At 39.4% G+C, this 144,179-nt stretch overlaps 4 protein-coding genes across 7 annotated transcripts; 2 read left to right on the top strand and 2 right to left on the bottom strand.

Annotated features, from left to right (window-relative positions):
• The first annotated feature begins 43,881 nt into the window (after positions 1-43,881).
• On the top strand, positions 43,882-91,042 carry KIAA0319 (KIAA0319 ortholog). The gene is made up of 21 exons (XM_014254504.2): positions 43,882-43,931; positions 47,020-47,182; positions 55,725-56,491; positions 63,761-63,944; positions 66,078-66,176; positions 66,853-66,950; positions 67,334-67,421; positions 67,962-68,054; positions 68,669-68,801; positions 70,560-70,788; positions 73,072-73,195; positions 74,468-74,600; positions 75,508-75,656; positions 77,504-77,655; positions 78,721-78,859; positions 80,035-80,194; positions 81,467-81,609; positions 82,567-82,689; positions 83,627-83,717; positions 85,068-85,159; positions 86,012-91,042. Exons 2-21 carry the CDS (start codon positions 47,104-47,106, stop codon positions 86,188-86,190), a joined length of 3,255 nt encoding a protein of 1,084 aa, XP_014109979.2. The 5' UTR covers positions 43,882-43,931; positions 47,020-47,103; the 3' UTR covers positions 86,191-91,042.
• A 2,181-nt stretch (positions 91,043-93,223) lies between these two features.
• On the bottom strand, positions 93,224-103,371 carry ALDH5A1 (aldehyde dehydrogenase 5 family member A1). Its single transcript, XM_005525338.3, has 10 exons — positions 103,075-103,371; positions 102,857-102,940; positions 101,774-101,944; positions 101,528-101,644; positions 100,952-101,095; positions 99,936-100,079; positions 98,472-98,630; positions 96,980-97,149; positions 96,169-96,227; positions 93,224-96,015 (listed from the first exon to the last, which is right to left on the bottom strand). Exons 1-10 carry the CDS (start codon positions 103,369-103,371, stop codon positions 95,810-95,812), a joined length of 1,551 nt encoding a protein of 516 aa, XP_005525395.3. The 3' UTR covers positions 93,224-95,809.
• A 1,399-nt stretch (positions 103,372-104,770) lies between these two features.
• On the top strand, positions 104,771-128,015 carry GPLD1 (glycosylphosphatidylinositol specific phospholipase D1). 4 transcript variants are annotated; one of them, XM_014254497.2, is made up of 26 exons: positions 104,771-104,898; positions 107,660-107,710; positions 107,812-107,867; positions 108,354-108,432; positions 112,154-112,251; positions 113,081-113,191; positions 113,449-113,497; positions 113,984-114,038; positions 114,683-114,790; positions 115,488-115,515; positions 115,603-115,742; positions 116,706-116,771; positions 117,014-117,137; positions 117,652-117,791; positions 118,792-118,978; positions 119,947-120,057; positions 121,063-121,137; positions 121,595-121,751; positions 123,415-123,556; positions 124,103-124,202; positions 124,297-124,390; positions 124,971-125,147; positions 125,449-125,609; positions 125,871-125,897; positions 126,013-126,063; positions 127,207-128,015. In XM_014254497.2, exons 1-26 carry the CDS (start codon positions 104,802-104,804, stop codon positions 127,282-127,284), a joined length of 2,562 nt encoding a protein of 853 aa, XP_014109972.2. In that variant the 5' UTR covers positions 104,771-104,801; the 3' UTR covers positions 127,285-128,015. The 4 variants fall into 4 exon arrangements, with proteins under 4 accessions (XP_014109972.2, XP_014109971.2, XP_087920813.1 ...); XM_014254496.2 differs by having other exon boundaries at positions 107,636-107,710; XM_088064687.1 differs by lacking the exon at positions 107,660-107,710 and having other exon boundaries at positions 117,017-117,137.
• Positions 128,016-128,638: 623 nt separating this feature from the next.
• Positions 128,639-141,276, bottom strand: MRS2 (magnesium transporter MRS2). Its single transcript, XM_014254488.2, has 11 exons — positions 141,075-141,276; positions 140,753-140,826; positions 139,105-139,141; positions 138,393-138,505; positions 137,786-137,959; positions 137,014-137,144; positions 136,232-136,348; positions 133,487-133,639; positions 132,271-132,388; positions 131,411-131,524; positions 128,639-130,429 (listed from the first exon to the last, which is right to left on the bottom strand). The coding sequence occupies exons 1-11, from the start codon at positions 141,274-141,276 to the stop codon at positions 130,319-130,321; spliced, it is 1,344 nt and encodes a 447-aa protein (XP_014109963.2). The 3' UTR covers positions 128,639-130,318.
• Between the last annotated feature and the right edge of the window lie 2,903 nt (positions 141,277-144,179).

Genomic DNA, 144,179 nt, shown 5'->3' with positions numbered 1-144,179 from the left:
TGTTCCTAACAACCACCATCTTTGTTGTGATTTTCTTTTAATTTCCGTATGTGGAACAAATGGCAAAGTAGAATCACAGGTTTTTGCCCCTTCAAATTCTTCATTTTATTGGCAAACTATCTGCTTAGCCATAGGATAAAATTTATAGGTGGGGCTTATCCATCACAGCCTGGAGCACTTCCACTTCCCTATGAAATCCCAAATGAGACACCTGAGTGCCAGGATTCACATCAGGGGGTTTTCCCTCCTGCAGCCAAATTCTACAACAATGAACTCAAACAATCAGCAAAAAAAGCACTTCAGCAGCACAAATTAAAAAGTTTTCTTTCCACTATCTCTTCTCTTCACCATCATTAAGAAAATTGTTATTCATATATATGTTCAAATAAATTGAGAAAATATTCTGTTCCAGACTAGAAACTGAAAAGTGCATGTTCACAAGTATGTTATCACTTCCTGGCAATATTCCTAGAGCTTTTAGTCTGCCACCACAGGAATAGTCACCCACAGACAATATTTTCAAGGGTAAATTCCTGAAATTGTAGCATGACATCAAACATACCCCTGCATTCCAAAACATCAGACCAAGGGTTTTTTTGACCATAACAAAACTTGTTCTTACTTTTTCAGGTCTCTGCTACCACTTAAGTTGTAGCAGAACTGCAATGTATCCCGCTCCCCACAAATGCAAGAAGTTCTTTGGGATGTCAGGGGAAAGACAGCATTAGAGTAATTGATTCATTTCTTGGATTGGAAGAGTGTTTTCGATATATTTTGATTTTTCTCTAGCAATTCCCCCTTTCTATTTGATTGTACCTGTACCAGTTACAAGTGGCAAACACCACTTAAAAGGAAAAGGAGGTGATGTGGAGGAGGGCTGTAATTGTCATTATTTTGCTCTGTTGCCATCTGCTCTATCTATGGAAGAAAAAAACCCCTTTTATTTCATTATAAAAAAGGTTGCAGAAGTGCAATTGATTTTGTTAAGAAGCAAGGACTCATTAATGTTCCAAAGACTGGAATTGTGCTCATTCCCTTGGACTCCCTAGATAACAAAGAAATAAAATTTTACCCAGCAATTCCTCCACCAGCAAAATTACTTGTAACTAAAGCAGATCATCCTTTAGAAAGACTTCAAACTGAGTTAAAGTGCTTACCCAATGAAGACTTTTTTATGACTCCTGGAAATTTAACCCATTACGTAATTATTTCCATTTTTTAAAAGAAACATTTTACTACTAGATTGAGAAATATCTATATGTATATTTCTTCAACTGAGCATGATATAATTACAGTATTAAGTATTTGTTTGTATTTTTCAATTGAGAAGTGGGAAATTAAGTATGTCATCAAAATTTCATAAGCAACATGCAAAAATGAAGGGATAAAATTCCTTTAATCTAATTGTATTTGGTCTCTATATTGAAGTACAGAATATGATTTTAGTAGGATTAGAGATCTAGCTATTCCCACATTACTGCCTCCATTACGGAAAAGTGGGGTGGCAGGGTTTTTTGGCAGGGTTCTGGTTTGGTTTGTTTGTTTTATTTGCAGATGTTTGCAGTTGGACCAGATGACCCAGTGTGGTCACTTTCAACCTTATCCACTTTGTGGTTCTGTGATTCTGTAGTAAGGTTTAAAACTTTCCCTCAAGATATTTGGCCAATAAATAAAATAAGCCTTTCTCCCACAAAACAAAAAAACACTTGAATATTATTTTAGCCCGTTAATACAGTACTTCGTTCTTCTTAAGTGATGTCAAAGGTATTAGTCTTTTGAGAAGAACAATTTTTACCACATACCATAATATTCCCAGCCTTTCTCCACTATTTAAAATAATGTATTTGAAACTTTAGAACTGCGGGCAATTTCTGGGCTGTGTCTGTGATTGTGGAGAAGGTAAGGATGGCAGCAAGGAGGGAAGGAGAGGGGAATGGGCGGAAAGAAGATGCCTCAGGCCTTTGAGCACTCACTCTCTAGCTATAATGCCCCCTGTGTTACTGACCAGTGTGGGAACTGTAACTACAGCCAGCTGGGAGCTTCTAGATCCACTTGTTAGACAGGTGATGCGAGGTCATACACACTGAAAGCAGGGATTGAAGTGTGAACAAGTCCAGGGGCATAAAGGGTCAATATAATTAACTGAAATGAGAAACTTGATCAGAAAAGAAAAGCTGTGTTTGAAATCTTAAAAGGATACTCAGTGCAGCATTTCAAGTCTTACAAAGCCAGAATACTCTGCACCTTTTCCAAGAATACTTACCTTCACTTTGTAAAATGCTGTCATATCTCAAAATCAAACTAGAGAAAAAGGTCATACAATAACGCTAGCAATTCTTGTGGGGCATTTTCCAGTGCTACTGTTGTTTATTTTCAGATGACTGTCTGTTCAGAGCAGAAGAGCACTGACATTTTCTAAAACTGTTTCATGATCCTGTTAAATACAAACAAGTAATAGCCCAGAAAATTAACTGGTCAATTTAGAATGGGTGGTTGAGATGAAAAAAACAGAGCAAAGATTAAAATTAAAACTAAGGCAATTTTCAGTACTTCAACAACACTGAGGCAGAGAGGGAATTTCTGTTAATGTGACCCAAATAAATGATAGAAATAGTTTTATTTTTAGCCAGCAAATGCGGCTGATCACAAAAACATATATTAACTGAATGTCTTCTAGACATAGGACAGTGTGCCTTCAAAACCAAACCCAGAAAACCAGCACCGATGGAGCTGAAATGAGTCTTTCAGAAAACAGTTTAAAATGCTCCTGTCTCTCTGCATCCATGACACTGCAGTTCCAGGCAGAGGAAAATACAGCTTTCACAATCTTTAGTGGCAGACATGACATGACATAGGTCAGATGCAGAGCCACTATCCCTTGCACCAGAAGATCCCAGCAGATGCCTACAGTTTCTCTTACACATCTGGAAGAGGAGAGACTTACTTGTCTCTGAAGGGACAATGTGACTGTCAGTTATTCTTTCCTGTGCTTCCTGGGATGCATGTCATCGATACTAAAACAATAGAGTAGGATGAACAGGAGATGTAGTTCATCTCCAGCAGGGTGCTCTGGGCAGAAAACTGGATTTTTATTTTTTTTCTCAACTATTTTGAATATTCCATCACAAAATAATTTGAGCCTATGACTAGTGAAAAGTAATTCTTCACAATCCCTGTTATTCAAAAAAATCCCAAATAGGTTACTTTTCTCATTACTTTGTGTGGGTTATTTTTCCCATTGTGCTTTGTGTTCATTATGAAACATCTGAAACAGAGCTGAAAGTCTTTTAAGGGGAAGAACTTTTGTTCTGGTAACAAACTTTTTCTAAAACATGAAGAGGAGTCCAAAGGAAACCTTCATCTGAGGAGCATTAGAAGCATTACAGAAATGTCTAAGAACCTTGCAGATATGGAAAAAGCAGAGATACTAGGGACCACACTAGGACAGTGGCAGCTGTGTGATTAATTACTCATAAAGGCTGAAAAGGCAGGAGTGGATGAAGACTACAAATGAGACAGAAGAAGCTAAAATACTCCAACCTGGTGGGGAACCTAATAACACAATTCTACATGAGGTTACGCTCAGGCCTCACTGCGCTCAGTGCTCAATTCCAGCACTGCTGGGGTTTTTATTGTTGTAGGTTTTATTCCCCACTCTAATTATAATGAATAAGGTAATGATTAATACTGCAAAGCAGACTGATATTCAGTTCTGACACAACATCAGCATGTGGGTCCCTAAATCTGTCAGTGAGGGGCATAGTAAAATACAAGAGATTGAATAGACTGAAATTACAAGGATAAATTAAAACTTTAGAAATTGAATCAAAAGCAAAACCTGTGATGCTACACAGATTTATTACACTGTGCTTTTGAACAGCTAACTTGTAAGGCCTTCTCATGGCTGATCTCAGGTTTATAGGAGGTTAACCAAAATGATTTGGACCTTCTCATATATGCTGCAGGCTCTATCTTTCATTGTATGCATTTCACAGGATATTGCTAAGTAACAGCTCAGGAACAACTACTCTATTTGGAGTAAGACTCTTTTTGACAGAGTTTGCGTAAGGCCCGACTTTGCAGACCAGGCCTTAATACTCCCAAAGATGTGAGTCCCATTGCAAAAAAACTTATTTCTTTTACTAAACTTTTAATGATTCTTTAAATTAATTTTATCTCTCCTCCCCAAATTTACACAGACTTCTTCTCACATTTCCCATTCCTTCCAAGAACATTTTCCTAGATGCTAATGAGCAACTCTATCCCTTCAATTCTTTGGTTACTACAGTGGTCCTTAAAAAAGGACTCCTTCAGATTGGACAATTCTGTAACAGTTTTATAAAAAAACCAGCAGCTATTTCTTCATGAAGTTCCTGAATCACAGTTGAGAGTTTTGTCTTGTGATGTCTTTATCTTGTTTTATTTATATATAGGCTGTAAGCTGTTCCATCTCTTCAGAACATGTCTCAACCTAAAATAAAGCAAAATATTGTACCTGTTGCAGACAGCTATGTATGTTAGGAAAACTAATGAAGCTACACATAATGATCTGAAAATCACATCTCAGCAAACACCTGTAAAATCTTGCATTTTTATTGGAATCTCATAGAAAACACTGCTCACTGAAATCTTAAAGAAGCCACTAAAGATAAATAACTATATGGGTCTTCACTAGCATAATAAAACCTCTGTACCATGCTTATTGAAAAAAAGATTAAAAATCCTTTGAAAATACCAGTAAATTCTCAGAAAGCAGGGACAGCTAGAATATAACCTCAGCCACAAACTCATGTCCCAGTATTTCAGACTGGGCCGTGCATGTCTGTCTTTTGTTGAAAGAGCTCTTTCTGAGATACCCTGCAGAGAGTAAAGTGTCTCTTTAAGATCAGGAAGCACTCTCGAAATGGTTCCTCAGAAACTTTGGTCACTTTTCCACCTACCCCATTTATTTTAATGTTTTTCAATGTGAATTTATTGTGAAATTCAGTCTCTCAACATGTCACATTAAGGTCTCAGACAAAATCCAACAACCCTGTTTGTCCAGTGCCCCAGCCCTCAGTACCAACGTCACAGAAATAGCAAAAACCTTTTAAAATATCACTCTTCCTCGAGGCTCAGGGTATCCTTCAACTTCTCAAACTATACATATCCACAACCAGCATGTCCTGAAGCTATTACTTTGGTATTCCTTTATGTCATCAGAATTTAAAAGCATTTTTGAGTAATGCAGCAGTTTTGAAGATGCATATGTCATTTCAATGGTTTGTGGCAAGGGAGTCAGGAACCACTGGGGAGAAAAATATGGATACTCCTTTCCACTGCCTTCCATCACACACACACACACACACACACACACACACACACACACACACACACACACACACACACACTCCTTCCTTCCGTCCTTCCTTCCTTCCTTCCTGCCTTCCTTCCGTCCTTCCTTCCTTCCTTCCTGCCTTCCTTCCATCCTTCCTTCCTTCCTTCCTTCCTTCCTTCCTGCCTTCCTGCCTTCCTGCCTTCCTTCCTTCCTGCCTTCCTGCCTTCCTTCCTTCCTGCCTTCCTTCCTGCCTTCCTTCCTTCCTTCCTGCCTTCCTTCCTTCCTTCCTGCCTTCCTGCCTTCCTGCCTTCCTTCCTGCCTGCCTGCCTGCCTGCCTGCCTTCCCTGTCCCACCTCCTAGACCCTGCAGCCACCACCCCAGGCACAAGCAGTCTGGCTGGATCTCACCAGGGAAACTGTCTGGGCCACTGTGGCAACAGGCCCCTGCAGATCACTCTTTCCTGCTATGGATACTGATCCTCTTCTAGTGGTGGGGATGGCTGTATCCATACAACTCCCTCTGGGAAAAGCAAACCAAAAGCCTGGTTTACAGAGCATTAAACACCAGTGAATGCTGCCTGCATTTCTTCAGCAGCAAAGAACAGGTGGGCTACTGGCCGCACAAAACTCAAGCAAGAAATTTTCTTGAAGGTTTATGCATCTGTAATCAGAAGGCACCATAGAACTGGTGCTTGGGGTAATCAAAATGTAACTTGTGAAATAATCAGATTTAAATATTCAGGCAGTCTGCGATTTTATAAGCTACCAGCAAGGGGCTCAACCTGCTTCTGCAGCACTTGCAGTGATAGGAAGTTCCTCTGCAGTCTTTAATGGTCCAATACGTGGGCAATAGAACATGTTTCATAACTGCAGAGCTCTTCTGACCTACCCTGAGGTTGTTTTTCAGGAACAGGTCATTTGTGACTGCATGAGTTGGCACTGGCCATCTGTTATTGCTGTACATGATTCCAGGTCCTTTTTTTTAAACACAGTATTATCAGTTTGTTAACTGAGAAGAAATTTTGTGGGAGGAGGACATCTAGTGATGTGATATATATTTACATGCTTAGCTGTTTCCATGCACAATTGAGCTGGAGCACCAGTGAGTTACAGAGGATTATAAGAGTTTTAAGTGTGCAAGCGTGCAGCTGACAGTGCTAGAAACTAGTAGACCTGGGGATTTCACAGAACAGCATCCAAAACAAAACATCTAAAACAATAGCGACAGAAATGCAATCACATAATTCTGATATCAACCTTTATAAAATTAAATGTTACAAAGACTTAGTGATATTGCCATAATTCTCACCATTAATGATCTCATCTCCAAATCTGGATTTATACTGGCAGTAACCACAACCTACTCATGCAGAACAACCATTCAAATAATGATGCTCTTAACAACAAAGGCTTCCCATTGCACTTCAAAGATGCTCAGAGCAGCAGCAACTCTAAAATATAATGATGGTTCTCCTTTTAAATTCTTTCCTTAAATACTTTTTAAAATTCTCCCAATAACTATAACATCTGAAACTGATAAAAATCAAAGCTATTATTCTGCATTGTAACTTGCTTCAGCTAAGTTTCATCAGTGAAGTACAAGAAATTCAAAACTATAGACAGACAAATACAGTAGCAATCATAATAGTAATCACTAGTACCTGCTATTAAATTTAATATTACTTAGGGAAAAAATGCTCTATATTGCCAATATAAAACAAGTATCAGCATCAAACTCATGTAACACCATTCACATCTGCATTTATATAATTTCCAAACACAGTACCAAAATATCCTAATTTACATTTTTCAGAATAAAACAAAGTCATTATGGTAGAATAATAAAAAATAAGTAAAAAAGACAATTAATTATTTTCAAGGAGAAAATATGTTTTCAAATATATTAGTTAAATAAGGACCAATATATTTTTAAAGCCATATAAAAACTTGAGAAGGACATTTGTTTGTTTTTTATTGTTGTTGTTGTTGTTGTCTTGTTTTTTCAGTCCTAAAAGTGGTTGCACCAGTAAATTTATAGATGCCTATTGAACACGCTGATTTTCCTGCTGTACTCTAGTGGTATGACTAGCAGGTCCAATAAAATCCACTTTCATATAGAAAGATACAGAAAGATTATCTTTGAAAGATATTGCCAAAAATGAACATGCATTTTGAGGAAAACCAGAGTTGCTCATGGAGGTTGCTCCCTTCAGTGAGATGTATAACAAAGAAAACACCCACAGATGAGATGGTTTCTGATTTCAATCCTTGTATGTATATACATGGAAAAATACATCCATAATTCATATTATGAGCATTTCAGAAATAAATTATGTCACAGGGTACATCCAGAAGGATTAAAACATTTGTGCTAATCATATTAATTAATCATATCCCTGACTTTGGACTGTAATCCAAGAGTTTGTACTAGGATTTGAATTTTTTTTTGGTAAGAATAATTAATATTGACAAGCTGCATGCAGTACAAACACTATAAAACAAGATATTGATATTGATATTAGAAGTATAAAAAGTAGCATCATGGCAAGAATTTACCTGCTATTTGTTTTGATAGTTAGCTGATTATTGCTATAGCTACAGACATCCATGAAAGATAATTCTCAGTATTTCAGTGCCAGCTTAACCCTACTGAGAAGCAAGACACATAGAGAACACAGCTTCAGTCCCCATAAGAACCACAAGCTAGTGGAATATTCCTCAGGTGTATTCCATAACCTCTTAGAAAATCTGTGTCGTAATCACAGTACTGAAATGGCTGTGGTTTTTGTGCAAATAATTCTATATTGCCTGATGGAGCTGTAAAAGGCTTCTTTATTTATCAAAATAGGAATAAAACCCCAAACACACAAACAAACTTTATTAATTACACTTATTTGCCTTGCTTCCTCTATTCAATTATTTGCACACTTCAGATATCTTTCTTGAAGGATCTGAATGTGCCAACCCAGAACCGGGGGCAGAGGATTTGAGGGAAGGCAAGTCCTAGCAGGGACCGCTGGTTGGGTTGAGCAGGGCAGGACACAGAAGAGCAGAAACCTGATGCTGACAGCATTGTCAGCATTGTCAGTAGTGCCATTGATTATGACAATATGGTAGTATTCAAGACTGAATTTCTGGATCAGCTTGTATTGCAACAGAGTGAATAAATACAAAGCAGTTTGCTTTTCAACATGTTATTTATCAAAATTTTTTACTGTTTTTAGTTACTGTCTTCATCTTCAGAGTGTCTTCTACTTACATTAATAGCAAAAATTTAACTGGAAGATAAATGTTTGTACTTTATTTCAAGTCATACACTGAAAGAAAAAGAAAAATTATTATTGGGAGAAATTAGGTCAGAAAATAAAAATCTAACACCATCTTCTTTTATCACATTGCAGAGGCCAAATAATGTATTTTTTTCAATTTATGACACTGGAATTTATAAACCTGGAGACTGTCTGAAGACATTCTTTAGGAAATTAATTGAATTCTCTACTATTGCCTGTTATTGCATTTCCTCAATAATTAACATTGGAATACAAAGTACGTGATGGTTTTATATAGAGAGAAAATTCCTTGAAATTTAATGTAAATTACTAAAATTCTTTCATTTCAGCTGATATCGTCCTCTGAAGTTGTCAGCATCCAGAATACTGAGCAACTTTTTAAGGAAAAGTAATGCTAGGTGCCTTGCAGTCTTATTACCATAAATTACTCTTATACTCCATTGATTATTAAAATAACTGCCTATTTCACTTACACATTGACAACTCCTTTCAGAAAGAGGGAAAGTTTCTCTGTCATGCAGAAAATTTTAATTCCAAAGTTTTCTAAACAAAATTGGCATTGACATTGCTGTGATTATTACAGTCAAGCTTCTGATTTTTTAATATTTTCAACCTGACAGATTTATTTCTTCTCAAATAAAAAAAAATCCTTCTTAGAATAAAAATATATAGCTTCCTTATATTTTCTGATTCTGAAAATTACCAGGTGCCAAGCTGTGAACATAAGGAAATTGAAGACCCTTGAGGGTGACCTTAAGAACCACAAAGGTGGGGAATTGTGATATAGTGGTTTAGGCAATTTCATTGCAGCTGCTTGGTTCTCGAAAAATGAGAAATGGGTTTTCTATTACTAAATATAATGAATTCCCTTTCTGTCCTGTCACAAATTGTCAAACTTCATTAATGAGAAGAAAGATGTGGCACATACATATATAAAAAGTAATATGAATATACATATTTAAAATGGAGAAATGCTGCATAGTGCTACAGGAGGATTCTAACTCTGCATCAGATATTGCATAAATCTTTGTAAATAAGATATTTCAAAATTAGCCAACATTGCAATATAATTCCACTTCTATACCTTCAGAACAATTTTCTATTATTTGCAAAAGAAATGCCTACATGTTTTTCAGGTGCATAGATGCAGCTCAGTGGCTGTATTTCAGAATAACATTTAAATCACATTTACCTTTAAAGCTGTGGGTATCCAATGGAACAAGGCACCTGCTTTTGTAATTTGGTTTAAATATTTTACTGAATGGAGCTGTAAAATATGCCATCATTTAATAAAATCATTTGCACTTTTGTCTTTGCCACAACATTAAGTTCACTGGCTCATTTTGATTTTGAGGAGCAGTAGCTGTCTTTTATTCTCCTATGCAATATACAAATGCATGTACTATCAATAGGAAACACTCAGATTTTGTTTGATAATCACTATAAAATACTTATCATTTAATTTGGAGTTACAGCAATAAGAAACCTGAAGGAATACACTTCATGCATATTTCCATTTATGCCCAGCCTTAAGCCTGGGTTTTTGGAAGTTAGACAGTTCTGGGAATGAAGGGAATGACTGGAATCATGCAGGGGTCCCTACATCTGCATACAGCTCAATGAACCCAGCAGATATCCTCAAAGACAAAATGAGATCACTTTTATTTTTTAGGCAGGATGAGTTACCCTGGGACACACAACCCTTTCTGGCAGAGCTACCAACTTATATTTCTCTACTTCTATTGAGTTCTATTGAGAATTAATTATATTTAAATTTTCCAGCATGTAAAAGTAGTATTTAGACAATTTGTAATTGAAAGATTTCTACAACTACAGGAATGAAGTGATTCATACACTTCTATGACCCTTGTTGATACGTAAAACACAACAGATTTCCTCCATACAAAACTATACCAAAAACCCAAAAAAACAAACAAAAAAAGCCAATCAACCAAACAAAAAAAAACCCTGAAAGTCATTGAGTAACCTGAACATATCTAATGTCATAGCAGAAAAGAATGCTGCACAGTGATTCAAAATATCCTGCTGATATGAGACCTGAAACTGCAAGCTCTGAACCAGAGGCAGCAGAGAAGCCTGACCATCTGTAAAAGAGTTTTCTCCTCGCTGGAGTAGACCAGCACACCTTATTTGCAAGTTGTGCTCAAAAACCCAGCAGTCTCAGGTCTTGTGTCACTGTATTCTGGTCACGTCCTCTACTCCAATAGACCCTGCTCACACAGCACCAGCTCTTGAGGCTCGCTGAAAGTATCTGAAAGTGAAGACTTGTTTCTTTCCAAGCTGTTCTGCAATCACAGACTCCACAGGAGGTTGTGTCCCTGTATCTAACCTCTTTACTCACTACCCAAATCCTCCACAACATTAATTAGATTGATGCTGTATTAGAAAGGATTTTTCTTCTTGCCTTCTCTGCAGTTGCCTCAGAAGTGTCAAATCTACATCAAACCTGATCACTGGATGTGCTCCATGGCCTCCCTCAGGGCTCCCGAGGTCCATCTGTCCTCAGCCTACACATCCAACCCTCCTTCCAGTGGAAACCAAGGCAGAACAGGCACGGCAGGGAGTTGTTCAGATGCACCCAGCTGTTAGTTGTGTGCAAAGTCAGCGCAGCAGCCCTACCATTTAAACATAGCCAAAGGGTCTTTGCAAATTACTTATCCCTGAGAAATTTTGCTCTAGTACTTCTCCCTCTGTTATGTGCTTAGAGTATTACTCTGTCCCATTTATGCAGGGCATGCTCATTTCTGCTGCTTACTTAGCAATCTTGAATTTGAGGGACAGTCTAGAAAATCTGGTAAAGTTTTCATTTCTGGAAATTAAAACAAAAACTGAATATTTGCATGTAGTAAGAAATTGGGAATGTAAATTTCAGGTCTGAAGAGAAAGATTACACCATCTTCCCAAAGTATGCAGCAGTCCATTTCTACCTGTGCCCATACTCAACCTTACAATGCTCTTTTAAACAAAGCAGGCTTTATCTAAATAAATGTGAATTTTGGTAGTGTGTTTAATGTCAGTTATTTTTCACAGATGGCTAGCCATATTGGAGACATCACACAAAACAAATGCAATTACAGAAATCTGAGAAATGAAAGAACCAGTAAATCCAGTTCAAGTCATCAGTAACTCTGCTAAAATTAACAGAATTAAAAAGCAGTGAAATAGGGATCTATTAAGAAAAAAGGTTTTTATTCTTAGGGTGAATATCCTTATGAAACCAAAGAGGACTCACTATTAATTTTTAAGGCTCTCTGTTGTTTGGTGCTTTTGGTTTTCTTGTGCTTATGAAACTGGAATTAGTCCTTTTAACTGAAGACACCGGCTGAGAGCCTCACCTGCTGCAATATCACAGAAGACAATCAGTCAAACATTACCACCTATCAATATTGGGGAATTTGATCTACTTACATTATGACTATTAAGTGTCTGTACAGCGTCTGTCTTGCAAGCAATTGTCTGCACAGAAACATCGACATCAGCAGCCCTGTCAGTGGCAAAGAGATTTTCAGGTTTCTCGGCCTTATCTGCAGAGACCTCTAGTGGGAAAGAGCAGCAAGGCTTCCATTTCTTCCCAGACCACAGAACCCCGCTTCATTTTTCTAACTACTTAGCTAATCCATCCGCACCCTGAACAAATCTCTGCTTTTTGGCATCATGAATTCAAACGCGAGTGAAGAAGAAGCAGCAGACCATGAGCAGAAGCAGCTTGCACTTAGCAGGACGGAGGTACCTGGTGATACATCGGTGGATCTCCCCAGCTGGGGCTCTCCCGATAGCCCATCCCACCGCGGTCTCACCTTCAGAAGCACCCACAGATCCCAAGCCATCGCATCTCCTCCCTGTCTAGTGAACGCTTGACCTGTGGTAATGGACATTTATTTGCACACCCAGTGCCCAGTCCAGCCACTGGCACCAGGGGCACACACACCCCTGTGGCCCACGGACCTATTCCGGGTCTGGCACTGGTGTTCAGTCGCTCTGGTACCTCCAGTGGCTGGCACAAAGACACAGGGGCAATCCTGACCCATGATCTGACTCCACTCACTGCCATCCAGACCCTCCCAAACCCCACCCTCTCATATCAAATGGAGAATCCCTCATACAGGAAAAGGATTAGAAAGGCTTTTAGTAAGAAGACAGACTGATGAGGAGTAGGTCATGGCCAAAGAGGCGCACATGCAACCAGACCTCTTATTCCCTCCTGCTTTCCCCACTGACAATCCTCCCCAAATCATCTAAATCTGTCTCTTTCCTCACCTTTGGTTTCTCTCCTAAGCATCCCATAATAAGTCCTTTGCAATCCCAAAATGCACTGCCTTGTTTCCCATAATGTGCCCTGATTTCCTAAGTAGCAGCTCAAAAGCTGTTACTCAAAAATCTCTAGATTTGACTCATCGCAATGTGTGTCATCCTACACAGTGGGGTTGAGGCTTTCCTGGGGCTGTCCAGGGATGGACCAGGCAGGGTGGCCCCTACTCTGAATCCGCAGTTTTGGTTCCTGTCTGCCTTTGAGTGTCCATGTGCTCCTCTGAGCTTGTGGAGATTGGCCCTTGTTGGGCTGATGGCTCCTGTAAGGGCCTGGGAGAAACCTGTCAGGGTAACATCTGGGGTCCCCTCCACCCACCTCTTCCTGCTCCTTTGTGAGCACAAGGAGTTTTTATCTCGTAACCTAAAGGACAATACATTTAAAATTTGATTATGTTTAGAATGACTTATAAATTGTTGTGCACTATACTCCATGAACAGCTCAAAGGTCATCTCTAAATGATCTTATACATTCTGCATCTTCCACTTGGCAGCAGAAGTACAGTGAGAAACAACATCACTTTACTCTAAAGAGAAGGGAACATGTCAGGACAGCCTGAAAGCAATAAATTCCCTTGCTCTCCATAAATAACAATGGTGCCAACAAAGTTATAACTGTTAAAAACATTAGCAAAAACATTACCACGAGAATATATAAGCAGTTTTGCATAAGGTTAAAAGATAATAAGTCAAAAAATAAATAAATTACACTGCTGAACTAATTTGAATTGTATCTAATGTTTCCTAGGGGCAGGGACATAACTTGGATAACACTTACTGACTGACAGATGACAGGTTGTCTCCATAGAATTATGAAAAAAATCTTTTACATAATACTGTTTACGACAGAAAAAGTAATGCTTGAGCTAAAAGCTGATGATCACTTGTTTGTTTTGTCAAATTTCTCAGGTTTAAGAATCCCAGTCAAACACAGTTAAAAATGAAACAAGAATTATAAATATGAAATAATTTTTTTATCAAGTAGTATGCTAAAAGGAAAGTACAGAAGACTGACCCTGTATTCTGTGGATTTCCATGGCAATGAAAGAAAAAATAAGCTATTTTTGTCAAAGTATAACATAAGCCTGGGGTATGAGGAACAAGAAAGGGTTCTGTGCAACATAAAATTGTATCATATAACCAATAAACTACCTCAGAAACACCCGGCTGTATTTCAGCTGCTATGACAAGGAAATCTATTGAGAGTTTTGACAAAATGGGATCTCACTAACCAGTAAATGTTGAACAGAGCTGGTCCAATTCTTTTTATTAATTGCTATTACAGGGTGGTGCATTTCACTGACCAGTTATCACATACTCAAAATACCTTCAGACTCTGCAACAGCTTTCCTCAGCTGTCCCACCTCAGTGTGGAGGACTCCTTCAAGACCTGGGGTTATTTCAGGTGACCCAACAGGTGGATGTTCTTGGCTGCACCAAGAGTACAACATCTTTTACAGGTTAGAGGCAGTGAGAGGGCAGAAGTAGTTTCTTATAGGAACAGTCAGGTGCTGGAGAAACAAAATTGATGGCAAGTGTTAACAGTAAAGATAAACCCAAGGCAGGGTGCCAAGCATTACACAACTTGCATTTGGTAGCCCTGTTCCAAAGGCCCTCCTAGTTCCCATATATCCTATTTTGGTTAGTCAGATGCAGTTTTTCTCTTACCACACACACGCAGTAGGTAGTTTTGACCAGGCATTATTTTATGTTTGTTTGCATGTGTTGTCTAAAAGAAATCCCCAGGATGCAATCAAAACTTTTGGTTGGGAAGCATCTAATATGAAGTGGAGATAAAATGGTAAGAAACAAGCAAAACTGATGAAAACATCCCAGCTTTATCTATGCCTCAGGCTAATACTTAAGAGAGCAGGTGTAAGTGCTGCTGCCCTTCAAGACCAGGTATATGCATTAAACAGTTTATTATAGCAGGTGGCTGTGCAGGACCTTTAGGCTGGGCAGGATCTGTTGTTTGCTTTTAAAAGTGAGATTTACACCTTTCAAGAAGAACTAAGGGTTATTACTGTGTTTATTTTCTGTGGTCTTGAAATGTAACCTGTCCCTAATAACCCTAGTGCTAGGCAACTTCTTTATACTTGCCTCCTGATAATAAATTATGCTCACCTGAGGAGACAGAAAACAATTCTTTGTTGTCATTCATAACAAAATCAGTCATTTTTTTCTTGCTGGTTATCAAATTCATATGTTCTCCACAACTGATTTACAGGATAAAGAAGCACACAGAATACAGAGTGAATATAAAAGAAAATGAGCAAATGAATCATCCTGTCACTCTACTTCATAAAGCAGAAAAAGGCTGAAGTGTGCAATAAAGTTATTTACAAAATACATCAGACACTCATACATCTACTGAATTATATGTTTGTATTATCAGAGTACTTCAGTAAGTCCTAGGCATGAACCATGAGAAGCCACTTCAATCAGTGATATAAATGAAAGAAAAAAAAAATCACTCTTCTCCAAGGCAATTACTCTGAGAAACGTCTCAGATGTAGAGTGCAACAAGTGCTTACAAGCAGCTTCCCCACAGCTTAAATTATAGGAGTAGAATTTTTCTGTACTTACAGAATGATGTTAACCCGCTGTTTAGAAGCCAATTACAAAAAGGGTGTGGAATTGGATTATGGTACTGACAGGAAGCCATGCGCCACTGAGCCAACCCTCAATAATTTCTGATCATTCTATATCTGAAAAGCTAACTCTCGTCTGCTCTTGCAAGTCAAATTATTTCATTGTGTAGAAGTGACATGTCTTTGTCTCACATTCCAGAAGATGGCAGCAGTCCCACAGTATTTTTTATCGATTTAGAGCTGCAGTTCCCCTCAAGCCTTTCTTACAGCTTTCTCTATTTAACCACTAAATAAGTAAATATTCCTAATCATCATTTTGCTGTTAACGCAGAGTTTGTACCTTGAAATTGACCACCTATTCATGGTAGGGGGTTAAATATATTTTAAATGAGACTAAAATGAAACCACACTCGTTTGTATTAAAACACCTTATTAACAAGCTTCTACAGAGACGTGTTAGGACATAAATAGCCCCATTACCTGCCTCAAATACTGCTGAGGACACAGAAAGACTTTGCCAGGAGATAAGTGGCTGTAGGGCACTAACCCCAGTTCTAGTGGACATGAGATCTGACTAATGCACCCAGGCAGAAATTCCCACTGTGGCTAAGTGTGTGAAGAAGTGCTCATACGCGTATCAACAGTCAAAAAAAGGTTGCTCCAAACTGTGGGATAGATGGCATCTGTGACCCCTGAAGTCTCCCCCCCAATTTGTCTTCATGGCTACCTGGAACCTGGTCTGTAAGTTAAGCCACCATGATGAGATAAGAGACCTTTGAGATATGATAAAGGTGGTCTGGATGTCATCTCAGACCTACTGGGGTTTAACAAAACTGAGGGAGATTAACAAAGCTGGGGAACCAAAATGTATTCATGGAAATGGACGCAGAGAATACACAATTTTTGGGCCACAAAAAAAAGGCAACCCAGAAACTGTGCTGAAATCAGCTGAGACTGGGTAAAATGTAATTCTGTGTGAGGGAGATTGCAAACATTGACTCAACCCACCAACTCAAAAAAGCCACTCACACAAAAGAAAGACTGAGCAAGGGGCTAATTAGCATTAGAAGTGAGGGACTCATTTAACCAACAGGATAAGAGAACTGTGTAGCCAATGAGCATTAAATCTTTTGTTTGCTAAAGTATGTAAATAGTGAAAAGCTTCCAACAACCTGGGGACCCCCACCACTGAGGAGGCAAGAGTGAAGAAGGACCAATGGCATGCAGTTGGATTCATGGGGATGACTATCTTGTGCTTGATCTCTCTTTCTCTCTCTCTCCCCACTTCCTGTCTTTTCTTTCTAACTCTCTACCTCACACTTCCTTTTAAATAAAATATGTATTATTGGCTTAGACATTTGGTATTGTCTGAACCTTAATTTGGGTAGGTACATCTCTCACTAATTGGATCATAATAACATGCAACACTATTTATTTAGTGTTTACTGACACCGAGGAAATATTAAAAATACTAAAAATTCTGTGCTTATCTTAAATATTTCAGTCTGTTTCTGTAGCTCTTCCACAGAGGTTTAACAGAAGCATGAAAGAATGTTGAATAACTAATTTTAAAAAACAACAAACAAGGAAATAAACCCACAAGTTATTTTCTCAGACTTGCAGTGAAAGGTCATCAATTCCTTTAAACAAAGCTGGTGGTTTATTTATGTTTAAAAAGGAGTAATTTAGACAATAGCTATACTGAAGCACTTTTCATTAATTCAGTTATTCTTGTCATTCCATGAAAGAAATAAATAAATATGTTCATATCATATATAACCTGTAACTTATGACACTGAATTGCATCAGTGCTAAATAAAACACACTAGAGAAGGAAAGTGCAATCTCAAGACAGCCTTGTGTCCTGAAATATCTTGCTAGCAGGCTAAGGCTAGACTGGCAATAGATGCTGATGAAGGCCAGGACTACGAACGGATTTAGTGTTAGAGACTAGAATGGCAACTGCTAACTTTATATTATTTTCATCAATATTACACCTATATTCTAGGATCTCTTTGAGAATCTCTTTCTTGGTTTTATAAGGAGTCCTCAGAATATCTTGGAATTTTCAAGGTACAAATACTAGACCGAGAAAGACTCCTAGCCTACTCTGAAAATTATCTGTAAGAACTGAATAAAACTGAAAAAGAGAAGAAAAAGGTAGAAGCTGACAACTTAAATGACTGAAAATTCAATCCTTACTAACTGTCTACTGTAAAAAGTTAGATAGCAATACTTGCCATTTTAAGTGTGCAAAAATGGTTTCTTGTAATGAAGAATTCTTCCCTATAGAGATCAAATATTTTAGAGCATAGATTTTCAGTTTTCAAATATATATCAATTATTTAAGGATATTCCTGATATAAATAAGTGTAGAGAAATGTTTGAAAAATGTGCACCAAACAGTTTTAAAAAATGGTACAAGGCAATCTTTGTTATGCTCTGGCATGACAGAATTTTTTAGGCAACTTGTTACTTCAGGTACTCATTGGCAGTTTTGAAAGCTCCAACTTGAATTCTTTTTTAGGACTGAAACCAGAATTATGAGTTTTGTGGTACTTATCTCAGTCTTCCTTGACTTTTCTTCATTTTGAGAACTTGAATTGACTACAAAACAACCAATCTAACAAAATCTAACACGCTTTAATGTTTGCTTCCAGTTTCTTCCTTCATTTCATAACTTTCCATAACTTCTAGCATGCCTTTTAGAGTCCTGGTTCCTAAAATCTTACTTTTTAATTAAATGCATTTCATATCAATTTTAAGAATTTTCCCTTCACTACCAATGTTGAGTTACTAAGGCAAACCCAAAGGATGAGTGGGAAGAAGAAAAGGAAGAGATCATCTTCTATTAATTGCTCAGATGGGTACAACTATAATAATAAAAGTTATTAATGTTTACAAAATACATGACAGCTATCTTCAAGTTGTTTCATGCACAATATATAATATTTTGATACTTTTCAATCAGACAGAAAATTTTCTGAACATCTCCTAAATCACCTAGCATTACAGAAATGTTATTCTCAACACAGAGAAATATTTAGCAGTCAGACTATAGCAATCTTCCTCATCACTTAGAAATGCTGGCATCCTGATATATTAAAGTTTTACTTTGTCATTTGGTGTGATTAAAATATCACAGTCAGGGGGCTTAATATGCAATGTCTCTATAAGCTAAATTAACCATGTATTATCAAACTGAAAGTCACACAAAAGGGTTTATTCTGTCTCAATTACTCTAAAATTAGTTCTATAATAAAAGTACCTTGCAAGTGATTTATCTACAAGATAATAGGGCAATGCTTCCACTTTGAATCATAGGGACATGACAGGGATGAAGATCAATTTTAATAGCTAAAATGTTCATTTTAACACTTGAAGGTCATCATACTATAAACAATCACAGGTGTTATGAGAGTAATGTGTAGAACTTGTTTAAAATTGTGAAAGCACATAGAAACTGTATTTTTATAATGTTACCCTTGGTAACAAAGCCAGCACATGTAGTTCCTTCTCCTTAGTCCTCGCAGCCCTGTCTCTTCTCACTCCTTCATAAACTCTATCTACCAGATGTGCTGGTACAACTTTTATGGAGCACTTCATCATTGCAAAGATCTCCATTAAAATACTCAGTCCTCACAAGCCAAAGTGTTATTTTAAGCTGGTATTCTCAATGGTCTTTTATACAAAAAAAAAGGAAGACTGGTGCAAATGAGGGAGAGCAAGAGACAGCAAACAAGCAGGTACCAGGAAAATTAGATGATTCTAAAAAATGGCTATGCTGCAAAGAAAAGCATGCCGTGTGGTTCTGTCTAATAGGTCATATTAGCTTAGCAGTGAGAAACAGAAAGAGCCTTCATCGTCTGTTTTCTCAGGGAATAGCTCCAATGAAGCCAACATAGTTGAACTGGTGTGAAAATGGAGCTGTTTAAAAATCATGTAATAATAACTGTATACAGGCAAAATCCGTTCCTCTGAGAGATGTGCAAGCATATGCTGTCCCTGTGGACCTGTGGCTTAACAGGAAAGGTTCTGCCACCCAGCTAGAACATCTGCACAGCTGCAAATAGGGGAATAGTTGTGATGATTCTCCAAGAAGAAAGTTTTTGGATACTGAAGACACCTCTATACCTTGCCAGCATCCCATGAAAAACTGGGTTAGCAGATACCTCCATAGTGTTTTATTCCACTCACACTCCAGACTGAACACAAGATCCTGACTTTGCTTTCAAGTGCAGGTCAAGTTAGTACTGCATGCAACTGTTCCAGCCTTTACTCCCTCAAGTAAACAAAAAATTTTAAACCATCTTTGATTGACTGGCAGAGAACAACCCACTGCCCCACCTTATTTTAGTTGTTGACAGGCTGTATTCTGTGGCACATGCAGAAATAGAGAACTGTTCCGAATACATGGTCTCTTCACAACTTAAATATCTTAAAAAGAAACAGTTCATATTTCAGTTCATCACTTATGTTAGACTTTTTTTTCCCAAACACTGATAAAATCATCAAGCAGGGGAAGCCAAAGAACGGATCTCTGCAGGGTATCATGAGAAACATACTCACTCAGTAATTTCTTATTTATAATTACTATTGGGACTTGTCACTTAATCAGTCCTAAATTCATTAGTGCCAAGTTGATTATCACACTGGATAATCGATCAAGATGCCACGAACACTAAGTCAAATGACTCACAAGAAAAAGTCTTTTACATCAAAAATATTACCTTTATCAACCCAACTTGCAGCCTCATCAAGAAATGGTTCCACAAGCATCCATTCTATCACTTTGTACAGGATCAATATCACAGCTGATGGATTAATCACTTTTTGTACTATCTTATTCACTCTTATTGACTCCGGTGCAGTGCTAGCTTCCTGCCAGCTCAGGGAGCTTCTGGATGAAGCTCTTCTGGACTGCTGGTTTAAACCCTCTGTCTTTATTCATCTCCCTATTCTGACTAGCAGCTTAGTTACAATATATTTACTTGTCACTCTTCAACAGAAATACAGATTCTCTTTGCTTTTTACGAACTGCAGAACATAAACATAAACTAATGGAAAATCCAAACTTTTGAATTGTTCCTGTAAACACAATACCTACCTAAAAATAAGCCAATACTACCGGTACATCACTCTCTTCTTAATCCTTAAACATTTCTTTGCGTTGTCTGTAGTACTTCTGAAATGTGTTTTTTTGTTTATAGGTGCATTTTAGGGCAAGGGGAATGGTTACTTATTCTGCACTCCAATTTGCTATGAAGATTTGTGTCATGCAAATGCCAAACGTGATGGCAATGCCTGGAGATGAACCAAGGGTACATCATGGCTGTGCCAGTGTAGAAAATCAGCTGAATGTCTGTGTTCTGCTCACACCACGTATATGATACTGGATGTGTGTGCATACAATCAATACACACATGCCCCAGGACTGAACTGTCCTGACTTCTGTGCATTGAATTTTAGACAACTTTATTCTGGAAACTGTATATATTTGCAGAAATGAGTGCTGAAATTCTGACCCCAGGACCGCCTTTCTCCACACTGTTGTACCCTGTACCAGATGTTAGTAATCTCACTGTTTCTGTCCCTGGATTTCATTGCTTATTTACATCAATGATTTTAGTGTTGTTTTAATCTTTACTGAGCTTTTAAATAATTTTAAATAATTTTTTCATTTTCCCCACCTAATTTTTTAAGTTAAAGCACTAAAGAAAAGTCTTAAAAGGCTAAGAAGAAAATAAATTCTTCATTACCGGCAACACTATTTTTTATGGGAACACAGTGAATCTGCTTGCAGAATGTGTTTCAAGCAAGCTAAACCCTCCTCCATGGGGGCTTTTGAGAAAAATAGCAAGTGGTCAGTGATGACTGAGGAACAGAGCTTGTACACAGAGTCTAGAATTGCTAGTGTATATATTAATTCATGCACATGAAGTGCCCCACCCAAATTGGGGCACCCCAAATCTGGACTAAAACAGGTTTCTGCTAGTTTTTTTTTGACAGTTTTATTGAACTGTTCAGGTACAACACCATTTGCATCATCAACAACTCCCCTATTACGAATTACTGATGGCAGTAAAACTTTGCAAAGCAGCTGCATTTCTGCAGCATTCTTGCTGCCTCTTGATCCAGATGTTCCTGGAGTCAGTCTTGTCATCCTTATGATGCTAGATGACACTAGGAGGGTTTCAGGGATGCTCTAGAGGAGCTAGGATGCTGGTGTTGTTTAGATCACCCAGGCATGTCTTTTCTCATTCAGAGACAGCTCTAAGGTTCTAGGAAGTCAAGTCCTTCTTTCCAGGGCTGTCCTTTAGCTTCACTTCAACATAAATAACATTAAACTCCCACAAAAAATTCCAGTACCTTGTTCCATTACAGGGTATAATGTTACCTAATGAATATGACTAGCACCAAAGGGATTTTCAAAAAAGAGGGGTTTTTTTGACTACTAATGAAATGTTTGCCATTTCAGAGGAGTGAAAATAATCATCGAATTAATACTGCCCATGAGCTGTAAACACAGAGTTCTGTTGTATTGCTTGCATGGCAGATACTCTTTTCAACAGTAATAACCATACAACAGGCTACAAGACAAAATTATTGAATAATCTGTGTTGTTATCAAAATAGTTTTCTATAGCAGTAATGTTGGCATATGTCTTATGACAGATTCTCTCTGAACTCATTAAAACTTTAGGCCTCCACTACATCCCTGACAATGTTTGTAAATGTAAAAACACTTCCTTAAAACAGAATAAAGAAGAATGGGTGGAGGAAGTGGGGATAAAGAATCTGTTCTCTGCCAGTGTTCTTAGCTGCTCACTCATTTTTCCTTGGAACTCATATTTTTTTTAGTTTTACTGCCTTAGCCTGTCTTCTGCAACTTTGGTTATCAGAAGTTTGTAGTTTCCTACATTAGTAGGTAAATAGATACATTTAATTTCATAGAGCTCTTCTAGTCTTTAAATAGTCCTTAAATTATGGAAATAATTAAAATATTGTAACAAATCTGTTTGCTTAATAATTTTTGTGTCTAAGTATAGAAATATTTTTTATCAGGTAGTTGCCCTTTCTAAAACAAAATTAAAATTAATGCTAAGTAAAAAATATATGAATGTCACACCATAGAGCAAACTTCTAAAACCTCTCCCTCTGGTTCTTTTCCAGACTTCCCACATCAATCACATAGCACTGTCTTTCACTCCATCTGGTTTGCCAAACACTCTGTGAATGCTAATTCAGCCTTTAGTAATTATATACTAAGAAGGGCTTTTTTCTCCACTTCTACCTAAAAGTAAAAAGATGTTTCCATACTCCTTGAGGAAGGAAAGGCTTTTGAAAAGAGTATTAAAAGAAACCTGCAACAAACTCATATAAACTCAGCTAATAAATGGGCATGGAGGTTTGCATGTACAATCACTTAGAAGTGAATGGTGACCAGATAGACCAAAGGTTGGACTTGATGATTTTGGAGATTTTTTTCAACCTTAATGCTTCCAGATTCTATGATACTATGGCCAAAGCATACATGTTCTGTAAAGAGAAATCATTTAGAATGAGGTAATTAATATTCAATATTCATTTAGTTAATGAATACAGTCTTGATCCTAATTTTCAAATAAATTACTAGGTTGCATATAGTGCTCTAATAATTTGGACTAGTTATTGCATTCTATGTGCAGATTATTTGTTTCATTTATCTGCAGAAAATAAAGGAATCCTTTTAGATTTTTTTAAAGAAAAAGTGATCTCGTTGTTAGAGATTTTTGCTTTTCTGGAAGATAATATTTAGGTATTCTAATAATAGGTATTCTAGTATATCTATACACTTTAAAGTTCTTAGTGCCATGAAGTACTAAATTAGAAAATCTCTCAAACCACCTCTAATGAAATAGCAATTTTGCATGTTTCACAAAACAACCATTGGTGCAATTTATTATCATGCCTAAATTAATGAAGACTCCAAGGACAGATGAAGCTTATATTTTTTACAATTACAAGGTCACATACGAACCATTATTTCAGAGCAGTCATTTACAATCACACTTTTCCAGGAGTAGTCTGGTTATCTGCCATAGTCTTACTCACATTAGCTTCAGTAAATATCTCCTAATTGACTTAGAAGCTCAGTTTTCAATCTTTTATGATGTACTAATTCTATTAGATACCCATCCTAGCACTGTTTTCTCTATATCTTCTGCTAACATGTATTTCTCCTGTTTCTCCAACCAGTTTTTCTAGACCCTCATTTTCAGGAGCCATCCTTTCATATGGCTATGTTTTGGGAGTTTCTAAATGTTATCATAAGTTCCTAGTAAGAAAGGGTATCCAAAAAAATCCCTTCACCTTCACCCCAGGAATAATAAACCTGTTATTTCTCTATTGTTAGGCAAAGTAATCATATTTCTCTGCTGAGGTGCATATCCCCCCACCACCCCTTGGACTGCTTAACAATTTTAGGAATGCTTGTTAGGCTCAAGCCTTGATTAATGCGTCTTTATGCAGTTAAGTTCTCCTTCAGATCATTGGAAACACTGTCTGCTCCTAGGAATTTCTGTTGTCTAATGAGGTCCTGTTTCCTAACAGAGCATCCCTAGGCTTCTTGTAAACCGTTCTAGACTGATTCTAGTCTGATTTTACTTTGTGTGCTTTATGCATATAGTAATACAATGAACCGTATCATCAAACTTTGTGCTTTTGCAAATTTATATTTAACCTGCTTTTGTTGGTATTTTGATCAGTGTTTCTCTAAGTGACCTAGACCACTCATTCACAACGGTCTCTCTTACCTTTCACTTTTCAGACATTTCTTTCAACTTGCTAATGACCTACAGTGCTGCTTTCTCATTGTCACCTATTTAATTGAAAGTCTTTTTTAGCAGTTAATTTCACTTTAGATATCTCAGTATCTGATTTCTTGTTGTAAAAGTCCCTGACTGTAATTGCCTTTCTGTCCTTTGATTAAAGCAGCTTTCATACCCTAAATCAGTGCTGGTGACTTGTCCTGCAATAAGCTCAATGACATCATTACAACACCTTCTCCTTTCCCTGCAATCACATTCAAAGGTTCTTTTACTGAGTGTGTTCTATCGACATTCTTTGCTTTTCCCTGTTTTAATAAATTTGTCAGATACACTGCTTCCTAACATCCTGAGATGAGCCTGGAGCTGTAAGTTAGCATGAATAAATCTTCTATTGCTCTTATGCTTCCCTTTTGGATGCAGTAACTGGCCACTATGAGGCAAAGGCAGTTTCATAGATATAAAACTTCAGCTGCAAGTGTAATAATCTCACTGAAGTACCCTCACTGCCCTCTACTCTGACCCTACGACGTTCTCCCACCAGGCTCAGCAGTAAGGACTCAAGACCCATACAAAAGATGCAGCATGAGAATTCAAGGGGAAGAAAGAAAGGATCAAGCCTCCTGCACCGAGTCTTAGATCTCTTCTCCTCCACGCCAGTTTCTTCTCAAAGGATGCTGTGTTGTTCCTAGATAAAAGTACACTGTAAAAACTCTTTTTCTTTTTAGCAAGGCTTACACTGACTTGCTTCCCACGGCAGTTCCCCAAGTACAAGCTGAAGCCAGTTACAGTTTTCTATTGCAGCTCTAGAGAGCAGTCAAGACCAGACAGACCAAAGTATTTTCACAGTCCTTCTTTCAAACTGCCTTTCCCCATTTCTTAGTCTTGATCTGAACATCTTACTCAAGACAGCAACATAGATAATTTTTCACTATGGAAGTACTTGACACAATTTGACACTTGTTTCTTGAATGACACAGAAGAATAAATATTTTATATCAAAGACAAACCAAGGCTAGATCAGAATTCAGTAATTCTTTATATGACATCTATAAGACATACTGACTAAACAATATTCTCATAGTGCAAGGGTATTTTACTTGACCGAGGTGTCATCAGAAAGGAAAAGGCTACAGAAAGGTGATCTCATTTCCTTTATCATATGTGTTGTATGTAGCTTTTTGCTTCATGTGTTGGAAACATAAAATCATAGACTAGCTTGGGTTGGAGAGACCTTAAAGAACTAGTTCCAACCCCCAATAATGATTACAATGATTAGACATTTAATAATAAAAATTATAATGATTATAATGATAAGACATAACTCATTCCAAATTATTAGTTTCAGGCCAGTGTCTCCAGGTATTAAATATCATTTCCTATTTTGTGTAGGTAGGTAGGTTAGATAGTCAATTATCCATAGACATTGTTTTGGTTTCCATGGTTACTCAGGTGATTCTGGCACTTTTCTTCCACACCATTGGTTGCCACGGATACAAGTTGTCATCAAATACAGCAGCTACAAGTCATGATTGCAGGGGTATAGTCCTCCTGCATGCTGAACATATATGCAATATATCTTGTTTGACACAGCATTTGAATCCTGAGGGCATAATCAGTGGAGTTCTTTGAGTTAACCAAGTTAATAAATTTGTTATAAAAGGAGAGGATACTTACCAAATATAAAATGGATATGACATGGCTACGTTGCCTGAAATAAAGCACTTGAGTACCTTCTGGCAAAAGATAGGAATATCCTGATCCTAACTGTATTATAAAATTCCAACCCAGACCAACAAAAACTGAATCAAAGAGTGGTTTCTACAGTTAAGGTCAATATTATCTTACCAATGGGGAAAATCTCCTGCACTGTAGAATAGGTACTTGTTAAAAAGAATCCACAGTATTTGCAAATGTCTGCTGCAATATGTGAGCTGACAAAATGAGACCAAACAGCCTATAAATGAAAAAAGAGATAGAATAGGAAGTGCACCAAACTAGGTTTACGTTTCTCTGCTCACAAAATTGCAAAAAGAGCTTTAAGTGAGCGCTAGTATGCCTAAGGGCCTAAATTAGAAGGAAATGCACAGTAGACACAGTTAACCTGTATTCAGAAACTGAGCCTTTAATGACCTCCATCAGATAGCATGGAAAAAATAAATGTTATTTGTAATTTTGCGGTCCACATATATTAAAAAAATAAACCCCTGTATTTTCATTAGAACACAGTTCGCTAAGATCAAAGCTTTAAGTTATTTCAAATGGAAAAAAATAAGACTACCTCTACTTTTCAGATATAACAAACAACTTGCTGAAAATTACTAACTTCTTATCTTGTAAAAACTCACAAAATATTACAGGGTGCTATAGCACATTATATCATCCTAGTTGCAATAATATTTATTCTTTAATAGACAGTATAAAGTATAATCTAGAAACCTTTCTGAATATTATTGCTGTCTGAAATGACAGATCACATTTCTGAAGTAGAATATGAATCTGAATAAAAAACATTTTTCCCCCCATGAAAGAGTAATTTTTTAATAGATGTTCACTCTCTGCTGTAAGTTCTAGTAATCCTGAGAATTAAGTGTCAAAATAAAAACTTGAATTGTTTTTCTTCTCTCTTGATATTTTTGGGGATCTATGCTTGTAAATTGATATCTCTTTATTTGTTTTTTATAATATAATTAGTAATTATATTTCTTCTGTCAAATTGCCTCCTCTCCTCTCTTTTAAACAGACATTAGCAACTTATATTGAATTTTGAGTTTGCTAGCTGATTAAGAATGCTAGTAGTCAGATGCGTAAACATCTCCATGGAGAGATTTGCAAATTCATAATCATCATACTTAATTTAGGACCAAATTAAATAATATTAACTGTAGTTGAGGAATGACTTCTTAAGTTACCAGTATTATGAACCAAAGGCATTAAAATTACAAGCAGAATTCACTAGGATGCTGCAAGCCTTATGTGAACGCTGGACCTCAAAACACTGCTAATAGAGCAGAAAACATTCTAATAACACTGTCAAAAGTGTTGACAGAAAGTATGGAGATAAATCTCTAGGCTTGAACTGAACACAAAAGTGAAATTGGAATGTTTAGCTCAAACATTAGCAAGATTTTGGGTCCACGATTTTCATGTGACTTGCCATGAACTGGTCAAAATCACCTTTCTAGAAGACTTGCACTCTTATCCATAGAACATGCTTCTGTGTGTTGGAAAATGGCTGCATAGAAACAGAAAAAATATACTGCAGAATTTCAGCAATACTGAAAAAAATTTGAGTAAAGCAATATGATGCAGAGTGCCTGTCTAGGGTAGGTTCAGGATATCAGACTTTTCTGATGCCTGTTCTGAGTCACTTATTTGACAATTCAACCTCCCTATGCTCTGTTTGAGTTTTTTTGAGGGTACCAAGCTGTAAGTGTTTGAAGCCTTAGAGCTCTGTAACTTCTGCCAACAGATGGTACAGAAACTAAGAGCTAACACAGGGTCAAAGGGAACTTGGATGCTCAAGGACTAGAAATACACAGAAATACCACAATCAGCTCACAAGCACTGAGACAAAACCAGCTGGATGCTGGGCAAATGTAAAAGCTAACATGTATATTTTTCCTTAGCTGTCTGATTTGGACAACAATATAGGACAGGGTACTGCACTAAATGAACATTTGGCTTGACTGTGCTTATGTAAGAAACCCTTGACATGTAATTTTAACAATCAGCTCTCCAACATAAAAGAGAGTAAGTATGAGTGTTACATGAAGGATTCTGCTCAAGATAAAACTACATGTGAGATACAAAAACACTGAAGCTCATCCTGCATAATTGGAAATAGCCTGGATTTTCCGTTCTGAGCCCTACACATCTCCCTGTAACTATAAACAGTACAGTGATATGGTTATAAAAATGAACCATGATGACACCATTTCTATTTTCAAAAGACTCTATCTGATTTAATTTCCCTGTTCCAGTCAGCTATTTCTTTTAGGAAGGCTGGTATTGCAGTACAATTTTCAGTTGAGTACCTTTGTCACCATGGGCCAAAAAGGCAGCAGGACCAGTCATTTTATTCTAGTTTGATGTGTGCAAACTATGTCAGTGTGTCTAATTCCTCTGTTTTCTACTGCTGACTTGTTTATAAGGACTAGTTAATGCTACGGGGACCAACTATTTATTGCAGGCAACAACAATAAACTTTCAAAACACAACAGGAGGACAGCTGCAGGGATCAGAGGGGTAAGAGCCCCTCTCACCTCCTGTTTCACCACATACCCTTTCCTCCCCTCTCAGCTTGCTGGGGACTGCTGGCCTGGCTTTGCTGGGCATTGCACGGTGCCCTCAACTGAGGCAGGGGGCTCATCCTGCTCATGCAAGAGGGTGCTCATGACCTATAGCCACGGTCATGGGCATGCCTCTGCTGCAGGAGGTCATGGCATCACATGAAATCACTAAGAACATCCAAATTGAAGAGAGGGACAGACTGAGAAGTAGCCCAATCTCCTCGATCAGGAGCCCTCGTCTCCGCCTGCCTCAATAGACTGCCCAGGTGTAAAGGAAAGTCACATCTAGACACAGGCCTTCATTATTTTTGGCTACATGAAGGGAAACCATGATATGACAACTGAAATAAAATTTTAAAGGACCTATTCTTAACATACTCAGAGAGCTTCTAAGGAGTAACTTGGCTTAGAAACATCATTGTAAAGTCTCATGACAGCTAAGACAGAAACTCAGTATTTGACTTATTCATTTATGTTCCCAAATAACTAAAAGCTCATAAAATCCTCAGATACATATTATTTTTTATGGAACAGCTCTCAAACATTCCAGTCATAAAGTGTATTTGTGGGGTTTTTTTGCTTGGTTGAGTTTTTTTTTCTTTGTGTTTTGGTGTTTTTAGGGGGGAAGAGTTGGGTTTTTGTGGTTCTGTTGTTTTGGTTTCAGTTTAGTGGGGTTTTTTTGGCTTTTTTTTTGTTTGGCTGGTTTGGGTTTTTTTTTCATTTTGAAAAGCTTTTTGTTTACTTAGATTTCCAAGGGAATGATGATAGAGAAAAGTGTGGTTTAACCTTGTTTGTGGTTTCCCACATTGCCAAACTGTGTCTTTTATATTTGCTTTTTTTACACCTTTAACCTATGTGGGTTTTTTACAAGGAATGAATCTGATGTTAAATTAAATTACTTGGTCCAGATTAAGTGATACGGAATGTTTCATTGCTAAGAACTGGGACTGTGATTTAAGTGATAGCAGTGGTATGAAATCTGGAAGTCTAATTATTAGGGTCATATGATGAAGAAAAAGACAGTCTAGCTAAGACTCGCAATCTCAGTTCATATTTACTGCAATTTTTATGGAATTGCTTCTGCACCAGCTGTGTCTCTACACCTGTAACTTTGACAAAGCAAGTGTTCCCTGTTCTCCTACATCTGGTTGTGAGTGACAATGCCAGCAAAAGCAAACAGTGCTCTCAGTTTTTATTTGCTTCACATTCTCTTCTTTCTTGCTGAGAGGAAAGAAAAACCATGAGGTTTGCTTTCACCGCTTACATCTCCTATCCTTCCCTGGCAGCTGCAGCCAAAGGATTCATGGGGAAGGTGAAGACGGGGTAGGAATTTAACATTCCTAAGGATCCCTGACAAAGGGAAAGCACGATAAACTCATGCAAAGAAGCACCATTACATTTACATGCCCTTCTAGATGATGGCTACTTTTGTTTCTCTGTGTACCTTCTGGACTATTTTGAAAGAAAAGAAAAATGCTATTAATGGCTGATGGTGTAGGACAGGTTTTTAATTTGGAGAAGAAATAAAAGAAAAAAGAGTTTTCAGAACTTTGAGTGACTTAGCATCATGCCTAAGCTGCAGATCCATCTCTAGCGCTGACTAACTGCTCCCTCCTTTGATCAGTAGTGCTTCTTCACCTTTGAGTAAGTGAGTGAGTGGGGATGTAATATTTTCATTAGATACAAGCAAAGTCATAACACTTTGTAAGAGACAATTCATTTTTCTAGTAGCAAAGACAGGCAAGAAGAAGATTATATTTGGGGCAATTAAGTGGTTAGTCATTCTTCCAGAATGAGACAATCTTGCATACAGCTTTTAAAAATCTTTTTGAACTACAACAAAGGAGTCATATTATTAAAAAAAAAAAAAAAATAAGCATAAATGCTGAATGTTTTACTGACTACATCTTTAATTAAATACATTTTAAACCACTTAATAAGTACCAAAATTACTGACAGTCAAGTGACAGAATCTTTGTAACAATTTACCTCTTACATTGATGTAAAAGGCAAAATAACTGCTGAATATGGCAACTCAAACTGGTAAGATGACACCATAAATATTTAACGTTATAAAAACAAAAATAACAAAATAAAACAATAACAAAAAATATAGATAATAAATTAGTAATTATAATATATAATTAAATAATAAATAATTATATATTATATACAATAAAATAAATAACAAAAAATAACACAATAATAACCTAATATAAATAACCTAACAAAATATTTATTAGGCTATAACTTAGAATTCAAATTCTTTTCCTGAATCAGTGATATGATATGGAAACTATCCATGCCGAAGGATTTACACAAACATGGAATACAAGAATATGCATTGATTATCTCTTATTGATAATCAGTAACAACAATAATATTGTTGATATTATTATAATATTATTGATAAAATTATGTATTATCAGAAGCATTATTTTATTAATACCTTGATTTAGGTATCAAAAAAAACAACTTCTGAGAATCCAGGCAAAACTTTAAACATTTCTTAATGAAAATAGCTTGAAATTACTAAAACAGAAGATCTATAACAAAATAAGGAAATGTTAAACTACTGTGAGGTAAATAATAATTAGATGAATTTTTTTGAAAAAGGGGGAGAAGCAAAACCACAGTAATAACAGGAAGTCATTTTATCATGATTAACAGTATACCTCTAAAGGACATTTATGCTCTTAGCTATTGAAAGTAATCTGATCTTAACTGTAGAAAAGAATCTGAAACTGTGAGTAATAAAAACTTGTTTACAAAGAGGCTGTCATTTCAGTAAGGCTGAGAAAATGGGAGGCTTAAATGGAATGCAGTAGGCAGGAATGTTGTTACATTACAATTGAAATGAAAGTATTATCGCATCTGCAACAACCCATGGTAAAATCATTACTCTGTTATTATTTACAGATTCATGCATACTTGACAAGAAATGGACTTAATAACATACAGAAATGTTGCAAAACTACAGTTTTGATTAAGGAAAAGAGAAATGCCTAGATAAAATATAACATACTTTAACAACAGAAAGAAGGAAAGGATTACACCATGTCACTCTAACCTTTTGCACTCTTACTAGATTTCCCGACACTGCCACTGGTAGGAGAGAGAAGCCAATAAAAATCTACTCAAACACAATTTCTCAAGGCAGAAGCTTTACCTGGGCTGGCAGTAGAAATGACATGTAAGAACAACTGACACAGGGGACAAATGCAGCCAAGGGAAAGTCACCTCATTCCAGCTTTCAAAAGCTTTTGCAACTATTGATGAATTAAAAAAAACAAAAAACCAAAACTGTCTCAGATGAAGGTGAATACTACTCTCTTTTTCAGCATTGATAGATTCTTCCTTGAAACAGATGAAGATATTTTACCTATTTAAATGGGAGGTGGGAAAATGTTATTTTCAGAAAAGTGCAACACAATTTAATAAGTAATGTGACCTAAGTGGCAAACAGATGTCACAGGGAAAACTTCTGCGCAGCTGGTTTCGCAAACCAGTTGAAAAGGGGAAGACGAGTAGGGTGCAGGGTGACTGGAAGGTCTGCACCAGCCCCCTGTGGTAGGAGGAACCTCCTGTATGTCACCATAATGTTGTGTTATGCCTCAGGTCAGGGCTTCCCCGACACAGCAAGAAGGTGCTCATAAGATGCACTTGGCAGTGATAGAGGGTGCATGTCAGAGGCAGACTCCAAAATGAACCTGGATATCTGACACTGAGTTAATTGTCCTGGGTGTTGACAGCTTCATGAGACTTTTGTCTGATCAAATAAAAGCACTTACTGTGGGAAGGCAGCTGGGGGTAACCAGATCAACATTTATCTAGAAGGCTACATTTTAAAGTTTCAATAATTTTCAGATGGCATTATAGCATGCTAAGACTATTATTTTTGGAGGATTAAGCCTATTAATTTATCGATTGTATGAAAAGCAATAATTGGCTCAGCAAGAAAATGCCTTCTTAGCCTTAGTCATCTGCAGCAAACCTGCCTTCATGATGTGTTTTGCCATTTCATAGCATTTCTGGAGTTTGCAGACTAACACCAGAACAGGCACCAGGTGCTGCTGCTGCTGGGTTTTTCAAACAGGAGCTCTTTGCCCCGAATCCTTTGTGTTTGCATAGGAGCAACTGCTTCTTGATCATTCAGTGGAGAAGACAATCTGGAAAGTCAAGGACACTGGATCAGCTACTCCTGTGCAGGGAAAGCAAATAGGGACAGTTATTGCTTTCATCCTTTTCACCCTGTTTTAGTTAAAATAGTGGGAAGAAGCTCCTGACAGAACATGCAGAAGACTTGTCCCTAAGCCTGTGCTGTGTTAAGGAGCCTTTTGCATACCTGCACAGATCATTCAAAAAGTGCTAACACTGAGTGAATAATCCTTCCTGCAGAGAAAATAATTTTTAAAAAAAATGGTGCTACTATATCTGGTGGCAGTCAGTAAAATTAGGATCACACAACCATATGAAGCATTGGAGGACAATTTTCTTCTCCCACTGAGTGAATAAATCGAGTCCCAGTGCTGGCAGGAAGGCTTCAAGGCATGACAAATGAGGCTGCCACAAAGGAAAGATATCCAGGCTTCGTCTCTCTGCACATACATCCTCTTCCAAGTCAAGTAGACTTGGTCACCAACAGAAATAATTTTTCTCTACCTTTTGTGTTGTTATTAGGACATTTTTTTAGGAATCCGCATGACACCTTTTTACTTGAAATAAGGAGACTCAGTCTCTCTAAGCTGGCCAAAACAGACAACATGCAGAAATCACAGAAATTGTGGAATCAAAATTGGCACAAGATCATGGGAGGGGCAGGGGGGGAAATCAACAGACAGCTCCTTTACATTCTTTCATATATATTCAGAAGCAATCCACTATTACAGTTCTAAGATACCATTCCTTAATTTAGAGAGCAAGCACATGAGTCACGACCTTGCCATAGTGAGGAAGACATAAGTAGCTTCAGAAAATATCATAACAGACCATTGTTGAAAACAGTTTTGTAGGACGAGAATCAGACAAAGAGGTAAAAGCTGTTGTTCACTCAAGAGATGACATTTTTACATCTTTAAAATGGTTTATTTTTTTTTCTTCATCCTGTAGTACCTGCAAAACGCTATTTACCCCAAGTCAAGCACTGGCAATTCATTAAAGGCTGAGCAGAACTTGGCAATACAGAAACATCACTAACAGGTGGAACAGAAGTTCTGGGGCCTTGATAGGCTGGTGCAAAGCAGCATGAAACCTTTACAAGTTTCAAATGCACTGCTCTTTTTGTTTTCTTTCACTTAAATGTGAAGTTGCTTGCTGTAAAATGTTAAAATGTTGCTGAGGAGGATATACTTAAATCACTTCTCTATGTCACATGGACTTTGGTGTTGAGTAGAAAAATGCCTCTTTCCAAATGCAATTGGTCTATTATTTTAGAGTGGAGCTGTAAAAAATCTAAGACACAATTAAACCATTTCCGCATGCCCTGACTGCAAACAGAAAATGGGAATGTGGCAAGGATAGAGCAAAATCAAAGAGAAATGCTAAATGTTTTGTTGAAAATCTGTTCTGCATAAGCTATGGGTTCTCTTGAAGAGGCTTCCAACAGAGGTATTTGTCATTAGGATGTGGGACTTCGCCAGATGAGCAGCATTGGCTCCCCAGCCCAACGTCTATCAGAAAATTGGAAAGGTAAGGATCAGAAGGAAGGTAGAACGAGGATGTGTGAGCTGGGGAGCATGCCCCAGGGCAGCTCATGCCCGACAAGTGCTGGCCTGCTGCAATCGCCCTGCAGCCAGTCACCGTGGGAAATCTCCACCAGCAGTGACACTGTCCCCAAAACACTGCACGTGGAAACAGAGCAGCGAAAAGCTGTGCAGGCAGCAAAAGCAGGGAGACCTGCACGCAGGGATTGGGTGTGGGATCCCACCTTCGAGGCCCCTTGGCAGACCAACAGCAATACCGTGGTCGCCTGTCGGACGCTGGTACCCAAAGGGGCGTGAGGCAGAGGGCTCGGCTGCCTTTCCTCTAGAGCTTCTTGGCTCAACACCTTCAGACCTTTGCCGAAGGTCTTCAGACCTGGGAGACCTCTCGCTGCTCTATCTCCAGGTCGCGTCCATGGAGCAGTAAAAGCCCTGTCGGTGCAATACCGTGGAAGGTGCCACGGCTCCACCACGGAGCACAGCGGCGGGAGCTGGACCCCGCGCCAAGGGGGCTGCGCCTCCCGCTCGCCCCCTCCTCAAGATGGAGAAGCGGCACCTCCTCGCCTTACTGCCGGCAGGAGCCTCCTTCCACTCCCTCATGGGATGGAGCTGGACCAACCCCACCTCCCCGCCGGGGGCCGCCTCCCACCCCTCCCCTGCCGTGCCGTGCCCAGGGCGGCCGCGGCTGCCCACAGGTGCGGCCCGCTCCCGCGGCGGGCGCTGCGTGCCCGGCGGGGTCTGTGGGCAGCGATCCTGCGCGGAACGTGGCGGCCGCCCCTCGGCAGCGGCGTGGAGGGACGGCGCCTGCTCCTGAGTCAGCAGCGGCGAGGAGGTGGCGGCGGCGGCACCTCCCGCCCTGCCCAGCCCAGCCCAGCCCGGCCCGGCCCGGCCCCGGCCCCGGCCCCACGCCCGCTCCCGGCTCGCGGCGCCCAGCACCCGCGGAAGGGAGCGAGGGAGGGGCGGCGGGGCCGCGCCGGCTCCTGCCCTCCGCTAGGTAGGATCGCCATGAGATGGGATCGCCGCCGCGGCCTGGGTGAGGGTGGGGAAAGGGCGGAAAAGGGAGCCGGTGCTCCGGGTGAGGCGCTCCCCGAGCTGAGCGCTGGGCAGCCGCCCTCGGCTCCCGGCGGGGCGCAGCCCGGGCTCCGGGGAAAGGAGTTCTGGCACGGCTGGGAACGCCGGGCTGGAAGACTGCAGGACAGCGGTAGCGATGAGCCACCCGGTCTTCCATAGAGTTCTCCTTCACTCCTTGACTCCCCCGTCTTCGTGTAGCGAAGTGTGTATCCTGTGCGACCTGTTAGGCCGGGAGCGTGGGGAGATACAGCAGTGGGCTGCTTTGGGGAAACGCGTGTGTGTTGGTGTTTAGTTGGCAGATAGATCTATTTATGTACGTGTAGAAAAATGAGTATTTATGTATGAAGGATCCGTTTTGATAGGCTCTTTCTTAGGTGTTCATGTGCATTTGGCTGTATCTGATTCAAGATCAGAAATCATAGCTTTATGTTGTTCTCTGTGTGTGTATATATTGATATTTATATATGCAAGAAATATAGAAATATTACTCTTGCCAAGCTCCCCTCCAGTCTCCTGTCAAAGTGTGTTTTTATTACAGCCCAGACATGTATTTATGTGTCTGCTGAGAATGGTGCTAATGGTGTATGTGAAATGCTTTGTTAGATTGCATTCTGAACAGTGGAACAGAGCTTAAGCAGGAGAAAGTGCTATGTGTGATTTTTATATCGCTGCAGTTTTGGGTGTTATCTGCATTATGGTTGCTATACAGAAACATTTCCATCTTTCTTCTGACCCCCTTCAGGCATCTATTGCAGTATGCTCAGATAGTTGAGGGAACAAAATGAAATGTAAACTGTTTTGCCCTCTGTTCCTCCCTTATCTGTTTATACTGTAGGAACACTCTCATGTTCCTCACACTTACTGCATGGCAAGATAATGGAGTTGATATATTAAACTCTGGGGTCAGTTCTCTATCTGTTTTTGCCTTTGCAATGTCTTGTAGTTGGAGACTGATCCTCAGCCACACAATTTTGAGAGATGTTTGTTTCATGTAAGTATCACGTAATCATCCTTGTGTTTGATGAGATTTGACTGTTGCAGTTGATGTTTCACAGTTAGGCATTTCATTGAGCCAAATTCTTATCTCAAAACCTGGCATAATACAGTTAATAGGTGATATTGTCTTTACTCATTTAGGTGGCTTAGATGATGGGAGGTGCGCTGTTCAGCATGTTGTGGGTCTGAGTGGTGCAGGTAAGGTGAGAGTGATGTGTACAAGCTTCTTGGGCTGATGCTTTTCCCCTAAGCACAAGGCAGTGGAGAATGCAATATAGCCTGCATTTTACATTATTAAAGATAAGTGGAATTATGGTCATGGTGGTCTGTGGAGGATGCTGTGTGTGGGGGTTGCTTGCCCAGTTTAGTCTTTTCCGTAGCATTTCCTTTGGGGAATACTGTGGTGGAGGGCTGGAGGAGTGCCTCTGTAACACTTCTGAGAACTTCAGGTTCCACAGAGAACACATTCAACTATTAATCTGCTTCATCTTCACCAGCTGTGTATCAGTGAGCTATAATTCTATCAATTTTAATGAACTGCATGAAGGGATGAAGTTTTGGTGACCTGGAGATGCTGTGGTTTGGTTCAGCTTTGCATGGAGTTGACCTCTCACCATGTTGGTTTCGGATGCTGTCCGAGCAGGTTGCTAATTTCAGTGGCATGGAGATGGAGGAGTTACCATGGACAGGTTTCTGAACCTGCTAGTGAAGTCTCCATCAGGAATGCTTTAAAAGAACTTTATTCTCTCTCCTACTCATATGCAAAGACACAATATCTGTTTCAGGTGGTCTTTCTGACCTTTCCAAGTGTACCTTCTGCAATGTTGGAGGAGTCTTTCTGTGGTTTTCCACACATACCAGTGGTATGGGCTTTGCTTATAGATCATTCCTTTAAGAAAGTGTGTGGGAAAGGTTTATGTATGCTAGTTTTGATATGTTAGTATGCTAGGTACTAAATGTATATCGTTAATGGAAAACCGGTGATTAAATGTAGAGCTGTGAAGAAGTGCTGCATATCCAGCAGTCTCCAATTTCAAGACCGTGGAGAAAGAAAAAAAACACTGTAATGGATATTGTACCCATGGGGAGAAATCCTTCCTACTGTCAGGCAGTTAGCTTTCAATTTCTGTCACAAGGTGTCTTTCTGCACAAATTCATAATCTAATTTAACAGCAGATATAGCTGTTTTTCCATTTAAGCATCTAATCTCTTCCTGAATTATGCCAGGGTATGACCACTGAGTATTTTTCAGGATGATGTGACTTTGTACTGAGCAGACTGAAATTGAGTCAGTCCAGTTGGATATAATATGAATGTTGTTAGTCTAATGCCAGTTTTCAGCTAGTTAACCTTGATGAAGAGGCAGTTCAAAGGTTGTTTCCTGTCCTGATGCATTTGCTTTGGGAAATCTGTCCTCTGTACAGTTTAACTGTTTTCCATGTGGCAAGGAGTTCCCCTAGTAAAATACAGATGGATTTTAGAGAACTAAAATGTATTCAGTTATCTTAGATTGGGCTCCAGAAGTTTGCATCTTAGGGGAGCATGTGCGTACATGTGCTTTAGCTGTTTATTACAAACAAGTGATTTTCTGAGCAGCAGAGTTAGTGAAAATTTCTGTGAAGTTGTGTCTTGAGGTCAAAAATGGATGTTTTTCTATGTTTTTCCATGTACCTCTGCATTTTTTCCATGTAGCTTCCTCTTTCCACAGACTGGACTGATTTCATGACACATGGGGTGCCATTTGCAATTATGGAAACTGGATGGCATATTTTAAGAGGTTTGAGCCTAAAGATGTTCAAATTGCAGTTTTGCCTTCTCTGGCCTGGCTTACTTTACAAAAGTCATGAGAACTTAATTACCTTCTGGTAATCTGTTCTTCTCTGGTTAAAATCAGTGAATGGCTTAAATGGTACATAAGTGAAAAAAAATCTTTTAGGCAAGATTTTCTCTACAGGAGAGCAGACTAACAATAGGCATAAAAACTTGACATGGTCATGTGGGTAAAAAGACTTCCCCTTGTCTAGAAATGGATTTGCAGCATCCAACTGCAGTAAAGCTCTTTTCTTGAAGGTGATAAAATAGCAAGACAAATGGAGAGAGTGTTTATGTATTTTTTCTGGCTATCTGCTGTTGTACCCATGCCCCTTATGCAAGCTTTTTTTCCTGCAGTGTGTGTTATTGTATCTCAGGCAGTCATTGGGTGATATTCTGAGTCACTGAGTTTGATATTCTAATCTCAGAAATGGTCAATTAACTTTGTTGACATTAATACTTATTGGCAGAGACTGGATCAAGCAATATCAATCTGTGAACAGCTTTGAAAGCTTTCATAAATTAGATGGCCTTCTAGGTCTGGTTTTATCACAGTATAGTGTGATACAAAAAACATTACCTAAAATCCTAGTGCATCTGTTTGACTTCAGGTGTCAGAATATTATTTCTTCTACTGTATGGTGCTTTGTTCATTAATGAAGGTAGTATTTATCACCTGAAGGCCATAAATCAGAGTTTGTATCTCATGTAAGGGAAGTGGGCTCAGAGAACTTCTACAGTAAAACTTAAATTTTAATGTAGAAGTTTTGCATTGTCTTCCTCCACAGTGTTTGCATTGTGAGTACTGTTAGTGCTAGAGTGTCAAAAGTAAAATGTTGTTACTTTAGTGCAGCAAATTACAATGGACAATAACATAGAAGTTTTGCAACTCTTTCTGTAGCTAGTGTTGCTTTGGCTGAGGTTAAAATTTTTTTTTTTTTTTGAGACAACCTCATGTTTTATGTGACAGCTATCCTCTACATTTCAAAAACAGAAAGTGTCTGCAATTTCCTTTGAAGTGTGATCATTTCTGTATTCAGCACTTCTGAGATCAGTGACCAAGGTTCCTGCATACTATGTTTGCAAATTTGGTCTCCAGTCTGCAAGCTTTGATGCTTAGGTAGAGATCATGTTACAAGAGTAATCTTTAATTTTTTAAATTTATTTTTAAAGTATGAGATACTAAATAGCAGTATTAACAATTGCAACAGTTCAAGTTATCATAACTAGCATGTCTTCTACATCCTAGCACTGACTTAAATGTGGTCATGGCTTTGTCCCATTAAGTTTTTCTTAAAAAAAAACAAAGCAAAAGGGCAATATTTAAAGGCTTGACCAATCCATGAAAACTATGAATCTTGTGGGTTTAAATTGTGTGATTTTCTCCTTAGTAGAGAGAGATTATTTTTTTTTTCTTCTGAAGATTGAGACTTTTTCAATAATTACTGTAGTGCAGGAAATGGCACTGTAAGAAAATTTGACCAAATCCTTAGCACTGCAATTCAACAATGGTGTTTTGAATCAATTAATTTTTCCTTTTAATTTGAGGATGTAGCATATAAGCAGAAAAAAATTGCTCTTAGTTTCAGCTCAATCCTATAGCAAAGCTTTTTGTAGTTTTAGTATACTCATTTTTGACCTTGTGCAAGTTCAAAATAAATACATTCTTGTGTTCTGTGCAATTATGTGATCCAGATTAAACTATCCATGTGATAATCTTTCTTCGATCTCTCCTTTTAATTTCCTCAAGTTTCTCCAGAAGCATCAACCTGAACTTGCAAATTGTCCCTCTGCTGCACAGGGATGCCTCAGTAGCTAGCTGGAGCCTGCTGTGCAGTGCAGCTTTCTTCCAGAAGAAGCTGTGATTGCTTTCTTCCGAAGTAGGCAGTCAACTGAGACCACACGACTTTGTCACACAGGCCTTCAGTCAGCAGTTGGGCAGTAGCAAATTTGGATTCTGCAAGCTGAAGATTTCTACCACCTTCTCTGCAGTTGTATGTGTCTTTTTTTTTGCAGGCAGGTTGCTAAATCTCTTTTTTGCTTTTTCCATGCAAAGCTCAAAACTGATGTTATGTATACCCATTGGATAGTTTTTTTCTGTGACTTTTTTTCCTGTTGGGAAAAAAGTAGTTAAATACTAGAAGATAGATGGATAGATAGATATGGATAGATAAACAGACAGATAGACAGACAGACAGATGGATAGACAGATAGGCAGGCAGACAGACAGAGAGAGAGAGAGAGAGAACTACCCTTCATGGCTGGCAAATGACAGGCTAGATGAAAATCCAGAGGATGATGCAAGGTTGCTTTGTCTTGCCTCTGTGCTGTGGAAGGCACAAGATACCATCTTGTTCCTTCCTTTATGGGTCTCACTTAATTTTCATTGTGGAGAACATATATGAAGATTGCCTCACTAACCAGTTTTCTCTTTCCTCTATGTCCTTGTGAAAATGAAAAACAAATGGAGACTGAGTATAATGATTTAGAGTTGTCCAACAGTTTGCCTTCTGAAGGGAGAAATTTTGATGTGTCTGGCCTGTTATGGGGAGAGAAAGGCTCTCAGGTGTCTAGTGGTCTCACTCTCTGCTAATTTTCCTAAGGGTTAGTTTTTGATTAGCCTTCCCTCCTTGCTGGGCTGTCTGACCTCAGGGCTACACAAATGTCTGTATTGAAAATTAAGCAGTAAAAATCCTGAAACATGTCAATCCTGGTACTAATTAGAGTGTTTTTATATCTTAGCAGAGCAGTTCCACCATTCATTGGTGGGTTTAAAATATTTTTTTCATTCCTTGTCAATTGCTCTTGACCCCATATACCCCTGCTGACTCTCTCACCTTTAGGATTTCCACTATTGCTTGCACTCTCCTTGGCAGTTGTAAAATACATTTGCTCTTTTTATGCACCAGTTTTCTCTTTATCTGGCTGTTTGGTGTCACTTAGCAGTTGACAGAGCTATGGTTACTAGTGGAGTTAGTGAAGCATGTATCCAATCCAGCTTAACATGGAAGAATATATTCAGCTAAACAAGTTTGTTGTTTTATCACCATTAACTTGCTGCTTGTGCCCTGGACCTGACTGAGGAAATTGATATAGAGTTCGGATGTAACACCAATCTAATGTCAGCCTTCACTAAGATTTGTGGGAGACCCTCTTAATAAAGCAGAGAGACATTTGTAATTATAAAAAATAAATGGCTGTATCTTGCATCTGCAATAACATTCCATCAGAAGTCATAGTTTTGTTTTCAAGTATAGGTACCTATTGTTAGAAAATTGTGTGAGAGGAAGGTGACTTTGCATAGGTCATAAACATTGATGACTCTGCAATATCTTCCACATCTGCTGAAGGGTTTGAAAATTATCCCCTTTATTTAGATGCCTAATTTGTGGCTGTTTTGATGATGTGTGTTCATACAGCATATGTTGTTAGAAGTCCTAGTGTCTGCACATGTCCTGAGCTTTTCTCTCTGTTACTAGGGACAAATGCTACTGTCATGAAGTTTAATTTTCTTTCCTTCTGCAGTATTTATGCAATGTTAATGCTCAGCTATTAAGTAACTGTCTCAGGTATTAATGCAGGTATCATAACTGATAAAATAACTAATTTGAATTCTTCATGAGAGGTGGATTTCCTGAGGGACTGTCATGTATTATATTTAATAGAAATGCTGACATATGTATGTGCGTGTGTGTGTATTTATGTATATAGACACTTTTATTAGGTGTGGTTATACTTTCATTTACTCAGCCAGCCTGCTTTATAAAGGAAATGCTGTCAGTTCAAAAATAGGAGTTTTACTTTACTGTGGGTTGAGTTTCAGATGCTGTTTCAGTATTTTGGCATGTTCCCTAGCTGTGCTAATGACCAGAAGGCCAAGAAGGCCAAGAAGACAAAAAGCTCCTGCCTGCCTTTCCCACCTATGCCAGTTGGCTGGGCCCAGTGTTCAGGGCCCTCTTTTTCCTGGAGGTTTCTGCTGCCTGGCAGTGCTCTCTGACTGCCTTCATGACCCCATTTGTCCCTGTCTCTGATTTTTTTGGCATGCAGGGATTCTGCTACACCTTTTGTGGAGCATCAGCATACAACCTTATGCTCTATTTGCAGTTTTGCAGCTGAAGGATTTGAATGTATTCCCAGACACAGGTAATTCAGTCTGTACACGTTCTTACTGCTAATGGCCCTGGCCTAATTATGTGTAGGAAGTGGCAATATAGTTCTGCTTGGCTGACCCCTTTCTGTCTCTATGGGAGAAAATTACTTGAGTCTGCATTAAAGAGAACCAAAATGCAGAATGAGATTTGGGGTGGAGGAGAAGAGGAATATGAAGGTAATTCCTTTCATTGGAAATCCATTGTACTTGATGTGTTGTCTGTGAGAAGATGTCATGGTCCTGATTAGCAACTGCATATGTTTAAAAGGTCATGAAGTCAAAAAGTTTGTATAGAGGGATCAGTTCAGAATTTCCCTTTATTCTGTTGGCTAGAGCACTGCCAAAAGCTGCCAGCTGGAACAGAAAAACAAAGTTTGCAGAGTAAGGCAATATAATACCTGTATATATATGTATAATACCTGTTTTGACCATACCTGCTGCTCTAGGCTGCCATCCCTCTTCTAGCTAAGAGTGCAAGTCAGACTTGAACTGTTAAGAGCCAAGAAATGCCAAAGTAATTACCAGAAATGCTGTCTGCTTGTGTTGCTATAAAAATAACAGGCTTTATCTTATATGTGAAGGGTAGAGATTCAGCTAGCAAATTAAACTCATGTTTTTTTTTTAACTGCTGGGATCTCAGGGCCAGCCACCTTAAATTTTAATGTGTCTTGTGTTTGTGTGATGAAACTTGGACTTGTGTGGAACAGAAAAGTATCATGGGGAAGATAAGAGGAGCATTGCATGCACAACTGCAGCACTGTTTACTGTTGTAACAGTTTAAGAAGGCGTACAGTGTCTGGTAGCTTTGTTCTCATCTGTGGGTCAGAAGCTGTGCACTGAATTGTGACTGAGTGTGCTTTGTGTCTAAGCTTGATCCTAATATCAGGAAGCACAAGCTAGTGTTGCAGTGAATGCGAGCTCTTTTATTATGTGGAAATTAAACATCAATAGATGTGGAGCCACAAAGGAGCATGGGAGGACACAGTGCTGCTTTTGTGCTTTCACTGTACCCTCACATGGTGTGTCCCATCAGGATTCAATGAATGTGGTCCAAAGTCTGGCATTTTTCAGCTTTGTTGTGTTTTCTTAATATAAATTAAAAAAACAAAACCAAGAAACAAACAAAACAAACAAAAAACCAAAAGCAAATCCCAAACAAACAAAAAACCAAACCAAAACCAAAAATTCAAGTCCATAACCATTTGCTTCAAGAACTTATGTTTCTGAACCCAGGACAAATCATATTGAAATGGTCTGGATCATTTGCACCATCTCTCAGTGTTTTTCTTTGTGTTGCTAATAGCAATCATGTGGACTCCTCAGAGAACGGTTCTGTAGGAAATAGAAGCTGCTACTTGTCTCTCTTTAGTGACAGTGAGATTGTAAAGTTGGCCTTGCAGAGGAAAAGGCCTATAAAATAAATTATTTTTCTGCCTCTGGTTGTGGTTAATTTTGACCTCGTGATGTCCTGATACCAAACCTGATGCTTTTTTCCTTAGGCGTCTGGTCCATTTGGCTGTTTCTGGGAATGGGTAAACGTCACAGCAAATGCACAATATCTCAGAAACCTTGATCTGCAGAAGTAAGTTCTTCTGAAAATCATATTATTTTGTGGCTAACAACTTTTCCAAGTCTAGAAGGATTTCCATAGAAACAAGAAAAAGGCTGTATGTGAATTTGTGGTCTTACCATAATCAACTCATAAACTCTTCTATCCCTTGAGGATGAAGTATTTGGGATTTGTGCTAATAAGTTGGAAATATTTAGTAGGAATATAGCATACTTCTGCTCCTCTGTTTTTTTTTCTCAAAAGCCACAGTAATATTTCAAAAACCATTAAAAGGTGAAGTCTATAAAAATTGTATGTTCTGTACATCTCTCTGGTTTAGTTTGAATGTTCTGAAATAAAACACCAAATAAAAATAATCAGTTTGAGTAATGTGTTAGAATAAATGTGCAGGGAAAGTAAGTGTATGCTGGATTCAGATTAAGGAAATGCTTAAGAAATCATCTATTTTCAGCTGGAGATCCCTGTCTGTATAACTGAGATCTGGATAAATAGACTTTCTCATGATGAGGGTGACCATATATTGGCAGATTGTCCAGGAAGGTTGTGGAGTCTCCATCCTTGGAGATACTGGATCTGTCTGGACATGGTCCTTGGGATCCAGCTCCAGGCTGCTACACTTGAGCTGAGGGGTAGACAAGGTGACTTCCAGAAGTCCCTTCTAATCTCAACCATTCTGTAGATGGGTTGTGTTAATCTCCATAGCTCATTTCAGTGTGAAATTAAGCAATTCTGTTTGCTTCACCTTTACAGTGAAATCAAAAGACAAGGCTCCATGTTGTGGAAAGGACTGACTCTTTCTCTCTTGTACAAAAGTGTTCATTACTCTTCAGTTGCCAATGATCCTGTATCCTGACACTGCTCAGTGGCTATTTCAGTGGCTGCATAAGTGGAACATTTAGAATGACTTGGCTTAAAAAAAATAATAACTTTTGGTCTTTTTGTCTGCTAAAAAATGGAATAAGTTTATAGTTGATACAGGAACAGAAGAGAGATTAGGTAATGCAAGACAGCAAAAAATGGCCTTGTCGCTGAAAATTCTGTATCATAGAAGTTGTTCCTGGAAGCATCCAGACAACCTTTTGCCCTTTCTCAGGTCAAGCCTTACTAAACTTGCTACAAAGGAGCACAGCTATGTGTATTCTGTCAGGATATGCTTCCTGAGAGAACCTCTAATTACAGATATTAAAATAGCATCATTGTGGAAGTAATATAGTGTTGTGTGTTTGACTTTTTTTTTTTTTTTCCTTTTGTGATCAGAGATAATTTTTCTAATTGTGCAGCGTAGGAATAGATTGGGAGACCAGCTTACTGGCAGCTGCCTTAGGAAGGGGATTTTGTTTTATGTTGGATAGAACTAAGGTCACAGAAGACAAGTATCAGGCTTTTGGAAAGTGAGTAATAGTCTCTCCTAGTTTTACAGGAAGCTTGCCCAAAGCCTTATCTTTTTGTACTTGGGACAGTCCTTGCTTTAGTCATGTTCTGTAGTCATTTTGTGTTTTGAGCAAAGTTAGTGCTTGTACCACAGGCTTGAGGAGAAATTGTCAGAGTCCAGTATTCTTTGACCAGGCTCATTTAGATATTCTATGTGTTGTGCATGCAGTGTCTAATATCAGATTTCATTATGTGGAGATACTTACTGTGATATGGTATTTCTGATTTAGTGAAGCAATGCAAAGTATACTGAAATCACAGTGCAAATATCCATTATACTTGGCAAAATGTAGCAGTGGCAATATATAGTTCTATCTCAATACCAGTAAGATTCCCATCACTGCTCTATAATCTCAGCATCACAACACTGGGCATTCTCTGGGATGGAATGTGTGGGTTGAAACTAGCTCAGGCTCAGTGCTGTCTTTGAATCTTTTTTTTTTGTTAGTTGTTTAGTTTTTATTCTCTGTCTCGGGTTAAGCCACCTGTTCACTTAGTTCATGCTAGTCTGGTTTCCTCAGGGAGGCAGCCACACTTTAATGAGCTAACTGGGGGAAATATTTACTCCATCAGTTGATCCACTCAGCTGTTGATAGAACTCCTAACACCCAAAACAAACATCTGGTCCCTTTTGTCTTGAGATAAATACATGTCTTGCTTTAGAAAAGCTGTGGTCAGTCACAGAAGTGCAAGTTGCAGATCAGGGTCCAGTTGATTGTGTGTTTTAGAGACATGCCACCTATAGGGGATCCCTTCTTGATGAACTGAAGTCCAATTGCTGAGCTGCTAGGATTTCTACTCTAGCTCATTCAGCCCTGGCTTGTCTAAGTAACTTACTTTTCCTTTTACAAGGGAAAAAACCTAGATGTTCTTTCATCATATAAAATTATGTGTGGCAGGGAACCTGCCAAGAGCAGATGTTTAGCAGCATTTCTGTCATATGTAGATATAGGCAACTGAAATATGAAAGTCGTAATGAATGTGTGATACTATGCCTTGAGAAGGGCTGTTCACTAGAAAAAAACACAACCTGTGTTTCCATTTACAGAAGTGTTTCTTGGTTGAGCATCCATTTAGCATCCTTTATGTGGAGGGAGTTTTGGCTAAACTAGTTTTTTCCTTGCATGCAGCTTGCATGAGTAATGTTGCTTTGAACTATTCATTCCTTACATCTATTTGTTGCTTAGGATACCCTACTTGGAGAATTTAGTGTCCTGACAAGGACTGTCTCCCTAGAAATTCTGGAGAAGTGTCTGCTTGCATTTCCTTGATAGCTGGGAAAGAATAGCTTTAGAACTGCCTCAAAAGCTTACTTAACCCTTCATGGATTTTAGCAGGGACAATGCTGCCTGTTGTTCCTCGGTTAAAAGTACCTCCTAGTTTAAAGTCACAGCTAAACCAGGGTCTGGATAACTACAGACAGAGTATTTTTGGGGTTTAAGGTACCAGAGCCCAAGAGTATAACTATTTCTGGGGTGTTTCTGTATCTCTACAGAAAGAGATGTCCAGGTGGGTAATTTTTTTCTGTATCTTCAGTGTACTATGTCATCCATCAAGAAGTCAGGAAGTAATGATAAAGCCTGCATGTCCCTTGTCTATTGTCTTTTAATGTGACATTCTAATTAATGCTCACATCTGACCTATTTTTTTCCTGTGCTGTCTATTTCAGTGCTTGATGGCCACAGCAGGACACTAAACAATATTAGAAAAAACAGAGCATTAAGAGTTATAATTTCCACACGACTGGCTGGAAATGCAGTTGTCACTGCCTTCCTGGTGCAGCATGGCATTTGGACCTGGTGTTCTCTGCCTGTTCCTATGGACAATAACAGGTAGGAGTTTACTTCTGTCTGAGTCATCCAGACAGAACAAGTGAATTAAATGCTCCTGGAGTGTGTATACAGCTGTGAAATAAATATGAATAAAGCAAAAGCTGGGAAAACTTGTGACTCCTCAGTGCAAAAAGCTTTGGTAAGTTACAGTTTTGTAAATTGCAATGAAGGAAGCTAGATGTGAGATGTTTGAAGCCAATTTCAGCAGGCTATTTTGGGGGAGATGCATGGGGCAAGAGTGGGTGGTGGGAGAGTTCAAAGAGTTTTCCATCTTTTTCTGTTGCAGGAGAGCAATTGAAGACTAATATGTTGCTTGCATTGTAAGCTACATTTTTGTTCTGAATTATCATAAGATGGTTTATATATGAGTAGCATGAGTTATGCTACTCATATATAGCATCCTTTCAAAAAACACAGGAGAGTCCTATAAGTTTCTGCTTTGGCCACAGGAATAGGTAATTTATTTCCGTAACCAGACGGATGAAGAATGATATTTAATACTGCCTCTGTCAGAGAGAGACTTAGTGCAGGTAGTTTTGATATGGTAGCTGAAGAAAAATATATGAAGTGGGGTTTATTTCAAAATATTGTTTGAATTCTATCTGTGGTGGTACTGTTAGTATCCATATTAGCAGAAATTGAGATAAATAATCCACTGTTTCTGACTTTCATCTCTTGTACTATAAACAGAATGGGCTGTTTCTTGAGGGAGAGACTTGCTTAACGTGCTAAGGCTTAAATTGACTGCTGAATTTGGAAAAGTTGGATGAAAGGGAATAGATATTAGCCTACAGCTGAGGAGGATAGGCACTAACTATATCTTAGCTTATATATGATTCAAGGTAGTCATCAAGATCACTGTGAGGCTCTCATAGTGCCATGCTTTTTTAAGAGAACGTGGAGCTGAGTTTTTTGTTGCTGTCGTGAACAGGAGTACCTGCTGTAAGGGTCTATGCTAGTATCTTTAGAAAAGAAAACCACAGAAACTTCAACAGAACACAGTAACATGCAGTAAATACTGAAATTTGCCTGTGGAGAATGTCACAGTTTCATGCTTTTGATAATACTGTTAATTGTTAGCAGATTAGAATATCTTCCACTTGCACATAGGAAGTTATCTGTTTTTAGTTGCAAATTTGCTTTGCTCTCTTGGCTTATTTTAGAACAAGACCATTGCTCTCAAAATGCTGGCTGTATTTCAAGCCTCAACCTGTATCTCAACTACCAGCTCACAGTGTTTAGAAGATAATATAATCTAATAGCTCATATTATTTTAGTAAAAATGTTAGTATTTCTTTCCATCTCAATAATCTGCAGTATTTTTAATACAATTAAAATTTAATTAAACTGGGAGGTTCCTGCTAATTTCCAGGGTATTCTTTCTACAATGTATCATTAAATGCTCACATCTTCCAAGTCAAAAGGACTTCTTTTTAGTGCAGGCTTTAAGGTAAATTGACTGAGACTCAGGAATTTGCTAGATGTTCATTCTGCAGTTTTTTTCTGCACATAAGCTTGTTCTTTCAAAGGCTACCTTTTCTTAAAAGAACCTCCAAGTTATCACAACACTTTTTTAAATTTAAGATAATGAGAAGAATGACTTAATATAGGAAAGAAAAGGCTTGACATTCCATCACTGAGAGAGGAGAGAAACAGCCTCACTGATGAATTATGTTGGAAGGATATTGAAAAACATGGTCTGGTTCATTAAAAGAAATTGAGGTGAGCTACTCTGCCCTGTTTAGGTGATGTTTATTTAGTTTTATTTCATGCATGATGGTTTTTGACTAATAATGTTTTACTGCTTTTAATGAATGTGTGGGTTGACCTTTGCTGGCTGCCAGGTACACAGCAAGTCACCCTATCATTTCTCTTTATCAACAAGATGGGAGAGAAAAATACAATTAAGAACTCCATGAACTGAGAGACAGGGAGGTCATGTACCAGTTACAGTCAAGGGCTGATGAGACTTGGCTTAGTGAAGTTTATTTAATTTGTTGTAGATTAAGCAGAGCAGGATAATGAGAAGTAGAAACTGCTATAAAAACACCTTGCCCTCACTTCTCCCATCTTTTTATATTCATCTTTACTCCCAATTCTTCTTCTTTCTTCTTCCGCTGAGCAGCTCAGAGAGCCAGGGAGTGAAGATTGCAATTAGTTAATAATGCTTCCTCTCTGTTGCTCCTTTCTCCTCTCACCCTTTCCCTACTCCATCATGGGGTCTTTCCCATGGGCTCAAATTCTTCAAAAACTATACCACCATGGGTCCTTTTCACATGAAAGTCTTTTAGGAACAGGCTGCTCCAGTGTGGATCCCTTGCAGGGTCATAGGTCCTGCTGGAAAACATGTTTCATTCTGGGCTCCCCATCATGGGTTTGAGGTTCAGGCCAGGAGCCTGCTCCAGCCTGGGTTTTTCAAGGATTCACATCTTCCTTCAGGGCTTACCCATCTGCTTTGAAGTGGGGTCCTTCATGGGCTGCAGGGGCAGGTATCTGCTTCACTGTGGATCTCCATGGACTGCAGCAGGACAATGTGCTTCACCATGGTGTTCACCACAGCTGCAGAGGAATCCCTGTACTGGTGCTGGAGCAATTCCTACCCCTTCTTCACTGACCTTGTTGTATGCAGCATGGCTTTTCTCACATTTTCTTGCTTCTCCCTCTTGCCTCCTGCAGCTGTGCCAGACTTTTTGGCCCTTCCTAAAATCTTATCACAGAAGAGCTGCCACTGTCCCTGTTTGGCTCAGTCTTGGCCAGTTGTAAGTCAGTCTTGTAACAGGGTCTGTCCTGACATGGGGCATTTTCTGGTGTCCTCTCACAAAGACATTCCAACAGTCCATTTCCCCCGGCCCCAACTACCAAGATTTTCCACATAAACCTAATTGATGCAGATACCCATCACTGACTAATGTTCATGCCTCTCAGGAAGCTTGAGCTGAGCACAGCAATAGGTACGAGTGTGTACCATGCTTCTATCACTCAACATCTCATGTATTTTGGGTGATTGAGTTCCAAAATCTCTGGATGCAGCTCCTAATTTATCCATATAGACAGTCCTTAGCATGCTTAAAACCTCTTTTCACTTTTTTGAATCCATTCATTAATGAACACAGCATATATTGAAATACATTTCAGCTATTCTGGGCATTAATTATTGGTTTTTGCTAATGAATCAATTTCTTTTTTCTATATGAGAGAGAGGAGACATTGTTTTCCAGCACAGAAACACGATTCCAACTGCAATTCCAGCATCTTGGAAGCAATTAAGTCTAGCTCTCATCTTAAGCAGACATATTCTAATTTGGCATTTGAAGCAGACCTTGCAAACACTGCTGTTAAAATGCATTTCTGCAAATATTATGACTAGTGTTCTCATGGCTTACTCTCAGTTTTGTCAAATTGTGTGTGTGTGTTGTGTGCTTTGTTTTGAGATTAGCCACTCCAACAAAAATATAAACAGTGATTGCTAGGTAATTGCGGTCACAGGTGTTGTGCCATCTAGTGTCCTGTTTTCATGTCCACATAGCCCAGATGTAGATTATATGATTTCTCAGATTCTTTGATAGCCTTCCCCCATGTCCTTTTCTTTGCTGTAGCAAAAGGTGTTTCTAAATACATTACCAGTCCTCAATTTTCAACACATTTCGCTACTGCTGGTCTTGGACTTTGAAAAAGATTAATTCCCTTTTCTTCCCACATATCTAACATGTAAAGCCCAGGCCAGTAGTGTCAAGGGACACTTTAAGATACAGGGATGTCTTTGAAATGACAGTGGAACCACTGCCCTGGGGGTGTGGTGCATTCTTAGTTGCTTATACTACCATGCCTAGATGTTCTAATGTCCTGGTTCACACAGGTCTTTCCAGAGATACAAGATGGTGTAGTGCTTGATTACAATCTCTGAGATTATAGTGAGTTATGCCGTATGCCAGGTTAGTTCACATTGTCCATACCTCTGTTGGAAGTGGTCTGGTATTTCCTTGTGGAGGGAAGCAGTAGTTGCAGCTGTGCATCTGCCCTTCTTTTTTCTTTTTTATTTTTTTCCCCCTTCTATTTAAATAGCACTTGGTTTATCAGTGACAAACAGGGATGATGACAATTCATGGAATGAAAACAGTACTTGGAAAGGATCATCAGACCCACTGAACTAATTATGACTGATCCTGGACAAAAGAAGTGTGAAGACTGCTGTAATGACCATAACGGCTTTGCAGATCATTATTTGCAGATGTAACTAGATTATTGTTGATAGCTTGTGTTGAGGATTTGGTTTTATGTACTGAGCACTTTTTAATCTGTCTGTTCCTCAGTCATCCACCTTTACCAATACCCAAAAGGGTACTTTGTTATCACATATGTTTCTGTGTTTAAAGACCTGAGAGATGTCAGGGTCTCAACAACCTCAGGGTAGCCTGCAGTAAACGAATTAAAATGCTTTCATGGTGTGCAGAGATATTAGCTGCTGCTAGAGTCCAATATAGTGAAATTTCAGATGTTGAAATGTTCAAATGTCAGTGATACTGCTTTTCTGGTTTCCAGGACTGCACCTTCTGTAGGGCATTATCCAAGCTGATGGAATATAAGCCTTTTTCATCGTTTATGATATGAAATGTGCTTAAGTTTATAGCTCTGCTGTGGAAATTCTCTGTGGCTTGAAAATTGGAATTTTAATTTCTCCTCTTAGATGACTGTAACTAAAAATAAAACTTACTTAATTTTGCTTCCAAAAACTTACCAAAATTGTTTCAGTGTTTTATTATGGTAGTAGTAATGATACAATGTCTTTCATCTCAAAATTCATTAAATGAGGTAACAGTTACTTGGATAGATTAAAAAAAAAATCACTAAGCCTAAAACCAGAATAGATCTAGTTTCCAAGAGAGAGTGGATGGAGCTTATGGCAAGAAAACATGGACAATCCTATGCTTCCTGTAGCAAACTGCTACATCCTATGATCCTCCATGGTCAGGTAGTTCAGAGACTTTTAGGCTGTGAGAATAATGTTCTATGTGGACCCTCAATGCTATGCTTCCAGCAAAAAGGTAGTGGGATTCTGGTGAAATGTGATTTTTCTTGGTGTAAGGTCTGAATCTGAGCTTTTCTCTGTTACTGTACATTTTCTCTTGCCCCTTCTTTCTACTTCTTCTTACAGTGCTTGCTGCTAGGGAAAGCAAGCAGACTGGATAGTTCTGTCCTTGCAGGGCTTCCTGCTGGGGTAATTAGTTGTGATGACCTCAATGTTAGCACACCCTCACAATTTGGTACTGACTGACTAAAGAACACTTACCACCAAGTCGTTCAAGTGCTTATGGCTGTGCAAGCATAAGGAAGAACAACTCTTAGGTTTCCATGCCCACTTGAGGAAAGGTCTCTAGCCAACTGCAACAGGGGAACAGCTGTGTTCCTGATGGGCTCTTGACATCAGTGGACTCTTGTTTCAAGATGAGAAGGAGCAGAAGTGTGAAGCTCAAAAAGAGGTGAAATCTCAAGAAAGAGGTGAAACCTCAAAGAAAGGAGGGAATCTCTTTAAAATGAGACTATATTCCACAGTTTGACTATTAGGATTTTGGTGGGAGATATAGGTTGGGATTTTTTTAAGGTAGCCATCTTGCCTGACTAGGTCTTTGGATATGTCAGTGTTGTCCTAGTGTATATGTAACAGGGTGCAGCTAACACTTAACCTTTGCAGAAGTTTTAGGCTATTGACTCGCGTTCCAGTGGGTTTTTAGGGCTTTTAACAAAGGGAATCAGTCTACCTGTTGATAACTTGAATGAGTACTTCTGAAACAAACAGAATTGCATGATGCTGGTTTTTGCTGTCAGAGTAGAAGAGTGGTTTTATTCCTGAGATCAGTTAACTAAAATAAAATCTCTGTGCTATGACCTTACACGGTGAGTAATACTGTAGCAGATACAAATGTTACTAAGTGACCTTTCATGTGGTACACTCCCAGTAAATTTTCTGTAAATAAAAGACCTCACTGTCTCTATTTGAGTCCACTGCAGACTGGAGATTAGATGAAAGAGAATATGAAATTAGAAATCAGATCAAGGTCATTCTAAGTATATTTTTCACGTGAAGATAACTAGTGGATGCAGCCAGTGTGAGGCCGAAATAGCCTGATACAATTCATCCTTTCTTGCATCCTTTGTAGCACTACTGCTACAATTCAACTCAAGTGTAATGCTAGAAAAAGCAAGAGATGAAACTTCCATCTAGCCAAGGTTTGTGGGTAGGCTACGTGCCTGGGAGATCTAGGTTCGAAGTCATGTATCATCTTAGGAATGTGCTGGACTTGTTTCTCTCTATGGCTAAGGAAGCACCATGAATTTTGAGGAATGTTGCCTCTGCAGTATGATAACTGATGTGTCAAACTGAAAGTGGTGGAGTGAGATTTGAAGCTTATTGAGGACTTGAAGTCTTGCCTCCGGTTAGAGCTGTGGAGTGTCCCAGTTGTGTAGGCTTGGCTTTAAAACAAGAACTGCTGGTCATTCTGTTCTGAACAAATAAATAGTGAATCCTTCAGTTGTTTGGTTTTTTTAAACACACTCTTCACTTTCAGGAATAAGTTAAAGTTGGGGGGATGAAAGGAGCTTTCACGAAAGGAGCTTTTTGGCCCACATTAATAGTGCTGTTCCTAAAGTATTCATTGTAATGATTTTTTTACATATTTGCACAGAGTCATGTTTCTGTTTTCCCTTTTTAAAGGCCTGTTTCTTATCTCTCTACAGATTTATAGGACTAACTAAATGCATATGAGTTGCAAAAGTACAGAATGGTTGAATGGGATACCTCACTCCTATACTTCATTTTAACCCAGAGTTTGTCTGGCTCTCCTGTTCTAAGTTGTGCAGACAAAGGAAAGACAAAAAAATTGTGATGACAATTCCAAGTATCTGCCAGGGCCTTATGTTCTTGGAGGTAAAAGGGAATGTAGAGGAAATATTTATATGCAGTATAACAGAAAAGAAATGCAGAAATCTTGAGCATCTTCTGGGTACAGATAAGGATGCTTCATGTCTGGGCTGTGTAAGAATAGGATAGATGGTTTTAAGTGCATGTTTCCCTGGATAGATTTTTTTCACTGAAAGTATAAAGTGGAACAGTTGACAGCATCCTAGCTCTGTCTGTGTGAAGGAGTGGCTGCAGTAAGAAAAATGGTACTTGAATCTCTTTATCCATTTTGTCAGCTTCCTATTCAGCTATATATATTTGCAAGTCATCAGTCTTTAAATTTTTTTTTCATTTCATGCTTTTTCTTACCCCACACAGACAACTCTGCAAAACCATCCTTCCCACTATGTCTCTCAGTATGTGGTGCAATTTTTGTTTGTTTGTTTGATTTGTTTTTGGGTTTTTTTGCATTGGACTAACTTACTTTTCAAGCTTTACGTTCTTCCTGGGCGGTTTGATTCCTCACATATATTTTGATAGCTGTATTCAGACCATGTATTGTGAAGGAGTTCAGCCCAGATGAGGTGGTGGGGACTGGACACATTGCATCTGTTAGAGAATCTCTGCAGCTCATATTCACACCTAACCCCTATTGCCAGCCTGTTCCTACTCTGTGATTTTGTTTTCCCTGACCTATAGTATTGTGAATAAAGAGGTACAAAGCAAAGTCAGCCTTGTCTTCCATTCCTGTGTTAGCTCCACAGTAGGGGCACATTTGCTTTCATTCATTGAGTCATAAAAACCAATGTGAATAATTTTCTGGTTTTACTCAGCTTTCTTGAAGCATAATCAGATTTTAGGGAGAGAAATACTGAAGAGTAGTTATATCAGGGGAAAAAACACCTAGAAAAGATGTTAAAAACTGACTGGAATATATAACATGTTGATTCATGCTTTTTTTTGACCATTTCACACTCAGTCTGTAATGTGCTATGAAAATAATTCTGTTGTCATGTTAAAAGATTGCAGCTTTACTGCAAATGAAGGAAAAAGCTCCATACTGGAACAAGCTCTTGGGTTTTCACATGAACTTGTGGGTAAAGCAGCAGAAGTTTGAGAAATTCATCCAGGTTTTGTATTAAGACCAGTTAGTATGTTGGAGTGAGGAACTCTTCATGACGTTCAGATGAGATGGCAAATCTTTCTCCTATTTAGAGTTTTGCTCCCTTCTCCCTCAAGTGAAATAATAACATGCTACAGCACCTTATTTGCATTTTAAGACATGTTTTTACACGCTATGGTAGTAATGGAGGTACCTATTTATTTATTTATTTTAATTCTCTGCTCTGTTCTTGTTTTTAAATATTGGCAACTTGTTTTCATCTCTATGTATTTGAATTTGTAGCGCAGGAGTAAAAGGTACTTCTGCAAAATATGTCAAGGTCCTACACTGAAAAATCCTCCAAAGTACAAATAGTACTGCAAAGGGACATGCTTTAAAAAGGTAGTGATGATGTTAGTGAAAGGAGATGAGCTTTTTTAAAGAGACTACCACCTGTCTCGGTATTGTAAGCCATTTATGGTCACAGAAAACTATATTATGGATTGGTTGTAGTGCTGTACCTTATGTTGGTCGTGTTGTTGCAGGTTCCAGTTGTGAGCAGTGCAGAGAAGGAGCCACATACTCAGGTGCAGTAATATCTCCCAACTTAGAAACCACTAAAATCATGCGAGTTCCTCATGCTTTGTCAGTGTCCGACTGCATCGCAGCGTGTTGTGACCTCTCTGGTTGTGACTTGTCTTGGATGTTCGAACGGCGCTGTTACATCGTGAGCTGCCAACACAAGGACAATTGTGAACCTAAAAAAATTGAAACTGTGAAGTCCTATCTTACCTTTGTGCTGAGGCCTTCTCAGAGGCCAGCCTCACTGCTAGGGTTTGGGCAAGTGATCCCAAGCATGGTCCACTCAGTGGGACTCCAGAATGAGCCGTCAGAGGAAGTGAGTAGCCTGAAGAAGCTGTCTCTGCTTGGAAAAGATCCCAGCCTTGAGGAGATACCTGAGTACATTGATGATTATAAAGAGTTGGAGCAGGACCCCTTTCAGGTGGGCATCAAACACGAGCAGAAGGACAGTATGGATTATGCTGACTGGGGCCTCATGGTGGCAGGTGAAAATGGCTTCAACACTTCCACGGGTGATGATGGAGATAACCAGGAAGATTTTGCTGAAAAGAAAGGGGAGGCTGGGAAGGTAGAGAGTCTTCTGAATACAAATAACTCTGAACTGACTTCCATCAATGAACACTCCACAGACAGGTCCCTTCTGGAGATTACACCACCCTCTGGGAAGACATTTGAAAGGGAAGCAGCTGTTCCACTTCTTGCACAACCTGAGGATGCTTTGCAAAAAGAGGTATGTTTGCCCCTCAGGAAGCAGGCAGAGTATGGTGAGGCTATTTGGAAATTATTTTAGTTTTCAAATATTTGAAAATCTTAGATTATTGCTTTGTAATATTACAGTTGTCAAATGACTTACTGTCGTGTTACCATGTAGAAGTGGCTGAAGGGGGTAGGATTGTTTTAAGAGGCAGGTGAATCACTAAAGGACTTCTTTTTTTTTTTTTTTTTATTTCTTTTTTTTTTTTTTTCCATCAGATGATAAGGAGTAAAGTTCCTTTTAGGGCACTGTGAGGTTTCCTTGAAAGTGTACAAATGCACCTGGACCTGGTGTAATAGTGTTACAGTGGTGCTTACTTCTGACCCCTGGTGACTCACTGCAAGAGGTTAGCAGAGCAGTACTAGTAGATCCTCTGGTATACAAAGGCCAAGACTGGGGAACATAAGCTATTCCATCAATAAAATTAGGCCTGCTTCATGGGTTTTATGCTACTAATGCACAGTGGTATTACAGATGTAAGAACTGAGTTAATTTTTATAATGCTTTTAAAACTTGAGAGGGGCATGGAACTTAAGGAGGGATGATAGCAGTTTTGGACCACGATGTGTAGCAGGATGAAGTGGATAAGGTGTTTCTGTTCTCAGAATCTTTGAGTCTGATAATTAGAAAAATAAATTAATTACTTAAAATCCAGTAAATAAATCAGTGTTAAGTAAGATGCATCTGTTCTCTATTTACATAAGGTATACCTGTTCTCTATTTATGCCAACTAGTTCGATCAGTTGAGACTAAAGGGACCTCGGTTTCTAAAGAACAGGATGTGTTCAGTTGGAAAGTTTAAACAGGCTGTAAATTCAGATTCCCTGGGTTTGACTCTCCTTGCCGGAGGAAAGAGGAAATTGATCAATGTTAGCTGACTTGCTCAAAATTCCACAAGATTATGTAACCAGCAAGTATCTCTTGCTGTAAAAATGATAATTTATTGCCATTTATTGTTACTGTAGGGAAAAAGAAATGCAAGCAAATAAGAAATTTGAAATAAAATCTGTGATAAATGCAGTTCTGGGAGGAAATAACTGATTGGTGGAGAGCAGCAAGTCATAAGAAACAGATAAAGACTTCAGGTAACTGGAAGGAGTCTCCTGTTAACAGCCTTGGTGCTCATGGTGGATTTAAGACACACCAGTACCTACTGGGAGAGCAAGAGAGCAGGGTAAAAGCTGTGCAGAAAGTTTCTGAAGTTTGTTGATAACTTAAAGAATGTTATTACTTTGAATTGCTTCCAGGAGTTGAGGAGAGAGATTCCACTGGACCTCACCCTTGCAGGAACCAAGGGATTAGTTAGGGATTCAGGCATGAGGTAGAAGCTCCTAGGAGGGGCAGGAATTAGTGAGGAAGCAGGGTCACAACTAAGGGCTACAGTAGAGCAGTCTTTGGCCTATTTTAGGATCTGTTTGGAAGAATGGCAAGGGAGACTGCCCGGGAGTTAAGTGGGGGCCATGATAGCAGGTTGCTTTTCAAGGACCACTTCCTGTAGAGTCAAGGTAGCCTGTGACTTTTATGACTGACTAAGTTGGTCTGGAGTGTATTGGCACAAGTGAGAAGAGATTAGAACTCATCTTCATGCGTATGGAGGAACACTTGACAACAGAATGAGTGCTGTGGCAAGCTGAAAACTGGTACTACTACTGCAAGCAGAGCTGATGATGGGAGACTTGTTTTAAAAAGTTCCTACCATGCACATCTCGAAATGAGCATAATTAACATGGGGTTTAGGTGAGAGGAGTAGATATTGTTTGGGTTTTTTTCTTAGTATGCAAAATGTATGTATATGTGTACATATGAAGAGTATGATACCAAAGTAGACTGTCCCTGCTAATAAAATCTAGAGTGACATTCTGTCATGCACTAGTGCTGCAGTTAGTTCTAACACAGGGCAATAGCTGAGCTGTTCTTACAAAATTAAAAAATTAAAATTAAGGACACCCAACCACTGCTATACTAAATTAGTCTCCCATATTTCCTTCCATCTGCTAGGGGAAACTTGCAAGCATCTTTTAGTTCCTGCCTGTGTAGTGTGATGGAAATCAAGCCACGCCAAGAACCTGCAGTAGCTCTGTGCTCCATCACACTTGAAACTTGTTTCCATTGCATATTGCTATCTAATGGAAGACCCGTTAGCATGGTCCTAATCTTTAGCCAATTGTCAGGATCCCTGCTGACTGAACTGTCAGCACCTTAAAGGAGTTGTAAAACTTTGAGTTCACCTAAACTATGTGTCAGAGCTGAGCAAGTTTGTTCCCTGTCTCTAAGGGATCACGTGAATACCATTTTATGAAAGTTGAGATTTCACATCCTGCAGCAGTGATAAATATATATGGCCAAGCCTACTTTGTAGATCTCTACTTTGATTTTCCTACCCCAACCAGAATATAAAGATTTTGCCTTCTCTTTCTACACTGTGTAGATGGGAGTTTATTGTGAAGTGAAATGGAGAGAAGCCTATTTCCCACTGGGACACAGAGGAGTCATTCTTGTGTGATCTTTATATTATGCTAACATTATGCTAGCACCGCCACTGAAATTCCAATAGAAAGGCTGGGGAATGAGCTTGCTGCTTTCAGTGCAGAAGGGATGAAACTCCAAACGTGGGTCAGTCTTTAGCCACAGCTTATAATGACGCTGAAGAACTGATAAGACAAGTATAGTTAGAAGGTGGTTGGGATGTGCTGTGTGAGCAGAGCTGTAGAAAGCACGTTAGTGGGATAACATCAAAAGCTGTTCAAGACGTTTATTGAGAAATGGCTCTAAAGGCCATTATTAATGTAAAGAAAGAATCTGGGGAAATGGAAGGCTTTCATAAGCTGCCAAAGCCTAAGAAACCTTTGTTTCCTAGGTGGGAATCCTTTGAATTTAGAGATGTGTGGAGAAATGGAGATGATGAGCAGTTTTAGCAAATAGTTTTCTCTGACCTTCCCTATAATCAACCTCAGTCCAGACAACCTCCTCTCCCCTTCCTAGTCTCCACCCCACTTCCTTTCACTACAGATCATGCTCAGTCTCTTTGGTGAGGAAACAGGTCGTACAGGAAGTTGGGATCAGTAGGTGGCAGTCTCCTTTTTGCCACTTGTCACTTTTTTCTCTTTTCTGCCTCTGTTCCTTCCTTTTTGTTTCATCTGCACTACTGTGGGCTTCTCTGTGGGCCTTATTTCCCTGGGAGGTGGCATGCAGTGCATGTTTCCATGAGGGTGTCTCCAACCCTGTGCACAATAATATTTGCTTCCAGATGTTTCCTCTCATGTGTCTCTGTTGTGCATCCCCCCACATCCTCCTGTGTCCCCTGCTCACAGTGGCAATTGCCCTTTTTTGACTAGGTTTGAGAGTCTGCCGTGGTGGTGCATGGTGACTTGATTCCATCCACTGCCAAACTGACTGGGACTACCAGGGTGGCCTCTGCAGCCAGTCCTCTGCCCACCTAAGCCCTGCCAGGTGTTCCTAACATAAATTTTCAGCTTGGCCTCAAGTTTTTCTGGTTTGGGAATTTTATTTGTGACCCTAGTGAAACAGAAGCTGCCTGTGATATATTCAGGTGGTAGGATTTCCTTCTTCTGTGTCTCCTTCTCCAGCAAGCAGAAATTTTCATCAAATCTCATTCAGATTGTTTAGCACATATTTGTGTTTTCTTCTGAAAAAAAGTTGGTTTTTGAAAACCAAATTTTGTTATGAAGGAAATCTTAAACTTTTACACTGGATTGAAAATGCTGAGAGGTCTCCAAATAGTTTTTTTGTTGTTATATAATCCAAACAACCTCTCAAACTATGGTGTTTCAGTACAGGTTATGAAAATATGAAGGTCTTAAAATCGTGCTTACTACTAAGTTTAATGAATTGTCCTGTTTATTGCACATTATACAATGTTTTCATATAATCCTCTCAATTCTGCCACAGCAATTCTGTATCTCTGTTCCTGGATCTGTGCTGACGCACTCCCTTCTGCAGCTTCCAGACAAAGCTGTTTTGACAAGCCAGACAAAGCAAGGTGGCAAAAATGCGAGTCCCTGATTCCCTTCCTTCGCAGTAGTCAGCAGGATGTGGTGTCCTCAGGGGCTGTGTTCTTTGAGCAAGGACCTGCACAGAGATTTTAAACTCTGAAACCAACCAAACACAGACCTCTGGAGTCTGTGCCCTTGGAGCATCCTTGTCATAAATGCAGTCAGGTGCAGGGATTTTATGTATGTGATTTGGGAGAGGGAAGATAGGGTTTGTCATTTAAGTGAGTCACCTGACTGTTGGGTTTACATCAGAGTTCAGAGGGATCCTATGGACTGTCACTCTCTGACAGCTGAATAACATGAGTACATTCAGAAATCTGTAGAGTATATGCTGTCCAGCTGCCCAGAACAGAAATCTGCAGTGCTGCTCATCCTTGAAGTTAGATATCGGCAAAGAATTAATTTTCTTTTTAAAATTTTCAGTTAACTGCTGATCTGCTAAGCCAAGTAAGATTTTTCAGTTCTTAGTCAGAGTCTAGCTGCTGCTATGTTGATGCTGCAATGTTCCAAGCATTTACTCAATAGCTAAGGTCTGACTTAATTCTTGTGCTTACTGTATTTGCAGGGATAATAGTGCAGTCAAAATGCATAAATCTCTACCTAAGAAACCTTAAGATGGCTGACAGACTATATGTGATGGTGAACCTTTTAGTGTCTGATTGGCTTGCCTTCAGAATTCATATTTAAGACTTAGAACACAGTTGAATATCATAGATGTTCATCTCTTGATTTGGCTTTGTTTCAGCTTTGAGGCCTGCAGAAGCTGAACAGTTCCGTTTGGTTAAAAATACATTGACTTGATCCATAGAGGATGTATAAGACCCCTGAAAGATGTTCTGATATTTAGATTTACCTTTCTTTCTATTTTGAAGTCTGTACTCCATGTTATATGATTGTTCTCATTTTCTGTTGGAATTCTCAAGAGATTTCTCAAGTCAAACCCAGAGAACTGGAGGATGTGGGCCCTCACCACTGGTGTATTTGTATCAAGCAATAGTGGCTGTAAAAAAGGGTAAAAGCAAACAACCCACAAAGTCCCTACCAACAAAACTGCCTATCAGACTCACTCCCAGAAAGAATTCTTTTCTTTCCTTTTACTTTGACTTCCCAAGCTGGAATTTAGGTTAATCTCACCCTCCACATCTGTTCCAGCAAATCTCTCAATAATAGTTTCTGTCTGAGAACTTAATTTCTGATATTGTCCCTGCCCCAGTTGTCTGCTGTCTGATAACATTTTTAGTTTATTTTTTTGGCTGTGACACCGCTTCAGATGTGACAGTGCCACAGGGCACCTTTTTTGACTGCAGTGTCTTGCCTAAGCTTGCTGACTGAAGTGATGTTTGGTGCCACTGCAGAAGAGGCACCCTGGAAGGTTTGTTTGAGGTGACTTTGTCTCTATCTGTCCTTCAAAGCCATGATGGCTGCTTTTCACCTGCTGGATTGGCAAAGAATGAGGAGAGGAGAGAAACCAGAGGAAGCTCAGGAAAGTAGACTTCCCTCAAATTGAGAAGGCAAAAGAACACTATGATTTGCCCAAGTATGGGAAGAAAATCCTGTATGAAGATGAGGGGTGGAGTGAGTATATAAAGGAGACCTATCTGGAGGAAAGACCTTTTGTCAAGATACAAGGCAGGATGGGCTTGAGGCTCTCCCTTTACATGATGCTGTCAAGGGTGAGATTCCTGAAGGCACTGCTTTAGGGGAGCTGCAGTCCCTGTCCTATCAGTGTCCAGCTGCTCAGAGAGTACTGTGCATATGGAGCAGAACTGGAGGTGGTGTCTGTGTTACAGACTCACCTAAAAGTGCAGCCGGTGCACAACAGTGTTGTCCTCAGCATCCTCAAGGGTGGGCAGCTGCAATCCCTGACACTGCACAGGGATCTTTTCTTTGTGTCCATTGTTGAAGGTTGAGATGGAGTTGCAGATGACTTCTGTGCTCTCTGTTTCTTTGCAGGCTGGGAAGAACCAATTCCTGGCATTGCTTTCACATTCCCAGCTACACAGCGAGTTTTTTCTCCTGTCCACAAGGCAGGGCTGCTCTTATTTCCTAGGGAGGCAAACTACAAAGGGAAAGTAGAGCACCTGAAATGCAAAGAGAAGAGAGTTGGGACTGTTCAGCCTTGAGCAGAGAGGGTTCAGGGAATTTTGCAGATGTGTATGATTAGCTCTGATGGGTGTGAAGAAGATGGGAGCCAGGCTCTTCTCAGTGTTGTTCAGTGGCAGGACAAGATACAAATGGACACAAAATTAAATACAAGGAATTTTATTTACACACTAAACCCCATCTTTTTTCCTTTGAGGACGGCCAAACAGTGGAAGTTTTCCAGAGAGGCAGATTCTCTGTCCTTGGAGATGCTGACTGAACTTGGTCCTGAGCAGTCTGCTGTAACTTACTCTGATTTGGGGGTGGGGGCTGAACTGGGCTATCTCTGGAGGTCCCTTTCCACCTCAGCCATTTGTGATGTAAGTGTAGGCTTTACTAATCTCCATAATCCTATTCTTCAGTTAATAGATGATGTATGAATAACAGTATTTTTCTGTACCTTCACATGCCAAACACAGTAACCATAACTGGAAAAATGCTTTTCCCATATCATTAGATCAGAAATAAGTCTTAAGAATATTACGGAAAACCTGCTGGCCCGTTGCGAGTAATGGGTTGTTTAAAGGCGAGATTAACCCAGTGCTCAGTTATTTGTGCCACACTTGCCATGTCCTTTGCTGCAGTTCTGATTTACTAACAAGGTAAGGCAGTGCTGCATGATGCTTGTAGTAGAGACATGTAGGGTATTTAATAATTACTGTTGAGGAGATAAAAAGGCATGAGCAATTTGTCAACTGAGCAGATGTCGTAAGAAGCAAGGATTCTGTTATATTTGTGTATGGTACAAAGACAATAATACCACTCAGACTTTCTGACATTGGCTTTTAAAGGTTTATAACTGTATTTAAACTGATTTTTTTAATATTTTGATAACTGGTAGCCTTAGTTGTATTCCAGGTTGCCTCATGAGTGTTCAACATTTGAAACTTGGAAAATTATTAGCATTTGTTACAAAGCCTTATTGGAAAAAAAAAGCACAGTTCTTGTTCAATGGGCATTCTGTACATGAATAAAATCTCCTAGTAACATAAATTTCTAGGGTCATCCTACATGTTATTAAAAAAACATCTCTAAATCTAGAAATGTGAAAAATGTCTCACAAGTCTTTCCCTATAATTCCTCTTTTCAGGCTGCTACACCTTCCTCTTCTTCAGATAAAGAAGATTTCTTCCCAGGCATATCAGAGAAAACCCAGACTCCCACAGTAGCCCCAGAGAATGCCACTGAAGGTGGGATCATGCTACTTCCCACTAATACCGCACCATCTGAGCCCATGCAGCAGTTCACACCACCTGCTACTGCTGCTAAAGCAGGTAATGTTTCAACATAGCTGGAGATCTGGGGGGTACCTGCAGGTTGAACAGAGGGTGGGCACGGCTTTTCTACTGTCAGGTTTCCAAACTGTTGTTAGTAAGAGCTCATTCTTTATCTAAATGTTACATAATCCCACTTTAAACCTGTAGACCTACAGTAACACTGTAAACCCCAGACCCTGTAGTCACTTAATTCTGAGGCAAAGCCCTGACCCAGTCCACCATTAGTGGGAAATGACAACTCAAGGAAATACAGCAAAGTAAAAAGCAGAGATTAAGACCAGTTTTAAGTGATTTAGGTTCTTTTTTACTTGGTAAGCAATACCTGAGGGGTTCTGGGATTTCAGAATAGTCTCTTCTAGCCATATTGTTATTTTTGGTGTGACTCATTGGAACATTGTTCCCTCTTAGAAACTCTGCAGTAGTAGCCTATCTGTAGTTGCCAGATACCATGCAGCAGCATAGGTGGGACCTGAGGAAGTGCAGGAAGTCCTTAATGGTGGAGAACATGGCCTCCAAATCCTGGGAAAGCAAAGTTTTGCACTAATTTCAAAACCGTAGGGAAGCTCATCACACTTACAGCTGCAGAACAAATGGTTTTATTTTGAAAAGGATTTTTAACCACCATGTCCTCTGTAGTTGTGTTAAATTCTGTGTGTATGTTCATGTATCTCCTTTCTCCTGCTGAGTTTCCTGCCTCTCTGTGCACACTGACAAAGGGTTAGAAGTGCCATAAGAAACAGAGAAGCACACATGTGTTTTTCTGCACTCCTAATGTACTGAGGGATGTGGAGACCTAAGGCCTTTGCTTCCTGGTAGAGAAAGTCTGGTTTGGGACATTCTTGACACCCTCTACCAAAATGCAACCTGGCAGCCAGGATAGCAATAGAAGGTAACAAGAAGACACGAGCTACAAGAGATTCCTCTCCAAGATAATGGATCATCATTACCAACTGTTGACTAGGCAGCACTTTTTCCTCCTCCTGTGAAAGAGTAGGTTGAAGAAGGTCCAAAAAGGAGTTTGGAAGAAGGAGGTGAAGGGAAGGTTGTGAAGAATCTCACTATAGGTACTGCTATATACAAAGATTGCCTAAGTCTCACTCAGACTGTCTAGAAAGTCTCAATGACAGTCCCTCCTTCTCTCTTTTTACCATCATCCTCTTCTAGACATTTTATTATCCTCTCATGTGAAGGTCCAAGTGCATGCCTTCACTTCACAGGTGTGCAGGGCAACTTCCATGATCAACTGTGAAATCTTGGGTGAATTTAAGTAGCAGTGACAGAAAGTGTGCTGTCAGTGTCTTCACTTCATCCATTTTTAGACCCATCAGCTGCCACAGCTGAGTGGCTTCTTTGGCATCTCTTCTGCATTTGTAAGTTGGACATTCAGACACCAGTGAACACTGCCTTCAGAGAACTTTTTTTTCTGTGGTTCCCCAGTACAGGACTAAACAAACTTTCCCTAAGTTGTGTTTTGGTATGTTTCTGCTAGGGGCTGTTTTTGTGTACTTTGGCATTTTTTGAAAGAGAAAAGTTTTCACAGACAAGGACTGGATAGCAAGTGGATTGAATGGGCAGTTCAGATAAGAAATAACTATTTGCCCTGCTATGCAAGTGGATTTTTTAAAAGGAACACAAGATGGACATTGGAACCTGCCTTACAAGTGCCACACAAACATAGAAGTAGTACTTCTTGGTGAAAGAAGGTGTGATATTAAAGTTCTACTATGTTTTTTTTGTCTTCTGAAATTGTCTTTTTTTAATTCCTGCACTTCCAGATACTGAGAAAAATATATAACTCTATATATAACTCTTTATGCAGAGTGTTGCTACTACCTCTGATATGAAGGAATAATGAGAATGCTTTTCTCTGAAACAGAAATAGGGGAAATGTCACTTCATAGTTGGAAAAGAGAAAAACTTTGTTAAAAAGTGAGGGAATCACAGTCATGATTAAATAGATCATTATTTTATACTGTATTAAGGAATTTTTTTTTTTAATTATCATTGCCTGTTCTCAGTAGAGTACTTGTCAAATTTTACTTAATCCATTGCAAATAATATTAGAAGATACTAAGTTTATATCAGTTCAGTCTTTTATAACATAGTTTACTCATCCTGTCTTGTATGCAGTTAAAGAACTTACTGTGTCTGCTGGAAATAACATACAAGTGATGTTACCCAAAAACGAGGTTGAACTGAATGCCTTTGCTGTCCCACCACCATCTACAGGTGAGTTCAATGCCTTGGTACACAAGGAGATGCACACACTATCAACTTGTAAATGCAGACAAGTTCTGAGTTATGTGAACTTGTCTATCCACCACTTGGGATACAACAGTTTTTTTCACTTACAATACTGCCTCTTTTGTGGCTGTAACTGCAGAAAGGATTTTGTTCATTGGATTTTTAAAGAGGATTTTTTTTTAAGTGGCTTTTACTTTCAGAACCTGAACTCATTAGCCAGATGGTTCAATAGAAACTGTAATTTTTGACAAAAGATGATGTGGCCTAGTTTTTATCATCTTGCTGTAAAGCTCAGGGAAGGCAGGAAAGTAGATTTTGAATGCAGCATTTGCCTTAAAACTGCCATCTTTTGAATTGCAGCAGCAAGTAAAATATATTTCATAAGTAGCTATGTAAAGTATGTTGGCTTCACATGAAACTGGTTTTTGTGAAGAAGTCTATTATTTGTGAAGTCCATTACATCCTTGCTGCTTTACCAAGTTGCAACACACTGGGAGTTTAACATGTGGTCATACTGCTTAATTTTACAGGCTTAAGCAGCAGCAGTCCTGATTTCATACTGTAGCATTTTATCTGATGAGTGGTGATCTTGAGTTCTTTGTTTTCTGGGCTTATCTTGAACACAAAACTGATTGTTCTTATGCTGTGTTATTGCTCTTAGAAACAGCCTACACCTATGAGTGGAGCTTAATCAGTCACCCTGCTGACTATAGTGGGGAAATGGAGCACAGGCACAGCCAGACTTTGAAGCTCTCTCATGTAAGTGAGCTGTAAGCTCAGACTCATTATGTTTGTGTGGTCCTTTCACAGAATTTTAACCTGTGGGGAAGGGCACCTAGATTCAAGGAGTTTAAATGGCTTCAAGCCATCCTGAGTCTCTTCACTTGTTTGTGTCACCAAATTTATGCCAGTATCTTAGAGTGCTCTAATAATTTTCTAAGATAGAGTAAAAATTCCTCAGTGTTTGCTTCATATGCCCCATTTCCAGGCAGTGACTAGTGGTCTTTTATGCTTGTGTTTATAAAAGTAGTTTGAGGATTCAAACATCCAGATTTATTCTTTTGTGATATGATTGTCAGGTTTAAGCATACTTCTTTTGTATAATTCAACATGTAACCCTATTTGTTCTGTGTTTGTCTCAGTTGTCAGTGGGACTTTATGCCTTCAAAGTGACGGTTTCTGGTGAAAATGCCTTTGGTGAAGGTTTTGTAAATGTCACGGTCAAACCAGGTAAATCAGTTGACTGATATAATTAATTTCTTCGACACATGTACAGCATACTTACAGTCTCTGTTTGTCAAGGACGTCTGGCAGTCTAGTCATGCTAACATGTTTCATATCTGGGTGTCTCTAAGGGGTTTTAAGGAAATAGAGCTAGAGTCTTTCTCACTGTATTTAAGTGCTCTCTAGTCTTTCCCTCTCCTCAGGCAAAGCCTGAGGTATCATCATGCCGCCTCTCCTGGTCCTGTTCTCCAGCTAGGGACAGCAATCATGTGCTGATCCAGCTCTATCTGCAGGTTACAGTGCACAGCTCTGATCTGAATTACACCACCTAGGAGGACTGCAGCGGAACGCTGCTGTGACAGCACACTGCTCATCAGTAACCTCTTCTTTGCCTTGTCCAAAAAGGACAGCAGATGCTGCAAAGCTGTGTATCCTAGATTTAATCACTAGGGTCTGTTGATCTGTGGACTTTACATTAGTTTTGCCTGCACTTGCACTAATATTTTTTTTCTTCCCTTGTTTTCTTCCCCTCTGTCTTTCTCACAGCAGTCAGAATTAACCAGCCACCTGTTGCTGTTGCTTCACCCAAAGTGCAAGAAGTTTCCTTACCTACAACTTCTACCTTCATTGATGGCAGTCGTATGTACTGGACCATCCTGTGCTTATATCCTATATTTTTAATGAACCGTTACAATGTTATTGTTTGTCAATTACTAGTGAAATTTCTTATTGTTCTCAGAAGTTCCCTGAATAATGGTTTATTTTGGGAGTATTTTTTCATTTATAAATTATTTAAATAAATTAAAAAATTATGAAACACAACCTTGCACTTGGAGATTGAGATGAAGTGTGTCAGACTGCAGCATCCAGTTAGCATCCACTCTTACAGCTCCTGTCCTGTCCTGCCTGAAGATTCTCTGTGCCAGTAGAGCTGGGGCCATAGTAGAGAGTTGTCAGATAGGGTGTGATGAGGTGTTGTAATTACATTCATAATTATTGAGTACAGACAAGTCAGAATGTACAGAGTCTGAGACTGATACATATTTTATTTTAAAATTCATGTGTGTGAAGAATTGTTAAGATAAATCATACCAAAGATAACTTGGTATGACTCTGTGGTTCATTGAGCTTATTCAACTATACTTGTAGAGACAATTCTAGAAAACCAGTTATGGATGAGCATATGAACGAATTAAGTATTCATTCCAGCAATTGCTACAAGAAATTGATGTGTTTTCCTTTAATGAATGTAGAAAGTATAGATGATGTGAAGATAGTGAGCTACCACTGGGAGGAAATTAAAGGTCCCCTGCGAGAGCAGAAGGCATCTGCTGACACACCTGTCTTGCACTTGTCTAACCTTGTTCCTGGAAACTACACCTTCAGGTACCTGCATGATGATTTTCTTGGGGGCTTATCTGTGATACCAGCTAAATGTTTGGTTTTTTCAGTGTTCACGTATATTTCCTCAAATAAAAAACTTATTTTTTCTTCTTCATACTCTTCATATTGCACAGTGGAGAAACATAAGGAGTGGTTTTATTAAAAAATGCTTTCAGTGATCCTTTATAACACTAAATTACAGAAAATAAGGTATTGTAAATTAAATATGTCCCCACTTCCAGCAATAACAACTGTGACAGACTATTTTTTTTTTTGCAGCTTAGAAGTTGTCTAGTGCACTGAGTGAAGCTATGAGTCAGGCTGTGAAAGTCATCCTCTGAGGGGTGGTGGCAGACAGAATAATATTGACAGACTGATCCTCACAAGACATTATCATGTACTGATTTTACTGAGAGTCATTCTGTTCTATATAAGAGCATTTGCCTTGCTACTGATTTCCTCCCTTTATGCATTGCTGAAGCTGGGGGTTGCCCAGACAGTGGAAGCAATGTTTGTGGTTCAAGGTGATTTAGTGAAAATCAGTCCTTTTCCTAAATGGTTTAACTTAAAACCCAGTCTATACAGAGGCAGACTCCCCACTGGCCCAGCTTGGGTTCTTTGGCTGCCAGTGGGCTGCCTATCAGTCAATATATTATGAATCAGTGTAGCATCAGCAGATTGTTGAACACAGCATACATATCCATTAGCTGTGGTCCTTCACATAAGTTGCATCAAATTTTTACAGCTTCTACTTTAATTCTGTATTTTTTACTGGAATTATTCCATATTGGACAGTAGCAGAAATGAGTGTCAATTTTTTTTCCACGTTAAAAAGGGCAGTGTGTTGCTCACAAGCAATGCTTTTATGTGTGTTCCAAACCCTAGGGAATTCAGAAGTCAGTTCAGAAGTCACCCTTTGGGGGAGGGTGGTTTACCTGAGCAATAGAGCAGTGTCTTGAAGATTACAAGAAATTGTCTGGTCAAAAAAATCCAGTGTCCTTGATACACTTCCGAGTGTATCCAATTCCATCCAAGTGTATCTATTCCAATGGATGTGCACGAATTGGAAAACATATGTGTTCCCTAACATCTGAGGTAATGAGCACTACTTTTGCTCCTGCTGAGGTTCCCTTCTGTGTGGTCAGCTGTATGCAGTTTTCATAACAGAGGTGGATTAGAGATTAGTTGGTCACCACACTGCAATTGGGAAGCTTTAATCCCTTTGAAGTGCCTGCAGTAGTCTCATTTTAAGATGAGGTGTTTTAAAACCCTGTACATTTTTAGTTTTGTAACTTGACATTGATATTAAACTCCATGAAAATTAATAATGGTGTGCCACAAAGAAATAAGAAGAGAATCTGCTGCTGTGTTCTATAAGCAGAGCTTCTGAGCATCCAGAGTAGTTTTAGGTGTTTCACTATAGGTGATAAATAAAATCCCTGTTTATTACTGAATAAATTTTTAAAAGAGTTTGTAGTGAATTGGTGAAGTTGACATTGACAGCAGGGAAAGGGTTTAATCTGGGATCCAGAATAACTAGGCTTTTTTTGGTTTTTCTTAAAGATTGAAAGTTGTGTCTGTAAAGTTTTCTGAATTTCTTTCCTACCTTAGTTGAGGGATATGTATGTCTGAAGCAGAAATTCATATAATCAGTGTTTTTTGTTTAGGTGATGTTTGAAAAAGTGCCAGAAAAAAGATTACTATTTCAATTTAGAAGTTGGCAGAACTTCACCTGAAGAGATACTGTTTTTCCTGTTGTAGACTTACCGTGATTGATTCAGATGGAGCAGCCAACTCCACCATTGCATTTCTGACTGTCAACAAGCCAGTGGATTACCCACCTATTGCTAATGCAGGACCGAATCAGGCAGTCACTTTGCCCCAGAACTTCATCACACTGAATGGAAACCAGAGCAGTGATGACCATGAAATTGTCAGCTATGAGTGGTCGCTCAGTCCCAAAAGCAAAGGCAAGGTTGTAGCAATGCAGGTATGCGTATTTCACCTAGCACAGGATTTAAAATCTCTTTTATCTTTGCCTCTAACATGAGCAGACACATATCTAAGTGACTGCTCAGAAGCACTGAAATATCTAGAGTGATGTTATTCTTTTTTTGTTTTTCTCTCACATGTGTTCAGCTCTTATTTTAGATACTACTTTTAATTCCTTTTCACATTTTTTTTTATTTTTTGGGGCCAAACAAACTTGCCTGTTCCCCGGTGGTTTGGAAAGACTTAAAGTTCACATTGTCTGTCCTGAACCCTAGAGGCTGTTTCACAGGCTCCCATCATCTGAGGCTCTGGGCAGGCTGAAGACTTTATAGGAGAATGTAGGGAGAGTCAGAATTTTCTTGAAATACTTTCTCCTGGAGAGAGTAGAACTCAAATAGAAACTTAATTTTCTGAGAGAAAGATGGCAAGATCTTTTGGCAGTGTTTATGCCACGCTCTGTGGTGGATTTTTATGCTCACTAAAACATGCATTTCCAGCGAGAGCTTACAGAATTTATTCTCTTATTTTCATGACAGTTTGTGTTGTTGTTGTTTTGGATTTTTTTTTTAATCTGAGAAGCTAATAAATATTTTCAGTAGACTTGCATTCAGTAAGTTGGAGATTCTTACAGCTCTGTAGTCGGTTGAGATAATTAATGTAATGAATCCAGCTGAAACTCAGGAGCCATATTTTATGAGTCTTGATTTCTACCATGTTGGCAAATGCTTTAGACGTTCAGAACTGAAAAGAGATCTATTTAGGAAAGAATAATATTATTAATGCAAGACTACACTGTAGAGGAAAGTAAAAATGATGAAAGGATTTATAGCATTGTGACTTTCTCTGAATGTGATCATTCACCATGACAAAAACTTTCCAAAAGCACCCAAGCAAACTGAACTTGTAATTTTTGAGAGCTGTTCAATCTTAAAGCAACCTTTCTGAAGGAAGGGAACAACGGCTCCAAATATCCACTGGATTCACTGGGTATTTAATGTGGAAATGCAAGTGCATGTTACAGTTTCTTTTCAACAGACTAGTAATCTTTTTCATGTGCCTGAAGCTGGGGGCCATAGAATCATTGAATGGTTTGGGTTGAAATGAAGATCATCTCGTTTCAAAACCTTGCCATGGGCAGGGATGTCACTCACTAGACCAGACTGTTCAGGACCCCATCCAATTTGGCCTTAAACAATTCCAGTGATGGAGTAGCCACAGCTTCTCTGGGCAACCTGTGCCAGTGCTTCACCACCTTCTGAGTAAATAATTCCTTCTAATATCTAATGTAAGCCTGCCCTCTTTCACTTTGAAACTATTCCCTCTTGTCTTGTCATTATCATTAAAAGTCCCTCTCCCTCATTTTATAAGCCTCCTTTAGGTACTGGAAGACTGCAATGAGGTCTCCCTAGAGCCTTCTTTTCTCCAGGCTGAACAACCCCAACTTTCTCAGCCTTCTTATGGAGTGGTGCTCCAGTCCTCTGACCCATCTCCATAACCCTTCTTTGTAACACTCCAGAGGATTGCTGGTCTTTGGTGTATTATATGATGTCCACTGTTAGAGTGCAGTGCAAGAAGTACTTCTGCTGGCTAGTTAATTGTTTATCAAGTCTCTATGTTTTTATTGTCATCTTTATTCAAAAAAAGAAAAAAAAAAAAAAGCCAAACCTATTTGCATTATGATTTGGTATTCCTCAAATGAGAGATGCCACAAATGTTCACTTTGTTACCAAAAGGACCTATAGCTGGGCCCAGTCATTTTATGAGCTTCTATAGGTATCAGTAAATGCTGCTGGAAGAGTAAACTCCTGACAGAGTTTTCTTGTTTAATATGGGGGTTTTTTTCCATAACCCTATTTGTCTGGTTTCAAGTCAAGATTGGTCTTGTATTTAGCAGTTTTTATAAGTACTAAATGATGTCATGGTGCTTGTTTTGAAAGTATCCCTAAGGAAATGGAATAAGCTGTAGGAATTTCCATCAGTGTTTAATTTCCTGTTTGAAAATGGTAGTGTTCCATGTATTTCACAATTATTGTTCTGTAGAAATGGTGCAGTGGTTATACCGACAGAAGAAGTTAGGATTTATTGCCTGTTTCTCCAGGTTGGTAGGAACAGTTGCAATAGTGAGCACATTACTTCTGTGCATCAAATCTTTATCTGCAAAGGTGCATTAACTCCTTGCTCAAACACTGTATTTATGACTTTAAGACTTTATTTTTCCTTGCATTTTCTCTGTAAGACCTTTTGTTTTGTCTTGTGCTCTGTCCTTACCGATGCTGCGAAGGGAGTGCGGACGCCATACCTGCAGCTCTCTGCAATGCAGGAAGGAGATTACACATTCCAGCTGACTGTGACAGACTCTGCACGGCAGCGCTCCACAGCCGAGGTCACACTGATTGTGCAGCCTGGTAAGTCAGTGCAGGCACGGCTGGGTCCCTCAGGGCTGGCCCAGCCTGGGGCCTTGGAGCCATTCTCCAACTCCCCCTCTCCTTGCATTGCACCACTGATACGGCAGCCCCCATGCCTCGTACCCCTGGATCAAGGACTTGTCCACCTCCATTTTCTGTCAAAGCAGGCAGTTAAGTGTGGAATCAAACAAAATCCAGGTGGTGATCCTGAGGGTTCACACCAGCCTGGTTATGTAAGGCAACAGTGGTCTGTTTGAACGTGCTTCTGAAACCCAAATTGCAGCTCTTGAGTTTAATGTCCTACAAAGTCTATTTTGAAAGCTGCTCAGAGTATCAATCAGTGCTTAGCTCAGTTTTCTTATTGTTTTGCAATTCTCCTGCAAGAGTCCTTGTGTGATTTGAATTCACTCAAACAAATTGTGTTGTGTTTCCTAGGAAAAAGTGTCAACCAGGGACTTTTCAAAAACTGCATCTTTCACATGTTTATTTAGGCTTGGGAGCCAAATGATTTGGGCCTTGTGTGGTTTTTGTTGTTTTGTTTTTTTTCCACCATGGGGAAATGTTTTATCTTCCTGTTGCAGCTTAATATACATCATTTGTAGATGATCCCTTCTGGGGCAATTTCACAGCAGTCATTCACTGCAGAAATCAAGAACATAAATTGGAAGTGTGGTGTGTGGTGGTGCCTTTTAGACCCATTATAGTGTGGAGTTAGAGAGATGCTATTGCTGAAGTCAGGCCCAAGAGCAGATAAATACCCAGGAAAATGGTAGTGTTGCCAGTTTTACCGTGTCACAAAAGAAGAGGGTGAGGACAGTAACAGGTTATGTTTCTGCACTAAATTCTCAAAGGCTCTGAACTGGCATTAACGTAGTGGCTTTGACCAGCAGACAAAAGGGCTGAGGGCAAAGAATTATATTTGTGTGGGAGGTTTTGAAAGGGATGGAACCAGGAGAATACCCCACCACTCATGTTTTGTGACATTCATATAATGCATTGAGCATGCAGCAAGATTTTTGGGAGTGTGTGCCTTTAGATAGGCCAATGAAGAAGGGAAGGACTTGCTGGGATTTGGGATCCCACTTGCTGTGGAATTTGGCTTGCTGCAGAGCTGACCTCTCCCACTTGCTGGCTTGGGCATGCCATACTTGTGGTTTGTACCTTTTGAGCCAATATATCAAAATTTTATTAAAATACCCTGTGTAAAATCTGATTGAAAGCCTTGCCAGTTGCTACCTAGAAAATTTCATACACTAAATACTAATTTTGCAGAAAATAACAGTCCTCCAGTAGCAGTGGCTGGCCCTGACAAAGAATTGACCTTCCCAGTAGAAAGTACTACACTGGATGGAAGCAAAAGCCGAGATGACCAAGGCATTGTCTTCTATCACTGGGAAAATATCAGGTATCCAAAGATTTTACTAATCCTCAGTAAAATAGAGAACAAAGTGGAAGTGAATTGATCTATAGCCTCTTATCCAATCATGTTGAATGATGAATCATGAATTATGTTTGAGAATTGCTTTCAGGACAATCCCACTCGGGTAGTAATCGCATAAGAAATAGCAATTTTAAGTTGAACTTGAAAAACTCAGGCAGTCTCTGCCTATGTTTTGCAATGTTTCATTTTGAGGCCTACTTTTATAAAATTCAGAGAAAATGGCAGGAACCTCTGTGTCTTCTGTTAAAAAGCAAGTAGCAGGCTTGGGTTGTATCCATTCTGTAATATACAAAGTTTTTCCATTTGTGCTTAGAACTAGGGTTTCTCAGTCACTTGTTTGTTGAACAGTAAAGTGTCAGTCACTTTGCCCTGAACTTCCAGTAATGGGTGACTAAATCACTCTTGAATGATGATTGAAAATGTTTTACAAAAGCTTATAATTGTATGTTTATGTGCAAACCTAACTGATCCTTAATAAAAGGGCAAGGTATTTTAGCTCATGCAGCTGTCGTACTTGGTACAGGAAGAGGTCTGCTGGCAGCTTGTACAGGTTGTGAGTGGCTCTTAGAGCAATATAATTTGTATGAAATAGCTATTAGTTATAGCTCTATTTTCATGCTCTCATGAAATAGAACCATGGTGAGGTTGAACTTCTGGGGGGTATTTTCTACTCTGGGTGCTTTGAATGTCTTGGAAAAAGGCATTAATGAATCCTCTAAACTAAACTAATGTCTCAGACAGTTCTTTAGCCATCAGTGCTTATAGCAGTAGTAGAACTACAACACATAAAATAAAAAGGCCTGGGTCATGCTGCTGAACTCACATTTTGGCTGGCTGGGCGCGATAACTTTTGTGAGATGTTTTGTTTCAGTGGGCCAAGCTCTGTACAGATGGAAAACGATGACAAGGCAATAGCAACTGTGACTGGTCTCCAGGTTGGTACCTATCACTTCAGGCTGACTGTCAAAGACCAGCAGGGCTTGAGCAGTGCATCTGTGCTCTCCATTACTGTGAAGGAAGGTAAGCCTGGCTGCTGCTTCTTAGGGCATGGTGGGCAACTGGGTGGTTTATTCATTTAACTGGACAGAATATTGAAGAAAATCAGAACAGAAAAATGTAATGTATTTGTGGTTATATATCAAATGTGTTTAAGAAAACTGCTCTTTTGTAGTAAAGTAGTATTGTGAGTGACTGACAGAATTAATTTCATTTGATGCAAACAGTTTTAATGTCCAAAACATGGTCCAAAATAATATTTTTGACAATTGTATGTCTACATCATTAAGAATTGTTTCTATTTTAACATTTGAAATTAAGCTTTGGGCAGAAAAGAAGATTTACTGTGGATTTTAAAGTAGCATCCAAGAAGTGACACCTCAGTGAACCAAGTTCCACTTAAAAATTTAGTATTAAAAGACTTGGGTTGTTTGTTTGTTTTTTTTTTGTTTTTTCTTATTTAGGTAGTGTGTTGTTTGGGTTTTATTTTTTTAATTATACAGAGAAACAGTTGCTGTAATGTGGGGTATTTTAGGTTTTTTGGGATTTTTCCCAACGTGCATGTTTTTTGGGATTTTTCCCAACGTGCATGCTGTAGAAGAGGCTTTGGGATAATCATTGTATCATAGAATGGTTTGGGTTTGAAAGGACCTTGAAAATCGTCTTGTGCTGGGACATCTTCCACTAGACCAGGTAGCTCAAAACCCCATCCAGTCTGGCCTTAGACACTTGCAGGGATGTGTTGACTTCAGCAAGTCCAGGATGTAGTTGGATTTCTGGACTGCAAGTGCACATTGCTGGGTTGTGCTCAGCTTCTTGTCAGTCTGTTGACTGACACCCCACATCCTTCTCTTCAAGGCTTAGTGGCATTATCCTGACTTCTCCCAGTCTAGTCTCTGCCCAGCTTGTACTTGGGATTGCTCTGACCCACATGCATCTTGGAAAAGAAGCTGGACTTTGTTTTACTCATGTGCATCATTGCTTGAACAGTTTTAGGGTTTCAGTTAGTGTTCAGTTAGAAATACATGGCAACAGCTCTGCCCAAATGTCCATGGTCTTGTTTTGCTGTGAAGTGTAGCCGCAGTACTGTCTAAAGTTGCAGGTTTGCTAAAATACTAATACTGAAAATACTCAGTTTTCCAATAACCAAGTTTAGTCTGGTTTTACTTGGAAGACAACCCTATGCTGTTACAGCCAACTCCCTTGAGATCTACCCAGGACTGAATTATTTATGTCCAACTATTTGTGTCCAGTGAGGTATTTCACTCAGCCCCACAGCTTCCTTGAGCCCTGACTTACTAGTTCTGAAAAAAATCAGTGATGTCTGGTTTCTGGAAAGAGAACATGTTCATATTTCTTTGGCTTTTTTTCACCATACACCCAATACATGCCTTAGTTTCACTGCTAGTAGTGAGCAAAAAACATTTGGGAATTAGACTTACTCTTAAGTTTCCTGACTGCATTTTGCCTAAGTATAGGCATTTTGAAGATACAAGATCTTGCATAAGCTTCTATTGGGTAATAAGCAATTTTCCAGATGAAGAGGACTCAGCACGGTGATCTCACACTGGGCTATGTTTCTAAGTAGGCAGAAAATCTTTTTGCTTGACTGAGAAGATCTGATGCTTAAGTTATTGTAAGACTGTAAATAGAATATCCCACAATGCTTTTTGAAAAAGGTCTTTCTCCTCGACTGCAATATGCTCAGAGCCAGATTTTGTATACCCACTCATCCCTTCCCTGGGGCTTTGACATGAGGTTCTGTTGTTATTGTCTCTAATCATCAGGTAAAGAATTGTAGTGTGGGTGTATTGGCAAAGGCATGTCACATGTTTTGAAAGCAAATCCTTCTCTGCTATTTTTATTGCTAGAAAACAACAGTCCACCCCGGGCACATGCTGGTGGGAAGCATGTTCTAGTGCTTCCAAACAACTCTGTTACCTTGGATGGCTCAGGGTCTGCTGATGACCAGGGGATTGTGTCATATTTGTGGATTCGGGATGGTCAAAGCCCAGCAGCTGGAGTAAGTTCCTTGAAGGCTGTAACGAAATTTGGCTTTTGTTATTTGCAGAACTGCAGCAGGGAGAGCAGGTATGACCCATAAGATGCTGTCAGGTGAGGTGCCTATTTCTGGTTTGTCTCCCCTGCTCTCTGTAATGCTGTGGTTCAAGAGGCTGGTGTTATTTTCAGTGCAGCTAGAGAATATAGTAACTGAGGACTGCATCAGTGCAGAGTGATTGCTGTAGTATGAAGTCAATGTGTTTGAGAAAAAAAAAAATCTGAAATCCAGATATTCCAAAGGAGGAAGGGTCTGAGAGAAAAAGTACCAATAAAGATTAAGGAATCCTGCCTGGTAGCATATGAGGTAAAACTTAAAGTTTAAGGTAAAAATTGTGTTTGGCTTTACATGTGTGGGCACCTTCCCTGGCAGACTATGGTGATTAGCCTGGTGCATTAGGGTAGTGCATTCTGCTCTTTGATTTGGGCAGACAGCAGAAATACCTGAGGATAAACTTCAGTTACTTGTCAGCTAATAGAACTGGGTTAATTTTTTTTCCCCTATTTGCAAAAAGTGTTGTGGACAGCTCTGGTCTTGGGAAGATAGTGGTAATTCAGCAAGGACTGGGAGAGGAGAAAAAGCAAAGTCATTAAAAAAGAAACTTCTAGAAGCAGTTCATGTAAGGGTGTAAGAATTGAAGAGGTTTAGATTAAATATAACTGGCAGAGTTGATAGTTAAAAATGCATGAACTCCAGGGAGAGGAAATTAGGAGTTAAGAAAGCAGAACTAAGGATTTTGGGATAAAATTGAGAAAGAATAATGTAACTCTCTTGGATTTTCAAGAAGATGAGTTCTTCACATTGTCAGCTGTTCTCTCTTTGGGTTTTTTTAATGAAAATATCCATAGTGTGCAAACATCCTCATTAACTGTCGCTTCCAAATTTCATTACTCTGCTATAAACTGTGGGTAGGTCACATTTGTCCTAAAAGTCAAAGCAAGAGCACAGCATCATACCATATAGCTGACTTGATAATGAAACCTGCATCTTTCCCTGAGGGTGTAACTATTCTGGACCTTGTTTTTGCAGGATGTGATCCACGGCTCAGACCACGAGGCAGTACTGCAGCTAACTAACCTTGTGGAAGGAACCTATATTTTCCACTTGAAAGTGACAGATGCTAAGGGAGACTCAGATGTTGATTCAGCAACTGTTGAAGTGCGGCCTGGTATGACAATTAAAAGGTCATCGACATGTTGTGAATACCACATCTTTGTTCTCCTTTTCACTTATTTATCCAGATGTTGATGAGAATCTCTCAAGTTAAAACACAGAGGAAACAGATCTCTCTCTTTCTGCCTTCTTACTGTTCTGTGATTAGGCCCAAGTGTGTTAAAAGGTGACATCAGAGTTCTTAGCTACTACAGTTGCTGTAGTTGGGATCATAAATAAATAAAAATTATACTTACTACTTAATATTTTCATTAGGCTTTTGTTGCTTCTCATTCATTTTAGGGTTTTTGTTTCTTTTTCTGGTTGTTAATCAGTTTGGCCAATAGAAAGAGATGGGAGCTGACCATCAAATTTAAGTACAAATGCTGCTGTTTGATGGTCAAAAGTGTGGCTTCATTTGTTTTCCTTCTTTCATCCTGAAAGACCAAAAAAATCCTAAAAGAATTTCAGGGGGTTGTAAGTGCAGATGAAATAGGTAAATGATGGAAGTTGAAGTCTCAGGAAAAAAGTCTGAAATCTTGGGTCTGTCAACCCCTGATTTTATTTCTGTTCCTCAGTTTACTGTTGAATGTAGTCATAGTAATTGGATTATGAGTCTCATGGGATATCTGTGAAGTTTGTTTTGTTCGCAAGACACTCTAGAAGTTCAAGCACCATATAACAGAAACCTCAGTTTGTAAGGGTAGTCAGGGTAAACATACCTGTTATTTCTCAAATTTACCATCCTCATTTAGACTTGCTCACAGTCTTGCATGCTACAGTACAAGTCCATCTTTGGCTCCCTTTTCCTGGGTGGTATTCAGTAGTTGATAACTAGCAGGGAACTTGGTAATTGGACTCACCTAGTGCTTATCTCTGACTTTAAGATGGCAGCATTTAGGGGAGCAGAAGTTGGTCTTCTGCACAGAAATGTGTAAATGCTGAAAGTACACCCTGAAGTACTTTATTTCTGTTCATAAGGTGGGTTACTATCTTAGGACCCACCAGGTTTGTTTCATAGAGAATGTGACAAAATAAGCTGAATACTTCTCTAACACAAAAGAGTTGGCTTATCAGTGGTATGGATCTTGTGCAGAAAACTGTAGTATTAATGAATACTTTCAAGTTCTGCATATTGGTACTGAAATATCTGCCAGGTTCTGAAGGAATAACATGTTCTTCTTCTGTCAGATCCCAAAAGGAGTGGTCTGGTGGAGCTGATCCTGCAGGTTGGAGTGGGACAGCTAAGTGAGCAGCAAAAGGACACTCTGGTGAGACAGTTGGCTGTACTGCTGAATGTTTTGGATTCAGATATCAAAGTTCAGAAGATACAAGCTTACTCAGATATAAGGTACAAATATGTCTTTCTGTGCCAGAAAGACTTGTGGTTTCTTTGCTTGTCTCACAGCTCATAATTGGTTGCAAAATAATATTTCCTAAGATGTCAAAAAATGCTATACTTCTCAACAGAATATACTTTAAAAGGTGAATTTCTTCCATGGTAGAAAATTGATGAAGTAAACTCTATGGAGGCTCAGAACTGAAGTTTTTTTTTTAAAAAAAGAAATCCCATTATTTCTGTACAGATATTTTTATTTTTCCTTTAAAGGAAGTGCATGCATATATATTTCAGTGTCTTTGTTCCATTCAGTGCTGTTATTTTTTTCCAAATGCTGGATGGAGCAAGATAAACAGACTTTCTCACAGTGAAGCAAGTATTGTATTTCAAATTAAGGTCCCAGCTCTATTTAATCAAACCTATTTTATTTCCCCTCTTTCTTCTACTTCTTCTCTGTGGTTTTGATATTCTTAATATTTCATAAACATTTTCCCAGGTAACTTGTGATGAAAATCCATTTTTTGCACAGAAAGCTCCACAGTGGATTCTCTCAAATGTAGTATTTTACTGTAAAGGAGAAATACTCCCTCTGCTTGATGTAGAGTCCTAGAGATGGCTGTATGTACCCAGAGAAATTTCTCACCATGATTGGTAGAACCTGTTTACATGAGTTAGCTTTAAATTATTTCTTGTCAACTACTTGGTAATTTAAAACCTATTTTGGTGTTTAGCTCTCTGGGTACCTCTTAAAATTTAAAAATATAGTGTGGAAAGTCTACTATTTATAGTTATGATATTTTTAATCACAGCTTTTCAAATTAAAATGTTCCCTAAAGTGTCTGATACAGGGTGAGATCAACACCACCCAACTTAGAAGTTGTGGATGACAGGGCAGAAGAGCTTCCACATGAAGTTCTCTGTATCCCTTGCTTCTGAGCTTTTTCTCCTATTAAATTCAGTTTCCTAAAGTTAGTGAAACTGCTTCAGAGTGTTTTGGGACAGGCTCTATATGAGAGTGGAGGAAGCAAATGTATACATACTTCTTAAAGCAAAAATCATGTTATCCTCTTCTGTCTTCTGTGAAACTGAGAATCCCTAGAACTGCTGACGCTCCCAGTTCAGAATGAAGATCAGTTGATTGCTCCACAGACAGTTCGCTAATCTTTATCAGTGGTGACACTGGCTTTCTAGAAGCAAAAAAGACTAAACTTTATACATTATTGCTGAATGCCTGGCAAAAATTATCTGTGACAATGGTCCTGACCTTAGCTGTTCTTTCTGCAGCACCGCAGTTGTGTTCTATGTACAGAACGGGCATCCTTCCACAGTGATCAAGGCATCAGATGTCTCACGGACTCTGCATGTGCAGCTTTTGAAACAGAAGGCTGACTTCTTGCTTTTTAAAGTCCTGCGAGTTGACACGGCTGGTATGTTTTGGATTGTGCTTGCTCATCTCAGAACTTTGCAGACATTTGGCTAACACAGCACCTGAAAACACTGCATGAAGTCTTTCTGTCTGCCATCTGGTGTCTGGGCTTGGTGGGTGTAGCTTTACAAAAGATGATGTTGGAGACAATACTTAAAATGCTTCACGATTTGTGATAGGTAGAATGCTGCCAGTCACTCTTAAAAGGCATCATCTGTGTCAGCAGGCAAAAGCACATCTTAATCTGGTCTGCATTGGGAGCCTGTGGAATGAGGATAAAGATACTTTACATACTACCTTTTCTTAGCAGATGTGTGAAACTTACTATAGCCATAAAGTAGATATGTTTCATATCTCTGCTTCCTTCGGGGCTTTTAGAGTTCAGTAAATAGGCTTGTAATCTAACTTGTTCTTGTCTGCCTGTATCAGGCAAGATGGGTGACTGCTGTGTTACCCATTAGTCTTCTAATCTTTGCAATGTGCACAGGCCATTGGGATTTCCTATAATGAACTCTTTCTTTTGCTCAAAAAGATGCTTGAACTTCTAAGCTTATTTTAAGCTTCACTAGCAGCGCCTACCCTTTATAAGCCTTAGGTACTTCAGACAGGACTTCTCCAAAATTTAAAATCAGGACACAGTAATTCAAGTACAAACAAAATAAGCAAGCCCTGGTGATAAAATAGTCACTGATTGTGTAGTAAATTCTGTCTTTATATACTGGTTGAAAAGGTTGTTGTTCTTTTATAAATATAATCTGATTACATTGTTTCTCCTCTTAGCCAGCCGTCTGCTAGACCATAGATCTATTTGACACATAACCCCAATGGAAAGGGAGTTTCAAAACATATCATAGTGTTATGAGGCAGATGCTTTGCCACCAGTCTAGTCTAAAATTAAGAGGATGTATGACAAGTTGTTCATTTACACAACTGACCCAGTGTTTGGTTCTGTTCTTAGCCTGTCTTTTGAAATGCTCTGGACATGGGCACTGTGACCCCATAACAAAGCGCTGCATTTGCTACCAGCTGTGGATGGAAAACTTGATTCATCGTTACCTAAATGATGGAGAGAGTAATTGTGGTGAGTTTGGGTGCTGTGTCTTTCAAGAGTAACTTGCTGTCATGTGAGACTTTTGATTATTTGTTCTCAGAATGGGGAACACTTGAGAGGTAGATGCTGAGGGAAGACCAAAACAGTCTCTGTTTTCCAGCCCAACAATATCTTTCTATAGAAAGATATTTGAATAATTTCTTGAAATGATGTCTTGACAGTAGTAGCCTAAATTTTAAAGAAAATCACTAACTGATGAAAAAAATGTGAGAACGTGGTCATGGGAAGGGAGATTTTGCAGCAATTTGGGGCCAGTTGGAGGGGTTGTACAAAAACATGGGCTTTGCAAAACTTTTGAGTAGGACTACTGCAAAGTTGGAAAAGAGACATCAATTTCAATTTCTCTGAGTGGGTGATTGATGCTTCAGTGCCAGAAGTATGATCTGATCTAAGCAAAGAAAACATCAGTGACCAATACTGACCTTTAGAACCTAATAACACTGATAACTGTGAGCATACATGTATTGGAGTTCAAATTATTGCACATCTCTCTGTATCCTTTCCTGTTTTCCTGGATTTACACATGTGAATGTGCAGGTAGAAGGTTCTACGTCTAATCAGCTCCTCTTTTGAAGCACTACTAAAGTGCCAGATCCAGAGTACCTCTGTTTCAGTTAGGGAATTTTAAGTGAGGTGGTAACCATGACCCTTTGCAGTTCCCACATAGGCTTTCAGATATCTTGGGATGGTAAAAGGTATTTGAAAGGAAGAAAAATTTCTAATGTGCACTTCTAATCTTAAAGCTGAAAGATTTTTAGGAATTCATCTAAGAATATGTTCGTGCTTAGTTTTCCTACATTCTTGTTGCCACTCCCCATTCCTCAGGACTGGTTATTTTAATAGAGTTGTATTAAAAATTGTTTTATTCATGTGACCTTACAAAGCACTGTTGTATTTCTTTTTTCAGAGTGGAGTATACTCTATGTGACTGTATCTGTTTTTATTTTGATTGTGGTCATGGTAGGGCTTGCTTGGTTCTGCATCTGCTGCTGTAAAAGGTACATGATTTGTGTTTCTTTTTGATGGGATATACACAAAAATTGCACACAACCACCATGTTTAGTTGAGTCCATAGCACTAAACTACTGAGCTCATTTTGGACATGAGAGTGTACTGCAGATCTTCATTCTCTTACTGAGTCCTACAAGTACTCCATGCTAAGAAAAAAAAGGCACACCCTGAAGGTCACTGATGTAGGAATGTTCTAGGCCATGGGAAAGGAATCTACTTCCAGTCTGATTTCGCCCTTGGACAGGAAGTGTGGGTAGCTAGACTGCATGTGGCTTATAGGTAAGGAGTACTCTAGTGATTTCAGTCATGCAGACTTCTTGCCTTCTCTTTCCTTAAACAGGAGCATTCATACTACTGAATGTTGTTTCCTTTCCTGCCTCCCCTCCAGTCTTCCCTAGTGAGCTGATAAGAAATTCTCTTTCAAGTGACAAGCCCTACAAGTTCTGTCACTAGAGCAAGTGTTTTTGCTGAAGCTCAAACAGCTCAGCAAATAGATAGCTTGTTCAGGTGTTAGCAAAAATAAAATGCCATCAAAATCTTTCTGAATTTTCATCTTTTCCTAGGGTGTCTTTGCAGTATGTAAAGGATGTGTAGGTGTCAATGCCAATTTTATTTTTAAGCTTGAAGGAACAGTGCTGTTAATAGAAAACTTTAAATAGTAAAGTGTGTCCCATTCCACTCCCACAGTGTGGGATGGAGCCTCAGAGGCTTGTGTGTGTTGGATGATTATTTGAGGGATTTTTTATGAGTTCAGCTGCTTCTGTCCTTTGTCCTCATATGGCTTGTGCCTGAGAATGAGGACTGGTTGCTACAGGTCCATGTGAAAAAGAGGAGGGAATTACAGCACAGAGAGAGATTTCCTTTGCCTTGTGGAAACTACATGAAAAAGACAGTGTAGACTTAATATTTGGCTGGAGATCTGGAGGTTTTAAAAACTTTGAGTTGCCAGATGAATTCTACAAAGATCATGGAGGGGAGGCCAAGGCTGGCTGTTGCTGTAATGCTGGCTGAACAGTAAGGTAGCTTCTCCAACGTGAACTGTGGGGGCACATGAATATTCATCTACTGTGTTTGTAGTTACTATGTTGAAATTGAGCAAACTGTGTCTTAGGAGAGCAAATCAATCTGCCTTGCTTTCTTCATCTTTCTGTATCAGTGAAAATTAACTATACTGTCTTGTCCATATTGTACTGCCTTATTAAGGTATAAACTGGTAATATTTTTAGGTGGAGGTGACAATGACATTCTGTGTATTGGGGTATGTATATGGAAAGGAAGGGGGGAAGATTTATGTGGGTACATGAGAATTAAATGTCTTTTTGGTTACTATCTTTTAGCAGGAAGAGAACAAAGATTAGAAAGAAAACAAAATATACCATCCTAGATAACATAGATGAACAGGAGAGAATGGAGCTACGGCCCAAATACGGTACGTGCTATATGGCATCCTGGGAACTCACCCACCAAGTGTGCAGCCAGTGTGTCTGAATTGATACCTGTAGGCAGGAGGAGCCCAGAAGCAGGCCTACAAGTTTGGGAATGGCAGAGATAGACAGTGAAGTGGTTGGGCGAGAATCAGTTAATTTCTTTAATAAAGCCGTGAGCTCAGCCTCTGCTCTGAGTTTATCTTAATTTATCTTAATTTAGAACATTTAATTGCCCCACAGATTTTCACCATGTAAGCCTTCCTTCTCTGCACATGCTTTAATTTGGAGCTGTTTCTGTTGCTGCACAGCAGTTCCCTCCTGACCCATCAGTGCCCTGTTAGACATCAGTAGATTTCAGCAGCTGTTCACGTATCTTTTAATTTACCTGACTTTCAGTTTTTAGCAGGGGAAATGTTTGAATCCAAGGAAATAAAGTCATTCTGAGAAATTGCTGTCCTAGAAAGAGAGATAATGTTTGTGTAGAAACCATGACCCTTCATTGCCACTCATGTTAATAAGGTCATTGAGTGGACAGACTGATTTCCAGATTCAAGATATTGAAAATACATTGGGTGTGTACTAAGATAATCTAGTTGTTTACATTTAAATTTAAATACATATATTCACATTTCAGAGCCATAAACTGATGGGCCTGCAATGAAGTTATAAGAGTATCTGAAATGGTATATGATACTTCTTAAGCCAGTTTTTGTATTGGTGTATGCTGTTTTTATGCATTGCACTGCAGAGAATGTTTTCACTTACCCTTCATATCACAGCAGGAGAGAAGATGGTTATATGTTACTAAAAACCCAAGCCTTTCTAATGAGTTTGTTTTTATTTTTTATTGTCAGGTATAAAACACAGAAGTACAGAACACAACTCCAGTCTGATGGTCTCTGAGTCAGAGTTTGACAGTGATCAGGACACTATCTTCAGCAGAGAAAAGATTGAAAGAGAGAATTCTAGAACACTTATAAATGGGTCCCTCAGAAATGGAGTTTCGTTCAACTACAGCTCCAAAGACAGATAACTGAATGAGGGTAAAAGCACAGAACACACTGGTGAGACACATCTGAAATATGTTGGCCCACCTTTGTTTTTCCAGAACCAAAATCATCCTCAAATATCAACTAATTGCAGATTAAAGAATAAATTTTTAGCACAGATAGGGGAAGGAAGAAGGAGGGAGAAAGGGTGGATGGTCAGCTAACTCCTATTGTCACCATTATAGGAATAAGAAAAAGCACCTCTTCTTTCTTGCATGTTCTGTGCTGAATGTTTGAACTTCAGAAGGCCTTTTTTTCTATATCACTGCTACAAGAGTAGCCAGAGCTGTTCTGCTACAAGCTCTGGTAACTAACAATGGCTTACAGATTCATGTGTGCTCCTAATGCTCTCTTTGAGAAGTGGTATGATTTGCAACAGAAAAAGCCAATATAGATGAAGTTCCTTACAACTATAGAGAGCAATATGTTGCCACAGGCTCCATCTTAATTTTCAGTTTAGGATGGAAACACAAAGAGCATTTTTAGTGTGTTGTCTTTATCCAACTGTACTTTGTGACTTCCTTTTCTAGGGTAGTGTTCGTTGGGTGAAAACATTCTTGTTTTCAGAGAAAGTTAACAACTAGAGCAGTTGCACTGGATCAGCTGTAATGTAACATGGTATATCTGAGTCCTGTAGGATGCAACGTTCCCTGTACTCACATAGGAGGTGTGGTGTCTGCTGGGAAATCCAGCCTTAGGTTGCTTCTGTAATGATCAAGTTGCTCTGGCTCTGCCATGTCCATCCAGGAAACTGTAGCAGGAAGGACTTGGTGCAGTGAGCCTTGAGAAGCATTTTGAGCATCCCAAACAACCTTTTTAGATCACTTTGTGGAGTTCTGGACCTTTTAAGACTGAATGCTCAGCTGAGGTGAGTTTTCATCTGTCAGCATCAAGTGCTCAATTAAAGAATGTGCTGGGCTCTTGTGCTGTGAAATGTTTGTGGCAAATACCCTGCGTGGAGCAGGAGGTTCATTGTACTTTCATTGTCGTGGTAATTGGTACTGAGCAATGTTTTAGATTGAACATTAGATTGTTTGACTTTTTCCTCTCTTGCTGTTGTGTGATTGGGTGTGTTGGCCTAAAGAGATCCTTTTAGGTCTTTGGCAAGGGTAGGTGTATTGCAGTTCTGACATTGTAGTTCACAATCTGGGTCATTTCTTCACAGTCTGCTTGTTAGACTTTGAAATCATGGCCCCAAACCTGCCTTTGAAATCCACAACTGAAGACCTGACTTTTATACACAGGCCTCACTTGTGGGGGCATGCGTGTTGGTGTTACTGTTTAGCCATGACCAGCTATTCCTGAGGGTCCTCTACTGATATACTGGTCTAGGGCTGAGATGGAGGCATGATGTGTTTTGATGGAGAAAACCTTCCTCTGGGAGCATTTTTGAAGATTTTTTTTTTTTAATATTTTGGGAGTTTATTTTGGTTTTGTTCAGATTTTTTTAATCCAGTGGTAGAGAACCCATTATCAGAGGATGAAACAGTATAGGAAGCAGTTTAGAAGGGTTGGGGAAGAGACAAGCCCATTTCCATCATGAGGAATAATGTAGAGAATTTTGGGGCTTTCTCTGTCCTCTGTCGTTTCTTAGAAGTCTGACACAATAGAGTAGCTGGGTTGAACATTTTAGCTTCTGTGCTTCTCTTATTAATGGACTTGGGCAACAGTCAGAACTGTCTAGGCTGCAAGAAATCAGTGGTCAAAAGTAGCAGCAACATAGCATGCTCATAACTTGTTTCATACTTTTGATTCTCAAGTGCAGTCATCAACAGTCCCTAAGGCTACTAATTCAGCACTAAGGAGTAATTACCCTGTGTGAGCAGCCCTGCATTTTTCTGGAGAAATTTGTGTGGCTGCAGGAGTCATTGTGGTGGGAGAGGCTGGGAAGAGCTAAAAAGGGCTAATACAGGTGTTGTCTATGTTTTTCCCATATTATCAGCAAAGTGCAGTATGAATGGTATGATTTGCTTTCTTCAGAAACCAAGTTTCAACTCTGTGTATGGGGGGTGTAGGCTATTTCTTGAAACCTAATTTATCACACTCTCCCTTGTCTTGAGAGTGTGCATGTGTGTATATATATATATATATATATATATATTTTTAAATAACTTGGTCAACAAAAGCAAGGTCAGCTTCTGATGTCTTTCAATTCCTGCTCCAGATGTGTTAACATAATAAAAGCAGTGTTCACTTTAAAGCATTCCTGAAAAAAGTTAAAGCCCACTCAAAATAGTAATTTATTTCTTTCCTTTGTAATCCAGACACTGGGCTTAATCCATTATGAACAACTACACAGAATGTTCTAGCAGGAATTATTCTCTTGAAACGTGCATTTTTAAACAAGCAAATAAGTTGTTTAAATAATTTTGAGTTTGTATGTGCTGTGCTGCCATTGATGCTTCTGCTAAATACTGTCTCCAGTGTGCCTTTATCTATAAGCTTACCTTCTAGGACATGTCAGTGCAGTCAGCAGCATCTGTTGGTTTTGTGACATTAGTGACTTATGTCTTTTGGGTTTATTATTTAGGTTTTTAAAGCCGGTGCTGAAACCTAGGATGTTCTTCTTTGAAAGTATTGAAATATCCTTGTTTAAAAAACAAACAAACAACAAACCCACCAAAATGAAAATCTGTTTCTCTAGTAAAACAAGTCCAGGAATCATAAACCTGCATTCCTTAATGTTGCAGAATTTCCAGGACTATTCCCTTGCCCACAGACATACACATGGTGGGCCCAGATCTTTGGATCCCTGGTAAGTTCATGGGCCATGAGAACGTATGCATGATTTGGCTGTTTCTCACTTTAACAAATAAGAAATACTAGACCAATTTCTCATTGTATAAGGCCCCGGCAAGTAGAAGTTGCTTGGTAAATTCAGTTACCTAGATGATACTTTGACATCTTTGTTGCTAACGTATTTTAGCTATGTTTTTAAAGTTTAATATAGTTAAAATTTTCCAGCTGCTTTTGATTCTACTAGTTTGATTATTCCACCTGCTTGGAAGGAGAAGTTATTCCTCTTACCATAACAGCAGGCTTGCTTTTAATATATGGCACTTGTGCAGAAGCTGAAAGCAATAATTTCTGGCTCTGTGAATTTCAGTATCATGTTTGTGTCACTTGGCCAAGCATATTTGCATCAGGAATTTAGGAGAGACTATAGCAAGCCTTGTATCTTGATTCAGTATAATTGTCACTTCTAGAACTACTGCTTTCTTGCAGAATGTCAGTTCATACCATGAATGAAAGGGTCAGAAAACTGGCTGTAACGATGCAAACACAATGGCAGAATTTGGATTCTAACGGTTTGGTTTAGGTTATTATAGGTTCCAAGCACGTTCGCAGTCCTCACGTTTACTTCTGCACACTGTTTTCCTTCACATACAGAAAGAGTACCGGCAGCTGATTTGTAAAGCAGGGATGGGGCTATTCCCAAAAGACTAATCTGCACTGAAAAGCAGAGGAGACCAGATAGAGCTTGTCCTGTGTGGCTCAGTCTACTGAAAATAAGGAATAATTCAGTTTGGATCTGCTAAGATACTGCCTCTTGTTGAAGGCAGACAGTGTGGTGATACTTGCAGTGCCTCATTGCCTTGAAGTGTAAGGAATGGATTTTCATTTGCATCTTGGTTTTACATGCACAAGCAGGGATTGTACAGCTGTGTAAAAGGACTGCTTTTGTTTGCATTTTAAGGAAGAAGGGTATTTTGGAAAAAAACTTCCTAGGCATTAAACAGGTTCAGTACCCAGTTGTAGTATTTAATGCAGTACATACGCAGCATGAAACTTCCATGGCTGTGAACAGGTAATTGTCTTGTGGATTTTATTTTCCTAACCAAAGTCATAGTGCAATGTGGCAAAAAATTTACCTTGTCAAATCTGTTGAGGTCCACATCCAAATTCTCTGTCCTATGGTTCAACCTGTCATATTAGGTAAAGGAAATAAAGCAAAATGCAAAATGTCTAATTACAGATAATTGTTTATTTGCATAGCGGAAAGAAGGTTATTCTTGGTTTGTGTGTAAGAATAGATTATCAGCTCTGACCTTTTAGTAAACAGTCTTACTCTCCCTGTGTCAGATGCATCAGATAAAAGTACTGTTCAAGCATCTTGTTCTGTGCTGTCAGCTGTTTGATTATATGATGTCAATTTTCCTTCCCTTGGTATCCTGTGGGCAAACAGAAGTGCACACACGTGCAAGAAACTTAACGTTAGAGAGTGAATGCATGTGTGTGTTCTTTGTGCTGGTGCTCTTTCCTCAGATATTCTGATGTTCTTGAAGTAACTGAGTTCCTAGGCAAATGTTCTATTCCTGCTTTTAACCTCAAGTGAAACTCATTTTGCCCCTCAGTATACCTGTAATGGGCAGCAGTCAGGTGCAGCTTCAGGATGGTAGTAATAAAATAACAGTAAGTATAGTCCTCTGACATTTAGGTGAAGTTTGAGAGAGGAAAACTTTCTTCCAGGAAAAGGGAAATGGGATAGAGGTGAATTGGTTTCTTAATGTCAGTTATTTGGATCCCTAACTTGAATACTAATCCCATACTTCTGCAGCAAAGAAAAAAACATTTAATGTACCTTTTATATCCTTAACTGCCCAAGGCAAAGGAGGAAAATATAAAGTTTAGAAATAAAATTTTAAGAAGGAGGAAACAAAGGCAAATGATTTTTGCACAGGCTATGAATCAGGTGCAGATGAGCTGCACATCTGTATTTTGTCTCTGTATGAAAGCACTTCTCCCTGTGGGTGGATGGGTGAGCTATTATAGAATTTATATTAGGAATCTGTTTCTAGAAAATGTTATTTATTGCAAATGCTATTGTATTGTAACTGGAACCATTTCTGAGCTGAAATTACTACATTTATGTAACTATTAATAAAGTTTTGTCTTTCCTTTTAGAAACTTGTCAGGTACTCTTTTAAGCATGGTATTCTATATTGGATACAACAATCAGGCCAGGCTAATAGACATGTTGTCTCCCATAGCTTGTCTGTACTCAAACATAAAAGCAATGCAGTAGCTTATTCCATCCCTCCCTACTGACAGAAGCATCTTTTATTAGAGAGGCGACATCATTCAGTAGATCAGAGAGCAGCAAAAAAAAATAGTTTACTGCACTTCACAATAAGTTTTCATGTGGCATTTGTCCTTACTTGGTTTAATTAGCTGTGTATAAATAATCACCAGCTGTCATGCCAAGTGTGGTGGTTTCACAGATGTGGCCTACTCTGTTACCAAGATTCCATACTTGAGTCCTCTGCTTAGCAGTAATCAGAGATACAGATGTGCAGTATAACCCAAAATATGCTGTTAGAGAGGGGTAGGTTATGCTGCTTCTTTCTGAACTGGAAAAGAAAAATCCTTCCATCATTGTATATTAAGTTTGTGCTGAGTAGTGATAATAAAAGGTGCTATGAGATACAAGTGTCTTTCTGTAAGGAAAAAATCCTATGCCATGAAAGTAACTTTCTATGTCTGTTTGGATACGTGGTGCCACAGTCTAGGTGGTACCTCAAAACCTTGTCACTGGACTGCAAGGGAATACTGGTAGCTGAATGAGCTGATGAGATACATGTGCCCTTTGTTGAAGGATGGAATCTGTCCCTTTGCTATTGCACTGTACATTTTGGTAATGGCAGTAGCCTTTCCCCATCCCTGTGAGTAGGTGGTGCAACAGAAGATAATCGGCATGGTTCCAAAACAACTTCAGACAGTTGTGCTGAGCAGCTTTGGCACACACTGATGAAGTGACTAAACCACCAACTTCACATGGTTCTTCTTGGAAGGACCTAAGCAGGAAGTTTTGACCTGGAAACCCTTTAAACAAGTGCTAAAATGTAACTTAGAGCTTCTTAACACCATACTTAAATCTTTAAGCTAGCTAACTTGTTAATATCTAGTAGAATACATACATAAACATAGTTTCTTGAGAGCTTGTTAAACAGAGAAGACAGGCAGTGGAGGCAGTGGCGGTGGGTGTGGGGGTGTGTGAAACAGCTGTTTAAGGAGTACCTTAAGAAATAAAATAGAAATTGGCCATGACTGTGTCAAGTTGGAAATTAAAAGACAGTTTCTCAGGCTTCAAGGCTGTGTTAAATAAATAGAAATAAAAGAGCTCCCAAGAGTCCATTTTAAATCTTAATGAAAGAAATAAAGAATTATGCAAGTAATCACATTACAAAAGCAGGGAAGACACTAATCTATTTTGTGATAGAATGTTTGACTCAGCATAAAAGACTAGCATACAAAATGACTGAGGCATATTACTATGCCAAAGTAGTCTCATCTATTTTATTTAGATTCAAGAGACTGTAATTGGGGGTACCAAAATCTTACACTGTATGAACATGTGGGTACATGTGGCTACAACTGGGGTGCTGTGTCCAGTTCTGGCCCCTTGGTTTAGGAAGGACGTTGATACGCTTGAGCGTGTCCAGAGGAGGCAACGAGGCTGGTGAGAGGCTTGGAACACAAGCCCTTTGAGGAATGGCTGAGGGAGCTGGGGTTGTTTAACCTGGAGAAAAGGAGACTCAGGGGTGACCTTATCACTCTCTACAACTGCATGAAAGGTGGTTGCAGTCAGGTGAGGGTCAGTCTTTTTCACCAGACAGCAACTGACAGAAGGAGAGGACACAGCCTTAAGCTGCACCAAGGGAAATTTAGGTTGGACATTAGGAAAAAGTTCTTCACAGAAAGAGTGATAAAGTACTGGAATGATCTGCCTGGGGAGGTGGTAGAGTCACTATCCCTGGATGTGTTTAAAAAAAGATTGGATACGGCACTCGGTGCCATGGTTTAGTTAAGGTGTTAGGGTATGGGTTGGACTCAGTCTTGAAGGTCTCTTCCAACCGTAGACATTCTGCGATTCTGTGATACAAAGAAGTGGTGTCTTTTCCAGGGATAAAGCTGTCAGAACAAAATCTTCTGTGCAAATCTGAGAGACTGAACTTAACGTGACTGCTGTCAATTTGTCAGTTCAGCACTGAATAAGGCAATAAACCACAACATCTGGTGCTTTCATGGAAGTTATTTATTGACCGAAAACATTTTTTTAATCACAGTTTTAATATCCAGAAATTGCTAAACTATCGCAAGTGCAATCAACACAACTGAGGTGTGAGAATTCAAGTAAGTCTTTTCTTGAAGAATCCCAGCTTTTGCTATGAAGACAACTTCGATTATTCTGTGCTTAGCTGATGTAGACTTTACTGACATGAGGATATTATGCTGGAATTCAACCACAATCCAATCTAGACAAAGGTATTTTTTTAAGTTTCTTACAAACGTTATCTTTAATTATTGTTTGTGCTTGTTATCAGGCATTGTAAAAGATATTATTTGCTAAAAAAAAGTAAACACCCATTAGAAGTGCTACTATCAGAAAAGACATTAAGATTTTAAATGTACCAATGCATCTGATCAGTAACTTTGCAGTGAAGAGAGTAAGAGTTAAATTATTTATCCTCCAACTGCACTGTCCCAAGAAGTACACTCGCATTAAATGCTACACTCTCATACAGCTGTAAATAATCTTATTTTAATTTTGACCTTATATTGCAGTTCACAGGCAGACATAATTGAATTTCAGTGGCAGATATTCTACCTGTGTACAATACCTGTAACTATGCCTGCATCATTGTGTTGTGGAAGCCAGGAACCAAGGCATGACCTTCTTTTTCCCAGTTGTTTTTTCCAATTAATACTACATATATCAGTAGCCAAGGCTGGCAAACAGCCTTCTCCCACAACACTGTGTTTCCCAAATTCAGGCAGCCTTTGTACTCAATAGTGTAACCTTAGAAGTTGGCTATAGGACATTTTCTTGCTTTAGTGTAGAAAGAGGCCATCCTTTTTGTGTTCTTGACAACAAGCACAGATAACAGTACTAAGTCCTCACTACCACAAATATGCAGGTTTGGTGCATTGGGAATTACTGGAAGGGCAGTAAATCCCCTTTAACTGCCCTTTGGTTGGCATGATGCACACAGTACTGACAGAAAATGTGCTCCAGACCCACCTAGTCTCAACTGCTACACAAATACAACCATTAAAAATATATTTAAAAATAAAGAGTAGCAGTCAATGCTACTTTATGTGCGCTTTAAACAAAAACCCTGTGAAACTCAGTGCCAGTTTGCTTTCCCTCCCTCCCCAAGTCTTGTGTTACCTGGTACCTCTTTGCCTGATGGGATAAAATATTTTAAAATATTTAATTTCATGGGGTACATTCATTACTTTACAGGAAGAAGGGCTCTGTTGCCTTCTTTTATTTATTTTTAATAATGAACACAAGAAACAAAATTTATTCTACTTAACTTCTGCCATGCTGATTTATTCACCAAATTAACATTGCACATCTTTTAAAGTGCTTTGTTTGACTGCCATTAAAACAATGTTTAAACAACATTGTTTATTTCATACTAAGGAAGCCTTATATCTTCTTTTGAAGATGACAGAATAGTGATGTGTCAAAGTCTCAACTCTAACCAGCACTATTTAAATCTATTAGGTCACAAATGGGTCATGTTCAAGGGTTTTCTAAACCTTCCTTCCTAACTGACTTTCACCAGTATAACCACAAATACAATTCAAGACACAAAGCCCACAGGGATGGATATCTGCTCCTATTCTTTGAAAGGGGATGAGTTATGTTCCTTTAGACCCTGAACAATATTTGTATCAGGGACTGTCCTTCTACCCGAGGAGAGTCATGGTCTTTTCATGGAAGGGAGGGATTTTAACTGTATCATCATGTCACCACTTGTGCTTTCTTCACACAGCCCTTACAATTCTGCAAGATGTTCCTCATGCTTCTCATTAAGCCATCAATTTTTTGTCCTGGACTGTCCTGTTCACAGGACTGCTGGGGCTAGCAGGCATCAAACAAGGGCTATATTTCATCCTAGACATGCAAGCTGTTAGGCACGAAGTACACCTCTTTGCTTAAAAACCTAAAGCTGAACAGGCAGCAGCCCTGCAGTCAGCATTATCAGTGCTGAAAAAGCTGTCTGTTAGCCTATATGGATGCCTAGATCTAGCTCAAAACAATTCTTCACCTTGTGTAAGCAGCAGATTCTCCCACAATTAAAAAAAAACAACAACAAAAAAAACCAACCAAACAAAAAGAAAACCACACACACTTGCTTCTAAGGTCGCATAACCACACTAGAAAGTGTCAGTATTTACACAAAATTCTAAAGGGAGACTGCCATCCCAAAGCCTCCCTTATCCACACTGAAATACTAAAGGTAGTAAAAAATGGTGGTCTAGTTTCCCTTGCTACAGGTTACAATCTGTTTTCATTATGCACAAGTTCTCCCAGTTACACAGGGATAATCCAACAATAAATGTACATCCCTAGTCATTACTAAAAATAATGGACATTATGATCACATTGCTGAAAAACTGGATGTATAAACAAATGTAAAAACATTTGGCAGCACAGAATACCATAGATATCTCTATACACACACAGGACAGGGTTGATTACTTTTAAAGAAGGTAGAAATTTCATTCATACATATTTCTGGCTCAAGAAGCTTATTTAAATAACAGCACTCTTTCCCAAGTTGTGGAGATTGTGCTGTTTGAAGGCTTTTATAATCCTCCAAGGCAGACATATTTTATTTCTAAGTATTCATCAATGCCATATTTTGAACCTTCTCGCCCTAATCCAGACTCCTTTACCCCACCAAAGGGACACTCCACTGACGAGATTATGCCTTCATTAACACCAACCATTCCAACTTCCAGCTGTTCCGCAACTCTCCAGATCTGAGCTGGATCTTGGGAGTAGAAATATCCTGTCATGCAGACACAGAGACACATGAGTGAAAATCATAAGAACAATTGCAAAAGACTGTGAAAAAGAGATTTAATAACATTCAAAATCATCACCCCATAACACTAAAGCTCACAAACCCACAGAAATACACTTATCTGACAGAGAAGCATACCTGCTAAACCCACATTAGCTGCATTTGCTATAGCAACAGCTTCTGCTTCAGTCTCAAATCTGTCAATAGAAAAGAGAAAAAATAAAAATGAGGCCTGCAGTTCACCTGCTGTCTTTCTGACTTACTGACAAGAAGCAGTCTTATCAGGAATTAAAATGTCAATTTATTTTTCCCAAAAGTGTACATTAAAATGCTAATTTAATTTTAAGTTTTAAACACTGAAGTGTCTACCTCTTCTCTTAATTTAAACTGCAGTTAAGTAGTTAAGATTACCTTAATTCCCCCTAGGTACCTAGATGGTTCTGAGACATTTACTTCACATGGTTTAGCCTACCTATTTCTCCATCTACACAGCACTCTCAACTCTGAGAGGTAACTGTATGTTCTTCCATCACATCCAATTGCTCTGCACAAAGGCAGGGAAGGCTTTAAGGAGAACAGACAACTCCGACTCGTCCTCTGTCAGAAAAGCTTAGGACTAGCAAATCACATGACAAACTCAGAAGTCCTATTTTGTACCACAGATCATGAAGCCGATGAAGGTTTTGCTGCTATCTAGCCTTGCTTAACCATTGCGATACTTTAATTTTCAAAAAGTTGCAGAGATGCTAAGATCAGATCAAGAAAAAGAAACAAACAAGCCACATATCCAAAGTATGTTTTCACACGTGTACCCCAGTACCCCAGGATTTTTACAAGACTTGCGTGATCATACAAAAATATGTTTTGTCTTTCAAATCTTGTTTATTCAAAATAATCTTTCACTGTTTTTTTAGTTGTTAATTTTAATCTGTAGAATTAATAATCTTACCTGATAACTGGTGCTAAAGGGCCAAATGTCTCCTCTTGGGTGCAAAGCATTTTTGTTGTAACATTAGTAAGTAATGTTGGCTCAAAGAAATTCTTCCCCAAGCTGTGTCGCTTCCCTCCAGTCACAACAGATGCTCCTTGAGAAACTGCATCCTTAATGTGTTTCTCTACCTGAGGCATGCATAACAAAAATCTTAAAGTCAGCATTTAAGAATGAGCAATAATATATTTCCCATTGAAAAAATAATACTCTCCCAATATTTAAGAGAAAATTTTGAAGAGAGGTTTACACTTTGCAGAGGATCATTTGCAATATTATCTAATTTCTCTTCAATTCTTGTTTCTCTCAGTCTGACGGAATTTCAGAGGGATAAATTATGAATTGTGGTCCCCAGCCCACTTTTCTGTAGAAATTAAAAGTATACACCTAATGTGAGAAAAAGCTTTTGCAGGACTGAAAACTGAATCCTATATCAATGATCAAGCACTATGGAAATGGAAGCCTATGACCACCATGGAAAGACAAAAAACTCTCAAGATGGAACTGGCAACAAACATTTTCTTACATCTACATGATTCTATGTACTCCCTATATTTACAATTCATCTAAAGACAACAAAGTAATAAGAAAACTAAAGTAGTAAACCCCACCAAGAATACAGTCCTTTGAAACTATAGAAGGTGACTATATACAGTGTTCATTTGTGTATATAATTGTACCTGATACATATACTACACTTGTGACGCAAGAAGGAAAGGCATGAAGGAATGAAATTCAAGGACTGTATCCTTTGTCTCCCAAATAAATGAATGTTTTCCAATTCTTTTATAAAGAGAATCTGGCAGCATTTATGTATAATAGATTCAAACCAAGCCTGCATGCAACTGAGCTGTAATATCTTACTAAGTCTGGGCCACTTGACTCAATAATCTTTAACCTTAGGAAGAGTGAAATATTATAGAAAGTGTGATTTATTAGAATTTTTTTAAAAATAAATATTCTTGGAGTTGCAGGCCACCCAAAACAGAAGACCCAAACCATGCACATGAAGTTTCAAGTGATTACAACATCCAGAGTTCTGGTATTTTTAACCCAAATAAATTGTTCTGCTTAGCTTTTGTCAAAAAGAAACACTGTTCCTCAAAAGAAATTGTCAATCACAGTGCTTCAGAACTGCAGGATCACTGTACAGCTCTCACAGTGTTTCCAATTTCAGTGAATGGACTTTGAGAAAAGCTAGGGAATAATCAGGAGGAATCAGTTTCTCCTAAAGGAGGCTTCTCTTTCCCCTAATGGAAGCAGGGGGATGATAAACAGTCCACATCTGTTTGTCTATATATACACATGGACTTGGGGGACAGAACACACTTCCAGCCACACCACAAATATGTTCTAATAAAACAAGGGAAAAAAGGTGAAACATAAATGTAAGGTTATTTTAGGGATCACAAAAATAAAATTAGGATATTAAAAATTAAATATTTACTTATACCTTCTCCACTGCTTTTTCATTTATTAGTGGTCCTTGGGTAGTTTTTGCATCAAATCCATTTCCAACATGAAGTTCTTTCTCTATAGCTTTAGCAAACTTTTCCACAAATTCATCATGAATTCCCTTTTGCACCAGGAAACGGTTTGTGCAAACACAAGTCTGAAAACAAACAAGGTAAGACAAAACTCCATTAGTTTATATGGTATTTAATCCATCCATTAATTCATTCTGGCCTTCATGCCAAAGAATCAGGTTACTACACTGATATCCCCTGCCTCTCCTTCCTCATCCTAAACTGTTACCTAGTTATGCCATTTCTTTCACCACCCATTTCAATTCAGAAATACAACTTCAACAAGCTGTCAGTGGGTGTGTGAAATATGTCACACTGCTAAGTTGCTTACGCTGGAGAAATACTTTTTGAGTTTTGTGGATTCAGATACATGGATCAACTAAGGTCCAGAAGCTGCACACAACACTTTCTTAGATTAGACTGCAGAATGCTGAAAATTAAAAAACTCAAATCACACTTAGATTAGAAAAAAATTACCCCAGACCACTAACTCCTTTATTATCTGAGTTGGAGTTTGCTTTCTTCCTGAAAGTTGTTTCTAAGTGCTTTCAGTGGTCTATTTATTTGTGCTACCCCTTTGCTCTGACTGCATCCTATTTTGATTGCTGCAGTATGTGAAAAGTAACAGCTTCTTATCTTTGTCTACAGCAGCAGAGGTGCCTTTTATGATAGATCTTTTCTACTGTGGGTCTGATACCTTAATGGTCCTTGTCCTCTTTTGTTTCCTTTCTTCCCAAGATTAGTCATGTCTTATGTTATTCAAGAAAAGTTTTGCCTATCAAATGACCTCCCAGACCTACTGAAAATTTAGTGGTTCTCAAAAGCTGGAATTTGTCAACTTCATGTTTACATGAACATGAAGCCTGTGAGGCTGGAATAGTCTCCACACAGCCCTTCTCAGATGACTGTTCTGGAAAGTGATGCTCTTAAAAATGTTTGACTCTAAATGAAATACATCTGAAGCAATGCACACTTGAATCTTGTCTATCAATTTTTAAAACTATTCCTTGTAGAAAAAACTATCAGTGTCTTAATAGACTGAAGCAAGATGGTGTCATTCACATGTTCTCCAGTGAATTCAATATTAACAAAACATAATGAAAAAAACCCTTATTACTTCTCAAGCTCTTGCAAGGAGTCCTAGAGAGCATCATCTTCTCTAATAGTGGTGCTACTGACTGCCATGTATGTTGTAAAAATATATGGGATTTCAGTGTTGCTACTTAGACTTGCTGGTAATTAGCTTTAGTGCTCAGAGCCATGCGTGAGCTCAGAACTTTCTCTTCACAGTGAAGTGTTCTGTGCTTTCCTTTTACATGAAATAGCTTATTTACAGCTTGAACTTTATGTACAGCTCTTCATTGTCTAGAAACATGGACAAAAATTCTCACCTGTCCCGAGTTTCTATACTTAGAAGCAAGAGCTCCTGCGACAGCCCGGTCCACATTGGCGCTGTCAAATACAATAAAAGGAGCATGTCCTCCAAGCTCCATGGAAACTCTCTTCACTGTGCCAGCTGCGTGTTTCAGCAAAATCTGTAGGCAACAGAGGAGACACACACATCTGTACCTCTAACAGATGTTAACAGTGGAATCATGGATGCAAGGCAGTGAAAAATTAACTCTGGCAAGGAAATTATCTGCATCTTCTCTACAATGCTAGACCATCTCCTATGACAAAAAATAACTTTCATCCATTAAAATCCTTAATGATGGAATTCTGGCCAAGGACTAATGCAAAGAAAGATTTTGATCAGCTTCAGGTCAGGTCAAGCTTATACACTAATATTGTCAACTTTTTTGTGTTTGTTCTATTCTTTTTTGAGAATAAAATCTTGATTACTCTTGCAAAGGTTTTTCAAGTCCTGATAGACTTTGGCATTATGATTTGCCTTGATACCAGACTTTTTCTTCATTCTCCACACAGCCACCCTAGAGAATTCTGTCATTTTGTAGCCACACTGCAAGGTAATCAGCGACTCAATTAGAGATGGCTACAAGATTGCTTATTGACTAAGGTTGATAGAAACTATTCCAGGGCCTTACTCCTCTAATACTTTCTCTCTCTCAACTTCTGAAGCCATTCTTGAATGGAACCTTTGAAACTCAGTTTCAGTGTTCCTATTAGTATGTTGTCACCTTATGATATTAACCAAGAACATTTTGTACAGGACTGTTCACACTACAGTTTAATAAAGAGCAGTTATCAAGAATTGTAGACAGGCATTCTTCTGTGAAGTACTGATGCTAAAACATGTAAACAGTATCTCAAGAGGTACACAATTATTTAGACAATCTCTGTACAGTAGCCAGAAAAGAAGGCTCTGTATAAAGGCACACACTTTCCCCCTACCTTTCTAGTATAACCACAGTAATAATCTTCAAGGATATTCTGTCCACGTATGTACCTTTCCTGTTGCTGTAGAGCCAGTAAAAGATATTTTGGATACCAATGGATCAGTGCATAGAACTTCCCCTACAGCTGCTGTCTGTTGTCTGGAACAAGGGACAACATTGTACACTCCTGCTGGGATTCCAGCCTGGTTTGCAAGCTGCAACAAAAGAAAAACAGAATTTGCATTATTAGTGCATTTTTTAAGAGGAACAGTCACTTAATGATTGCTCATTGTTTTGAGGAATACAGTCTGTAAGTCAATGGAAGCCGAAAGGGCTTAGCACAACTAGGAATTGATACCACAGGTGCTTGAGAGAGCAGTTTTGCTCCGGTTAAGCTGTGTCTTCAAAAGAACCAAATTAAAGATATAAGGATATTTTGAGTATCAAAATGGCCAAATCCATTTTGAGGCTCTAGACCATATTAGAAACAATTTGCAAAGATTCTCACTAAACTTAAACACCTGCATCAAGTCAGTTTGCCCTTTCTTCACATATGAAGCTGGCCAGATCTACCTTCCAAGCCCCTCTGACTCCCTGTTTACAGTATCAGTCCATTGTTGAGGTAAAGCTTAGCACTGAAAGCTCACCTCCCCAAGAGCTAATGCTGATAAAGGTGTGTCCTCTGCAGGTTTCACCACCACTGTACAGCCAGCTGCCAGAGCTGCACCAACCTTGCGGGTAATCATAGCACTGGGAAAATTCCACTAGGAAGAAAGAAAATAGTACAGTCAAAGTTAGGAAAATTTTCCCTCCTTTTTTGCAGAAGTGACATTTTGAACTGGGAGCTGAGCTGACAACCTTCACTTGACTCTGAAGAGTTCAGCTATGCTTACTGGGGTTATAATGGCTGCCACTCCTACGGGCTGCTTCAGCACCAGGACTCTTCTGTCTTTTGCAGATGCTGGAATAACATCACCATAAATCCGTCGAGCCTCCTCCGCAAACCACTCCAGAAACGAGGCTGAATACACGATTTCACCCTGTGCTTCTTTCAGAGGCTTCCCCTTTGATTAAATCAGATTGAAGATACATTGTAAGCACCAAACAGAAGCGATATAAACAAATTAAAGTAATTTTGGAGTTTTTCTTCTTTTCAGAGTACTTCATGATCCCCTCCCTCTGACATACACTGTGATCTCCACAAGATTGATTAAAGTAGCAATAGTGTGGATTCAATATACCATCATTGTATAGTCAGTAATTCGTATGCTGTGCCTGGATTCATACCTGCCCAGGACAAGGAAGAAAAATAGCAAATGTAGCATGCATTTATTTACAAACTCTGAGTTAGCTGCTATTATCACTCTGAAGAAAGACACAAGTCACGCCAAAACAGTCACAAGTTTATGTCAGGGTCATTTGTTTTGGGAGTATTGTTTTGGACTACCCCCAGATCTGATCCCGTGGACTGAATGACCATTAGAAGCTGTGACACCACAGCGGAGCTGCTGAAGCATCTTCCAGCAAGGTTTTGTCTGAAGGGACACCAGTTTGTGAGCTCCCAGAGTACTCAGTGATACAGACTGTGTGAATCCAGCTTGGAGACCTGCGTGATTTTTCCCAGTCACAAACATTTCTGCCACGAGGACCGTGGTTTAGGTGGATGTACACTTTTGCATGCCATGAAGCACAACACGGGTCTGGTTTCCTCTGATTAGGTACTACCGTCATCAAACCAATGTACTTTATGTCCGGAGAAGGAGTGTTTGAAACGTCACCCACGAACCTAGCAGAACAATGTGAGTGCACAATATGCCCGAAGTTATTTAAAAGGACACGATGGCTAACTGGTGAAGCGCGCAGGGAGAGGTTTGACAGCTTTACTTGGTGTCACCGTTCGCCTGCCTGTGTTGGCTTTCCCAGCGCGAGTGTCAGCACGGGGCAGTGCCCGTGCCCAGCCCCGCCGCCCCACTCACGTTCTCGGCCGTGATGATCCGCGCCAGCTCCTCCTTGTTCTCCATCATCAGCTCGTACCATCTGCGGAGGCGCGCGCTCCTCTCCTGGCAGGAGGGAGAGACAAGGCTGCCGTGGCCGCCGCACGCAGGGACGGGGAAGCGAGGCCCCGAGAGACCCGACCAGAGCGGGCCGGACCGCCCCGGGCCCCCCCACGCCGCCACCTCCCGCGGCCGCTCACCTTGGCGGGGAGGCGGCCCCAGCCGGCACCGGCTTCGTGCGCGGCCCGCACAGCCGCCCGCGCCTCGGCCACCCCGCAGTCGGACACCCGGCCCAGCTCCTCGCCGCTGGCCGGGTCCTGCACGGGGAAAGCGGCGCCCGTCTCCACCCATCGGCCGCCCACCAGGCCGCCCCGGCGCACCAGGGCTGCGGACAGGGCCCGGCCGGCGGCCCGCGCCGGGGCCGGGGCGAGCGGCGCGGGGCGCAGCAGGAGGCGGCGGCGGGCGGCTGCGGCGCCCCGCGGCAGAAGGGTGGCCATGGCCGCGCTGCGGCGACAGGCGGCGGGGCACGGCACGGCCCGCCCCGGAGGAGGAGCTGCCGGGGGGCTGGGCCAGAAGCGGCGTCTCGCCGGGGCACGGGGGCGCTGGCACCCGGCCAGGGGCACCCGGCCGGCCCGGGCAGGGGAGGGAGCGTAGCCGAGGCGGGGGGGGGGGGGGGGGGGGGGGGGGGAGGGGGGGGGGAGGGCTTCTGCTTCCCTGAGCCTCGTTTCCCCCTCCCCATCGAGACCCCTGCTTCGTAGGGAGAGGGTAGGCTCAGGGTCACAGAATATCCTGTGTTGAAAGGAGTCATCACAGGGATCATCGAAGTCCAGCTCCCGGCCCTGCACAGCACACGCCAAGTGTCACACAATGTGCCTGAGGGCGTTGTCCAAATGCTTCTTGAACTCTGTCAGGTTTGGTGGTCTGACCGCTTCCTTGGGGAGCCTGTTCCAGTGCCCAGCCACCCTCTGGGTGAAGAACCTTCCCCTAGTACCCAGCCCAAACCACTCCTGACACAGCTTCATGCCATTGCCTCGGGTCCTGTCGCTGATCGCCACAGAGAAGAGATCAGTGCCTGCCCCTCCTCTTCCTTTCGTGAGGAAGTTGCAGGCTGTGATAAAATCTCAGGGCTCTCAGTCTCCTCCAGGCTAATTTGTGCTTTACTGCAGGAGCACTGGCCCATGGGTCCCCTGACAGCTGGTCAGTCTCTGGCACAAGGGCCATGTGAAGCCCCTGCCCGGTGCCACCATCTGGCTGGGGACTGGTGTGGCTGTGCCACATGCGGGAAGGGTGGCTGGGAAACGCAGGGTGCGCAGCCGCTGCAGCCACAAGTTCATAGTGATACACTCGGCAGGAGTACTGCCACGAGTCTCTCATATCAGCTGGAGATACGTGATGGAGTATTGATATCATATCAATACTGAAGACACAGACTTAAGCGTGCAGCATCCTATCAGCTCACCAAAGGTTATGAATTTGTATTACCTGCAACTCAGGAGCTGGTGTTTTTCTATTAATACTGCTTTGGCAATTTGCTTTAATTTATTTTGTGAAATGGGATGTACTTGCTGTAAGGCAAGCACACCATGAGCTGAACAAACTCTGAGAGGATACTCTTTGCCATGCTGTTGGATTTAACAGAAATCTCACTGCTTCTGTGCAGTGATGCACTGATTACACTGCCCAAATCCCAGAGATATTACAGAATTCAACTGGAGAGAGTACCCACAGTTTATTTATTTCTTTATATAAACTACTTTATTTGCTGTAAAAGAAAGCATTGGTATAAAACAGCCTTTCAAATTTGGCGGTCGTTTGCTTGCTGTGTCAGCAATATGTGTGAAAGAAAAGGCATGCTCCGTAACCTGCATTTCAAAGGTCACAGTGCTACTGCTCCAGGCTTCTGAAAACCACGGTTGGAGCCAGCATCATGGTTGGTCTGAAGATTTGGTCTGTCTTGCTGGTTATATTCTACCATTTCTGTCAAAGCTGTATCCCATGTGGAATTTCAACACATGTTGAAATAGGTAAGACATGTTCAAAATGGATTTTGTGTTTTGAATTTCTTGTGAAGAAAAGTAAATTTAGATTTGACTTGAAAGCAAAGGGAGAAAATAATGTTAAAGTAACAGGCAGACTACATAATTAAAAAAAAAATGTGAATAACAGATAGGATAAATGAATAGTTTGATTTTGGAGTTTGAAATTTTAGTGTTTTTGTAAGTAAAAAGCTTGAATTAACTTGGGTTGGTTGTTTTTCCGTCTCCTAAGACACAGTCATTATGTAACTGGAATGTTTTTGTCTGTGAGTCGTACGCAGACAGAGTTTGGTTTGGAGAAAGAAAAGGAATGCTTCAGGCAATTCTTGGGATTGTTATATTTAAACTAAAAGAATAACACAAGTCCTTTGCACTAACTGTTTTCAAATCACTCTGTATTAATTATGCCATACCTGCACAAGTAGATAAAATTCTGTAATGTATTTCTATCTGTAACTACATCATAAAAATTTTGTTGTGTGTCTCTTTCTGGTAGGCTGCTCTCTGTAGCCAGAACAGCCTAGATTTTTAGAGAATGAAGGAGAGAACTGAATGAACATCAAAATGGAGAAATATTTGTTTTTCTGTTTGCCTGTGCTATTTTTAAAATCTGGTTTCCTTCACAGTTATTTCAAGCACAAACACAAGCAGTGTAAGGTTACTCTGAAACAGCTACTCATAATAGTTGACAGTTTTAATTGTTTGTTCTTCTGGTTTTGGTTCTAAATCCATTGCTCAAGCAGATGGTAAAATGTAGGATGTTGCCTTTGTTCAGGTTGTTTTCTCAGACTTTAAGTACTGAATACATGCAAATTTGAACAATTTAAAGACTGGGATTATTCATGGTGTTTGAGACTGGAGTGTGTTCCCTTACTGAGTGTTATACCCTTGGTTAGCATCCTGGAACAATTTGCTTTTCCTAACAATGTGTCAAGAAACCCATAATAATCTGTAGGAGAAGTCACACTGCCTGAGGTTAGGCAAGAGCACACAACTCTGCAAGCTGAGGGCTCTAATTACTGACTATGAGCTCCTGAGGACTTGAAATAACAGATTTGCCAGAATAGAGTGTGTTTGAAAAAAAAAATTCTGCAAAGAGAAACAAGCTTACAGATCTGTCCCAAAGCAGTAATTTTTTTTTTCTTCTTCTAATCAAGGGACCAGGTTGCAGAAAACTTGTGTCTTCATAACATGAAGAGCTTGGTTGCCTGTGTGTGTACACTCAACTATTGGGTCATAGTTTACAAGAAGTTTTGTCCATTTGTCAGAAAATTACATTAAACTGATAAGCCCTGATGCTGCTAAAATGGGTGCTCTTATTGTTGTTCACATAAAAGTCTATGATGAGAAGATGAAAATATTTCCAAAATGAAAACACTGAGTATTCCAGCAAAACAAAAACAAGCAAACAAAAACAAACTACCAAAAAAACCCCACAAAAATAACCCCACCAAAAACCTAAAAAAAAACCCCACCAAAAAACAAACAAACAAAAACAAAACCCCACACCCCAAATGACAAACCATAGAAAGGAATTCTTCTCACTCAAAGCCAGCACCAAAGAAATCCTTGTCAGAATTTTGAAAGTACTTTTAAAATGGTGAAAAGCTCTAACTCTGCCTGTTCAGAATGTTGATCGAGTTCAGTGTGCTTGGCAGAGCTGTGCTGCGTCCTACTTGCATGGCCGTTCCTGGAGGCAGGTCACAGTGAGGAAGCTCTTCACCCCAGGGGCTCCTGTCAGACTTGTGAGGCTCTGTGGGACTGTGGGGATCTGGCATAAAATTCTGTGTAAAGATGGAGTTGTAGAAGCTGGGCCCACTGGAGTAGTGAGAAAAGTGTGGGGGAGGTGTGAGGCAGAAAATGCAAACTGCCAAACTGAGGCTCTCCCACACTGGAATCAGATATGTGTGTAGAAATATCTGAGCCTTAAATTTTAGGTTATCATTTTGTTGTTGTTGTTTCTCTTCTGATACAAGGCTGGTCTTTAAGTTACCTTAACTTACTTGTATAAGGATGATTTAGATTATTGGGTAAAATTCAAAGTGAAAAATCATTCAACCACTCCAGTTTTGTCTAGATATTATTCCAGAATAGTAATGGATTGTTTTGGATTTGGTGGGGGAAGTTGTTGTTTTTTGGTTTTGTTGTTTGGTTTTTGGGGGCTTTTTGTGATGTGATTTATTTGGTAAGGAACAAATTAACTTCAATCCTTGTAAATAGCTTTAGAGGAAATGCTGGGTATTTTTAAAATAGTGTTGATAGATTATTCCTGGGATCTAATATTAATTAGGAGACCTCATTAAAGAAAAGGGTATCAGTTTGTTTTGTTCACTTGTTGTGCCAGCTAAATAAAGATTTTGACAGTAAGAATATCTGCCAATTCAGTGAATAAATAGTGTTATTTACCTTACTGACTTTGGATTTTTGTTACTTTTCATGCATGTTAAAAATTAATCAAACTGTTAAACACTCACATTGATTCCCAATATACCTTTTTCACTGTTAAGGGCAACAATGAAACTTGAATACAGTACAGCTAGAACTTTATGGTCCATGCTTTACATGTGCTGGGTGTGGTCATGTCAATTCACTGTTGTAGCTCATTTCTGGACACAGGGAGATCATTTCCCTGTGATTTCAGCTTGGTTGGTTAGATTGGGAGCTAGGGATTAGAGAGAGCCTGAAGCTATGCTACAGAAAGAGCACTTCCTTCTTAACTCCCTAGGTGAGAAAACACACCCTCTTACAGGTGCACGGTTCTGTGAGAAATACTGCTTTGTGCGCGTGGAACTTGGCTTAGGTATGAAAATGTGATGTCTTCTGGTTCTGCTAGTGCTTCTAACAAAACGTGGGCCTGGACACAATACCTATAAATCAACACTTCAATATATTGTTTTTCAGCACATAGAGCTCTGGAATTTTTCATTAAGCATGAAGGGAGTGTTAATTATAGACAGGTAGGAAGCATATTATTGCTCAATTTTGTTCACCTTTCTTCTGAATGTTTTTCTTTCTGTCTTCTTGCCTTTCTTTATTATTCTCAGTAATGTGTATGTCAATGTTGTGCCCAGATTGTATTTTTACCTTTTTTTATTCAATAGAATTTGACTCTTTCTGAATATTATTACAGAAATATAGAAAATATACCTATGTGGGTATATATACATTTTGTGTGGTTTCTTGCATGTTTTCCTATCTTCTTTAGTCATATTCTATGTGAGCAGTTGTATTAGAAGAATGAGTAGAGGACTTTGGGAAAGCAGATTTAATAAACCTAAGGACAGCAAAATAAAAGCAAAGTTTTATGCCCCACATGGCGTATTTTACCAAGATAATAGTTGTATTTTGCTGGCTATTTAGAATGTGTCTTTGATGGTGGCTGTAAATATGGTTTTGTGCTGTGCAATAGCATTCTGATTCTTTCCCCCCCATCCTTTCCACAGTTATTACTAAGTCACCAAGATGCTTTTCAGGCTGGGAGCATTTATCCTGATGCCTTTTATCCTCCAATCTGCAAACGTGGTAAGAAAAACTTTATAAGTTTTTATAATGTTATAACAACCACATTTTTATGTGGAAATCCTACAGAATTAGTGGGTTTCAAAAGGTTACATTGTAAGAAATGAAGTGTGTCCAAAAATGTTTTCCTGTAAAAACTATTCACTATTTTTGTTAGAGCCTTTTTGTAGTACTTTATAATGAAATAACACATTTGAAAATGTGTTAGAAAGTAACTCTTGGGTAAATTTAACTATTTAATGTGTAGGGCAATCTGATAGAAGGATGCTGTTTGACTAAATGAGGTCAGATTATTGAGTACAGAGAGGACAAAATGATCTTTTTTTTTATAAATCTTAGGGAAGGCCTGAAGCTATTTCTGTATTAAAAATTATTAGTTTCTATCAGATCAAAGAGAGGATAAGAGAATCCAAAAATCCCACAGCAGCAAAATAGTGTAGGACTTGCTGAGGGTGGGTGGGCGATTATGTCTTGGTTTGAAAAGGCAGGTGTCTACTAAGGAAGGCAGGAACTTCCCTTTTAATGGAAAAATATAACCCCCACCCCTTCCAAAGTATTACAATCTTGAAATCAAGGGGATCTCAGGCAAAGATATGGGAATAGGAATAACAGTTCTTTACTAGGGAAATTGAAATAAAAATTCAGTAGTAAAAAAAAAAAAAAAAAAAAAAAAAAAAAAACCCACTGATAGAGTCAGAATACAGCCTGACACCCTGTTAGTCACAGTGTTGGTAGCAGTCTGATTTAATGGTGGCTGCAGTCCTCCTGCAGTGACAGATGTGGTTCTGTTGAAGCAGTGATCCTGTAGGAGGATGTAGTTTTCCTCTGAAGGTCCAGTGGTGCTGTAGATGGGTCCAGTCTTCCTCTGGGAATCCAGTGGAGGAAGGCTGACTGTGGTGTTCCAAGTCTCAGATTATATCCAGGTAGGAATGCTTGGCTCCTCCCCCTGGGTGGAGCAGCTCACAGTGGGATGATGTAATTTTATTAGTCATGCAGTGAGACTCAATGGCCCATTAACAAAAGATATCCCCCTGGAGGGAGGATGGGTCATGGAAGAGATAAAGAACACTGCCACACCTGGTTTTGACAGCTGGTAATAGAATACATACTTTTGGTTACATCTTGCATTGCAACCTAAAACAAAGAGTTAATAACATCCCAGATTAAAGCCTTTTTTTTTTTTTTTCCAGAGTGCAATCTTTTGCCTTTTACTCTTCTTGTTGGAAATCAATGACAGTCTTAAATTTGCTGCTTGCAGATCAAAAGACTGCACTACAGAATTAGAACCCTTTTGCAATAGCTGTAAAAAGTATGTCTTGACTTGCAAGTAGTTGGTTCCCTGATTTTTCAGCTCTGAAAGGTCAGCTCTTGATCATAATCAGCTTTTCCAGCAACATTAGAGCTATAAAACATCCAGCTAGGCCTTGCTGTAGGATATTTGTTACTGAAAGGGTAAATCTGGATAGTGAGCAGTTAGCAAATGGATAAAGAGCCTGCCTGTCCTCCAGCTACAAGCTGTTAGGGGGTTTAGGCAGGTACCAGAGACAGGGCAGTGATAAGTACTTTCTGTGAGGGTATCTGGCCTTACTGGCTTCAATATTGTTGAGATATCAGCGGTGTTGATATCTCAACAATATTTGTATAGATATTTGTTGATATATCTTGATTATATATATTTTGATATATCTAGATAATATATAGATATATTTGTTGTATAGAAATATGTTGATATTTGTATAGAGCATGATTTGGAGTAACATTGAAGTGGAAGGTTAAAGTATTGGAAGTAGCTTATTTTAGTGGGCCATGCAAATTCCATTAAATTTGTGGTGTACTTAGAATATTTGGTTTAGAGCCAAATTGTCACTGTAGGACATGCAATGACTCACACAGACACGGCTCCAGTAGAACAGGGAAAAAACTGGTTTTATTCTTACAACTTCAGTATTTATAGATTCTTGGCAATGACCAGGGATTGGATAGTTAGGTTACCACCTTTCCAATCACACTGGTTGTGCGAGATGTCCATCAAAAGACATGTATCAGAAAGAATGTATACATATCTATGTCTGAAAGTCACTGTCCTGGGAAATTTTTTAGAAACTATGTCAACAAGATCAAAAAACTGAGTTTTCAGGGTGACACCAAATCACACAGTTGCTGCCAAAGTTATAATTTTTCATGGACAGAGGTTGTTGATGCTGCCTGTTGGTTATGCCAGCTACAGGCTGCTTGGTTTCCTGATGTGCTCGGTTCACTTCCAGATGACCTCCCTGTTATGGAGTTTAATACTGGTTTTGTCTTCTGTCACTCATTGGGTCACTGGTCTTGGTTTTCTGCCTGGCTCTGGCAACTTCTTGTGCCAAATTTCAGTCTTGCTTTCCTTGTTTTCATGACTGATGTTCTCCTGGGATTTTTTTCAGTTCCTACTTCACCTTGGTTATGTCTGTCTTTCTGTCTGTCTATCTATCTATCTATCTATCTATCTATCTATCTATCTATCTATCTATCTATCTATTTTGTCTTTCCCTTCTAACCGTTTTGACCTGTCTTATACCAGGTCAAAGCTTTTCTATCTGCAGTATCCAATCTTAATTCCTTCATGAATGAACTAACGTTGGAGTCCATCTTGCCTTGTTAGACTTGGACCACTTGTCAGCAGTCTCCTTAGTCAGTATGGAAGAAATAGGTACCTCTTCAGACCTGAGCTGTTTTAACTGAGCGTGACAAGATCAAGAACAAAGATATCCAGACTGCCTCTTTGGGCAGGGGACAAGTTTAGATGTGGAAGGCTATTCTGACTTTGGCCAAGCAAGTACCATCCTTCTTTTATCTAGTTTAGCTGCACTGTAAAATGTCAAGAAAGGCCAAGATGACTGAATAACTCCCAAGGTCTGCTCTCTCAATGTTTAATCTGCCCTAACATTGTGGAGTTTCACATTGTTGTGTCAACCAACATGCAGTCTTCCTCCAAGAGTACTGATGGTCTGAATAATCTCCTGCCTACCTTCCTCCCCCTTAGAGAATTTAACATTGCGTGCTGCTTGATTCTCTTTATGTCAACATCCCTTTGCACTTAGCTCTTTGTAGGTACACAGAAGCTTTTAAGGTCACAGTTAGATCCTACACAATCTTTTCTGCCTAAATTCAGGTAGTAATTGGTTCTTCAAATGAAACCTGATTTTTCCTGCTTTCCTGCCTTTTTTTCTCTCCTCCTATACTGACTGTGTCTTGACTAGTTTGCCTTTCTGTTGAAAATGATTGTGATGATAATGATGACATAGCACTCCTCTGCCCAGTGGAAACTGGGCATGACATTTTGAGTTGGCTGCCATTTCCTACAGCTTTTCTGACATAAAAGTGGATGCATTAATTTAGTCAACAGGTTGTCTGTCAGCTCTCTTTATCCCCTCTGCTTGGGAGGCAGCTTTTCATTGTATTGTACCTAGTCACAGGCACAGAGAAAAGGAGCAGGCACAAAATTTTCAGATGCTTCAAACCAAAATCATAGAAGGTAAATCTAGTATCTATTTTGATAGTATAAATCAAATAAGTCTCTTTTGGCTCTTTTCATCAGCTGGAGTGAAAAATGTATCATCTCTCAGACATGAAATTGGACAAAATCTGTGGGGTTTTTAATGGACAAAACCCTTTATTTTTCTTTTTCTGTTTCATTTTTCCCCAAAGAACAAATCAAATATTGATATATATTTTATTGCAATAGGAATGTTCCATGATGTGTCTGAAGACACCCACTGGTCACCATTTCTCAAAGCAAGTATTGACTACATAAGAAGGAATTATCCTCAGCCTTGGGAAGAGGTAAGAAAATTGTTTAACTTTTGCTTGATTTACTTTATTTTCAACTGTTTTCTTCACTTTCACTTGTTGTCATTTCATCCTTTGTGAGGTGTAGAGAAAACCCAACATTTTTATATTACAGTCTCTGCTTACATAGGAACACTTGAAATCCTGTTTTAATCTTTACCATACAAAAAATTTACAGTTTCCATATAAAGTCTGTCAGTTATCTCCACTGTGGTCTGGTGCTTATGACACATTTCACAGGTCCAAACTTTTAAATATGATTGGTGGTCTTGCTTTCCTGTGAGATCTGGTTGAAGGCTTGCCATTTGAAAACCAGATACCTTTTAGACTTCTCACTTGTCCTTAGTCCACTTGACTCAAGTCCTCACTTGAATTTAGTTCAGATTTGCTCTTGTTAATGGTCTGTGAGCTATGTAGGAGGAAAGGAAAAACAATTTGTCAAAAGTGGGCATGCAGAGGAATGTATTTCTCTCCTCTGTCTGCCTACACAACAACCGTGGTGGAAGAGGGAGTTCAATCCTTGGAAGTGTTTATCCTTGGTCCAGAAAAACAGTTTAGTACACGTTAAACTTGAAGTATGCAAATTACCCTCACATCAACCCTGTAATTCTATGGCTCTGGACTGTATAAACTGCTTAAATCTTCTCAAGTTACAAAAGTTGACCACAGCATCAAGCAGTGAGTGGTCAGCACTTTGTCCTGGTAAACTCTTGGACTGTAAGAGCTTCTCACCTTTATCCTTGTATAATGCACATACAGAAAAGGTTAACATTTTCTTAAAGATAGGAGTAAAATGACAGACAAATGGATTGTTGTTGTGTAGGCTACAGAGAAGCTGGTGGCTTTCCTGTTTGGAATTGCTTCACATATGGTGGCAGATATTAGCTGGCATAGCCTGGGCATCGACCAAGGATTTCTAAAGGCCATGGGAGAAGTAAGCCTGTATTATTTTACTTATTGATACAACTGGATTTATTGGAATGGATAGCTTTGCTTTGGACTGTGGTGGTGGGGAGGAAAGAGAAAAGCTGGAGCCTGTTTCAGGAAGATTTTTGGAGAGACACAATGTCACAAACTTTGTAAGAGTGAAGCTTGTCATGTTTGGGACCTGTGAAAATTAGTGTTGCTTGGAGTTTGTTTCTGCTCATATTAAAAGAAGCAGGCAGTTCTCTTGTTTTTCTCTTTCTCCAGATTGATTTTCATGGTTCTTACTCAGAAGCTCACGGTGTTGGAGATTTTGGTAATGTTTCTGTTTGCCAATCATAGATCCTTGTATTGGAATAACTAGTCCTCTTCAAAACCACGGTGGTTGATTCTGCCTCTTGTCCTGTGCAATGCAGGAGTTAAGAATTGAATATGGACACTGTATTCTTGCCCTCCCCCATGGCTTGCAAAGCCCTGCTGTACCTGTCCTCAGCTTTCAGGAGATGCGATAAGGCATATGAACACTTGGATTAAAGCCAAAAGGCAGACCAGAGGATGCTAAGATTTGGATGGTGTCACTACTGTGATTTTAAATTGTACATTATTCTCTGTAGGTTTAAAATGTGCAACATACTTTCAGGTGAACCATTTGTGTGTTCTAAATATATACCTGGAAGATCTGCCATATAAATCCATATAGAAGAGCCATACATAGTTTCATGTACACTGATACCCATGACACATATTTAACAGGTTTTGTTTGTTGGGCTTTGTGGGTTTTTTTTCATTCTTTCATCCTCAGGAGGAGATGTAGTGAGTCAGTTTGAGCTGGACTTCAGTTACCTGGCATCAAGTTGGTAAGATAATGAGGTTGCCTTCTTTAATATTTAATGTTTATTTTTGTATAATAATATATAATAAAATGGCATATTATATCATATTATGTATTAATCTGTTTAACCAGAATGCTGTCCTTTATTTTTCTTTCAAAATAAATCCTTGCAACTATTTTAAATGTTATGAGTTTGGTATTCCTTATATACATATTTACTGTTCCCTGACATGAAAAACTGGAAGGACAGAAGAGAGTTTATGTATAGGAACACATCAAAAAAGATTAAATTATTTATGTCTCAAGTTATAAGTAGTTATATATAAAATAACTACTGAAAACCTTTTTCTGGAATGTCCTAGCAGCTAGGTAAATAACTCAGTTAAGTGACAATCTCAATGAGATTTATTTAAAGTTTTGGAAGTTGAGGATGTTGAATTCAGACAGTTTTAAATGCATAAAAATGAGCAGATTATTTAAATATCCACTTTTTTTTTTTTTTTCCACTCACAAGTGCATGTGCAATTCTGGTATTTGTAAATCTTCATGACCTTATGTAGTCTTTTGAAATTTGTAATATTTTATAGGCTGTTGTTATTACAAGAACTGCAATATTTTATTGGGTGATATGGAACATCTGTTGTTGTAATACATTCTTTTTGATTTTAGGTATGTACCTGTCAAAGACCTAGCAGCTATCTATAAGGAATTTTATGGAAAAGAGATCATAACTGAAAGCACAATTGCTGAATGCAGTCATCTGCTGTTTTTTGAACTGTAAGTTGAATATCTCTGCCTGAGCTTTTGTAAGTAGGAGAAATATAATTATATTTGAAACACTGCATTGATGTCAGCAATGAAGACTCCCTCCTAGACTCCAAAATCACAGAACACCTGAATTTTTTTAATGACTAGGATTCAAATTTGGTCTGCTTAATGACTGTTAAATTAATTATTACACTACAGATGGTGAATCTTGGCTATTTAATGAATTTATACATTTAACGTATTTATGCCTATTTATTTGAGAACAACTGTGTCTTCAAGTACCATTGCACTGTGGTGAGTTAGAGGTATAATTATCATGCACCAAAGGAGTCTCTAGTTACATGCCTTATCTACACTTTATGTAGATCCTTTCAAGTCCAAGAATAATTCAAAAGAGACTTTGTATATCTGGCAGTGTCTGCTTTTGAATATCCTGAACAACTTAGCTGTATCCTGTATTTCAAGTAATTACCAATAGTCATACTACATTTACAAAAACTGTGAATCCTTCAAAATTAAGAGCAATAAAGTTTATATAGTTACTTTTTACTTTACAACTTTAAAAATATATTAGCAACCGACGTGGAAATGTAATGACTTGCATACTGTTTACCATACAGGACTTTTTAAAGGAACTATTTAAATAATTAAGTATTAAATTAAGCAAGTTTTAATTCTGTTTTTTTTAATTTATTTTTTTTTTCAGGCATGGAGAAAGGCTTCTTGTTGGCAAGGTTGGTTTTCTGTTTTCTTTATAAAAATGAACATGTAACCTGGAGACAATGTGATCCATCTTACTGCGTATGTTGCCTGTCTCTTAGCTTTTTCCAACATTTGCTAGTAAATCTCCATTTCTGGTGGAAAAGTTCAATGAATATTTCCTTGGAGGAGTGGATGACATGACATTCTGGAGCAACAACATTTTTGAGCTGACAAGCCATATGCTAGAGAACGGAACCAGGTATAGTGTGTCCTGAAATGTGAAATGCAGTAGTAAAATGCTGACACCCTCTTAACTAATCTTAAGGCAGGATCTTTCTTGGAAGAGGTGCTGAGCTTCAGATCTTCACTTGAACAAGGGGATGGATTTCCGTGTCTGTCTTTTACCTGTGTGCAAGGATTACGCAGTCCTTGAGTTTGTATTTTTAATGTGTTCAGGCTCCTTTGCCCTGGCACATCTCTGGCATGCCCAGATGATACTTAGCAGGGAAAATTTGGGGCATTTTTTGAGACATGCATAAGGGTTTGCTTAAATGTTGCATGGCCATGCCCTGAGGTTCTGCCTGGACTGGCAATCTGAGCCTGCACCTTTTGGCTGCTGCCATCAGCCAGCAAAGATGTCCTTTTTTGAGGAGAAGTCAGACATTACCTTCAGACTCTGAAGGCAAATAGAATTAGAAAGAGTAGGAATTTAGTTAAACATTCTGGTGTTTAAGTGCAGACTTCTCACAATTTCATATTTTTATAGAAGTTTAACCTTGTACAACTCTCTTACAACCTTTTTTGTAAATACCTTTAGAAGACCAACAGTGGCAATTAGTCAATCCATTTATATAGAAAATATCACTGTTGCTATTTTGGGAAATTATGTTTGAAATACAGAATGGCATAATCTGTTACATTCTTTGTTCCATAATGGCACTTTCATTAAAAGTGCTTTAGATTCGTATACATGCATGTTTACATACAGTAAGTTTCCTTCAAGAGCTCTGCAAAGACATGTGATATTCATACAGAACCTAATCAAGGTCATCAAATAAAATATCATAGGGGTTTCTAGGGGTGATGATGGTGCTCTGATTTTGATTTTCTTGAGGAAACTGATGACTTGTAACAGAAGAATCAGTAAGGATAAAGTTGTATTTTTAGTTTCGCTTCCATTATGGTAAAATCTTTAAAGGGCATTCTGTGTATTTTTCTTTAGTGACTGCTACCTGCCTGAGAACCCCCTGTTCATAAACTGCACAAAGGAGAACAAGGAGAGGCACATGTAAGTATAGTTCTGATGGTTTAATGCTTCAGTGATGAAAGGAGAGTCTTCTGCTAATGCGGACAGTGAGCTGTTAAAAATCAGAGATACTTTGGGTAATCTTTTTGTATATGAATCTGAGATTCTTTTAGCGTGAATAACTAAGTTTTGCATAAGGGAGCTGTACAGAACCTAAGAGCGGCTTTTACCTCGAGTCATTATTTCAGTTATATTGATTCTTATCACTGCCTTCTTTATTTTAGCAGAAACAAACAATCAAAACATGAACATCACAAGAATACAACTTCTTTGCTTACAGAAACACTTGAGAAGAATATAAACTATACAGAGAGAGGAGTTCAATTCAACATACAGCCTTGGGCAACAGTAAGTTAGAAGTAACAGATGTGTCAGGTAAAATGAATCTCTACATAAAATTAGTTTTGTTTCTGTCTGAAATGCTGTGTGATGGAGCAGGGTCTCTGGATGTTAACAGTAGCTGACTTCATGGACATTTCAGTACCATTGTTAATCTATATTTGTACATCATAAATATTCAATTTTTAAACTTTGCTCATTGGATAGTGAAGTTAGAACACATCCTGTAGTGCCAAAAATAGCAAAATATATATTTACTATTTACATTTTACAGACATATGATAGCTTTTTTTGGTTAAGAACTCCCAGAAAAGCATAACAGTGAATTATTAGTAGCGCTCCCTTTAGAGTACACAGATTTTTGTCTTTCTAAAATGGTGCTTATGATCTGAGTCAGACTCTTCTTAAATCCATGTGCTGATTTCCACTGTTGGTGACCTGATTTTTGAGGTGTCCCAAAATGTTCTAGAGTTTCAATTTGTGTTTTAACCACTGTCATGTCCCTTTATTATTTTTATTTCAGAAATCTCTCCGCTTGATAAACCATGCTTTTAAAACCAATGTCTGGAGAGCACTAGAAGCTACACATCAGAAATCTTCTAAGCACATCTCTAAGCCAGTAGCTTCATATTTTCTGACTTCACCCTATGCTAGGCTTGGATGGTTGGTAATTTTTTTCACCCCCCTTCTTCTTAATTTCTGAAAATTTTGAGTGCCTACCAAGATATTATTGTTGGTCCTTTGGATACTTTTCAAAGGTGACAGTACAAATCAATTAGTGGGACAAATCTGAGGGAAAGGCTTATATTGTATGTCCAGAACAGCAAGTTAACACATAAGATTTTTCCTTCAGATGTTGATTAAGCTCTGAATGGAAGGAACCAACATTAGAACTAACACTGGCTCTAGTTCTGAACAGTAAATGATCATTGCTACCTTTGTTTGGTTGTTGGATGATGTTTGTGCAAAATTAATCATCTGTCATGAGTTGATGACTGATGATGTCTAGCAAGACTTCTTGGAAGTACTCTAAACTAGTAGGGAGTTCAAAGATAGATTAAAAACAGAGAGAGGCATAATCTCTCTCCTTGACAATGATGTTCTACCTTGACCTGCAACAGGGAAGAGTAATAAATTTGCATTGCTGATCATCTAACTTCCCTTATTCTGTCTCAAAATTTGGATTTAATTCTTGGGTTTACTTCATACTGGCAAAATTAACAGTAGTTAGTTCTTCCCATGCTCCCTCTCTAAACTCCAACATGTCACCAAGACCTGTGATCCTTTTGCTTATCTCCTGTTAAGTCCATCAATTAAATCAGATGTTCAATTTAAAATATATTTAATTTTTTTTTTTGTGTGTCCTTTGTCATATGCAAGCAGCCCTTTTTCATGCTCCTTTCTCTGTTTGCTGTCAGGTTGCCTAATGTCAGTAAAAAGCAGTTCCTACAGATCTCAGATACATTGATGGAAGATGATTCTTCTGGTATTACTTAATTCAAGAAAACACAAATAAATATATTATATAAAACATGCTGTATAGATCTTTACAAAACAATATGGGGAAACACAGGTCCTGGTTTATCTGAATTATGTGGGGTTTTTCCACTAATGTGGTAGTCTGGAAACTAATGCTGATTTTGTTGACTCCCTTGCTGTACAGGGCACTCATCTCAGCTGACATAAACCAGGATGGATATGAAGATCTAGTGGCTGGAGCACCAGGGTACAGCACCATGGGCCATATTCAGATAGGAAGGGTGTATGTGGTCTATGGCAACCAGTCAGGTTTGCCACCAGAGGACATGGATCTGGACAGGAAAGCTGACCAAGTACTACAGGGTCATCAAGTAAGGGGTGAAGGCAGATATTTGTCACTTAATTTTTTTTCCTGAAAATTGGTGAATTTTGAATGAGGAGTGGTACCATTAATGTGTATGAGTATTATTCCTGGAACACTCCTCCTGTTGTCATAGGCTGTCATATGCTTTTCAAGAAAAATATCATTATCAAAGTCCCAGAAACAATTGAAGTGATGGTGATCTGTAGGTTCTCTTCCATTACTGTACCAGATAAGTGAGCATTAGACCATAAAGTGCCCTTAAATAAAACTCAGGTTGTATCTCTAAGTCACAGTTTAGCTCATTCATCCCTGCATTTAAGAAAATAGTGCCTGTCCTTTTTAATCTAAAACTATTAATTTGATATGTTTTAATTCCTTTGAGGCTGCATTTCTTCATTAATTGATAACTTCACCCCAAATATTTTTTTTTCTGTAGTAAGAGTATTGAAAAATAATAAAAAAGAGAAAACCCTGATTTGACATGATGGTGGCTGGTTTGTAACCAAGAAGTAGGAGCAAATGACCCTTTTGAGCATTAAATGATCCTCCATAGAAAATACCTTTATTCACAAAGGAGATAATAGGGAGAAATGAGATACACTTCCTTTTAGTTTGTTTCAGTGGTTATAAACTGTGGAGTAATAACTGCTGTCTTCTTACAGAGTATTTTGGTGGTTCCCAGTCATGCTGTCAACAGGAAAGACCATAAACTTAACATCAATGGTGCACTGGAGTCAGAAGAGGAAATAGCAAAGGAAGATAGAGGAAATAGCAATGCAGCACCATATTATATTCAGTTGTCCTTCATTTTAACACAGTTAACTTTCAATTAGTGTGTTGTCATGGGAGTTATTAGTTAGAAGAAAATTGTTTGGATAGACTTTTGTCATCTGTTTCCAGTCTTCACTGCACAAATGTACATTTGGTTTTCATGGTTTTCACTTGAAAACATGAGAGAAATCCTTTTTCTTTTAGCCTTCAGGAAGATTTGGTTCTGCCTTGGCAGTCCTGGACTTCAATGAGGATGGAGTGCCAGATCTGGCAATTGGAGCACCTTCTGTGGGATCTCAGTTTCTTACTTACAAAGTAAGCTACAAACATGGGTTTGTTGGGTTTTTTTAACTCTCCAAACTGAATGTTTTTATTGATACATATTTTTTTTAAACATTGAAATGAAAAAGAGCATTTCTGTTGTTGTTCAAGGTGACACTGTAATTTAAACAGAAGTTTATGACCTTTGTGGGTACTTTGACTAGAGCAATGACAGCTACCTGTTTTTCTCTTTCAGTGGCCTTTTTTCACATTAGAAATCCAAAACAGATTGCAACTTTGCAGCATTGATATGCTGAAAATGTGAGGGGCCATTCATGAAATACAAATGTACTCTTTTTGTTTAGGAACAGAGAGTCTGGAATGGACCTTATGAGTCAGTGAGTTTTGTCATATGCTGTCACAAGGCCAACAAATTATATTTAAAATGTGATATGAACACAGACACACTTGCTAAAATAATCAAGTTACAGAGGCTTAATGACTTACAGCTTACCTGATAAGCCTGTATAATGGTCCCTGAGTGTTTTTAGGCCATGCAAACTGAGAGGTAAAATGTTTTGATTTAAACAATATCCATTAAGCTTAAAACTCCAGAATTTTAGATACTAATTTAGCTGTTTAAATAAGAATTTAAGTTGCTTTTATTTAGACTCAGCACTTGGAAAATTGTGTACATCTGTTGTATGTGCCTGGCACTGTTTGCCATCACATTAAATAATAATTATCAAAATTTGAGCCGTTTGAACATGTGTATTATGAGTATTAATGTACACTATACTGCCCTTGTTCCTTACACACAGCATGATGAAAATGTACTTCTCTACTTTGTTGCTTGGTTACAGCAGTAACCATTACCCATAGATATTCTTAGGTTTGGGGTGGGAGAGTAAGTGTTGTGGGAAGGCTCTGAGAGGGAAAATGAGGTTGTATGAATAGCCCTTGCAGAAGTGTTCCACTCCTTGTGATTTGCCTTAGATTTAATACTTAGTACTGACATGCAGGTGCTCTCATGCCTTATTTTCTTTTTCTGCTGTTTAGGGTGCTGTGTATGTCTACTTTGGAACTGCGGGAAGAGGCTTGGCACCTCAGCCAAACATTACCATAACTTGTCAGGTATATTAATAATGTAATGTACTGTTTATACTATTCTGTTAGCCAGGCTAACACAGGGCTACACAGGCAGGAGGTGAGAAAAAGGGGAAAAGACCTTATGGGCTTAAAAAAGAATGTTAAATTTCAACTTATTATTGCAAGGAAATCTAGACTGATGGATGGATGGAGCGAGCAGGTGCTTGCTTTAATTGATTGTATTTGGGAAAGACATTTATACCTCAGTGCAGTAAGGCAGCAGGATGAATAGAAAGGTGCATAGCCCCCAAACCAAAAAAAGCCACAAAAAAACCCCATCCCAAACCAAACAAAAAACAAAAGAAAACAAAATTGAAGCCAGGGAGTGGGAGGGTAATTCAGTCAGAAGCAAAGTTAGCTCTTTAGAGTTAAGTTGCTCTATTTTGCTACAGAATTGAAGGTTTCAGTCCTATTTCAGGCTTAAACTAACTGTTTATTGCAGTATTCCTACTGTAATCTTGGTTGGTCCCTCCTGGCAGCTGATGTTGATGGGAATGGAAATGCTGATCTGGTTGTGGGCTCTCCATATGCACCCGGTGGTGGAAAGCAGAGAGGATTTGTGGTTGCATTTTACTCTCATTTCAACAGAAGTGACCAAGGTAATATTTGTTGAGTAAATTAACCCTCCTATAGTTGATGTGACTGGTTATTTGTTCCTAATTAATCACGGCATAATTCAGGTCTGACATGCTCTCAGAGGGTGTCTCTCCTACTCAATAAGCTGTGAAGACAGACCAAATTGTCTTTGTCCAGTTGCATCTTAAAACCTCCAGTGATATAAATTGCACAGCCACACTGGGCAGCTGTTCTGCTGCTTGGCAGTCCTCATAGGGAAAAAAAATCTCTTGTTTCAGTTTACATTCATTGTCTATTGTCCTCCCACCACGCATAGTGACCTTATAGGCACGGAAAGCATGGGAACTAAACTTGCTCCAGTTTGTCAACATCCTTTCTGTTAGGGAACAACTTATTGTAGGTGTGATCTAGGGAACAATCACTTCTCTCAATTTCTGCCATGCTCCTGCTTACATAGTCTGAGGCACTGTTGGCTGTCTGCTGTCAGAGCCTCACTCTCAGCTCTAGATTCTCACTAGGATCTCCAGGGCCTTTTCTATTTGGCAGCTCCTCAGCCAGTCTGTCCCCAGCTGTATCAGTGCAAGAACATCTCCTTTCCCAGCATCAGGCTTTGCATTCATCCTTACTGAATTTTGTGAGGTTCCTGTCAGCCTGTTACTCCAGCCTGCCTGGGTGCCTCTGAATGGGACCACCCCCCTGAAATCTCCTGTTATCCACCAGATTCACAAAAGGATGTCTTATTGCCTTGGCTAAATAATGTATAATAAAGTGTCCAACAGGATGAGTCAAAAAATTGATCCCTAAGACACTCCACTAGTTGGGAGAAACAGAGAAACACTGGTTCTCTACTCTTGTCAGAGGGATCATCTCAACCAGGTTTTTCCCATCTGGTTTTCTGTCCATCCAGACTGCAATGTTCCAGCTTGGATGCAAGAACAATGTAGGAAACTGTGTTGGAAACCTTGCTAAAGTAACGGATTCAACTATCTATAGTGAGTCTAGGATAGGCTCTTGGAAAATTGCAAATGAACCTCAACAAATGAATCTTTACCATTCTGTTCATTCTTTCATGTGGCTAAAGAGGAATGCTACAAGTGAATACAGATAATGAGTACACATGATGAGGTTTCTAGTGAATGAGGGAGGAAATGTCATATATTGAACTAAATAATAAAGCTCGGGCAGCTTTGTCAAAATCATGTAATTGTGATTTGCAACAATGCTTAATTGTTGCAGCTTATTGCAATTCATGTGAAATTAGAAACCACAAGAACATCAGTTTCACAGCACTGCTGACATTTTTGTAAAACCAAAGCACAGAATGAGTTATTTAAACTATAGCCAGAATCATCTGAAGCTCTCCCACCCAGCACCTGTGAAGAAATATAAGTTCTGGTAAACAGTAAGTAGTTTAGGACAGGCTCAAGTAGTAGCTTTCATGTACTTCATGTAGGCTATTGGAAGGATTGAGAAACAGGCTGTGTCAAATGGAAGCTTTCACCAGCCAGTAGAGCTGCAGGGTGCGCGAGCAAAGTCAACAACTACTGATGCCATGTCATGGACAGTGTAACTTTGCACAGAGAAACTTGTTATCATAGGATGAATCAGTGGAGGATTACAAACGGGTTTTTCAATGTCAGGGCACACCAAGATTTAACCCTTTTTTTTTTTCCTCTGGTGTCTCAGGACTTCTGTCAGTACAGGATGCCAACTGGATGGTAGAGGGGGAAGAAAACTATGCTTGGTTTGGATTTTCTCTTGCCAGCTGCCAGCTGGAGGATGTGAAATTACTGCTGATTGGTAGCCCTACATGGAAGACTTGTTCTAGGTGTGTTGCATGTGACAGCTTGCAGTCTTCTCCACTCTGCTCTACTTCTGCAAGGTTTAAGATTTGTAATAGATTAGACTTCCAGCTTTTTAGAAAGTTTCCTTTTTGTTCTGCTAAGAATACTTTTATTAAATTAATATTTTTATGTCTTCACCCTTCCTTATGAAGACAGGGGATTTTAGACCCTCTCTAGGGCAGGCCTTTCTTATTTAAAGATACCTAAGAATTTCTTAAGTTTCCTTGGGTAGGCAGAGGGGTCACAAAAATGCTGATGGGTAAGTATGCCTTAAATAACTGTATGAATAGCTCTTACTTTGAGATTGCATTTTTAAAAGCAAATTAAACATGAAGATGTATTGGATGGTAAAAAAATTGGATAAACAGACCACATCTGTGCTAAGTATTATGCAATTAGTTAGAACAAGTATGGGAATTACTAAAGTAGATTTCTAGAATTTGTCAGGCACTATTATTCCAAAGTAAAAGAGGAGAGTGTGTACAATAATATGTTGTTACATACAAATTTATTTTGCATTGTAATTCAAGCTGCAATCCCCTCTTGCTGGATGTCAGACAGAGTGTTGGGAAGGTGTATGGGTATAACCCACCAAGTACAGAACGCTGGTTTGAGATAACTGGAGACAAGGTAGGGCTGCTTCTTTAGTATGGGACCTTGTGAATAATTTGAAGTAAAAGTGACATTCTGTAGAAATTACATAGGTGTTTTAAAAATCTAACAGGACATGGGCAGAATGGGTTTTTCTCTGGCCAGTGGTGTGCTCTCTGTGGACGGGAACACAAGAAAAGTTTTGGTGGTGGGTGCACCTACTGCAGGTATGTCCTGAAAAATTGAGACCATTTCTGCTTTAGAATGTTTGTTTCTACGTGACTTGAGGAGAGATACAATGTTTAACGGAAAAGGGACTTTTAAATTGCCATGTAATTAAAAAAAAAAAAAAAATAGAAATCACTGTAATCACCTGTACATGCCTTATGTGTAGAGTCCTCTCTACTGTGCCTCAGCTTCAATGGGTCTTTTCCTTCCTTAAAATGGGTTTAACAGCATTACTTCTTTACACTGTTTATGTAACAGTGATTTTCTATTACACTGCATATTTCTCAGAGTTGAAACAACACAGTATTTTGTCCTTGCTCTGGCAGTAGGCAGTAAGGAATTGAGGATGCTAAATTGCAGAAGTCCAACTTGAATGCATTTCTCCCCTGTTACTATGACCAAAAGATTTTTTTTTCCTATGTTATTTAGTGTTAATCCCGTATAATTTTAGATATTATTTGATACATTATATTAACTTGTCCCTTTTATGTAATGCCAGTATTACCTATAATTTTAAGTATTAAACCTGAGTTCCTGTGTCTGATGCTCAACATGTGTTTCTTTGGGTTTTTTTTCCAGACAGCCTGTCTAGGATTTTATTTATGTCCTCAGTGCTGCATCAAGCTGGACTGGCTCTGGTATATGACCTGTCAAACAGCACCAAGCCTTCTCTGCTCAGCACATTCAGTGGGGACAGGAGGTTTTCTCGTTTTGGAGGAGATATATACTTAAGTGATCTGGATAGCGATGGGCTAGGTAAAGCTTGATGAATCTTGAAGTGTTCAACTTCTGGCAACAGGAAAATTGGTCACCTATATATTCATAAAAGTGCTAAACACAGTCTGCTTTCTCAATTGAATTGTACCAATATTCCATTGTGCCTTACAGGGAGGCCACTCTGAAATCCCAAGCAACTCAATCAGAAATTGAAACATTTTAGTTGCTATCATTAATAGGAATTGTGGCATCTAGAGGCATGTAAATTGCAGCTCTCCTGTGTTTTGGTATACCATTAATTGACTTCTGCTGTGTTATGTCCTCTTTGTAATATGTCCAGATGAAATGATTGTGGCATCCCCACTGCGAACTAATGGTGTCACTTCAATCCTGTCTGGTGGGGCTGCTGGCCGTGTCTATATCTTCAATGGCAGACAGGCATCGTCAGGGAATGTGACAGGCCACTGCACATCATGGACATCTCCCTGTCCTGAGGCCTGGGTAAGAACAGATGAAAGTGAATTCTGGATGTAAGTTTAGAATGACAATTAATTAATTACATCCAGTACAAACACCAAATGTAGAATCCAGTACAATACCAAGTAGTTCAAGAAAACAAGGTTTTCTCAGGTTTCTGAATCCTGCAATTTGGTTCCTCCTGTTTGTTCTTAAATTACTTTGCTCTTTAGGAGCCAGGGTTATCATACTGGTCTACTCTCTTCCACTGACTTTTTATTTCCTCTTTTTTTTTTTTTTCTTTAGGCACAGTATGTCCTGATTTCTCCTGAGGTAAGTAACCAGAAAACAAACTACTCAGTTGAAAGAACTATAGAGTTCTGCGAGAAACTATAAAGTCCTACTTAAAAAACGTAGCAGCATTATAACCAGCAATGTTATTTTACAGGAACTATCAAGATTTGGGAGTTCTGTTACCACTGTGAAATCTGAAAGAAAGGTGAGAAAAATTACTGTGGTTGGTTGTTTCATAACATCCTTCTACCTCACGTGCATATACTAGCTAACACCTCACATGTATCTTACACATTTTCAAGTCTTAAGTTCTTTATATAATTAAGTCACTCTCTGAACTGATAATTAAACCCATTTTATAGATTGATGAGCTATGGGGTTGCCAAAATTTTGACACCTAAATTAAAAAATTTGAATCACTTTAAAGCAGCCTGAATTCTAAACTACCTAGGAGTATGCTGAAAGGTTCCATGGGAAATGCAGCATATGTGCCTCCTGGCTTTACTGTTCATGCCAACCTGTATGCAGAGGATGCTTAGCTGTGGAGGAAACCAAGCACCCAAAACCATCCCTCTCATTTAGTCTTTACAGGCTTGCTGTCCTGGCTATCATCTGCAGTGAACTTAGTCTTCTAAGCACAGAGGTCCAACTCCCACCTGACTGATTTAGATGTGTTTGTGTACCTGTTTCTCTGTGCTTCCCTCAGATGCCCATTTTTTTACCAAACACTAATTACGATTGTATGATGCACTGAGGAGCCTTTGTTTCAGATGGAAGGTTACTTAGTGCTTGTTCATCTGAGTTCCAATATTCTGTTCACTCTAACATCACTTCCATAAGGAGTGGGGTTCTCTGTGTGAGTACATAGAAAGCCTCAGCACCAGGCTGAAGTCTTCAACAAATGGTGTTTGACATCTTGTGTTAAAACATGCAATGGAGAAATAACTGGAAATTCTTCTCAGATAGATTAGGGTGCATAATCTAACACCTGAAACATAGGCACTGCTAAGTGCAAGTGAGGCCATTCTCCAAGCAATTGTGTACTGTTGCTATAGCACCATCTAGTCCATACTCCTGCTTCATCCCTATCTTAGCCCTGAGAAGTGGTTTATATGGACAAGAGACTCATTTCATTTTGTTCCAGCTTGCTCCAGCTCCCCAAATGAGACAGTCTGTTTGCCAACTATTTTCCTAACTGCTATTCTGATGAGGGTTGCTGATGATGGCCTGCTCTCTCACTTCCCATCACATTTCTATAGTACACTAATGAGATGGTCAAAATCCACAAGGGAAGCTTAAAGCAGCCATGCACCTGCATTTTGCTAACCTTTGCTCTTTATCCCTGCAGAAAGAAGTTGTAGTGGCAGCAGAGAGAAGTTCTGCAAAAGCTCGACTTGGTGGAAGGCTTTTTGTCTACTCGCTCTAAAAGTTCACAGTAGCCTTAAAGACCAGGGCACACCTGGTCTTCTAGTGAAGAATCGCTGTAGTTCTTGTGCTACTTTCCTGAATCCACACAAACCAACATACTGTGCCAGCAAGCTTTTGCAGAATTCTGTGGTGGGCAGCAGCATTGTTTATCTAGAAAAAGCAATCTGGTCTGAAAACCTTTCATAGGTTGAAATGAGCAGGCAGCTGCATTTTTAGTAGTAGCATTTGGCTGTATAAGGAATGTTCAGAGGCCACCTTCTTTACAGGCCAGATTTGAGTATCTTCTTGACAAAACTGGGAAACTGCAGCACAGGATTTACAATTCCTTACATACTGTGATAAAGATAAGGATTCTGAATTTTGGAAAGTTACTGTCAAAGTAATAAGCATGGAGCAGGGGCAGCTCTAAAACTAACAGAAAGGTGGGTGCTGATCAACAGGACTCTCTCTCCTCTCTCTCAAGTCTTGAGGCCTGCATTGAGGGCGTAGCACAGCTTGGATGTCCCAGGGAAAAAGAACAAGCAAGACTTTAGGAAATGCTTCTACAGTTTCGCTGATTACTCTGACATAATTTCTGCTTTTGTGTAAAATTCCATGACCATGATAACATAGAGTTGTTAATGGCTCTTATTGTTAACAGTATTGTCTTTAACTAATTAACACTAACTTTGTATGATGCAGGTTTAACAGTGTGCATCAATTATCTATTAAACAACTTGAGCAGCAGAATGTGTTGATACTCTTATTTGCCAATGCTAGTCTGTAGACATATATGTGTGTTTTCTCTCTCTTGCCTCCTTCACAAAGGCAAAACATTATTTTTATTTTAAATAAAATTGCACAGAATTCTAAAGGTCATATTCCAAAATTAAAGACCTCAACTTACCTTCCTAGGAATTCTCTCTCAAGGATGTTGTTTTAAACAAATCAAAAAAGGCAAGGTGAACATTAGTTTGATGTACAATGCATTCTGGTATCTACTTTGAGGACTTACCCAAATAGGAAAAGAGTTTAAAAAAGAAGTTAAATCTGAATTTCATGGAAGAAGTAACTGGATACAACTGGGATTGCAGTACATGCATTACAAATCTGTTAACTGTGGTATGAGGCAAAATATGTGTGCTTTTAAGGGCAGAATAAAGGTTTTCTCTTCAAATCAAAATTTACAAAACCAGTATATTCTGTATCAATTCCATTCTGAACATACACCCTCCACTGGCTTTTGTTTTTTCTATGTGTGACCTCCACGTAATCTTATTGCACTTGACTGCATTTTGATTACTTGAATTGTAAGAAAAACTTTAAACATTTGCATATGTCTATCAAGATAAAAAGGAGTCTTGTAGAAGACATGTCTTTAGCTCCATGTTTTTATTGTGCTTTGAGTCAGTTATGTACAGGTAAAGAGTCAAAATGAATTCACAGAAGCCTCCCTGCAAAAAATTTACAAAGAAGCTTCCCAAACAGCTGCACCAACACATATCAGTTCTGGCCTAAAGCAACTACAGCTCATTTGGAAACATCAGCATCCATCTGCCTTCACATGCTGAGATTTCTGGGGCTTATCAGTCGAGGTATGTGAGCCTTTTTTTTCCATTGGATTGTTCAGTTTGGAGATTTTTTACTACTTTACCTGCTAAGCTTAAAGGCTGCAAAAAAACCACAGCTAAAAAACTCAGAAGTCTTACAAGCCCCATTATCTTTCTCACCTTCTCATGCCACTAGTATCTGTACTTAAAGCCATGTACAGAACTGTTGGAAAGTAACATGTACATCTGACTTTAACCAAACCAGAATCACAGGCCTGGACAACTTTAATTTATGAACCTTTTTATTTCCATCTTTGACTCATTAGTCCTGAGAAGAATGTTCACAGCTACAGCTACTGTCTTACAACCCCTGCCAGTACAATGATTTATGTGGTGGCACCTAAGGAGCTGCTTACTGTGTCACAGATTAAAAAAATCCCAGAGGAAATGGACAGCGTGTGACATGATCTAGACACATTTCATGCTCCCTCTGCAACCTGAGAGAAACCAGTGGAGAGCTACACCCTTAAAGAGAAGTCCTAAGAACAAACAGAAATAGTTGGCATAAGGCTTTTACTCCTTCCTTCAGCATATCACAGGACAGCAGACTTCCACACCTTTAACTAACATGGCTACTTACTGTAGTGCAGGCTAGTCCATCCTTCGTCTTGGAGGGAAGAGAGAAAGCAGAGTCCACCTTAAGAAAAATCAACAACCTGTCTGTTGATTTTTAGCAGAATTTGAATTATGGCAACACAAGGAGTTGTTAAACTGCAGCTGTATCCATGTGTGTTGAAATAGCATCAGAAGGAAAATGCAAGTGGGCATTATCCATAAGCCCACTTGCCCTGTTCCTAGAACTGCTGTTTTGGGCCTAAATTAATTGTTAAGGAATATACAGGATTAGCAGCTACATTTCCAAAACCTTTTATTGCTCCTTTTTTCTCATTGCTGACAATCTAGAAGTCATGTTTCACCAGAGATGCAGGTATGCTTTCTGCTTTGGAAAACCTGTTCTCTCCTATTAAACAGGGCCTTAAAAATCCATTCAAGAAGGCACTCTTGGGGTAGATTTTTCTTTGAAGTCAGATTCCTAAATCTGCAGTTCAGAACCAGAATTACTGATCAATGCTGACTGCTGTCCTTCTTTAAACCAAAAATTCTGTTCTCTGTAAGAAATGCCATTAAGCAAAGCAGTATTTGACAGAAACACTAAAAATGAGAATGCCCAAAAAGTAAGTACATGTATGTGATACAGAAAACTAAAGGCACATACATGGGGTGGAAGTGAAACTACCGTAGAAAGCATTTTGCTATTTTCCCTTGTGTTTCTCTCCTTATGTGCATGAGCATTAAAAATTTCATTGTAGGTTTTTGGCACAAAATATAGATTAAATTAGCAAGTTTAGAAATTCTTGCAGTTTTCAGGAAGGAAGAACAAATACAAGGAAAGTGTCCAAAGTCCACCCTGTAACAATAAAAGTCTCTTCATTCCTGCTGTTCCTACTGGTTTGTTAAGGTGCTTCTGCTCAGCCCAAATGTATCTCCTTTAAGGCTGGTCTTTATCTCCAGTCTTCCAGCTGCTGGTTGGGATTTTTTCAAAACTGCAGGAACCTAGACAAGAAGCAAAAGAGCTTGTGATTACATGAGAAGCTGCTCTACATGTCACAGTAGGAAATAAGGCCCCACAGAAGCCTGAACTCTGATTTTGCTCCCCTTATTTTCAGAAGAATGTTTTTGGCTTCTCCCTCCCTAATACCTTCCAGTATCTTTCTCCAAGTCAGTCAGTATGTGCTGGACTTGGTTTTGAGCTACACTTCAGGATATTCTAGTTAATTGTAGCCACAGTCAACAATCCACAACAAACTACTTCTATCTGCCTCTTAGTAGCAAAAGAGGAGAGGGAAGAAGGGGAGTTTATCTGAGGCTCCCTCTGTCACTTGTAACAACTTAAATTTTGACTCTACTGATACTTCTGCTATAAATATTATAGTGCAAAGATGAGGTAGACAATACAGTTCTGCAAGTCCAGGAAAGGACAGTCAATAGGGAAAATGACCCATACATGCTAATCTGAACATGGTCTCTTTGGAAATCTTCCTACAGCTTGGTGCCATCAATGACAAAGATAACTGTTGTGCATGTGAGAAACTATTACAAACTTCAGACTGAGAGTCAGGACACCACAACCACGACATCATTCTCCAGAGTGATGTTACAGCTAGTGCTTTTCCTCATCATCCTTTTAGCTCTGCTTATTCTAATACAAGACAGGGACTATGGATTCCTTAGAGTTAGTATGTAGGTGGGAGGATGAGGACTACTTCTACCATTAGCCTCAGCTTTCCTTGGGCTCCAGGTGAAAGTAAATACAGCACTTTTCATGGAACAGACTACAGCTTCACTTCTGCCCAGTGCTGTGGCTCCCCACCTCCTTCAATCCAGCTAGGGAGCACCATCTCTGCCATGGAGCAGAACCTGAGCTGAATTCTGCCATGCTTTGTGGCCAACCCCTCTAAGCCATTTTATTTTCTGCCTTAAGAATGGACTGTAGACACAGAGTGTGAGGCAGGAGCCCCAGCCAGCCATACATACGTGAGGAGGTAGTGGAGGATCCAGGTGCCGCCCAAGGAAGGAAAGTAAGCGCCGCCAGATCAGACCACTTCCCAGAAACATAATCCCTGTCACCAACCAAAATATCCTGGGGTCCTACCGACAGAACACTCCCAATTAGACATCCAACTATCTCTCCAGAAAAGGGATTACCCAAAGATAATCTCTCATTCACCACCAGAGTTTTCTTCCTTTATGGGAGGAAGCAGTAAACTCTTCACCATCAACAGCAAAGCCCTCCCTTGGGAAAAGGGCTGTTTCACAGCAAAGCATTTTATTTAGGATCACTGTACTATATTCTGTTACTGTTCCATGCAGTTTTCCTTCCTTCATTGGGAAGTTTGAAAATTCAACCCTTATATTGAACTGATTTGAAAAGGAAGAAGTCTTTGCTTTGTTTGTTTGTTTTAAAGGTGGCATGTGCAGTTTTAAAGTTGTACCCCCCCAGCCTGTACTCCTTGCTCCCCAGTTTAGGTACAAACAGTAACTGACAGTAAATTGCTTCCTCTGATGTGCTGGAAATGCCCTGGCTGCTTGACAGATACCCTTGTATCTGGAAGACAAAGCTGCTCTTGTCAGAATGGATGTTCATTAAAGAAATTTTAATACTACTTTATAATCAACTACTTATACAACCAAAAATTTGTCTTCCCATTTCTTTTCCATGGACATGACACAGGAAAAAGGCTGCAATACTGTGCAGTTAGCTATGCTGTAATTTGCTTACAAAGGAAGTGACTGTGTGAACAGATGAATCACTGGAAAGCATCAGGCTGTACCAAATATGAAATAAGCTGTAAGAGCAGGACCCACATTTTATGATAAACACAGGACTTCCTTACCTCTTCAAGAGATGACTCCAAGTTCATACCAAAAGCAACTCCTAGGAGTCCAAAGAGAGAGAAAGAGAAAGTCCCCATGGTCAGCTGCAAGTTCAGCCTCATCATCACATTACGGTGGCTAAAGAAGGGAGAAACATCTGTAAGGGGAACCCAAAAATTTATTTGCTGCCTAAATTCTTAAATTCCATATAGCATGCACTAAAAGCAAATAGTGAAAGAGAGGAAGTCATGCTGAAATTAGGTAACCCAGCTGCAAAGATCATGAAACAACAGTACAAAGAGACTATCATTTTGACATTGGTATATCTGGACACATCTAAAGGCAGCAGGTTCTGCTTAACCATCATCAGACTTTCCAGCATGGCTCACTTCTCAGAGTAACTGAGTAACAGTAATTTACAGTTACAGAGTAACAGTAAATTTCTGCTCAAAGTTGTCACCACTCACCACCATCAGGCTGGAATTTCTGTCTGTATTCACAATGGACAAAAATTCATTGTTACTTTGAAAATTAATACATTTTACAAAAAAAATGATGCAGACTACAAACTTCAGTCCTTTTGGGTGAATTCCATATTCAAGTCTTCCACAAAAAGACTTTTGTGGTTTCCTGATACAGCATCCACTAAGTGCTTCTACAAATAACTCCTCAGTGTAGAGAAAAAGAATATTAAACATCAACCTCAGACTGGCATGTTCTTGGAAATGCAAGTTACAACTCTTTCTGTAAGAAATCTGACTAAAATTGAAAAATGTAACACACAGAGAGAATGAGAAAACTTGCCCTCAAGTTATTACTTTTTGTATCACTCTACAGGGTAATAATTTAACTTGTACTGGAAACCTGAGTAACCTAGCCAGACTCTGGCTAGTAATCTTTTCTGAACAGAATTTTAATATGCCTCTCAATTTGCAGACATTTCCTGTATTGAATAGCTCCCCTGAAGGGTCTAGAAGAAGCTAGGTTTCTCTGCTAGGGAAGACTGATGCCTAGCTACAGAGGTACATACTAATTACACACTAATTAGGCTATCTTCTTGCTTTGCTTTATCCAATTCACAATTAGAAAAGTGCATTGCAGCTGTGACTACAAGTCCATTCAACCCTCAATAAGACAGAATTCTCCAGCTTTCCTTGTAGTAAGATTTGAGAAAGTCTAGGCCAAGAAAGTCTAAATTTCAGTCAGTTTTTGGTAATCTAACAGATGGTAGCTAACCTGTCCAGGTTGATAAAGATGATGCTTTCCGAGTCATCAATCAGTACTCTGAGTTCACGAGCTTCATTTAAAAGATCTTCAGCTTGTCTGTAATAATTTTCCAAGAGCAGCTCCATTTCCTCTGCATGGTCAATTCCAGACATACTCTCCTCACTGTAAGCAACAATTTATATTTTCCTGGTTAGCTACATATTGTATAGAAGTGTATTACTGATGTGTTAAGGCATGTAAGAGTTGTGGGGAACAATAGTGCTATTAGACACTACACCACAAAATCCAGCCTTTTGGTGAGGAACTTCCATCAGTTCCAACAGCATAAAATAAAATAAATACTTTTATATTTATGAGCACCTCAGCATAGCCAGTAAATTATTTCAAGTAGCAAAGTTAACATTTGATGTGCTCGAAGTATGCACACCAGCACAAATGTTAAGTTTTTCAGATATTACAAAGTTATAAAAATTTTGTTTTATAAATTATTAAGTTATTATCAAATGCTAACTATTTTGACATATTAACTTTTTAGTGCCCTCAAGTGGTGAGAGCTGGTAACGATGCAGTGAAAAACCCAACAATAAAACATCCAAAAGTCAATACACAAACAATTACACAATGATGGAGATGGTTTAGGTTATATTAAAATGATTTAGTACTGAAGCATTTGAGCTATACACAGAAATTGCTGCAAAGTATTTTTCAATCCCGAAGCAGCCAAAGAGTGAGCATTTTGATTAAAGATGCTCCTTCCTTAAGTGAAATCTGAGAGGCTGAGATTTCTCAGAGTGCTACTGCTAGTGCAGCAGCCTTCCCCTGAAAAACATTTTTCTGGCATTGTGTAGATGAAACTGAGACACCTGAGGTCCACAAAAGTTTGGAAACTAAGCAGCAAAACCAGGAATATTGTTCATAATTTTCTGTTTTGAGGTATGATCTTATTTCTCCAGAGAGACCTAAATTTTTAATGAATCTCCACCTGGCATTATTGACTGCTAAAGGAACATCTCTGAAATGGTTTGCCATGAAAATAAGTGGTACATCTTTACAAATCAACTCATGTAAACTCCCTGAGGACCTTATAAGGGCTAGTTTAACTAGTTTTTCTCTTCTAGGGCAGCAACTTAATTAGCTAACCTGATTTGAAAGCCCTTCAGATCTTGAGGTTTTCACTGCATGGAGATGAGGAGTTTCAGACTTGAAAGTCTTAGAGCACTATCTGCAGTATTACAGCTTCAGCTCAAGGTCATACTCGATGAGTATCTCTACATTTACATCAGCTCCTCTGGGGATACACAAAATACAGACAGCCATAAAGACGTGAAAATAACTGCCACTGGATGTGCTTTCATTAACTAGCCTCCATCTGTCTCATGACTCTTCCACATTCTGATGTTCCTTCACACAAAGTTAAGAGGTCAGCCTCATCTCTCTGAGCTAAGCTCACCATTCTGCTGCAAAAGATCTCTGATGGCACCTATCTGCTTAACTGGGATCCTCCACATCCTTTCAGGCTTCCCGAGTTCATCAAATACCACCTATCAGTTGCGTCAATCCTGCATCAAAAATCCTGCATCACACACGGCCAACGTGCCTGCATATGTGTTTCCCGGTGTGCCTTGTGTGCAGACTGCCTCACTGCATCCTGCAGCACAGCTCTTCACACAAACTCCTACTACCTCTCCTACCCTTGTGCAACGGTGTCTGAGACAAGGGATGCCTGTGGGTTTCTCTTGACATGAGCATAAGGTGCCACTGGAATCTTTCCTAGATTCCCGTCACATTGTGAGGCAACAAAGGCTTTGCCAGCAGACTTACTAAGTCTAAAGGAAGGCTGTGAGCAAAACCAGGAAAAAGACCAGCTGCTGATTTAGAAGCAGCTGGAATTAACAGCTACATGTGATATTGCTCCAGAAGATACCTTAGAAATGCAAACCACTTCTGGAACACTGAGTTTCTGCTGCACATTTAGATTAAGCTCAGCAGGATGAGACTTCAAACCCATGCTACCATGTGAACAGTATTAATGTGTACATGCAATGTAGTTAGGCAAAAGTATCATTCAGCAACTTCACAAAGTATGCTGGAAGGTAACTTCTGCTTTTATATAAAACACATCTCTAGGCCCAAGATTTAAATACAATTCAGCCCAAAACATATTTGGAAATTCTATACATTATCTTTCAGTATTTTAATTTTTATTTAAGTGACCAGTGCTGTGTTGCTGTGTGCTGTCTTTCACCAGTGAAACAGGATTGTTTCTGCACATGCATCTCCTGGAATGCTGTTCTTCAGGTGTCCAAGACTGTTCTGAGGCCTCTTTCCTTTGGGTTCTGCTAGTCAGCAAAAAGCTAGGAGCAAGGTGTTCAGAACACTTCTAGTAAAGGAAGTGTGGAATCTGACCTATTCAAGACAAACGTTAAAATCTGTCTCTGGTTTTTATCTTGGTGAAACTGAGGAAAATTCTCTCAGAATATTGATTTATATCGAAAAATAACATTTGCTTTTTCTGCCATCCTTCTCCCATCCCATCACATACCAGATGAGCTGGCCTGTTATGTCAATAACTATTTGTAACTCTGTAACAATGGTGTTCCTCTCCAAAATGGCAACTACAAAGGTTTCTGAAGTAGCAAGCATTAGGGCTAAAAAAAATTTGAAAGACTTTCTTTCCATCCAGTTTAGGGTTCAAGTTCTCCTCAAACAAAATACACTGTTAAAAAAATGTATGTGGTTTCAAAATATACATACAATACTTGTGGATCAGTCCATTTAGACAGACAGAGTTCTTCTATTAGTTCTTCTTCATCTAAGATCTCCAGAATAGTTTCTTTGAAAACTTTAGCATCTGTTTCCAGTTCTGACAAGCTGAAGGAAGAATAGGCAAAAGGTCAAGTAATCCCATTGCACCAGTGCCCAAAGGCAACCTTTACATGAGTTTGCCAACCAGCACCCTAGCCAGATGGAGTGGCCAGGGAAGACTTCCTTGCAGGGTTGTAAGAGCTTCTTCCAAACACGCTTTACAAGCCACATACTTAGCTGTGGCAGTGATCTGTCTGGGAACCAGTGAGGTACAGACACACACTAAAAGGCACCCAGATGTGTTTCTGGATGTATTTGTAAGCCAGAAAAAGCAAGCACTCTGAGCATGTAGAAGTGCATGTTTGCACTGTCATATGAGAGAGGACAATACTTGAAGGTAGCACTGTACTGGTAACCTCAAAGCACAGATTTACATAGATTTACAAAGGTTTATATTAAGGGGAACATTTTCACACTGATTCTCTTAGGTATTACTTTGATTTGTCAGATGCTATTTAAGAAGCATGACAGTATTTCTGACTATTCAGAATTTCTTTCCCTTTCCCCCCATATCACTAGGTAATTCATATACTGATTTTCACATTTCCAAATGAGAACCCAGCATTACAGTAATCTCAGATATTAATATCAGATACCATTTTTCAAACACTTCAAAGCATGCCATTTTCTATGGTCATCTTCCAGTGTCTTCACAGCTTATTCTTAGTTACCTCTTGCCATTTTGCAGGAGAATGTGTAGTTTACTCCTATCCACAGATAAAAGCTTGGGATCCACTAGGGCTTCCAGTGTCTCAAGGATCTGAGGCTGCAAAGTGTTAAGTCTTCCCTGCAGTTTGCTGATCTAGATAACAACATGATCCTTCATAAGAATTAAAATAATTCATTTAGAATGATTAGGGCAACTGACTCCTGTCTCTCAACATAGAATTCACAGTAATAGGTAGTTAATACAATCTGCTTTCCAATGCCTGGGAAATACTTCGTATATGGATACCCCATAAACACAAAGCCAGTGCACAATACAGTATTTAATAAAAAGCGAACTGAAACCCAGTGACAACCACACCAATAAGGCCTGATAAAGCAAAAAAGCTATTGTATAGGTGAAAGTAGCAGGCACAGATTTCTAACGATAACTAGATTTCTTATCTGACTCCTGCTCAAAGGCCAAAACCTCAGCACTTTTGTGTGATTTTCATTTCAGCTACAATATGTCTCTAGAAAGGAACTCTGACTTGTTTTTTAATTATCCAAATGGTGGTGATGCCATCATATCCAAATAGCACTTTATTAGAAATGGAATGAAAACACACATACACACAAAACTGTAAGAACTAAAAAAACAAGGGTCAAAATAAACAAAAAGAGAAAGTGCAGAATGCATTTAAAATATGTACATGTAAATATTAACAAAAGACTAAAGTCATACTGATCTTTGTAGCAAGAACTTCCCAAACATTTTAAAAAAATGAGATAGCTCACCCAGTACTGCAGGATTGCTTCTATGGCTCGGAATTCAAAGGGCAGGGAATATGTGACTAGTTGACCTTCCCCAGCCAGCTGAGATGCTAGTTCATTGAGGAGCCAGTGTTCCAGACTTAAATTACGATAATCTAGTATCAGAAGAAACTCTGGTGTTATGACAGCCTTCAAGAACTGAAAAAGACAGTACATGTAAATAGTCTGAAAAAAAACTTGCTGAAGATTTTTCATAACTCTGTTGCACATTTCATGACTTGGACTTTGATAAAACCAATGTTCAAACCTCATTTCAGGTCGGAAAATAACAAAATCTCATGCTAACTGCAAAGAGGCTTAGACACAGCACTGTGCCAGGGATTGAGAAGAGGCTCCCCACAAGCCTTTACTTCCGTGACAATGTTAGTAATGTTTCTCTTGTGCTCAACCAGGACAATGGTCACTAATGTGTACAGTTGGTGAATTCACCCTCAGATTGCTAGGCAGAGCTCCAAAGAAACATTTACTGCTGGACTGCATGACACAGAAAGCTGCTGTTTTCTTGCTGTGCAAGAAAATCGAAGTGCAAGGATGAGACAGAGTTTACACTCAGCTATAGGGAAACCATTACCTCCATTCTCATGATGATCCTGTTGTTCCTGGTTGCAATGCTCATCACATGTTGAAATCTCAGATCTCGAGCTTGAAGACCCAACTCCTGGTACAATTCTGTTTTCTTCTTTTCTATCATGAAAATATTTTTAGATGAAGACATTTAGAGAACAAGCACATATGTTCTGAAATTAGGAAACATTCTAGTGTGTTACCAAGTCCCACAATGAAACAACCCAGTTATTCTTAAAGGTTTTCCTCCCATTGACTCCTCAATCTAAGTTATTTTCTACAAAATTTAAAAGATTGTATCTTGAATGGAAAAATTCCAGATATAAGTGAAAAAGTTGGCCATGACAATTAATTTCACATCAGAAACAAGTGATTCCTTTGAGAAAGCACATGTAATCCTACATGGACAGACAAGGCAGTAAAAGCAGCATGCTGGCCAGAAAGAAAAAAGGCAAAGCAAAAATTACCTTCCTGACAGAGATGGTAATACATAATTTTCAAAATATTACTTAAAAATGTAAAAAAAAAAGTAACAATAAAGATACTATGAAGGCCCAGTGGACAATAGTAAAACAGAAGAAATGCTGCAACATCCCAAATAAACACAGTAAAGTATCCAAACCATATTTTTTTTTTAACCAAGTAGATTTCCCGCTGGGCTTTTCTGTATGGGACAAGGAAGAAACTCAATCCCCAAACAAAACTACAGTGAAACTTACCAAAATAGGTAGTATTTCCCTCCTTGTCAAACTTCATCTGGAGGAATAGGAAAAAAAGAATAAATTCACAGAACCACTATAAAACAAGAAATCAATTTCTAGAATTATTTGCACTTTCCTAGAAGCCAAATGGAAAACATATTATGAAGAGAAAGCAACTTTTATGCTCTCTCAAAACAATTGCATGAAATGGCCATATTTGTGTTTGTGACCAGTGTCATCTGCATGACTGTGTTCCTACATAAACCTTAGTAAGGTGATTTACAGAGGATCAGACATAAAACAGACTATTTCTGTTAGAAGAGACTTACAATGATCAGAGTCCAGCTGCTCGATCAGTTCAGGGCTGACCAGAAGTTAAAGCCTGACATTAAGGATGCTGCCCAAATGCCTCAAATATGCCTCAAATATGCCTCAAATATGCCTCAAATATGCCTCAAATATGCCTCAAATATGCCTCAAATATGCCTCAAATATGCCTCAAATATGCCTCAAATGCTGACAGGCTTGGCATATCAACCACCTCTCCAGGAAGCCTGTTCCAGAGTCTGACTACCCTCTTGGTAAAGAATTGCTTCCTAATGTCCACTCTAAACCTCCCGTGGTGCAGCTTTGAGCTATTCCCATGCATCCTATCAGTGGATCTCATGGAGAGGAGACCAGCAGGGCAACTTAAACCTGGGATTAAAAATTCAGCTATTTGCTCTGGAACACTCTGAAAAATTTACAAATAAAACTTAAAGAGTACCACGGATTGTATGGTTAGGCTTTGTGCCCACATCAAATATTGCTGACATGCTATTTAGCTTGTAGCCTGCACCTAAACACTTCTTGTCTTAGCATCTTGTCATTCACATGATTCATTTAATGCTTGTATTTCCTAGTAAAATTATTTTCCTGGAAAGACTGCCATGTCTAGATTAATGATGAAGTTTATTGTTTTGCTCATAAACAATGTAGCTTAATCTACTAAGTCTACTAATCTAATTACTGACTTTTAAACTGACTTTCAGCGAACGAAGCCTACCTAAGCATGCATTCCAGCAGAGCTGCAGTGGAGGCTACAAGGCACCTTGTTACAGAATGACTGCTTTTCATTATCAACAAGGAGACCACACCTTCCTTCACTGGCACTAATAATGTAATTTTTCACTATATATATATATCTAAAAGAAAAACATAACGTGCAAACCAAGCAGTTTGCAAACAGTTTTCAGTCTCCTTTAAAAAGAAACCAGAGATAGAGCTTGCTTTTCACCAAATCCTAGATTTGCTTAGAATTGCAGCTATCAAGACACAAGACTAATATTCCTACAGGTATTAGCAAGCCTTGATAAACTTAAGAAGAAACTTCTGACTGCAGCACTTCCAAGAGTTGACTTGCCTTCACAATTGGAGCCAGAGAACTTCTAGCAGATGACGGGCCTTCAAAAAGCATCTTCATCAGCACGATGTACTCTAACTGGTCCTCACATCAGAGTAGCTCAAAGCAACAATTTAGAACTAGGAATGTTCCCTGATACACAAATCCACCTGTTTTTATGTCACTTTAAGATTAATAAACAACCAAATAAACAAACAACTGGGAAAAAGCACCATTATCTTGCACCAGCTGCCGTCGCTGGCAGAAATGCCTGCAGGTACTTACCACTGCAAAAACAGGAGACACGCTGGCTAGGGTGGCTTGGGAGGTCTCAGTGGGGGCGTTTTGGTAAAATTTACCTGCGGGAAGAGAACAGAAGAGAACAGCTCTACTTCCAGCACACCGCCCTTGGCCTTGAGCCGCGCGGTGCCCCGCTCTCAGCTCCGGCACACACATCAGGAAGCGCCGGTCACCACAAGGCCCCGACAAACCCGACACCGCCCGGCCCGGCCCGGCCCGGCCCGGCCCGGCCCGGCCGCTCCCAGCGCAGCTGCCCCCGCCCGGGTGTCCCGGGCCCGACCCGCCGCAGCGCGGCCGCGCCGCTCACCGGCCCAGCAGAGCAGCCCGCGGGCGCCCGGCGGCAGCGGGGCCGGTCCCGCGGGCCGGTCCCAGGCGCGGCCCGGCGGCAGCCCTGGGGCGGCCCGCGGGCGGGAGCCGCCGCCCGCCGCGCCCGCCCAGCCTCGGGCCGCGCAGCAGCAGCCGCCGCCACCGCCCAGGGCGCGGGGGAGCAGCGCGGCCCCGCGCAGCATCGACCCCGCTCGGCCCTCGGCCCGGCACCGCTCCCGGCGCAGCCGCGGCGAGCGAGGAGCCCGAGCGGCGGCGGGGAGGAGGAGCCCGGCGGGGTGACGGGGAGCCCCGGCGCAGGCTGGGAGCCGCACCGCGACAGGAACGGGCCCCGGCCCTGCCGGCCGCAGAGCGGCGCGTCCTGCCGAGCCGCTTCTCTGTTTCTAAACGCTGTGAGATAACTCGGTGGCGCCCTGGAAGTTCATAGCCGTTGTATTGTAGTGCACGGTCATGATCCTTCTCACCACCTTCTCACTCGGCCTGTGTTCAACCCCGCTGAAATTAAATGGATTTTGTACGTGGTGATTTGTGAGAATGGGGGAAAAAAACACACCCAAAACCCCATAAAGCTCACCTGGGCTCCTCTAATGAGGTAGGTCCGAATTGAAAATCTAATTAAATGGGTAACTCTTCCCAAAGACATAAGCGTTCTTAAAATCTCAGCTCCGGCAATGCTCATAACCTGAGCACACCTTACTGTGGCTGGGATTTTTCCTTCCTCATTTGGCCACTTCCTGATGATCTTCTAAAATACGAGGTTTTTTTTCCAAGTGAAGTACAATTTTGTCTACAGCAAATGTCTTGGAATTAAATTTCCTTGCTCTTCTGTATCTAAGATAGAGACAACCTGGGTGATTGAGATGTAGAAGTTTCATTAGCAGCATACCAGCTTCCACTGTTACATATTCTTTTAAAACTGCAGCTTTCATGTGCAAAAGGGCAATGCAGGTAGCCGGGATATCTTCCTTTGGCTGGTCCTGCCAAAGGACCTGGTCCTGGAAGTGTGTAAATCGGCCTGGAGGCAAAGCCTGCTACCTAGCCCTGCAGCAGGACATGTTATCAGACTGTACTTCGAGTACTCATTAATCCTTAGCTGGGAAGTAAAAAAGGAAGTGATTAATGAAATGATCCGTGCAGCGTGGCTGCTCCAAGAGGAAGGTCTGAGTTTTGAAAACAAGGGTGTCAACAAACAGGACAAAAGAAACGTATCCAACATCAGTTTGATGTGAATAAGCAGACACTTCTTTATTTTGGTGCTGGGAACACACAGGATTATTCCTCCAAACGTGGTCCACTAAGTAAACAAAATCTATCCATTTTATATATTTTTTTCTGCCAAGTCATCTTTACATAAGTTGTTTTATGTACTATGCATAATCTGTCCACTTTTAAATTTAACCTTTACAATAATTGGTTTTGCTAGTTACATAACTTCATTAATATTCCTACCCTAAGACAATCATTGATCATTTTTACTGACCTCTGCTGGTTGGAATCCTTGACATTCACATCAAGACGGGAAGGGTAGGGGGCTTCTGAGCAGCATAACGGGTGTGCATGACGATCTCCATAGTTTCTTGAACAAAACATAAGAAATCCAGGAACTTTTTGGTGAAGTTTCTATGGCTGTATACTTTAAACACAGCAGTCCTAATATTGCTATACCTGATACTTTACCATTTTCTACTTGTAATCATAACTAACCCTTTTATATGATAAATCAATTATTTTATCAGAATATTTATAACAACACTTTCCTTTTCTTTCCTGCACCAGGTGACCTGTGCATTTGTATGTTTGTGTGTACATACATACATAGATGAGCCTTTGTTCCAAGCAGATTGACATGCAGAGAATCAGAAGGATTGTTTATGCACGTCTTGCATACCTCACAAGGAAGTAATTAAATTAAAAAGTTATTCAGTAGTTGTGGACAACATGTATATGTAGACTGAAGCCATCGAAGGTTTTCAGTTTCAGGGTAACCACGCCTGTCTGCAAATATTGGCCCTATTCGTACTTGATGAGAAGCTGAAATCTACTCTAAATGGAGTATTTTAGCTCTAGTTTTGGTTAATCTCAGCAGGTGGCAGCATGTGTGACAGTAATTTAATCTCTTGGATGTCAGAGATACTTAACATTTGGAAGTACCAGACAGCACAGAAAATACCTCAGGAAGGCAGGAAACCAGTGCACACCGTTGCAGCTTATGTTGGCTCTGCATGTTGGAATGCAAAAACTAGGTAAGCATTTAAAGGATATCTGCCAGATATTTACATTTAATGAATGTGCAGTAAATCTTACATAGCTGACATTTCACACTCTTCAATAAAAAGGGAAAAGCTGCAAGGTTGATCTATTTGTTTCCCTTTGCTCATCTGTTTTTCTCGCTGCTAAGATAACATAAGTGTTGCAAATAAGACAATGTAACTTCACACGGAAGCTGTTCTGATACAGACTCTGCTATGTAGGATGCAGCAGGCCAAAGTATCAGTGAACACTGGCATTGTATCTCATTCAGCTGCATTATCAGCCACCACTGCCACTGTCTGGAAGGGCAGACAATAACCAAGTGTCACCTCTGTCTTCAGAGGTGAAGGCAGCACATCAGTGTGCACTGGCAGCCAGGGACAAGCCATAAAGCACACACACAATGTCTGATTTCACACTGCTGCTGGCAAAAGATAACTGGAGATCTAGAACTGGCCTCTATTTATTGTAAATATCAATTGTAAATTGGTATTAATTAAATATTGTAAATACCAATGAGCTGTTGTTGATTCTGCTGTAGGCACATGTCAGGTATCTGTCCTGCAGTGCTGACCTTTGGGAGCGGTTTGCTGAATTTCATCGAAGAAATAGTGGGTCAAGCTCATCTGCTGTTTGTTGAAGAAGCTCACTGACAAGGGCAGGCATGATGGCTGTTCTTCATTCAGCCAAGAAGAAAGGATAGCTGCAGCACAGGACTGCTTAGTCATGAAACTGCCATCCAAAGCAGAAGCTATTTGTGAGGTTGAATGACACGAGCAAATAGTTCCACTACCAGCTGAATGTCAGCGCAGACGTGGGGGACTGCTCTGATTGCAGC

Source organism: Pseudopodoces humilis, chromosome 1 (genome assembly GCF_049639895.1).
Source record: "Pseudopodoces humilis isolate 2021_Gansu_Grassland_sample_001 chromosome 1, ASM4963989v1, whole genome shotgun sequence".
Lineage (NCBI taxonomy): Eukaryota > Metazoa > Chordata > Aves > Passeriformes > Paridae > Pseudopodoces > Pseudopodoces humilis.
This window is presented reverse-complemented; position numbering and strand designations above follow the sequence as displayed.

Coding starts and splice junctions, on each gene's coding strand:
- KIAA0319 (XM_014254504.2), top strand. CDS start 47,104: ATGCAGTTGTCACTGCCTTCCTGGTGCAGCATGGCATTTGGACCTGGT. Junction 67,422..67,961: donor AAATGTCACGGTCAAACCAG/GTAAATCAGTTG, acceptor TCTTTCTCACAG/CAGTCAGAATTAACCAGCCA. Junction 73,196..74,467: donor CACACTGATTGTGCAGCCTG/GTAAGTCAGTGC, acceptor CTAATTTTGCAG/AAAATAACAGTCCTCCAGTA.
- ALDH5A1 (XM_005525338.3), bottom strand. CDS start 103,371: ATGGCCACCCTTCTGCCGCGGGGCGCCGCAGCCGCCCGCCGCCGCCTC. Junction 101,096..101,527: donor CAGCATTAGCTCTTGGGGAG/GTGAGCTTTCAG, acceptor CTTTTGTTGCAG/CTTGCAAACCAGGCTGGAAT. Junction 96,016..96,168: donor AGCTAATGTGGGTTTAGCAG/GTATGCTTCTCT, acceptor TCTGCATGACAG/GATATTTCTACTCCCAAGAT.
- GPLD1 (XM_014254496.2), top strand. CDS start 104,802: ATGGTTGGTCTGAAGATTTGGTCTGTCTTGCTGGTTATATTCTACCAT. Junction 113,192..113,448: donor TTCTAAAGGCCATGGGAGAA/GTAAGCCTGTAT, acceptor CTCTTTCTCCAG/ATTGATTTTCATGGTTCTTA. Junction 125,148..125,448: donor TCTGGATAGCGATGGGCTAG/GTAAAGCTTGAT, acceptor TAATATGTCCAG/ATGAAATGATTGTGGCATCC.
- MRS2 (XM_014254488.2), bottom strand. CDS start 141,276: ATGCTGCGCGGGGCCGCGCTGCTCCCCCGCGCCCTGGGCGGTGGCGGC. Junction 138,506..139,104: donor GGGAAATACTACCTATTTTG/GTAAGTTTCACT, acceptor TTTTCATGATAG/AAAAGAAGAAAACAGAATTG. Junction 131,525..132,270: donor TGGAGTCATCTCTTGAAGAG/GTAAGGAAGTCC, acceptor TTCTGTCGGTAG/GACCCCAGGATATTTTGGTT.